The 144,179-nt window shown below is 39.4% G+C and overlaps 4 protein-coding genes across 4 annotated transcripts in view; 2 read left to right on the top strand and 2 right to left on the bottom strand.

Annotated features, from left to right (window-relative positions):
* Positions 1-6,661, top strand: part of LOC114365776 (solute carrier family 22 member 3-like) — a 7,851-nt gene extending 1,190 nt beyond the window's left edge. Inside the window, exons 2-7 of the mRNA XM_028322446.1 lie at positions 1-152; positions 3,373-3,473; positions 3,828-3,979; positions 4,231-4,857; positions 5,381-5,562; positions 6,114-6,661. The exon at positions 1-152 is cut by the window's left edge and continues 44 nt beyond it. Of these exons, the coding sequence (XP_028178247.1) occupies positions 1-152; positions 3,373-3,473; positions 3,828-3,979; positions 4,231-4,857; positions 5,381-5,562; positions 6,114-6,314 (1,415 nt within the window). The 3' untranslated portion in view covers positions 6,315-6,661. The remainder of the gene's footprint in view (positions 153-3,372; positions 3,474-3,827; positions 3,980-4,230; positions 4,858-5,380; positions 5,563-6,113) is intronic.
* Positions 6,662-14,846: 8,185 nt separating this feature from the next.
* Positions 14,847-21,145, bottom strand: LOC114365767 (zinc finger CCHC domain-containing protein 24-like). The gene is made up of 4 exons (XM_028322434.1): positions 20,797-21,145; positions 17,474-17,626; positions 16,724-16,872; positions 14,847-15,028 (listed from the first exon to the last, which is right to left on the bottom strand). Exons 1-4 carry the CDS (start codon positions 20,800-20,802, stop codon positions 15,025-15,027), a joined length of 312 nt encoding a protein of 103 aa, XP_028178235.1. The 5' UTR covers positions 20,803-21,145; the 3' UTR covers positions 14,847-15,024.
* Positions 21,146-67,811: 46,666 nt separating this feature from the next.
* On the top strand, positions 67,812-114,355 carry LOC114365785 (protein enabled-like). Its single transcript, XM_028322457.1, has 18 exons — positions 67,812-68,669; positions 80,167-80,332; positions 80,916-81,071; positions 85,353-85,471; positions 89,500-89,623; positions 90,483-90,542; positions 91,195-91,316; positions 95,868-95,964; positions 96,306-96,356; positions 96,610-96,707; positions 98,260-98,356; positions 98,629-98,679; positions 99,161-99,340; positions 108,019-108,177; positions 110,010-110,112; positions 111,017-111,108; positions 111,664-111,784; positions 113,903-114,355. The coding sequence occupies exons 1-18, from the start codon at positions 68,143-68,145 to the stop codon at positions 113,929-113,931; spliced, it is 2,352 nt and encodes a 783-aa protein (XP_028178258.1). The 5' UTR covers positions 67,812-68,142; the 3' UTR covers positions 113,932-114,355.
* A 12,047-nt stretch (positions 114,356-126,402) lies between these two features.
* LOC114365695 (zinc finger CCHC domain-containing protein 24) lies at positions 126,403-140,402 on the bottom strand. The gene is made up of 4 exons (XM_028322331.1): positions 140,127-140,402; positions 129,888-130,082; positions 127,021-127,185; positions 126,403-126,652 (listed from the first exon to the last, which is right to left on the bottom strand). Exons 1-4 carry the CDS (start codon positions 140,235-140,237, stop codon positions 126,539-126,541), a joined length of 585 nt encoding a protein of 194 aa, XP_028178132.1. The 5' UTR covers positions 140,238-140,402; the 3' UTR covers positions 126,403-126,538.
* Positions 140,403-144,179: the final 3,777 nt, after the last annotated feature.

Below are 144,179 nucleotides of genomic sequence, written 5' to 3'. Positions count from 1 at the left end.
CTGCGTGGTGGCCCAACCAGACCATAGACCGGTGTTCGAGGCCGATCCCAAGCAACTACACTGGCGGGGTTTGCTCTCCAGAACACTTTCATGGAGAAGTAGAACCCTGCTCGCGTTGGGTGTACGAGAATCAGGACAGCGTGGTGTCTTATGTAAGATTTAAATCAGTTTTCAGACTCCCCGCAAAATACAGATTTAGTCGGCCGACCGGTACCTAGTAGGGCCCGATTCTAATTTGTATGAAGAATTGGCCAATACCATTGTGCAACACTTTCATACATGTCCATATTTATTAACAGCCCGACCCAACTATCGGCCGACAAAAAGTCTATAGTCTGCGGATAGGCTTATGCTTATTTAGAAGATATAGGGAATATATTATAGGTATTGATTCCTGATTGGAAGTATATCCTGTAATATAGTTGGTAGAGCCTTGTTTTAATGACTTGAAATGGAAAATCAATAGTTGGCATGGAAAAGTTCTTTCTTAAAACGTTAAATTTAAACCAAACTTGTAAATAAATAAGTGATTAGTGGTACCCGTGTAGAGCCACCAGAATCAAATAAAGCTAATAAAACACTGCCTCGTGAAAATTTCGTTATTACTGTACAAATAAGGTAGGTACTTAGTTTCATTGTTAATTACTTATGCTTCAACCACACTGACGCGTGCAGTGGGTCTAGACAAAGTGCAAATTATAATCGCAAACCAGTCGAAAAGTGGTCGAAAAGCCCCTATTTTGTATGGAGTTTTGACGGATTCGATTTTTGATTCGATCAAAAAGTGCGTTTTGTCTAGGGGGGCAGATCCTATGAAGCGCCGCGATCCTATGATTGGTCTATGAAGGCGCCGGCGCGATAGCGATCTGAAGGCCTAGGAAAAATACGTGTTTGAAAAAAGTTAAGAGTTCTATTAATCTAATCTCTATTAATCTAATCCTAAAAATTAAATCTATTATCAATAAATAGGAGAGCACCTACTGCTTCCAATTACGCTAACAGAACATAATAATTATGTTTATTACGGTCATATAATAGGCACGAGTATATGACTTGTCTAGACTTCGTGATTTACAAATTACAATAAATATACTACTTGTTTATTAAATAGAATTAGATTACGAAATAAGTAAATAGACTCACATAATAATGTAGATTTATCTTAACTTATCTTACTCAAATACCATGTTAATAATAAGTTGTTTTTTACAATGGTTATTTTTAGAGCTAGGCTTTAAGAGCGTTTACGTCTAGCGTGGCATGTCAAGTTTAGGTAATTTCGATGCTAGTTTTATTCACACTAAAATAATTATGACTGTGTGCGTGTTCTCACGCTCTATAGTCAAACCAAAATACTTTGATCCACCATCGTAAAAGTATGCCAGGCTGTCAAGTGACAGCTCAAGGATGTGACGCGCCCNTTAGGTAATTTCGATGCTAGTTTTATTCACACTAAAATAATTATGACTGTGTGCGTGTTCTCACGCTCTATAGTCAAACCAAAATACTTTGATCCACCATCGTAAAAGTATGCCAGGCTGTCAAGTGACAGCTCAAGGATGTGACGCGCCCCGCGACGCATCGACAGCCCTAGCACCGAGCGCAGAGATTTTGACAACCCTACGGCTGCGCGGCCGCACGCCGCACGGACCGAGCTAATATAAGAGACGGCGGCGACCGCGGGCGCCTAGCATTCGCTCGGGAGCCATTACAACAACCAGACGTTCGCGCGCGCGTCTATAGTTCCCTCGGTTGCATTGTACAGAGTCCCTAGCGAATTGCTACCCACACTGTTCCCACTAACTTGGCTTGACTCGATACCTCGTTTACCTCCGCGGAGCCATAAAGCTTCGTGTTGCTGTTGAAACGTTCTATCGTTGATAGCTACCTATTCTCATCCCTACCGAGTAGTGCATGCGATACTCATCCCGAACCCGCGGTAGCAATCCTGCTGCCACCCATCCTAAACTTCATACCCCCTCGCCACGTAGGTCCGACGCCTTTCCCTAACGGTTTCAGCTCCCCGACGACTTAGGTCTCTGGTTGTAGCGTATGAAAACACGTCCTACCCCCCTAGTTATAAGTATCCACTAATACTCGCTAAACCTCGCACAGGGCGCCGCCCCTCTCGCGGATACATAGACTAGTTTCGGGATGCGAACCGGGCGCGTCGCTATACCTCTCATTGCCATTGATTTATAATTGTTGAATAACCTGTAAAGTAATTGCTCGTAGTAATAATAAATTTAGAGTCAGTGAAGTTAGAATAAGGAACCATTGTGGAACTAGAAATACAAGTGTCATTGTGTTATTGATTGTGCGTTTCCTTGGTCAATATCCCTGTAGGCATCCTGGATAGGTACACATCCCTCATCGCAGAAAGCGAACTGGGACTTAGTACTAAACAGCGGGGTGTCAGACTGAAAGATATTCTTCTATTATATTAAGCTATTTTTGTGTTGAATAAAGGAAGAATATTGGTGAAAAAATCACTTTGATTTTTGGGTATTTCACGTTCTTTTAATTTGTGATTTCTTAGTGTAAAATGCTTAAATCTAAAAATTTTCTCAGATAACTATTTGCCCAAGGATCTATGCTATAGGATATATATGTTTGTTAAATCGTTTTCACAGCGTTTTTATAAAAATTTCAGCTTGTAAACTGACGCTATAGTGGAAATTTACAAAACCTGTGTGGACTTATCTGGATAGAATTCTTAAATGCTAAACTAATCGCAATATTTTCTCAATTAACTATTTAGACGACGAAATTGTCTAACTTTTTATGCCTATAACATATTTGTAGTATTACTGGTTAATGATTGTAACGAGTTGAAAAAGTACTGTTTTTGCGCCAAACGGCGTAAACGCTCTTAACTATTTTTTCCGACGAGTTTGGTTTCTAATTAGCTTGTAACTAATTATGGCTCATCTTCGAGATTGAGGACTAAAATTATATTTGTATGCCACAACAACAGCTTTAAAGGAAAATGCCACACTGGTTGCGGTCTGCGGTCTGCTGTTAGGTCTAAGTGAACGCAGTCCGTATCCAGACGGTTTGCGTTCTTTGGTCGAAACCGTATGATCAGATCGCATCAATGCAAAATGTAGAGACCTACAATATTGTTCCTACATCATGCGGGATGCGTTCACTTTAAACCTGACAACAGACCGCAGACCTATCCAGTGTGGAAAATTCTTTTGTCACGTTTGTTGCCCAGCCCATATGTTGTCCCGAAGTGGTGGTAGGGCAAGCTATATTCGGGAAGTGTATAAGTGTTTATTTATTTTNTTTTTATGCATAACAAGGCAGGTATTTGACCACAATCGCACCTGATGTTAAGTGGGATGCAGTCTATGTTGTGCATTTCAGCTCGACCTAGCCTGCCAGCCCTGGAAGATTAACATGGTGGGCACCATCCACAACCTGGGAATGTTGTTCGCCATGCTCGTCACTGGTTGGCTCGCTGATAGGTACGTAAAGTTAGATTATGTATGACATTAAGCGACGAAATGATGAATAGTGTCGGACTGACTGGCCGACTACGTAGCCACGATATCCCAACGGTGAAGTGTGAAGTGGTCGGACTAGCCGACTCGAGATCCGAGGAACGCGGGTTCGAATCCCACCGCGGCGTTCGACTATTGGAGCCCACTCGTAACACAAGCTTATTTAGCTTAACACGAGCTAAAAAAAATTAGCTTAGTATTGGGGGTTAACGAGGCTATTCATAATTTGTGCAATACAAATTAATATTATGTATGTAATAAATAATGTATTAGTACTACTGGTCCTCGATGAGTAGACTCCTTTGGTTTTGTTTTCAGATTCGGGCGCAAGTTCACATCAATATTTTGCTTGACAGCGTGCTTTGTTGGCATCTTCAAGATCTTTGCCTCATCGTACCCTGTGTATCTGACTTTAGAGTTTGTGGAAGCTTTGCTGAGCGGAGGCAGCTACTCTGTCGGAACGATTATAAGTGAGTTTTACAACTTTAATGCTGAGTAATAACATAATTATTGTAAGTGTTGCATTGTTTTATTGTATTTCTATTTAAAGAAGTCAGGCAAGTGATACAAAAAACGTTTAGTTGAAGTTTTAAATTAACCCACGTAGTACGTTAGAACGTAAAACCTACGTTAGCCATGGTCGGTCTAAAAAGCCTTAAGTTTTACAAAATGAAAAATATTGCAAGAATAGACGTTCATTTTATGCTTTCTTATATTTCAGTGCTAGAAATAGCCGGGAGAAGGCACCGAATCCTTTCTGGAGTAGTATTCGCGTATGCAATTTACATGGGAGAGACGTGTTTTGCGACATTAGCGATGTTCGTGCCTAATTGGAAGACTCTGATCGAAGTAGTGTACGGGCCCTGCATACTGTTTCTGATCCTGATCTTTTATCTAGACGAGAGTCCGCGGTGGCTAATCCTGAACGGAAAGACTGATCAAGCGATACACAACTTAAAGATGATCGCGAAAACAAATGATATAAAAATTAACGAGCAAGACCTCTGCAACGTAGACGATAAGAAATTGAAGCAGATGTTTGATATCCAGAACTATGAAACAAGGGAAGGGCTCATAGAAGTGTTTAAGTCTAAGGAGATGATGAAGCGTTTACTGGTCGGTTATATGGTGAGATTCACGTCTAGCTTCGTGTACTACGGGCTCATGATCAACTCTGTGTATCTGCCGGGGAACAAGTACACCAACTTCCTGCTGGCCACGGTGATGTCCTTCCCCGGGGAGCTGTTGAGCTTGTACTTGATGAACAAGATCGGCAGGAAGCTGCCGCTTATCGTCGGGTTCATTATCAGCGGAGCAGTGTGCGTGATATCAGCGTTTGTTCCAGATAGTAAGTACACTTTCACAATACTCTGCACTAATGATTAGGAACACAAAGCATAGCCCTCTCCATAGCACGCTGTGCAACTTTGAGCTTCTCTATTAAGGCCTATAGTGAGAGGCCACGTTTCTGAACCATAAATCATCACTGGTAACACACATTGGTTGTAGACTTTAGTCTTCAGGCACTGAGGTATTTTGGACGAAGAGATGTTGCGTACCGAAGTGGACCGACGACATCTTAAAGGTAGCAGGACGCAGGCCGCTACCAACCGGGCAACATGGAAAGCATTGCATTGGGTGAGGCCTATGTTCAGCAGTGGAAGTCCTATGGCTGAGATGATGATGATGAATGAAGGAAATGATAAATGTCTGATGAAAAGGTGGTGAAGGGTTAAATATGTAAGTCCGGAATACAAACTTTTTGAATGCCTATTTTTCTGTAAAGTAAGATTTTTATGATGCTATTCATATTATTTAGATAGAGCTACGACTTAGCTTAGTTATTTTTGGAATGTTATTATTTCACAAAGGTGTGAGCTGGGCTAAGATAGCCTTCTTCCTGGTGGGCAAGGTGATCGTCGCGGTGTGCTTCACGGGCGGTATTACGTATACCCTGGAGCTGTTCCCCACCAGCTCTCGCGGGTCGATGCTCGGGCTGTGCTCGCTGGCTGCTCGGCTTGGCGGCATGCTGGCGCCGTTGACGCCGATACTGGTGAGTATACCGTCTTCCACGCCGGTGTCTTGACACCAGACTCCAGTCTAAGGCTGGTTTTAGAATCGCACTGACCGCTCGCTGATCGTCGGCGCTGACAAATCAAAATATATGTAATTAAAGGGAACGTTCCTGAGTGACGCTGGTCGCTCGGCAACGACGCTTCATACATTTCGGCTGTCAGCACTGACAGTCAGCGTGCGTCAGCGTGATTCTAAAACCAGCCTTACCTATGAAGTCTATTATTATTTGATTTATTGTTTTCTTATTCTGTAGTCTTTGAGTAGGTGGAGGGGTTCATGGGGGGGCCAATTTGATGATATTTTTGTGAAAAGAAAATCAAAATCGCTTTAGTCATTCAGGAGCTAATAATGCGACAGACTGAGAAGACGAATATCGCGCAAATGTTCTTCGCGCTAGTGTCTTCGCGCTAATGGCTTTTCGCGCTAGTGTCTTCGCGCTAATGTCTTTCGCGCAAGTTCCCCGATACGATATTATTGTGTCTGATATTATAATTCCCATTTTTCAGTCAACAATATTGTTTTTTTCAGAACGAAGTGTCAGTTATCTTGCCAGCGGTTTGCTTCGGGCTGTCTGCGGTGATCACAGGCTTGCTCATCATCCTCACTCCTGAGACCAAGGGCATGCCGCTCATGGACACCATAGAACAGGTTAAAGCCAGCTCCAGGAAGAAAGGGAAGAATCATGCCGATAACTTCGGGTTTATGGCTGATGATGTCACTAAGATTTAAGACTAAAATACTTATTACTTAAGTAACCTACTGTAAAATATAAAAATGATTGGTAAAAGTGTCATTTTTTCAACACCTTCTCCAAAGTAATTATCTAAATTTAAATATCTGCAACGAAACTGTTCCATTGGCAATCGGTCTGTTTGATAAAATCAATAAATAAAGTGTGGAAACTGTGTACCGAAAAACGCAGCGTGAGACTTCCCCCTACAAGGTGGACCGACAAACTCATTTCTCACTTTTGAAAGAGCTTAATAGAATTTTCATAAGTATCAGCTAATGTCCAGAATGTTTTTATTTGTTTATTATTTTGGACCAGTAGATTTCTAAAATTATTAGTATAAGAATAATGTTTGTTAATTAATAGCAGAACAGCTGATTTACCTAGCAGATTACAGGAAGAATAGAAAAAAAAGTTAACTACAGGAGTACAATTATTTATTATGGTACGAGTAGTATTATACCTACAATGTGCTCAACCCAAAGGTAAACTGGTCGAGAATGCTTTAGTGCATTAAGTTCGCCTTATGTACAAATTTATTTTGGCATAAAAGTTTAAATAAATAAATAAATAAATAAATAAATAAATAAATAAATAAATAAATGTGTTTTGTCCCCAATTTTCATCCCTCAAACTCTACAGCCAACTGGGGACAGAAGCCCTCCTTGGTGATTTCTGCGTTCGGGGCCATGCACTGCGCGCATTTCCGGCTCCAATAAGTCTGTTCATCAGACGCGCACACCGGGGCCAGCCGGCCTGTGCAGGGGCAGCTGGGGTCAGGGTCTGGCCCTATTCCCGCTGAACAGATGGTGGTTAGACACAGCAGCTATGCAGCTGATGTACCTGGCAAATTACAGTTAGAAAGCGACATTAGCGGTAGAATAGTGACAATAAAAAATGGACAGTTACTACTAGATATTTATTGCGGTACGAATAGTTCGTTCCTTTCAGCCGAAAGACGTTAACTGCTGGACATTGACCTCCCCCAAGGATTTCCACAAAGACCGATCCTACGCCGCTCGCATCCAGGCACCTCTCGCGACCTTCACTAGATCGTCGGTCCACCTAGTGGGAGGCCTGCCCACGCTACGTCTTCCGGCTCGTCGTCGTCACTCAAGAACTTTCCTGCCCTAGCGGCCATCAGCTCTACGAGCTATGTGCTCCGCCCACTGCCACTTGATTTTAGCGATTCTGCGGGCTATGTCTGTGACTCTGGTTCTCCTACGAATCTCCTCATTTAACTATAGGCTGGACCAATTTATTGTTTTAATCTTTCATGGTCACTACACTAGAATAGACTATGAGATTGCACATTTTTATTCACGAGCATCCGATATTTTGGCACTTGCAAAACTATTAATTTTAAGTTTAGGAGCAATGGTTGAGGTTTAGAAAAATGGGGCGAGGTTGTCCTACTGATAGCTTCGATATTAAAAATTTTGGTACTACCGAAATAACTTCCAATTCTTTCTGTGCTACTAAGTACTACTTATTAATTGGCGAGCAAAATTTATTTTCTACAACTTTATCTACATTTTTGTACACGTATCGGAATTCTATTGTACCTACGCGAAACGTGAAAAGCCTAGAATTGGTACAATTGATAGATATTAGAATTAGTAAAATATGGATACTTACGAATTTTGTTTTCTAACGTCATGTTGATTAAAAACCAAAAAATTAATGTATGTTTATTTATATTACCTACTCACTTGAAGCAGACTGAGTCTTCGACTGAGTTATCAGAAGTTACATTACTTACTTATTATCTATATTTTATGTATTTCTGGGATCTTTCTGTAGGGATGTACCTAAGTAATGAAATCCAAAGATTCTTTGGGTACCTACCTATCAGATACCAAATGTCATATAGGTAATAATTGTAATCGTAATAGGTATTAAGTGGGTACCTAACTAGGTAGATTTCTTATTTTAAGTACTGGCTTACCCCGCAAAACTTGGCATCACCTAACAGACTGGAATACCTTTTTTTTCGTCAGGAAAATACATTGATTTGTATACCCACCAGCCGCGGGGGCGGTTAGTGGGTTATGTGGGGTTCTCCCTGCCAGAAGGGCAGGGCCTACCCACTAAAAACCTGACGTTGCCCTCGGTAGCCATATGAGTCGGGAACGCGGGCCATCACTATCGGCATTTTGCCTCAAGCATTCGTCCGCGTTCCCTGCTCGGCATTTCACTCGCTTAAACCAAGCCCAGCCCAACCAAGGCGTTATTACGCCTTCAACCTCCTGCGAGCGGCACGCAGGACACGTGCTGCGCCGTCGCGGCCTCTTTAGACGCCACCAGACACCCCCGTATCTGATGGCCGAGGCCTATTAGGAAGGGGCAGATGGAGGTCATAGAGCCTCCTTCTTTGCCCATGACGTCGGCGGCGGGCAATGGGTGCGTCGGGTGATGCTTCCCGCTCCCTCTCCGCCGCTTCCTTCTGTGAAATGACTGCTTCACAGAAGGTGAGAACTCCACGCCACGCCTCCTCTCCGTTGGTCATATGGTGGACTAAGACCGGTAGAGAGAGGTCATTTCCTATACATATATTGAGGGCCGCACGCTCATCCGCCCAAGCTGGGCATTCTTGGAGCGTGTGCTCAGCTGTATCCACAGTGTCAAGGTTGCAGTGATGGCAGCCTGGTACCTCTTCTCGGCCTATTCTGTGAAGGAAGGCCCCGAAACACCCGTGGCCTGTCAGTAGCTGGGTCATCCGGTAGGTTAGACGACCATGCCGACGTCGCAGCCACTCCGCTAGGACAGGCAGAAGTGCCTGCACAGTGCGACGCCCGACTTGACTAACGGCCAAGCGTCCTCTCCAGCATTCTAGGGCCATCTCCTCCAGCTCTTCTTTTTTAGCCTCAACCTCACGGGGTGCAGGCCTTTGCCCTTCAGATTTTTGGTCTCCCCGCCACTGGTATACCGCGGCGAGGACCTTGGCGTTCAGGTCCCAAGGCATGCTCCCAGCCAATGAGAGGGCTGCGTCTGCAGATATTGTGCGGTACCCGCGGACCACCCTCAAAGCAATCAAACGCTGTGCCTTCTGCAGAAGTAGGGTACTTTTTGCTGAAACAGCTTTGTACCATACTGGGGCTCCGTACAACGCCATTGAGCGAACGACTCCAAGATATAGACGACGACTCGCCGCAGCAGGCCCACCTATATTTGGCATCAGCCTGCTAAGAGCACCAGCAGTCGCCATTAGCTTCGGTGTAAGGCGCTTGAAATGCTCGTCGAACGTCCATTGTCCATCCAATTGGAGCCCCAGGTAACGTAGGGACTTCCCAACTGGGATTGTAGTGCCTCCAACGACGAGATGGGTCCCAGCTGGTGGCGCCTGCCGAGGCCCATGGAAACACAGAGCTTCAGATTTCTCGAGCGCCACTTCTAATCCTAGTTCGCGTATTCTGCGGACCACGATCGCTACGCCGGCCGTAGCGCGTCGTACCGCCTCTCGGATATCATCCCCGCGGGCCGTCACGAGAGTGTCGTCGGCGTAACATGTCACACCGACCCCCGTAATTAGACGCCCGCGGAGGACCCAATCGTACCCCAGGTTCCACAGGAGAGGCCCAAGGACCGACCCCTGTGGAACTCCACACAAAGCTTTCTGGCGGAGAACTCGCCCATCTTTCCCTTCCAGAGTAACCTCTCGGTTGGCCAGATAGTCAGCCACTACGTTTTGGAGGTATAACGGGACGCCGTGGTGTACAAGAGCCTGCCTGATGCAAGCCCATGGTAGGCTATTAAAAGCATTTTTAATGTCAATAGACACTGCCAACAGTACCCCTCCTCGGGCCACCGCTTTTTCAGCTAGCTCTTTGACCCGTAAAATGGCATCTACCGTCCCTCTTTCGGCTCTAAACCCAAACTGGGTGGTAGCTAGGTTCGGCCCTTGCTCTTCTAAATGCTTGATAAGACGCCTAGCGATAATTCGCTCCAGTAACTTGGCTATCTCATCAAGCAATACTATAGGACGGTACCCGGAAGGGGAGTCTGGTGGTCGCCCCTCCTTCCTTAATAGGACTAAACGTCCACATTTCCATTGCGCTGGAAAGCGCCCCTGCTCAAGACAGGCGTCAAAGAGCCGCTTTACTCTGCCCCCAAGGGTCTCTTCGGCCAGCGCCCATGCCTTTCCCGAGAGTCCGTCTGGACCCGGGGCCACATTCTTCCGGCGCATTCTTAGATAGGCTGCTCCAAGTTCACCCTCTGATATAAGCTCAGGGAATACCTATATTATCCCCTATAAGTAGGTAGTACGTTTAAAATACCATGATATGTAAATAATGTCTAACAGGTAATTGTATGAACGACACTAAAATGTTTATGATAACCTTTTTGGCACTGATTTTATATCACTTTAATTTGTAACAAGTTTATCAAAATAATACTGGGTGAAAACAATCAGGAAAAGTTCTGTATTACAAATTCTGTTTCATTTGTTAGAAAAATACACAGCCAGTGTCAAGTAGGTATCTATAATAATAGTTATTCAAGTAAAAATGAGATTCAATAAATATTAAAAGGAACAAAAACGGATTAATGATAGATGCGAGGCACTTACTGAAACCTTATTACAGACTTGAAAAGTGATGTTGTTTTTATTGTTGATGATAATAATCGACGATTATTACACACACATTAAAATTATATTTTTTAACATTTTAGAAAATAAAATAAAACTGATATACATGACGCTTTAGTTTAAGCCAAGAAGTCCTTTTAACTTCACAAGGCGAACTGCAATGCGTGCTCTTGTATGTCATTCCACTTAAATTTAAGTTTTTTTTTATTTTTTTTTACCGACGTATTGCAAATGAATCGTATAAATATGGATTAACGTCAAACTGTGCTGCTAATTTTATAAATTTTAGCACCGATTAGTTCCTCGACATTCACATATTTAATTCATTGAAAAATATACAGAGCTCTAAATACTATGGATAATAAACGATACCTGCACTAGCTAACCCACCAAAAACAATGTGATAACCGAACCAGTCGCACTGTGAAAAAGATGTTACCTAGATCATAATATGTAGAGCCAAGCCACAGAATAAGTAATAGTACAGGTTGCTAACTCCACTCGCGCTAATTGTACACCTTAGTCAAAATAATTATGTATACTAAAGGGTAAACAATTTATTAGAAAATCAATTATTACATTTCATTTTAACAATAAGTATTGAAAAAATAAATAGGTACTCGAGGAATCCCTAGAATATTTTTTTGTCAAATCGTGACTGCAAAGTGCTGAGTTATATGAAAAAAGCAAAGAAACATCTGAGAATTGAATTCTAAACAAACCGTAAGATAATATTTATCCAAAACCGATTCTTTTTACGTTATTTTGTATGTATTTATATTTTATTTAGTAAAACAATATTGATCTGCTAATTGACAATAATAACACTGGCTATTGGTATAAAAAGACGCGAAGAAAGAAACAGTTTGTATTCAAATTTGGAACTGTAGACTTCTTGTACACAAAAAAAGCAAAATGGCCGGCGTCAAAAAAGTTATTGCTATGATTTTGTTGGTGTGTTTGGTAGCCACATTGTGCAGAGCTGATGAAAGGAAGGCAGAGGATGAGAAATCAGTTCATCAAGTCGAAAAGCGATCCTTGAACCACCAAGATGGGGACGGAAGCGAGTTTGTTGGAGAGGAATATGAGAATAGTTTCGAAAGGCCACACAGAATACGTATCATGCCGGGATATCTCCACTAAACGAAACCGAAACAATCACTAACAAATACCTACAGGGCGTGCAATGGTATAACTTTTAATTAATTTGTATAATCAGTATTCTCAATGATTAACCTAGATAAGAATATTATGTTATAAGACGTATCAAAAATAAAAGGCTTTTGCATAATAAAATTGTCTTTTAATATATTCAAATGGCACAAAATAATCATTATTGACTGGGCATACAATCTTTATTTTTAAGTAGAGTTAGTAATCAAATATTGTCCTTCTTATAGGTACTATTCAATTATTTAACGTGTAAAAATAATGCTAATATTATAAAAATATGTTTATATGTACTTCAGATTACAATACAGTGTGAGTCACGTTAAAGTGTACATATGGAAATAGATGAAACTAGACCAATTTTTATCGACAAAAAAGAGGTCAAAATTTTTTTGAGATTTTTTTTTAATTTTTTGTAGATTTTTTTTTCTTCCAATTACTTATTGTAAAGAAAACGTAATAACTTTTAAACTAAGCGGTATATCCTGATAAAATAAAAACAGTAATAATGCTAAATAACAGGCGATACTAAAAAAATACATAAAATACACAAAAACTGCCAACAAATAATAAAAAATGATACTTTTTGAAAAAAATCTGCTTTTAAATTCGTGTTTTTTTGGTTATTTGACAAATTTCTCCAAAAAATGCCCCTATAATAGGTGGTTTTTATTACTTTGTATTATTCTCTATCGTATTATCTTTGTAAAACCAAAAATTGCATGTCTCTATCCCTATCACAACATTTGCTATGATCGTTTGAACAAAGGCCTGCCACAACATTATTCTCCGCTACAGGTAGAGACAATTTTAATTTTAACTAAAATGCTTATTTTACTTCAAAATCTTTTGTTTTTATTTGAAATCTAACTTGTCTTTATCAAAATTACAAATCTAGAGCCATTTTCAGTTTCGTTGTTAACGAAGCGTTGAATGGCGCGCCCGGAAAGGCTTATTTCAAACGATCATTGCAAACGTTGTGATAGGGATACAGACATGCGATTGTTGGTTTTACAAAGGTAAGACGATAGAGAATAATACAAAGTAATAAAAACCACCGGTTATAGGGGCATTTTTTGTAGAAATTTATCAAATAACCAAAAAAACACGAATTTAAAAGCAGATTTTGTTCAAAAAGTATCATTTTTTATTATTTGTTGGCATTTTTTGTGTATTTTATGTATTTTTATAGTATCGCCTGTTATTTAGCATTATTACTGTTTTTATTTTATCAGGATATACCTCTTAGTTTAAAAGTTATTAGGTTTTCTTTACAATAAGTAATTGGAAGAAAAAAAAATCTATAAAAAATTTAAAAAAAATCGCAAAAATTTTTTGACCTCTTTTTTGTCGATAAAAATAGGTCTAGTTTCATTTATTTTCATATGTACACTTTAACGTGACTCACACTGTATAATCTTCATTTCAAAACCCAGTCATGTTTTGAAATGAAGGATCAACTCGTTAAAACAATACACAATGAACTTTCTTTCTTACTTTATTGTGTAGGTATCTAAAATGTCAATGTTAAAAATGATTTTATTTTAACATTAGACCTGCTAGATACAAACCAGCTGAATAATAATTCAGGATATGAAAACATAGTATTTATTTTTGATACTTTTTCGTTGTCAGGTCTACCCTAGCGTCTATGCTAGACGGCGTCTAGCAAGCTAGAATAAAACTAAGTATAGGTTTCATAAAAACTTTAAAATCCAAAGTATGAAGAACAAAAATAAAACTTTAAACTTAAGTATAGGTAAGTATTTTTGATTTCCCTTATTAAGCCCTTAAAACCAATTTTATATCTCGTGTTGTATAGAACTGAATTACAACTTTCTATAAGTACTTTTATAAAGTAACTAGCTTTCCATACGCGGCTTCGCCCGTGTGAAAAAAGGGCTGTTTTTAGAGTTTTCCGAAAATTATTCGAACTTTTCTCGCTGTAAAACTATCCTTAAAAAACTTCAACGAACATTAAAAAAAAAGTATTGGTAAAATTGGTCCAGGCGTTGTTGAGTTATGCACTTACACATTTTGCGATTCATTCTTATATTTATTATACAGGGTGTTAGGTGAATGAGTTCACAAGCCGACACTAGCCCCTGTTAATATAAACCCATTTAACTACTTAATGTAGATTAGGTATGTACGAAAACGGTGTGCAAAGAACATCAAGGTAAGTACGTAAGTCATGGTGTAGCGAGACATACTTATTTACTACAATACTTATCAATATTTAGATCAATTACAATATTAAATTCTTCAGTGTATGTTCACAATAGACAGTCATTCTAAAATACAGCCAAAAGAACTGTATGAAATGAAACTTAAATCTGTTGTTAAGAAAATATTGCTATAGTCGTTTCAAAATAAGGGTTTAACCCTTTAACTAGTAATTAGTCTAAGGAACAATATTTTACATTCGTTTTAAACCTTATAATCACCTCTGAATTGGAGAACGGTCAGTCCGAAGTAGAAGAAGTAAGTAACATGGGTGTACCCAACTTTGGCTCAGAGGGAATCAAATTCCTGTAGGCAGGTTCCCTCAAATTTAACTTAAAGTAGGTAGGGGCATACAATTTCCTAACATACGATAGTTGGTTAGGTAGTAGGGGCATACGATTTCCATTCAGAAATCAGAAATATTTATTTGCATTGGAGCAGCTGACTTCCCATGCGCCTTCCAAAATGGTTTCCTGGTCCCAGATAGGGGGGGTTAATAGGTCCCCCCGTCTAAACAACGTGTAGGACGTCTTGGTCTTATCTACACTCAGCAGTACTTACTGGGTAGCTACATTACATCCCAGGTTTTAGATGAGCCGACGACGAGTATGGATAGGCCATTCCCGGACTTAAAAAAGAGTACACCCATGAGCAGTATTGCTTGTATTAATGAGCGATGAGTGATCTTAATTCGTGAATACTCTATACGAATATACCTACTACTAACGTAAGTGCGCCTATTAACGACCCCCCAAAATTTGTATTCTATTACCGCCCTATTTTCCTTTCTTTCATAAAAGACATAATAACAGGTTCCAGAAAACACGTTACCTAAAAAATATCTAGATATGTTTATTGCCTATCAAAACGATTAAAGTTTGTGTTCGTAAATAACCAGTAAACGGAGTTATTTGATATTAAATGGGACGCGCCCGCAACGGACGCACTTTTCATACTGACGCGCTCCCAGCTACTTAAGGTGCACCTTGTTATTAATTAGCGATTTTAACACATTTAAAATGAGTATACCAACATGTTTTTGCATAACAATATTAATTCGTACTTTAGTTTCCTTAATAAACCCTCAATATAGCCCTCTCGCTGTATTTTTGTGGCTTAAAAACAATTTTAAATAAGGGCGGTAATAGAAACACTTTTAATAATTTGGTTCCTAATAACGACCCATGGCGTTGTTAGAATTTTGATAACGTTTTTTATTTTAGTATTTATATCTTTAATTACGCATTTAACCTCCATTTTATTATCTTGATCGATTCATAAGAATATTTCACATAATTAAATCAATTAACGCCATACGTTAATTGTCATAGGTTTGGCATAAAACTGCAATGAACATTAAAGAATATCTCTAATAATGTATGGCAATAGATTTTATAAAAACCTGTTAAATTCTAATTAGTACCTATTTGATATAAAATAAAACCTAATAAAAATGATACTTCACTGATCACGTCTTCATTAAAGTAGATATTTTAGTTTGTTACTGATTTTTTTTACGGTCGCTAATAGAATAAAGTAATATTCATAGTGGATTCTATTACCGCCTCATAACTATAACGCCACTTGCGAAGACTTATAAGCCTGTATTTTGTATATAACTAACATTTATGACATGACACCAAACCAATCATGCGTTATCACAACTACTATGTAACTTTTTAAGATCTTTTGAATAATAAAAAAATAATTTAAAATAATTATACAGACAGTGTCCAATTGTTCATAGTTTAAATTAAAATACACAATTACACACAATTAAAATCAACCAAAAACTATTTAAGAATTATAGTCAAATTAAAAATAAAATATTAAATGAAAAATAAATTTTATTAAAACTCAAATACAGTTTAAATAATGACCCCCACTACTCACTAGAACACCGGGTACCGCGTCATCAAGTATAATAGAGGAATTTATTATTCTACTATTTCTGCTTGATTATTTATTTATTTTCGAGAAGCGTGCCTTTTCTCTTTTAATAATAATAAAAATTAACTTAAAAAAAACAAATTTAACTAAAACTAAAAGCAAAACAAATTTAACTTGAAAAAATCAAGTGGTTCCCGAGCCTCTGAGCGGGAATCGAACCCGTGCCTCTTGGAATATACCCAATTGAAGAGCAATATTCTTAGCGGTCGGTAATAGAAACAGAAAAAACGTTAATAGAAACACACCTCGTCTATAGGTCGGTAATAGAAACAACTGCTTTTTCAGATTAAATTGCTATTTATTAATTATTGTGTAATTGTATACTCATTATTACTACTTGAATTCAAAGACTACTTCATCATTGTTATAAATAAATTAAAGTGTATTTTCTATCACCACGTCTTATATCTAATTTTCTAATGTTTATCCGAAGTCAGCTTAAACTGGCGGTAATAGGCGCATTTACGTTAATACCTCGGACCAGTTCTCAGTCTTCGTCCTAAAATTGTCTCCTCCGACTGCTTACTACAGTTATATCCCAGTTGTTCGCATTTTTCGCACAATTCCGACAGGTGTCTTTTCTTCTCATTGGCAGTCCCGCGCCGCTTCTTAAGTTTTGTCTGAAATAAAAATAATTAAAATATGTAAATACCTAACATGACCCAAACAAATAATGTGTTGGAAATAAAAAAGTAACGTAACTTAGTTACATCTCATATTTTTAATTTCTAAGCTATGCTTCAATGGTGAACCCACTATGAATGGGTTCATAGTCCAGCAATGGCGAGGTTCGAACCAGCGTTCCTCGGATCTCGAGTCAGTCAGTCAGTCTGACACTCTGGCATATCTAGGGCAATTTTTCAGGGGGGGCCTGGGACCCTCGCCCTGAAGCAGCGCGGGAGGAGCAGGGATGGTTCTATTATGGTCTTAGGGTCATAAAGTAGGTTGATTTACTACATATTTCTTAGATTTCCTGGGACAGGTGGGCACTGGACCATTCTGGGGTTGGCACGGCCGGCCTATACCATATACGCGTATGTGACATCGATCCAACACGACGGTGTGCGGAAGTATGCATCGTGCGGCTTATGACCGCAGTCTGTGAAAGAACTCTATTTATGTGGTCGCGATCCTCATCAGTAAGGGACCGAGGAAGAAGAAGAAGGCACCGACATGGTCTTTATTGGTTAAACTTATACTGGATAACAGAAATTGTAGTACCTGTCTAAATGGGTAGACTCGGATGTTGCAAATTATGCAGTCCTCAGCGCAGTCGGCCCAGGAGTATGCGCTGGACCAGGATCTCTTGCACTGCGGGCATTTGAAGGCACCAAAGCACCGGTTTTTGCCCTGGTATGGAGTCAGTCCTTTACCCTGGAAGGCAGAATATTGATTCATCATCATTTGATTTTTTACTTCACTAGTTCACCAAGAACTATGCACAAATCATACGCACGTTACTATGCGGTCTCACAGCGGTTTGTATTGTTGATCGAAGAGTTTGAAATTGCTCACTTCTCGCGCGGTTTCTAGGCGTGATGCTTGCAAATAAAATTATGCATATGCTGAATATTAATATAACCGAACTGTCATAGTACGTAGTTTGAGTAAAACTATAATTTAGAACCAAACAGGAAGTAACTAGTTATCGTTTCCCAGTATTATATAGCTGGTCAAGCCAAACCGCTGCGACATCTGGTGTTTGAGCAAAAAACTTTTCATCGTTGACTTCTAACTTCTTACGCTTTTGCATTAAGGTGCTATTTGCAATAGAAGTGTATAATTTAATGCGCTGGCGACTGTACACTAGGCATTTTTATGACCATGGAAAATGGCATTTTATTAATAGTAGTAATATATTTGGGCATTTCTACGGGGACGACCGATCGACCTACTGGGGCGAAAAAAGTACCTTTAAAATTGAAGTACGGACTTAAAAAAAATCACACGTATTTATAGGACTCTTGACTTGATGGAGAGCATATTTAGAAGACCGCCAGGTTTTACATCTCGCCTTGAAAAAATCCGAAAGTTCAAAAACGGGCGAAATTTAGCCTAAAAAGGAGTGTCCGGTTTCCAGAATTTACTCGTTTTTGCTTCATAACTTTTGAAATAATAACTTCCCCATTATGAAACCCACATTCACAGAACAAGGGATAGTTAATAAAGCTATATAAATGAGTTTCTTTATTGCAAGTCCTTGGGTTTTAATACAGTAACACATTTAAATTTTGTCCGACGTGTGTGCCTCAATTCCGTGATTTTTACTTTTGTGCTCCTATATCACTAACAACGCACAATACGAACACCCACGCCTGATTCCCATAAACTAGCAGTTGCACTCGAGTGGTCGAGCAGTATAAAAGAGGGATCAGTCGCTTTGAGGAGCATTTTTCAGAGGTTTGAAATCACTCAGAATTTTTGGTCACTGGTCATTTCTCAAACCGGTGTGCGATATTAATAATGTTCATGAAGTATTTAATGAGATTACTGCTGAATTAATTAAGTATTTAACTGATATCTGCCATTACGTTTGGTAGAAATCGTTGTAATTTATAATATTTTCGAGTAATTTGATGAAATGTGATTTTTCCTCAATTCCGTGGATCTCAATTCCGCGGAATATGGGGCATCGAATTGAGAAAACACGTACACCGAATTGATATTAAATGAAAATAGATACTTTTATTGTGCTATAAATTGTTTGTGTAACTTAAAATAATAATGAAATCAATAGAGCATAATAATAGGGTGAACTACCAATCATTGGACCGTACCAGTCATTGGACAGAAGACAATAAAACTAATTTTTTGAGGTTTCATTAAAAAAAATACACTGCTATTGCTATCTTATTAAAATAATTCTTCCAGGTTCTTCCCTCGACCTTCACCAGATCGTCGGTCTACCTAGTGGGGGCCTGCTCACTGGTCCGTGGTTTCCACTCGACAACTTTTCAGTCCCAACAGACATTATCTGTACGAGCTATGTGCCCCGCCCACTGCTACTTGATTTATGCAATTTTACGGGCTATGCCGGTCACTTTGGTTCTCTTGCCGATATTCACATTTCTGATTCTTATTAGGCTCATAGTAAGCGACCAAGTTTCACATCCATACACCATCACTGGCAACACACACTGGTAGAAGACTTTTGTCTTAAGACGCTGCGGTATTTCAGACGTAATAGCGAAGCTTCCCGATCGATGCTTAGCTGAGTTGAATTCAGCGATAGACCTCTTTCTCAAAGTTGGACCTAACTATCTGGACTCTTGTCCCAGGTATACACAATTGTCAACAACTTCGAGTGTAGTCTCCAACCTTCAGAGGAGTGGGTGCAACACGGACATTTGACATGATTTTTGTCTTGTCCATGTTCATTTTGAGACCCACTTGTTGAAAGGCTCTACGGAGGCCATGACTCCGATATCATCCCCGATATCGCGACTCCTTGGTCTTCTGTATAATCTGCCGTAGCGTACCTGTGTGTGTACCATAATACTAAAGCCTTTTCGGAAACAAGCTTGTTCGGAAGACTGGAAGTCGTCGAGTCTGCGAGCGAGATGATTCGTAAGGACTCTCGAAAACAGCTTGTAAACACGCCTCATAAGTGAGATGAGTCTATAATGCTATCACCACACTTCTGTGCCATGCCGGAGGCGTTTTTTCTTCGAGAATGACGGAATTGAACTGCTTCTGTAGAGCCTTTAGTACCGGCGAAGCTCAGCTATAATGCCGTAACACCTGGTGCCTTGTTGTATTTCAGCTATTTGAGTGCCATTTTAATCGTGTACAAACTGACGTCCGATATAATATCTTCGGTATAGTGTCAGGTCAATCTAGCTCTTGGGTTTTGCAATATTTGTTTTATGTTTAAGGTTAAGAATAAATAAACAAAGAGACCCTGTGTTATGTATTTATTTGTTTTATTTAAATAAAATTAAAATAATATATAAAAATTAAGAATTTATTATAGTTCCTTATTAAAAATTAAACATATTGATTAGGATTTTTGTTTTATTCCATTGGTATTTCAGACACATAAACCTAAAATGAACCATCTAACTAATAGACCAGCAATCAGATATCAAAACGTTTTAAGTATTTATTATATTAATTATTGAAATACATTAGGTATTTCTTCATAATATCATCAATTCTAAGTTTGCGGAGCGATTTTTATATTTGGAGATTCATTTCTCAATTCCGTGATTCATTTTCTCAATTCGGTGCTCTCTCAATTCGATGCTTAACATTTCTCATAAACCACTTCACAATATTTAGTGACAATGCTATTTTTACATTCAGAATGGAGTAACATTTATTTTTTTGTATTGAAACTACTTAAAAAACTAAATATAAATTTTAGCACCGAATTGAGAAAAAATACACCGTACAGTAGAAATGCCCATTTACTAATAAGCAACTAATATTTATAATCAACAACATCAAAAATCGTAAAATATCCAGCAAGGTGCGCATGTAAAGTGAAAATAATTGACGATTAGTCCCTCGTAAATTAATAAAGAGTGTAACTATGTACTTACCGGCATTATGTATCAGGAAGTGTTATAAATTTGAACAGTAGCACTAAATGACCTAATTTTTATTTAAATTAACTACGTTATTTTGATCACCTTTCAGACCGTGCTGTTTCAACTAACACTCGGTTCATATAACACACGCGCTGACGATGTGAGTCCTATACAAAAATTTTGCAATTTGTATTCTAAGAAGGTAATGCGATATGATAAGAAGAAGTGATTTGATATTGGTGTGCCGGTGTGGCCATACAAATCGCTATTGTTACCTACTACCACAGGTAACTTATTATTTCTAACTAGGTACTATTTCTACTAATAATAATAAATAAATCCTACTACTAATTAATATTAAAAATGCGTTTGTATGAATGTCTGGATGTTAACATGTTTGTTTTTCTTTCACGCAAAAAATACTGTAGATTTTGATGAAAGTTCACAGTATTATTGTTTAACACAGAATAACTTTATAGGCCGCTATATTTTAAGACGATCAGTTTCTGTGATAAAATAAATTTTACGAGGGGAAAAACGCGGGCAAAACTTATTAGGTAATTAGTAAATATTTATTTTCCTTTTATTAAATGGTTTTCTTATAACTTTATGACCGATGTATTCAAGATTACAAGCCTGTGCCAGGAGACACCGCTCTTCCTTTGAATAATTATTTAAGTGATTGATTTTTTACTTTACTTTTGGTACGTATTTTAAATATGATTTACTTATTTTCTTTTTAACCGTCACCATTTCTCGACTAATATCTGAAGAAAAGTAGTAGCGACTGAAAATCAGCGCTCGCGCTGTCTTTTTAGTCCTTATCAATTTTTTACGAGCTACTAATTCAATTTATAATTTTAAAGCATTAAATGATTATTACTTAATGTGCCGTCGTCTGACCATGAATTTATACTTAGTACAATTTCACGCGTATATCTTAATATCTAGGAAAAAGCTGTACTTTACGTAGGTAATGCAATGCACAACATCATAACATGATCCGTCAGAAACAAACATTTATTTGGCTAGAAAAAGTCATAAATATTTTATTGCATAAAAATACATTATCAACTATCTCGGTTTTATAGATTTTTCTGAAAGTAAACCAGTAATTATATTGTTAATTTATACTATTTCTGCTGGAAGTAAATAGTATTTATGGTAATATTTTAGATAAGAGTTCTGGCAACATCGTATTCGTAGCGATCGTCCTCGAACATTGGGGGATTTACCGGCTTTGTTTGTTGGCAAAGATAATGTAAGTACAGATATACCAGATGATAGATCGATAGATAGCCGATGAAATAGTGTGGAAATCAGTAATACTAATATTAAATAAGATTAATAACTTTCTTGTTTGAATTCTTTGACGATAAATCTAATTAGCTTATATGTAACTGCCAATTTTTATTGTTGTCTAACAAATTGTATGCTCTTTGAGCGGAACATAGTGATACTACTACCTACTGTAACATGTCACCATTTTACCTATGATTCACAATAAGTAATTTTGTATTTGTATTTGTTTAATTTTTACCACCGCATGATTTGAAAATAAATAAACACACTATTTTGTATACATGGGTTAGTAGAAAAGATATCGAAATAAAAGATTTTTATAAATGTGTAGTTACAATACAATAAAATGAAAATGTAATATTTTATTCAAATAGGTATTTAGGTACGGTTTGTCAAAAGTGAAATGCTTTTCTGCTCTGTTCTCAACTTATTCTTTAAGTATGATGTCATGATGTCAAAGATAGATAAGTAAATGTTGATTTTATAGCAGATTTTTGATATGTTATGATTGATTAATTTAACACGCAAGATGAGGGACGCGTAGTTTTAAGTAAAATCATTACAACTGTTAAAAATAAAAAATAAAGTATAACCAACAGTAAACATTTAGCAACATTCTTCTTTGTAATTTTTAAAGGTCATCATCTTTATTATTTCAGCCATAGAACGTCCACTGCTGAACATAACCCTCCCCCAATGATCCATAATGTAATTTTATGTAATTTTTAAAAGATATTAAATTCCAAATGCAACAGTAGGTAGGTAGGTAAGGAAGGAATGATGGACTAAAAAAAAAGTTCTAAGCACTTTTAGTTATAGTAATTCCATGTATGCGTGTTTGTCTTGTTGGTTGTCCTAATAAATAAAATAAAATAAATAAAAATAAAATAAAAGTTTTTATTTCAGGCATGATCCATTAACGACAAATTAAAATAAAATTACACATAATAATAAGGAAATTTTGTTGGCTAGGTAAAATAATAAGAAAAATGTACTGTAAATAATTATATTTTTTAGACTGAGTTGCACCATCTAACTTTGACCGTACTATAATGATAACCGGTGGTTTTTGTATGTAGTTTAACAGATTTTCGACGTTTGTCAAAGTTAAAGTAAGATGGTGCAACCCAGCCTTAGAAGTGTAGAGCACCTAGACAATTAACATTCTTAACAGATTCAGATTTGTGATCGCTTCGCGAGTAAAGTTTATAAAAGCAATAAAAAAAAATGATTCTAGCGCTTTGGTAATTCAGTCAATACCTGTGGTATGGCAGCATCACGGGAGGGTGTTTTTGTAAAATGACGTTTGATGTACAAACGTCATTTTTCCTCAGACACTGACCGAGTTAGCGCTAAGTCCATCGCCATCAACAAATGAAGAAGAAGAAGAGTTAGTGCTAGAACTATAGTAAAACGTCACTTTCTCAAAATCTCCGCGACCTACAGCATCTTCCGAGTTGCTTGCATTTCTCGCAGAGATGGGACAAGTGATTCTTGTCCAAGTCGCTCTTGTCCAGCAGACCGTCCGGCTTCTCCAAAGGTGTCTGAAATATTAATGATAGATCGCCCGGAGTNTTTTTTGAACAAAATTTGTAGAGAATTTAGTATTCTACAATATTGATAATAAATACAAATAGCAAAAAACCCATAGGAAATGAGATATTTCCAAAAAAAGCGCAAAAAACCGATTTTTGTGACCTATGACCTTAAAATTTAATAGTTGCTTACACCCTACCATATGTAGGTTTTGAGACAACTTTTAGGGTGTCAATATACAAGTATTTACAGACTTACAGCTGGGTATCTCTAATTCCGAGATTCTTACCTAATTTAAGCTTAAATGACTGGACTATATGTAGTTGCAATAAGAGCGATTTCGCAACAAAAGTAGATACCTACTTGTCTCTTTGTTTCGTAAGACTACACTCATATTATTATGTGCTTTCGACTGTTCGCTGTAAAGTAATCAATCCGAATTATTTTGATCACTTACAAAATGACATTAACATTTATGGCAAACAAAAAACTGATCACCGTTACCAGTTGTCAAACCTTTGTCCAGATATTAATAGTAGCAGCCTATTGTAACCACGGCACCTCAAGCTTAACTCTTGTGTCTAACTCAGTTGTAATAAAAGCTATTTTGCGACAACAATGTAAAGTGTGATATGCTGTCGCTGTATGACCCTAATTTGGATACACAATCGATATTACAATGCATATATGGATGCTGATTCTTCCGGAATCTGATATCCTGGGTGTGGCATAACGTGGACAGTTGTCTAAATTACTTTTTAATAGGCAGGTGGTTCTATGTAACTGTTTTTACAAATGCATTTTTTAATAACAATATTAGAGGTAAATTGTAATTTGTATTGTACAAAAAATTACTAATAGTCCAGTTATCCCCTCGGGCTAAGTTAAATTGTAAGCTTGTGTTACGATTAGGTTTACCACAATAGACTAGCGGCGATGAGGTTCCAACTACCGACCAAGACTTCAGCAAGACTGGACTCAGTAGTCCGATACCAACACTTTGGGCTATTGTCGCCTCTAATTCAAATGAATCTGTAATTTCTAAGTCTCATCATAATACCTGCTTACTTACCCGGTAAATATTTTTTGGTCATAGCGAAGAAATCACAATTCAAGATCAAAATCAATTTATTGTTTCAAATAAAAATACGATCTGAAACAATCTGCTCCTTGTGTTAGCCAGGCTTGGGCAAACCTGATAAAAATACCACACAAACAATACAAAACTTCAACATTGAAGTGATCTGAGTCACTTAATGTTTTTTGTTACATTTAAGATTGTCTTGAAGCTTTCCAATAATAGCTTTACTCTCAAGTCACGAACGCGTGTCGGATGAGTAACTGCATCTGTTACAAATAGATTATACTGATTTGCTGAATCATCCCAAATGGTCCAAGTTACTGTCAAAACAGGAGTCGGCCACTACTTTTAAGCAGGGCAGTTAAAAACCGCACTTACGCCCGTATTCACAAACATTACTATGAGGTCTCGTGGACGCACAGGTTGACACACGAACCAATCACAGAGCTCTATTCAACCATTTTGTGCAGCCTACCTACTTCCTAATATTCCCGTATCCCACCAGCTAAACACAGGAGTGTCAGGATCTCAGGAGTGACTTGAATTGCTTGACTTAAGGTCCTATGTCACCTAGATGGGGCAGAGGGCGTCCACAACAGTCCTCCATCGCGTTCGGTCTTGAGCTTCGCGTTTGATCTCGCTCCAGGTCCTGCCGATTTTCTTCGCCTCGTCTGCTAACTCAGGAGTGGGTTCACCACAATAGTCCAGTCCAGTGGTCGACGGGGATTGAATGACCTCTTTCCTCGGATTTCAAATTGGCAACTTCGCTATGTCAATATTTATGTCGCAGTCGGATTGTATAATCCGCCGTTTTACATTACCACTAGGCATTTTACATTACAGCTCTGTTTTGTAATACGGCGGTTCAACGTTTAGGCGGATTGTCATTGCGATACGTTCTTCAATACGGCGGCCCACGTTTAGCCGCATCGTACTACTACAGATTGTAGGGTGACCATACTTACAAAATAAAACAATGTTTAATGAAAATAAATTTTAATAAGACAGATTTTAAGAATTATTACCTTCGTTACTGAATACTAAATAATATATTTGGCTTCAGTAATTTTTTTACTTATTTATAAATCACAAGGGATAGCCATCTAAAAAAAAGTAACTCAAAACAATTAGACTTTTCTAAAAATTTTAAGAATTAATTAGATATTTGGCTTTAGTCTTTTTTAGACATTAAAAATGATCAAAGGGAACAGGTAACTCAAAACTATAAAGTTTAAGTAATTTTTTCTGGGTTATTTTTCTTTAAGATAAAATTATCTTCACCGGCCACAGCCATGATTTCATATTTTTACACTAATAATATTGTGTAGGATTCCGCCGAACACCAGAATCCATAGCCACTTTGTCCGGCAGCGCCACGGTACTTAAAATAGGAACTAAAAACTGTCAAAGCGGCGGGTAATGACACGCTGTTTTACATTATGGCTAGCCGTATTGAAGAACGTTTGGCGCCGAATACATTCCGGCGGATTTTCATTCAGCCGTATTCAATCCGGCTAAACGTTAATCCGCCGTATTACAAAACAGAGCTGTAATGCAAAATGCCTAGCTGTAATGTAAAACGGCGGATTATACAATCTGACTGCGACATTTATATTATCATCATCATTTCAGCTATAGGAAGTCCATTTGCTGAACATAGGCCTCCCACAATTCCAATATTTCTATTAAAAGGTAGCCTATATTGCTCCTCAAGATGTTGTATTTATTATAAACAGCGGTTTAAGCGTGAAAAGATGCCTACTATATGAAGAGTCACTTTCACGTATGATGTAAGGATGAAACGGTAAAGTATCGAAAACGTGTTCGCTTTTCCTTTGTAATACAACCTCGTTCACAGAAACTGTGTCAGTAACAACTTCTTTACAATATTGGTAAATTGACAGCACGGGTTTGTGTCACAACTTGCTGAACTCGCTGTTCAACAATGTTATGGTTTCCATATTTAGCATTATGAGGGTTATTTTACAAATCCATTACTTAAAAGCCTATTATTTTGAAATTACGCTGAAAACTCAATTAATACCGCCATTTGTACAATTTTACGTGTAAAAGAGCAAATAAATAAAGAAATAAGTTGACCACTACAGCTATGCCGCTCCTGGCGGTTTTTTAGCAGTTTTTTTTATCCTTGTTTGATGTTACTTCTTTTCATCTTTGGGGACTTTTACGACGTAGTTAGTCGTTCGTTTCAGCCAAATGACGTCCACTGCTGGACAAAGGCCTCCAAGGATTTCCACAACTCTTTTGGTCAAGTCAAATAAAAGTGCTTTTATAAGTGGAGCAGAGATGTATCTTGCATGACCCAAAGCAATCTCAAAGGAATCCCTAACTCTTTAGTATGGTACATAACACTATGTCGTGACCCCTTCAGAGGTCAGTTTTGTCATTAGTCATCTCCATCGTGACGAGTCTTTGTGCGTCTACCTTTCTAATTTCGGTCTTAATGATTTTGGTAGCCTTGATTCGATTTGTGGTCCCTTATTACTCTTATTGGTTGGAGGGAGATGGAAAGTGTACTACGATGGCGCATCAACAATTGCAGTACAAAATTAGATCGTATTTTGTACGGAATAAGGGCAATCTCAAGGTCAGCTAGGTCTGTTATGCTTTTGTTTTTCTTTGTTTGCATCATGGAAGAGTTAGCTAGCTTTCGACTTGGTAGTAATGTATGGGAAATGGATAGTTTGGTTCGGTTTTTAATATTGAAATGAAAGGAAATATCGTTGTCTTTGTGATTTCAGATAAAAAGGCCCGGTTTCCACCAAAACGGAGTTTGTGTTTCAATAACTACTTACCTAATCAGATCTCCGAACTGAATCTGATCGGAGGGGTGTTGTGGAAATAACAAACACGTCTCTCCGTTTTAACTTTGGTGGAATACGGGCCTAAAGATGCCGTAGGCCAAATCCCATCATTTCGTACAGTGACTTCATCGATGTAAACTTCTTGCCAATATTACTCAACTTTTATCATTTCAATCGATTACAAAGTAGATCGATGGAATAAATCTCCAATTACAATACCGTCACGCTCATTAGTCTGTTATATTTAGCAATAGTTGCCGATCTCAGTCGCTTTTTTTTTGCGGTGCGTGCGAGTGTTGCACGCATCGGCAATTTTATCGCCACTGTTCAGTGATCGACGCGGTTGGGGTTGGCGTGGGGAATAAGCGGAAGCGATTTGGAAATACTTAAGTTTTTTAAACAATATTAGTAATTTGTTTTGCACAGTTAATTTCTTGTGTCAGGAATGGGTTCACCACATTAGTTCAACGAACAACGGGGTTCGAATTGCTGAACTAGAATCGACAGTCGACACTGAACCTGGCTCTATTGTTGCCTTATTGTTTATGGGAATCTACAGTTTATTTTATTTTATTTGGAATCATTATAGTTCACATTAATATGTCACATACTCGGAACGTGTGTGCCTAGTCATTGATCTAACTTTTTTTTATAAGCTGCCAAAAGCGATGATAGATTTTAAATGACAAAGGAGACTATGACATGATGTCATCATGTTTTGTTTTTCTTGTTTTTTCATTGTTTTTGGTTTTCTCTTTATGTTTGTTTTATTTTCTCTATTGCGTCCCCCTGCTGCCGGACTTGTGGACTCCTTTCTCCTCTTGCATCTCCGTCAGCAGGGGTACGCCGTGACGACAGAGGGCCCCCGCTGAAAATCAGTTTCAAGACAAGCTTTGGCGGTCTTGATGTACGCTGAGCGGGTGCCTTTTTGTCAGAGGGGCACAAGCAGTTAATTGTCCACTTGTTTATTTCTCTCTGTTTGAATCTATGTCTTGGCTGCTTGTATATCTTTCTTGCAAATAAAAAGTTTTCTATTCTATTCATCATTTAGCTAACTTTATTGATTAACTAAGGGTGACCAACTAAATAAAACCAAGTCGTTTTTCAGACACACATTGAAGTGCTTTTTTAAGTTGTCTTGACTTTTGAGATTGGTTAATGTTGTGAACCTTTAAAAAACTAAAAAGCTTATGATTTTGCGCCAAACATGCACAGTTAGGGGCCGTGACCACACCGTAATGGATCCATCCGTCCGCGCGGCGCTGCGCCACATTCGGCACTAATCTTTGTAGTCGTGCGCCGTTTTCGGGAGCGCTTATGCACATGAGTTTAGCGGGAAGCGGGTATCGTGTGTTTATTCCTTGTAATCCCTTCTAAGGCTGTCCCCAGGGGATGACATTTGGGAATTGCCTTCCCAGTTGTCACGCCGCAGCCGGTAACATATTTTCCCAACTTCTGATTCATACCAAAGGGAATTTGAACTTTGTTTCCCAATTGTCACCTGCGGCACTGCATCCTTCCCTTTTCCTGGAACTGGGAAGAAAATTCCCAGTTATCGCCCGGGAGATATTGCTAGTTTTGCTAGTCTACTGAGAATAATCGGTATCGTGTGAAGCCTTTATTACAAGTCATTGGTTAACTAACTATTGTCCCGCGGCTTCTTTACTGATGAAAACTGATTTGTATTCTGTTGCTAACCTACCTTAAGGTAAGTATAAGTCCAAGATGGGCTGCAGACTGCAAGTGCAACTGCAGGCGACACTACGGCAAATGGCGGTTGACCGCATATCATATAGGGAATTTCATAGAAACCGTGCTGGGCCCCGATTACGGAAAAAAAAATCATTTTTCCAACGTGCCCGGACGACGAACGAATGTTGAATGAAAATGAGCTGTTTTGACAAATCCGTATCGCGGTGTCGTTTTGACAGCTAGTTGAAACGAAGCAGAGACGTAAACGTATTTAAAGCTAAATATCTCATGTGACAATGAAAATACTAGGAAGGTACGTCCATTACCGTGATACATAATTTGCACCTCAGCTGGAATGAAAAACGGGCCGCAACTGGAGAAGAAGCGCGTATGTATTGGAGACGTAAAAATTAGCGTAATCGGGGCACTGGCTTGCAGTTTGCGGTCTGCAGTCCATCTTGGACTTGTACCTTTATGTACCCGCGAATCGCTCCGTTCATCACCATGTCCCCATACCTATTCGCAATATCCGGCTTTCCGACACCGAATGCAGCACAAGCATTGTAATTCAAATTAAAGCTATAATTAGCTCGGTTATGTAATCGTTTTAATTAACTGTTAGCGAGACCTTGAATTGAATTAAGTACCTATCAGGTGTTTGGGTGATAAAGAATTTGCGTAAATTGTTTCGTGGGTTAAGAAAAAAGTTGAAAAGTAAAACTAAATACACAAAAGAGGTCAAGTGTGTGTAAAGTACGCAACTTTAAAGCTAGCTGTAAAGAGTTCTATAATATTTATCTGGTGATATTATACGCCAACTTCACAAGCAGGAGACTGTAAATAAATTCCCAGTTTCTTCCAGTTCTTTTCTTTCCCCATTGCACATTTTCTCCATTCCTTATTAAGTCTATTTTATATGCTTTAAACATCCTGTGCAAGATTTATCTAAACGTTAAATTAACTACATTATTCTGTTGCTGACCAGTAGGTAATGTGTATTCTATTAATTTTATTTTTCTGAATAATGAAGAATTTTTTTTATTCGCAATTTTTTAGCGTTTCTTAGGCTGGGTTGCACCATCTTACTTTAACATTAACAAACGTCAAAAATCTGTCAAGCTCCATAAAAAGAGCACCGGTTAACGTTATAGTTACGGTTAAACTTAGGTGGTGCAACTCAGCCTTAAAAGTTTTATTTTGTAAAATTCCCGACGTTTTCTTTTGGTAAAAAACCTTAAAGCACCAAAGTATAGTCGTTCAAAGCTTAAAACTGCTAAGACAATATTAAAACATAATCGTTTATTCAATATGACTGCTTCATAAGTTATTTACAAGCAAAGTTAGATGTTATCTGCTGTTGCACCGGTATAGTTCAAGGATGCGAGCTATATTACGGACTTATTGCACTTCTTACGTCACAGATTTGTAATAATAAATTAACTGATCGCACCCAACCGTGTTAATAATAAATAAGGTATCCAATCATGTGGAAAGAATTATTTAATTGTTATATTTATTATGTACACCTATTTACTTTGTTCCGCTTGACTACGAACGTGTTGCTAACGCCATCTATGTTTGAATCGGGTAATGTTAACATTGATGTTGTGGTGGCGCCCTAGAGGTCGCTACCAACAATTAATCTTACTAATTTTTTACTAATTCTTACTTAGGTACTAATATTATAAATGCGAAAGTTTGGGTGTCTGGATGTTTGTTACTCTTTCACGCAAAAATTACTGAACGGATTTTGATAAAACTTAACAGTATTATTGTTTATAACTCAGAATAACATATAGTCTATAATTTATAACGATCTGTGACAAACTAAATTTCACGCGGGTGAAGCCGTGGGCAAAAGCTAGTTAGTAATAATTACTAGGGATAGGGAGACATTAATTTGTTTGTGATCATGTATGTATGACCTTACTAGCTTTTACCCATGACATCGCTCGCGTGAATCTCGCAGATTTACAAAAAGTTTTGCCGCGCTTCCACCAGTCAACCATTTTGTTTATAATTAACTTAAATTCCTATTTCAGTCGCCTCACAGCACAGATTCAGACTCGGTATTATTTAGTGCAATACTAATAAAGTCAGCTTCTAATAGATCGTGACACCAAAAGTAGCCAAAAAGTTCGCGACACGTCTTTGTTACAGTTGGAATAAGGTTGTGTACTTGTGTTGTCGACTTTTTGGCCACTTTAGGTGTCACGAACCATTTGACACTGACTGCACCAGTTCCCAGACTACACAACAGGACTGTCTAACTACAGGTGTTAACCAAAACAGCTGTTGTAATCCAATATTTCGCCACATGGCGCTTACTGCCTCTAATGACGTGGAAAACCTTTGCCGAAGCCTTATAACTATTTCTTAAATTCGCCATGCTGTTTCGGCAAAAACTTCAATTTTAGTGCAATATGTCAGGAACTCTTGATTCAGGAATCAGGATGGTTCTTTCAAATGACCTCCACTGCTGGACAAAGGCAAAAAATAATTAAAGTGGCATGTATCAGGATCAGGAGCCAGAGGTGGTTCTTCTAACCAAAATATGTGTACAGCTGGACAAAGGCTTTTCCAAGGATTTCTAGTCCTGCCCGGGTCCTGGTGACTCCCGCGACTTTTATGAGATCTTTGGTCCATTGTCGTCTCTCGAGAACTTTTCTGCGGTCCTCAAATCAAATCATTTATTAAGTACTTAGGCCCTTTCCACTTTTCCAGGGCGCTTGTACACGTCCCAAATAAGCTTTCTAGCTTTCCGCCCGCGGCTTCGCCCGCGTGGAATTTTGTCTGTCACAGAAAAACTTTATCACGCGCGTCCCTGTTTCAAAAACCGGGATAAAAACTATCCTATGTCCTTTCCTGAGAACAAAAAAATATCTCTATGCCAAATTTCATTAAAATCGGTTCAGTGGTTTAGGCGTGAAAGCAAGACAGACAGAGTTACTTTCGCATTTATAATATTATTATATGTAGATGTGTCCTGCTGCCCGGGTGAAGCTCGCTTCCACCTTCGGCATGATCATCACTGTCCCATCAGGTGAGATGCAGGCCAAGAGCTTTCTTGGTGTAGATAAAAAAATCTGTAGATGGAATTTCTTTAATTAAAGTTTCAATATCAAACATCGTAAGTCAAAGTATTTTAATTTTTTGATACTGAATTGAATCAACCTTGATTCCTTCAACAAAAAGAAAAGGTAATCTCGCCACAAATTGTAGGATAATAACATTCATTATCAGACCACCGCAAATTGGACTAATTGTGATCGCCGGATCAAATTAGAGATTGTAATAGCTTGTAAATGCCGTTGTGTTTACTACGAGAATTTATGTATTGCTATTTATTATTCTTCTTCTTGTCGTGTCGACAACAAACCTACACAGCGTCGGCCCAAAACTCCGCCACAAGAATGGCGTTGTCAGTAGCCTTCATTAAATCTTCCTGCGTGCATTGTTTGGGCACGCAGGGCACGACATCATGTGCTTCGTCCACTGGGGAACAAAACCACACCTGCACTCCAAGTTTGAGCCATCCAAGAATCCCCACCTGAACAGATTGTCCTTACTACGGCCGACCTGCGTCCGACGTCTATTTAAAGACTTCCAGGTATGCCAGGGGTCCGGGGAGATCATGTCCAGGTAATATTTATTATTTCCACAAAGTTCAGAAATCCAGAAGAAGCCTAGGCTTCAAAAATGTATCTCTTAGCTCTAAAATCTGTTTCGTCCTAAATCCAAAGCGGCTTTTTAAAACTACAGTTACGGATTCAAAAGCCGCCCTTAATTGCTGTTCAGTTAATGCGGCCAGTCCATGAATGAGAGATGGCGGTTTAAATTCATCCAAGCACCCAGTAGGGTGGCCAACTGGTGCCCCTAAGCCCTAGATCTTACCACAAATTAACACAGAGTGGGATAAATTAAACTTTTCCATAAGAGCAGCACGCTCTAGTAATTTGGTGACGATTTGGCAATCGCTTCATGGAGATCACAAGAAAAAATGACAGCGAAGTGATTTCGGAATTAAAATGGTCACATAAAACTTTGTCTAGAGGGGCTTGTTCACGTCGATCGAAGGTTTTATGTGAAAGAGACGTTTAAAATAGCTTGATCTCGTCATCTCGTGATCACGTCGAAGATTTCGGGCGAAAGGGAATTAAACAAAATTCATGATTATTGAAAATACTCTCATTTTTGTTATTACGTCCCCCTTAGCCCTGATTTCCACGAAGTGACTTTTAATTATTTTTATGTCAGCAGTCGGATACATAGCGTACCTATACATTTCAATCAATATTAATTGTTACAGTCGAATTACTATTATTATATACTCCCAAGCCGCTTTCGGCTACGGTAACTGCGACAAAATTCCTTTAGTCCGCAATAAGAGGGCTACGCTGGGCTGCCCTATCATGTGCCCTCACATGGCTACAGTAGCCAATCTTGTTGGTAAACGTGCGCGAACAATGTCGACACGTTAGGACACCGCTGATGTAGTATTGTATATTTTCTTATTACCTATTCCCTGAAATTCCAGACTCAATTTGGGTACCCCACTAGGTCTAGAGCGCTCGGTGGTCTGACCTAGTTGAATCTGCGATTCGCTGACGAATACTGCTAAATATTACTGTGTCAACAGCCGCATTACTTGTGGCTTTGATCCTTTGCAAAGTCAACTTGAAAATATTTTGTTGCCGGCTCTGTGAAATAAAATTTGGGGGCTGCATAATTTTAAAACTCGGCCTCTGCGGATTTCACTCCACTTGTGCTTGTGTCATATCCTTGGTACTATTACTTATTCTGTGGTCATACCTGTTTTAACGCAAACGTGGTCGCCCCAAGCGAACTTGGCGGCGCACTGTGGCAGACGAGGCGAAGAAGATCGGCAAGACTTGGAGCGAGATCAAACGCGAAGCTCAAGACCGAACGCGATGGAGGACTGTTGTGGAGTGTGGACGCCCTTTGCCCCATCTAGGGGACATAAGACCTTAAGTCATACCTGTTCTAGACTGGGTCAACTGGGTCGTTGTTATTGTTATGTATTATGTAGTTGCATTTTTTTATATATTTTCTGCACTATGGCAATCTGTTCCAAAACAATAAGCCCCTTGTTTGTCTGGAGCTACATGTCCTGATTGTTTTATTGTTATCATCAAGAACCAATTTCCAGCAAACCCTCTTCTTGACTCAGCCTACAAATCTTTGAGCTAGACTGAGATTAGTTGCAAATAGGATCTTTTATTTCATCATCACCATTTCAGCCATAGACGTCCACTGCTGGACATAGGCCTCCTCCAATGATTTCCACAACGGCCGGTTGGAGGCTGCCTGCATGCAGCGCCTTCCCGCTTGCTTTATGAGGTCGTCGCACAGTGTGTAATATTGCCTTAGATGCGGACAATGCGGACATCCATGTTTTATGAATTCAATCGTCAGTTACTATGACTGACGCGTCGGTCCACCTTGTGTGTGGACGTCCTACGCTGCGCTTTCCTTTTCTTTATTTTTGTTTATTTGAAAAAAAAAACAGATGACACATTTTTGCAAAGCTTAGAAAATGTAAGGTACTATCCGTTCGCGATAAGTTTGCCGCTGGCGATATGACGTCACTCGAAGGAAAGCGTCTATTAACTATAGCAAACTATATTGAAAATATTTTTTATTTATTAATACAGATAAAAATTGTGTATTTGCGTAAAATAAAACACTTAATTGCGTTTAATCGCGGTTGGAGGAGGGGACGCGCATTCCACGGACCGGCAAACTTAGCGCGAACGGGTAGTACCTACCAACCTGGTAAATAAAGAAGCATCGTGCAGAACCTGATGCAGTTCTATAGGATTATTGTTTTCTCTCCTGAAAAATAAACTGAGTCTATATCTTCGAAGATTCACAATGGCGGTCGGGAACGTCTGTGTCTATCTAGGCTTTCACTCGAAGCTATTGTTGTCTTTTATTTACCGCTGAAAGATTTCGTCTGGGATCGCTGTAAATAATAAATGCCGTCTGGGACTGGCTGGGATTCATTGAAAACATTTTAAGTGGTAAATCGCGTGTAGACTTGCCAGACAGACGTAAACTAAATAAGTAGGTATACTTCAGTAAACTACATTAGATTTAGGAATTTAAACTGAATTGGATTTATTCCCACTAAAATAGAAAGACACGGGTCTTATAAAAGTGCTTTTTAAAAGCCTACTTGCATAAATAAATGAGTTTTATGAGTTTTTTTTAACGCGACATTCATTATTTATACCTATCACTGAAGAAATAAAACTAATTATTCAATTAAATTCCCACCAGTGGGCACAAGCCTGGTGGGGACAACGGGTTTAAACCTAAAATTGAACGCCATGAGTCATGTATTATCGTGTACCTACCTACTTTTATTCCACTGAAAAAAATATTGTTATAATAGTAATTTACTTTCGTGAGAGTTCGACGGTTCATTTTCTTACGTTTTGAATGAATGCTAAATGTAGTTATTCCAGTTATTTTTATTTATTATGTTTACTATAAATTGTTAAAATGTAAGTTTCATTAACATTTTTCTAATAAAATATGTATTTTTTGTTACAGGTATATTCCAGTTCCATTACTAGTCCTACGCGTAAGTTGTACGAACATTTTCAGATCTACGGGGGTCTTCACGTAAAGTTCAACACTTTATAGTTGCAATGACTTATGCCCGTTTTCACCATCAATCCCTAAGTTTTAAGTGACCTCTATGGTAAGATGGTATGGTAACACATAATATGCATTTTGTTGGTATAAGATAGGGGTCACTTCAAAATTAGGGATTGATGGTGAAAACGGGCATAACTTGACTGAAGGTCCTATGTCCCCTAGATGGGGCAGAGGGCGTCCACAACAGTCCTCCATCGCTTTCGGTCTTGAGCTTCGCGTTTGGTCTCGCTCCAAGTCTTGTCGATCTTCTTCGCCTCGTCTGCTAGTGTGCCGCCAAGTTTGCTTGGGACGACCACGTTTGCGATATTGACTATAGTTGCACTTGCAATAGAAGTAACTTTTCAACAACAGCCGACTGCATAGTACAGTCAGCAGCGTATATTCTTATGTACCGTTGTTTTTGCGAACCCTACCCATTACAAAATGAGCCTGGAATGATGTAATCGCATACTTCCGATTACTGCGTCCCACTGTTTTATCTTTGTAACCTAAATACTGTGACATATTGCATATCATTCAATTATGCACCTTATTACAATGTGATAAAGTTCATTTTTGGGCATGCTCATTCTTGTAAATTCTCTAGACGATTTTGAACTTTAAGCTGTTTGAAGTATGGTATATTTTTGTTTAATCGTATAAAAGCAGGAGTAAGATACCGTAATGGAGCTGATTTTCTATTATGGCTTTTTTAATTAAACTCCAATTAGTGATAACATTATTTACCTAAGGTAGTTCTATTTTAAATTAACTTTCTTTTAACAGCCTGTTAGTACTTAAGTATTAAATTGGAGAAATGTTAGCAAGGAGAAATTAATTTTATTGATTTTCCTTCAAGGTATAACTTTCCCTTTTTAACTTTCAAATACCGGGATAAAAGTCAATATTTTCTGCAAATTACGCTTTCAAAAAGCGCTTTTAGACATCCATCAATACACGTTTTCACCATCAATCCCTAATTTTTAAGTGACCTCTAGGTAACACATAACAGATAACACATAACAGTTTTCATAGCGGTCACTTAAAAAATAGGGATTGAAGGTGAAAACGGGCATAACTCTACTATGCTATTTTCATGGGGGTTAGTCAAACTATCTCTTTATCAAATTTTCATTTCAGTGGAAGTGTGACAGGGTTACAGATAGATATACAGAGTTACATTCGCATTTATTTAGTACGAATTACGGCCTCTTATAGGGCACAGTATGTTAAAATAATATTTCTCTCTTCCTTTTCGACCTAATAGGTACACCTTTATCATCATCATTTTCAGCCACAGGACGTCCACTGCAGAACATAGGCCTCCCCCAATGATTCACACAATGGTTCTACTTCATGCTACCTTTATCAGGTCGTCGGTCCACCTTGTGGGTGGACGTCCTACGTTGCGCTATCCGGTACGCGGCCTCCACTCCAGAACCTTGCTGCCCCATCGGCCTTNCTAAAATCGTTTCGTTCTTATTCCGAAGCGGCTTAAAAACTACGGTTACGGATTCAAAAGCCGCCCTTAATTGCTGTTCAGTTAATGCGGCCAGTCCATGAATGAGAGATGGCGGTTTAAATTCATCCAAGCACCCAGTAGGGTGGCCAACTGGTGCCCCTAAGCCCTAGATCTTACCACAAATATAACACAGAGTGGGATAAATTAAACTTTTCCATAACAGCAGCACCCTCTAGTGATTTGGTGACAATTTGGCAATCGCTTCATGGAGATCACAAGAAAAAATGACAGCGAAGTGATTTCGGAATTAAAATGGTCACATAAAACTTTGTCTACAGGGGCTTGTTCACGTCGATCGAAGGTTTTAGGCGAAAGAGCCGTTTAATAGAGCTTAATCTCGTGATCACGTCGAAGATTTCGGGCGAAAAGGTATACAAAAATGCATTTATTGTAGATATTATATTGGTATACTCTCATTTGTTATTACGAGTACGTCCCTTAGCCCTGATTCCTACGATTCGACCTTTAATTATTTTTATGTCAGCAGTCGGATACATAGCGTACCTATACATTTCAATATTAATTGTTACAGTCGAATTACTAGACAACACAGACTTTACTGGTATTGTATTTTCTTATTACCTATTCCCTGAAATTCCAGACTCAGTTTGGCTACCCCACTAGGTCTAGAGCGCTCGGTGGTCTGACCTAGTTGAATCTGCGATTCGCTGACGAATACTGCTAAATATTACTGTGTCAACAGCCGCATTACTTGTGGCTTTGATCCTTTGCAAAGTCAACTTGGAAATGTTTTGTTGCCGGCTCTGTAAAATAAAATTTGGGGGTTGTATAATTTTAAAACTCAGCCTGGATTACACTTCACTTGTGCTTGTGTCATATCCTTGGTACTATTACTTATTCTGTGGTCATACCTGTTTTAACGCAAACGTGGTCGCCCCAAGCAAACTTGGCGGCGCACTGTGGCAGACGAGGCGAAGTAGATCGGCAAGACTTGGAGCGAGATCAAACGCGAAGCTCAAGACCGAACGCGATGGAGGACTCTTGTGGAGTGTGGACGCCCTTTGCCCCATCTAGAGGACATAGGACCATATGATAAGTCATACCTGTTCTAGACTGGGTCAACTGGGTCGTCGTTGTTGTTATGTGATGTAGTTGCATTTTTTATGTATTTCCTGCACTATGGCAATCTGTTCGAAAACAAAAAGCCCCTTGTTTGTCTGGAGCTACGTCTCCTGATAATTTTTATTGTTATCAACAAGAACCAATATCCAGCAAACCCTCTTCTTGACTCAGCCTACAAATCTTTCGAGATTGGGATTATGTAGTTGCAAATAGGATCTTTAATTTTTATTTCATCGTCGACGTCCACTGCTGAACATAGGCCTCCCCCAATGATTTCCACAATGGGTGGTTGGTGTCTGCCTGCATCCAGCGCCTTCCCGTTACCTTTATGAAGTCGTCGCACAGTGTGTAATATTGCCTTAGATGCGGACATCCATGTTTTATGAGTTCAATCGTTAGTTACTATGACCGACGCGTCGGTCCTCCTTGTGTGTGGACGACCTACGCTGCGCTTTCCTTTTCTTTATTTTTATTTATTTGAAAAGAAAACAGATGACACATTTTTGCTAAGCTTAGAAAATGTAAGGTACTATCCGTTCGCGATAAGTTTGCCGCTGGCGATATGACGTCACTCGAAGGAAAGCGTCTATAACTATAGCAAACTATATTGAAAATATTTTTTATTTATTAATACAGATAAAAATTGTGTATTTGCGTAAAATAAAACACTTAATTGCGTTTAATCGCGGTTGGAGGAGGGGACGCGCATTCCACGGACCAGCAAACTTAGCGCGAACGGGTAGTACCAACCTGGTAAATAACGAAGCATCGTGCAGAACCTGGTGCAGTCCTATAGGATTATTGTTTTCTCTCCTGAAAATAAACTGAGTCTATATCTTCGAAGATTCACAATGGCGGTCGGGAACGTCTAGGCTTTCACTCGAAGCTATTGTTGTCTTTTATTTACCGCTGAAAGATTTCGTCTGGGATCGCTGTAAATAATAAATGCCGTCTGGGACTGGCTGGGATTCATTGAGAACATTTTAAGTGCTGGATCGCGTGTAGACTTGCCAGACAGACGTAAATTAAATAAGTCAGTAAACCACATTAGGTAGATTTTAAACCAAATTGGATTTATTCCCACTAAAATAGAAAGTCACGGATCTTGTAAAAGTGCTTTTTAAAAGCCTACATGCATAAATAAATGAGTTTTCTTAACGCGACATTTAGTTATGACTGAGTTACATTATTTATACCTATCACTGAAGAAATACAATTGTATTAATATTAATTAAATTCCCACCAGTGGGAACAAGTCTTGTGGGGACAACGGGTTTAAACATAAACTTGAACGACATATTATTATGTACTTTTGTTCCACTGAAATAGTATTGTATAAAATAGTTATTTACTTTCGTGAGATTTGGACTTAACGTTCGACGGTTCATTTCTTACGTTTTAAAATAAATGCTAAATGTAGTTATTCCAGTAATTTTTATTTATTATGTTTACTTTAAATTTTTAAAATGTAAGTTTCATTAATATTTTTCTTATAAAATATGTATTTTTGTTACAGGTATATTCCAGTTCCATTTCTAGTCCTACGCGTAAGTTGTACGAACATTTTCAGATCTACGGGCGTCTTCACGTAAAGTTCAACACTTTATAGTTGCAATGACTTATGCCCGTTTTCACCATCAATCCCTAAGTTTTAAGTGACCTCTATGGTAAGATGGTAACACATAATATGCATTTTGTTGGTATAAGATAGGGGTCACTTCAAAATTAGGGATTGATGGTGAAAACGGGCATAACTTGACTGAAGGTCCTATGTCCCCTAGATGGGGCAGAGGGCGTCCACAACAGTCCTCCATCGCTTTCGGTCTTGAGCTTCGCGTTTGGTCTCGCTCCAAGTCTTGTCGATCTTCTTCGCCTCGTCTGCTAGTGTGCCGCCAAGTTTGCTTGGGACGACCACGTTTGCGATATTGACTATAGTTGCACTTGCAATAGAAGTTATTTTTCAACAACAGCCGACTGCATAGTACAGTCAGCAGCGTATATTCTTATGTGCCGTCGTTTTTGCGAACCCTACCATTACAAAATGAGCCTGGAATGATGTAATCGCATACTTCCGATTACTGCGTCCCACTGTTTTATCTTTGTAACCTAAATACTGTGACATATTGCATGTCATTCAATTATGCACCTTATGACAATGTGATAAAGTTCATTTTTGGGCATGCTCATTCTTGTAAATTCTCTAGACGATTTTGAACTTTAAGCTGTTTGAAGTATGGTCTATTTTTGTTTAATCGTATAAAAGCAGGAGTAAGATACCGTAATGGAGCTGATTTTCTATTATGGCTTTTTTAATTAAACTCCAATTAGTGATAACATTATTTACCTAAGGTAGTTCTATTTTAAATTAACTTTCTTTTAACAGCCTGTTAGTACTTAAGTATTAGATTGGAGAAATGCTAGCAAGGAGAAATTAATTTTATTAATTTTCTTTCAAGGTATAACTTTCCCTTTTCAACTTTCATATACCGGGATAAGAGTCATAATATTTTCTGCAAATTACGCTTTCAAAAAGCGCTTTTAGACATCCATTACTATGCCTGTTTTCACTATCAATCCCTAATTTTTAAGTGACCCCTAGGTAACACAACAGGACTTTTGTTTTCATAGGGGTCACTTAAATTAGGGATTGATGGTGAAAACGGGCATAACTCTACTATCCTATTTTCTTGGGTGTCAAACTATCTCTTTATCAAATTTTCATTTTAATGGAAGTGTGACAAGATTATAGATAGACAGAGTTACTTTTGCATTTATTTATTACGGATTAAAGGCCTCTATAGGGCATAGTATGTAACAAAATCGTTTCTTTTTGACCTAATACACTTCATCATCATCATCATTTCAGCCACAGGACGTCCACTACTGAACATAGGCCTCTCCCAATGACTTCCACATCGCACGGTTGGTAGCGGCCTGCATGCAGCGCCTTCATGCTACCTTTATCAGGTCGTCGGTCCACCTTGTGGGTGGACATCCCACGCTGCGCTTACGCGGCCGATACGCGGCCTCCACTCCAGAACCTTGCTGCCCCATCGGCCGTCAGTTCTGCGTACTATGTGCCCTGCCCATTGCCACTTCAGCTTGCTAATCCGTCGGGGTATGTCAGTGACTTTAGTTCGTTTACGGATCTCCTCTCATAATACACTTATTAGGGCGTAAAGGAAGAGACACGCTACACTAAGGTGTAAATTTTATGGAACAGGGCTTTTATAAAGGGTTAATACAACTACAAATGGAGTAGTTAACACGTAGTGACATCGGATCGCACCGCAGATTCATCTCAATAAAATTACACCGACTCTTCCGAAATGATACTGTCAAAGAGCAGTGTGTGAAGGTAGATATTACAGAGGTGACACCTCTTGAATGTTTATGATATTTTACCTTTTAGCACTAATTTAAAAGAATTGATTGTCATTAAACGAAACTAATAACATCATTCATTTGTCTCTCATATATAAGTTTATAGTTATTAGAAACTAGAGGCCGCCCGCGACTTCGTGCGCGTGGACGCTTTTTTACCCCTTAGGGGTTGAATTTTGCAATATCCCGTCTTAGTGAGTACCTACCATGAAAAAATTGAGACTCCTAGCACTTGTAGTTTCTGAGATTTCGTGATGAGTGAGTCAGTCAATCAGTGACCTTTCGTATTTATAGATATAGGTAAAGAAGATATTAATTTTTCCTTCATGAACAAGCGATTGTTTGTCAAACTTATTCAAAAACGTTTGCAGGCATATTTACAGATTTACAGCTGAGTACTGACTGGTCACGTCTATCCAGCTTACAAAGTTGAGCATTGGATTAGCGAGTTGAGAAAACTGTTGCCCGTAAAAGCGGTTTCAAACTCGGATTTGTGTCGTCGCGCATTGTGAAGTTAAAACCTGGTGTCAGCTTCAGTCTAGTTTAAAATCACAACTAGTTAGTTGCAATACCGACTTGATTTACGTATTTACTTATTTAATAGGAAACCAACAAGACACACTAAAGCAATCTTTACAACGTATTTGGATACGTATTTGATTAATCTAAGTCTGCCTTAATTTGTTGTCGTGGTTGCCGCGGCAAGGCATTGTTGACTTTTAAATGTAAACAGTGTCTACACTAAAAAAAAAGTAATATTTTGCCTATAATTTTATGTAGAACCAACTGCATACACACTTAAGATTTTTATTTTATATTAGGTACGAAATGTTACCCGTGAAAACAAAGTGGCCCTTCTGTTTTGTAATAATCTACAGGAAATTTATAAACGTCATCACATAGCGTTCCTAACAAATCACAACCCATCTCTTTCTCTCGCCATATCTCCGTCCCGCTCTCGCCAGATGTTTACAATTTTCCCATCAACGTCTCTAGTTGCGCGTTGTACGTGCGCGCACGCAGTCGCGCCGATCGATGATCTATAGATCTTTATAGATCATTGCCTTTTTTATCGAGTGCATGTGATTGTGACAAAGAGCCATTGTGACGGGTTATGGCATAACAATGCATTCCTTGTGTTGTTGCATATTAATTGGAATTTGATATCGGTTTGTTGATGGGACTTTTGCCAATTATCCTGCATTTATAAAGCTAGTGACAGTTATACGAATACATAATAATTAGCAAGATGTTTTATTAGGCTTGCTTTTGTTATGTAATATTTCTTATTAAATTAAAATAATAATAATAATATGAATTTGCTCGGAAAAGCATTGTCAAACGTGACCTGTTGAAAGTAAAAGTGGTAAAAGTTATGGAAAAGAAAATCGAATGTTTATAAAAGTTATTTGGGAAAATTTGGAATTAGGTAGGATTTATATAAAATGTAAATCAACCTATCATTTGTTATTTAGCAAATACTATAATTGTGTCATGAATAGAAGGAAAACCGCGGAAGAATATAAATTCAATACCGATACGGACTATAAACATAACATAACTTTATTTTACTAACATTGTTACGGATAGCACATAAAGCTAGAGCTTATGTTTATAATGGCGTCTTATGTACTTCTGATAGGGGCTAATTTACTGCAAACGTTTATGCCAAATGAAGAGGGAAAAAAATATCTTTGGACACACACAGCGCCGTCAAGCCCCAAAGTAAGCAATTAATATGACTGGGTTATGTTATGGGTGCTAGCTTAACTGATATACTACTTAATACTTTGTTTTAAATACCTACATATTATGCCTAAGTAACACCCATACCTGTCACTGAAATTAAAATGTATCATTTCAATTTCTGTCCGGCCGGGAATCGAACCCGGGAACTCTCGGCATAGTAGTGCGTTCTGAACGACTACACCAAACGGGTGACAGCCGACTGCCCTTAAAAGATTCTTGTATTATTTTAATCCTTAATGCTGTAGAATACAAGAAAAATATTTATTGACACCACAAGTCATATTAAAGCCATTTTGGCATGCCAACGCCATAAATGGCCAACGTTTACGGCGAAAACATAAAAAGGGTAAAATTCCCCGTTTTATGGGACTTTCTTTTATTTGGCCAATTAAACTGCTCAGCCACTGTAAATATTTAGTTCACCGCAAAAAATACGTTTGGCATGTTGTAGGTACCCATGTAAGTTTTCAAGTGCTGAATTTCTCATAGACTTTAATTGTAAAATGTTTTCACAAGAAAATACTAAAATTACACAGCTACACGTAGTTGTTCTTCTACTAATCTCTCATAATTACTTACAATCCAGTTATTTGATCTTTAATTTGATTATTTAGAAATAATAGTATACCTACTAGCGGCCGCCCGCGACTTCGTATGCTTGGATCCCGTTTGACCCCCTTAGGGGTTGAATTTTGCAAAATCCCGTCGTAGTGAGTACCTACCTACGTTCTAAAAGGAACCCCCAGAGCCCCATGTAAAATTTGTGAGTCCTAGCACTTGTAGTTTCTGAGATTTCGTGATGAATGAGTGAGTCAATTAGTCAGTGACCTTTCGCTTTTCGCCTATAGATTCAAAGTTTTAATTTATTCCTTAATACAAAAATTCCTGAAAATATTTCAAAATAATTTGGGTTCTTTCTTTGATTTTGATCGATCAATACTATCAATAGAATAACTTAATCTAAAAATTTGTAAAAATATAATCCAAATAATTTCTTAACCGAATAATCGAAATAATACTCGAATAGAAAAAAATACAGGAAAAACGCGATTTGTAGAAGCAAGGAAGTGTCATTATGTTTTTGCTGAACGATTATTGATGTGGCAAGCGGCGCTGGTTTCTACAGGATTTTGGTTCACGATCAATAATAATTAGGTTAAGGTGAACGAGTAAGGGCATAGCAAACACGCATTTTCAGTATGTACTGTATTTTCATCAGTGCATCAAAAATATTTACAACCAGCTTCTGCCCGCGGCTTAGCCCGCGTGATTTTCGTTCTGTTACAAAAACTTGATAATTCGGGTTAATATAACACTCAAAAATAATGTGGCTTTCTATTGGTAAAATAATTTTCAAAATCGGTTCAGTAGATCCAGACAGCCCCTACCTACAACCTCTGAAATTAAACTAAATTATTACCTCTTCGTAATTGAATTGTTTTCTTGTAGTAAAAAAGTCACATCAGTTTTTATCTTTATATTAAACTAGCTTTNTTATACATTTCCTAATACAATATTGGAATTCTATAAAATTCCTAGGAAAAGTATACATTTCCTAGGATATGTGCGTATTAAAAAATCTCTGAAGCAATATTTTATACATTTCCTAAATAGCTTCGGAATTGTATACATTTCCTAGGAATAGTATACAATTCCTAGAATTCATACATTTCCTGTAACATCTACACTAAAAAAAAAGTAATATTTTGCCTATAATTTTATGTAGAACCAACTGCATACACACTTAAGATTTTTATTTTATATTAGGTACGAAATGTTACCCGTGAAAACAAAGTGGCCCTTCTGTTTTGTAATAATCTACAGGAAATTTATAAACGTCATCACATAGCGTTCCTAACAAATCACAACCCATCTTAGTCTCTCGCCATATCTCCGTCCCGCTCTCGCCAGATGTTTACAATTTTCCCATCAACGTCTCTAGTTGCGTTTCGTACGTGCGCGCACGCAGTCGCGCCGATCGATGATCTATAGATCTTTATAGATCATTGCCTTTTTTATCGAGTGCATGTGATTGTGACAAAGAGCCATTGTGACGGGTTATGGCATAACAATGCATTCCTTGTGTTGTTGCATATTAATTGGAATTTGATATCGGTTTGTTGATGGGACTTTTGCCAATTATCCTGCATTTATAAAGCTAGTGACAGTTATACGAATACATAATAATTAGCAAGATGTTTTATTAGGCTTGCTTTTGTATATTTCTTATTAAATAATAATAATCATATGAATTTGCGCAAAAAAGTATTGTCAAACGTCAAACGTGACCTGTTGTAAGTAAAAGTTATGGAAAAGAAAATCGAATTTTTGGAATTATTTATATAAAATGTATATCAACTATCATTTGTTATTTAGCAAATATGTACTATAATTGTGTCATGAATAGAAGGAAAACCGCGGAAGAATATAAATTCAATACCGATACCGACTATGTCTACATAACATAACTTTATTTTACTAACATTGTTACGGATAGCACATAAAGCTAGAACTTATGTTTATAATGGCGTCTTATGTACTTCTGACAGGGGCTAAGTTACTGCAAACGTTTATGAAGAGGGAAAAAAAATTGTTTGGACAATTTCACACAGCGCCGTCAAGCCCCAGAGTAAGCAATTAATATGCTTGGGTTATGTTATGGGTGCTAGCTTAACTGATATGATATACTACTTAATACTTTGTTTTAAATACCTACATATTATGCATAGTAACACCCATACCTGTCACAGAAATTAGAATGTATCATTACAATTTCTGCCCAGCCGGGAATCGAACTCGGGACATCTCGGCATAGTTGTCCGTTCTGAACCACTACACCAAACGGCCGACAGCTGAGTACTACCCTTGAAAGAATCTTGTATTATTTTAATAATCCTTAAAATGCTGTAGAATACAAGAAAAATATTTATTGACACCACAAGTCATATTAAAGCCATTTTGGCATGCCAACGCCATAAAAGGCTTCATTTTACGGCGAAAACATAAAAAGGGTAAAATTCCCCGTTACCCCGTTTTATGGGACTTTCTTATTTGGCCAATTAAACTGCTCAGCCACTGTAAACATTTAGTTCACCACAAAAAATACGTCTAGCATGTTGTTGTACCCATGTAAGTTTTCAAGTGCTGAATTTCTCATAGTCTTTAATTGAAAAATGTTTTCATGAGAAGTTACTAAAATTACACGTTGTTGTTCTTCTACTAATCTCTCATAATTACTTACAATCCAGTTATTTTGATTTTTATTAGATTATTTGGAAATAATAGTACAGGTACTAGCAGCCGCCCGCGACTTCGTACGCTTCGTTTGATCCCTTTAGGGGTTGAATTTTGCAAAATCCCGTCTTAGTTCCGGTTTAAAAGGAATCCCCATGTAAAATTTGAGTCCTCCTAGCACTTGTAGTTTCTGAAATTTCGTGATGAGTGAGTGAGTCAATCAGTCAGTGACCTTTCGCTTTTATAAATACCTAATAGATTGTTTAAAATTTTAATTCCTGAAAATATTTTAAAATAATTTGGGTTCTTTTTTTTACTTCGATCGATCAATTGATCTAAAAATATAATCCAAATAATTCTTTAACAGAATAATCGAAATAATACACGAATAGAAAAAAATACAGGAAAAACGCGATTTGTAGAAGCAAGGAAGTGTCATTATGTTTTTGCTGAACGATTATTGATGTGGCAAGCGGCGCTGGTTTCTACAGGATTTTGGTTCACGATCAATAATAATTAGGTTAAGGTGAACGTGTAAGGGCATAGCAAACACGCATTTTCAGTACAGAATTTTCAGTACTAAAAATATTTTAAAACTAGGTGAATTTTCTCGTGGATTTATTTAGTCTCTAGAAAATATTTTCCAAAATTAGCAAATTAATCCACACCAATATTAAAGAGGAAAGATTTGATTGTTTGTTTGTATTGAATTGGCTCCGAAACTACTAGACCGATTTGAAAAACTTTCATCATTAGAGGGGGGTCGATTTGGTTGGATTTTGCTTGACCCCTGACTCTGCATCTTTAGTGTTCACAAAAGCAGACGGAGGCATTTTTAGTTTGATTTGTTTCTACGGTTCAGAATAAAATATCATTATCACCATAAAAAACTTTTTTTTTGTTTAAAATAACCCAGTTTTCTATCAATCTTACTCTATTTCTTGCGGAAAATGGAAAGAAACTGGATGTTGACTGAAGCATAGATTTTGTAAAATATTTGAAACAACCAACACAGACTTGAGTCAAGCGTTTGATATTTGTTGTGTGCATTTTAGTGCAATAAGGAAAACTTAGTTTTTGCAGTGTACTACATTTACTCCAGAATGTTTTAATCTTTTCCACCTACATTCCTTGATGGAGCGTATGTAATGGGACGGCTTTACGTAGGGCTGTCTCTATTTAAACTTAGGGACAAGACAGTTCAGACACATTTTTCTTGCGAAGTGGCCACTTACATTTGTTATCCAGATGTTTTTCTTGATAATGATGTTATCTGTACATTTATATGTATTTACATTGTCATGAAAAGGGACTCAAGGGAGTACGATTATTTCAGATTATTTTGTATTTTATCACTGAACTATGTATCAATTATTTTATGATCAAACCACTGTACCATATTCTTGGAAATAAATGTTATCTTATCTTATCAGAAACTATCCTTCCCATTAGACGTCTCTCTAGTCCAGTGGTTCCCAAAGTGGTCTGGGCTACGACTCAACTAATACAAGTTCCCAAACTCGGGACCCACCTATAGGAAATTTCGCCCGCTGCCCAGCGGTTGGATCGGTAGGGTGGTGTGTCGTTCTACAGGAAGGGCCCACTCAATGTTCGCTCGCGACCCATAGTTTGGGAAACCCTAGTCCATAGTCGTCAGTTAAAATTGACATCTGTCAATTTCCTGTACTGCTCTCTGGCACCTGACTACCTGATGTACTAGGCAATCCATACCCGTGTTATCCAAACCCCTACCTGAATTTGCTTAAGGGTTCCGGCACTGCACAGATTTCGTAGGTCGTCAAGCTGGCACAAGCCAATGCACGATTCTTTATCAAGAACTCATCTTTACCATACGTTATTAGTAGTTCTTTTAGTTTCCTTCCCATTGCCATTTTAGCTGCTAATCTGTAGGCTAAGTCAGACGACCTTAGATGTGCTGCAGACTTCCTCATTTAACTATTTAACATAAGTAATTAAAATACGGGCTTGACAACGACTTAAAGTATAAGGGTATATTTATTTTTTATCGGATGCTAATGGCGGTTAAAATCCAAGAATGTTGACCCCAGTTTAAACAGAAAATTGTATAAATGTGAAAGGAAATCTATCACAACTCATGTCTTCTAGAGGTTGTCGTAAAAGGCGCCTAAGGGTCTAAGGGATAAATATGCCGACATCAGGCCTCCCCAACCCGTCTGGCCAGCTCGGGAAGTGTAGGCCAAATCTATTCCATTTGACTCTGGTAAATTAGAGATGGTCGTGTCGTGCTCCTGTAGTGGAGACTAAATGACCTGAAGTAGAAAATATTAAAAAAATGTTACTGATGTGGAAACTACACTAGACAGAAGTTGATCCTCCTATGTTCTTCTGATTAAATTCGTTGCGGATCCAATGACAGTTTAACTTTCCCCCAGGACAAACATAACCTTCACTAGTTGGGTTGTTATTGGCGCTCAAGCTGTAGATTCTGGCTACACAGGAGTTTCAACGGTGGGAATACTCCCGTGATGTGGTGGTAACTGCCCCTGGCTGTAGGTTGGGTTTTTATTAGCGGTCAAGCTGTAGATCCTGGCTACACAGGAGTTGCAGCTGTGATAACTAAAGGTCCCGTCATGTGGTAACTGTCAACCATAACACAGCTTATCAAAGAATGTGCACATTGACGCACCATAAAATGTAATAACGGATTATGAGACGGCTGTATGCGCTGAATGCGCCGCAAATTGTTATATCGGTTCTTTTAGCGTTCCTAGAATAATCTAGAGGTCTTGTCATCTTAAAAAGATTATGGTAGTTTTCAAGGCGCACCTAGATGTTAGTGGAAGAACGGTTAGCCTTTGGTGAATAAACGTAATCTTGATTTATCTTTTTTATCCTTCTACATTTTAGACAATCTGTGAACTTTTAGTTTACCGATAGTTTGGATCTGAGGAATCGGCCGATACCAAATCGGTGTAATGTGTGTACTTCCATTCTTCTTCTTCTTTTCGTGTCGACAACAAACCTACACAGTGTCAGCCCAAAACTCCGCTACAAGAGTGGCGTTGTCGCGTTGTCAGCAGCATTCATTAAATCCTCCTGCATGCAGTTGCTCGGGCACTCAGGGCACGACATCATGTGCTTCATCGACTTAACTTGTAACGTTGTACTAGACTCAAATAGTTTACTACTACCCGTCAATAACAACAAACGCAATTGCCAAAGATAATGTTTAATAATACAGCATGAAAACAATACAACAGTTTGTAACGAGCATTAGTTTGTGGTAGATAACCGGGTTTCCTCTTGTTGTTATCTGTTGTATGTTTATACAACGCATGGAGGACATGTGATAAATGAATAATTAATTTATGTTATTAGCAATTTGTTAAATTCTAATAGCAGAAGTAGATAATTTACGTCTAGGACTAAGGCCCAGAACAGACGGTGAAACGCAACTGCAACGAAACTGCAACTTTGTGATGATTCTGATGAATGAAACGGAAACTGAAAGTTTCAAACTGGTCGCGTCATGTGTGACCACCACACACATTAATTTGTGTGTCACGTTGAGAGACCCTCAACCGACGCTATGGCAGAAACTTAGATGCAACTCAAAAGTAACTAGCAGTTGCAGTTTCGTTGCAGTTGCGTTTCACCGTCTGTTCTGGGCCTAACTTTTAGGAAAAGACTCCACGACGTCACTTTTTCACTAACTTATTTAACTATTTTTAGCTTGCAAAGCTACTAAAATCATTTATTTAAAAAGTAATTGATCGTTTTGTACTAGAATTATGTCTTCCTTTCAAGTTGCGTGACGCAACTTTTTAATTTCAAGACGCAACTTGCGTCTTGAATTCTCGGTGTCAACTACACTCCTCAAATTATTCTGCTAAACTGCTGAATTATTCAGTGACATAAATAAATAAACTGTATCATTGTTGTTGAGCCAAATTCTAATGAGACAGCTGATTGCTTGCGCCCGCGCATTAATGAAACCAATTGCTTGAAGGTCAATGATGATTTGACATGACGACTTCGATTGCATGCGTGTGGTTACTGATACTCTTTGTTTTTTGGCACAGTTCGAAAAGAACATTCTGCGAAACGAGGGGTCTCTTTGCTATATTAAGGCTGGGTTGCACCATCTTACTATAACTTTGACAAACGACAAAAATTTGTCAAACTCCATACAAAAAGCACCAGTTATCGTCATAGTTACGGTCAAAGTTAGGTGGTGCAACTCAGCCTAAGACTTTATACTTAAAACCCAATTGTTTCTTACAATAAAAACGATTCTAGTAGGTTAGACTTTGATTCTCATGCCATATTTGATAGACAGACAATCTGACAATAAATCCTTTAAGGGTTTTTTCCCTTTCAGATACAGAATCCTAATAACTTCGCATTCAGGTGGTATTTATTTATACATAGTTAGCAATCGAGACCACTTTCCGTGCAAGAAAACGATAATATTTATTAACCTTAAAGTCTTATTGATGACTATTATTGACGCAATGAATTGCTTCTTTGTGAGTTTTTGTTATTTTTAATTATTATCATTTTTTTAACATCTTTTATTCATATTTTTTCCCAACAACAATGTACTTTTATAAAAAGGGAAACCTTTCATTGGCTATACTATCAGTCTAAATCTTATAACTAATATTTTCAATGTATCGCTGTTGGTTTCTATAAAATAAATAAATAAATAAACCTTAAGAACTAAAATTATAAATGGAAGTTTTCTAATAAACAAGCTAGTAAACATCGTGATTAGAAGATGTTAATCCAAGTTTTCTTTTACTAAGCAAACTTGCCTGATGGGTTAAGCCGCTTAGCTTCGACCTAGGAAACTTCGGATTAAGTTAAGCTTAAGCAAGGTTTAACTTTAGCTGGGAAAGCAAAGGGAGTTATTACTTTTCTTTTTACATTCAAAACTAGCGGCCGCCCACGACTTCGTACGCGTGGATCCCGTTTTNAATATTAGTTGGGATTTTCAGACCCCCGTATTATAAATCGATGCCAAAAACTGGACTCAAGTGTAGATTCATGTCTCTAATTGGATTCAAATATTTGAAACAACACGTACTTGAGTCAAGTGTTTGATATTTGTTGTGTGCATTTAGTGTAATAAGGAAAACTTAGTTTTTGCTGTGCACCACATTTACTCCAGAATGTTTTAATCTTTTCCACCTACATTCCTTGATGGAGCGTATGTAATGGAATGGCTTTGCGTAGGGCTGTCTCTATTTTTTTTATCACCAACGGGGAAGCTCTTGGCCTGTATCTCACCTGATGGTAAGTGATGATCAGGCCGAAGGTGGAAGCGAGCTTCACCCGGAATCCTCAACCACGGAGGAACTGGCTATCTTACCTCTAACTGCCGGAACACAACAATGCTGTTAACATTGTTGTTATGGCGACAGACTTAGGTAAGATGGTGGTAGCTAGCCAGGCGGACTTAGACCAAGCCCCGGGACCTCTGCGTCTGAAGCAGGTGGTCTAACCACTAGACCACAGAGGCGGTTAAATGAATGGTTAATATGAATGGAAAACTATCAAAACTCATGTCTTCTAGCTAGAGGATGTCGTAAAAAGCGACTAAGGAACAAATATCCAAGCCAACATCAGGCCTCCCCAACCCCTCTGGACAGCGTGAGGAGTTGGGTAGTGTAGACTAAATCTTCCATTTGCCAGAAAACTATATGATGATATGACGTAGAAAGAAAAATATAATAAAAAAACTGATGTGACATTTGGCAACTGCGCTGGGGGGATGTCTATCCTTAATTTCAAACTTCTCCTATGTTCTTCTGATTAATTTCGTTGCGGGTCCAATGACAGTTTAACTTTCCCCCAGGACAAACATAACCTTCACTAGTTGGGTTGTTATTGGCGCTCAAGCTGTAGATTCTGGCTACACAGGAGTTTCAACGGTGGGAATAGTCCCGTGATGTGGTGGTAACTGCCCCTGGCTGTACAGGAGTTGCAGCGGTGGGAACGAGAGGGGGAATAATCCCGTGGTGTGGTAACTGTCAACCATGACATACACAGCCTAGCAAAGAATGTGCACATTGACGCACCATAAAATGTAATAACGGATTATGAGACGGCTGTATGCGTTGAATGCACCGCAAATTGTTGTATCGGTTCTTTTAGCGTTCCTAGAATAATCTAGAGTTTCTAGAGGTCTTGTCATCGTATCAACAGATGATGGTAGTTTTCAAGGCGCAGTTCGATGTTAGTGGAAGAACAGTTAGCCTTTGGTGACTAAACATGATCTTGATTAATCTTTTTTGCCCTTCTAAACATTTTAGTCACCCCGCAGCCTTAGTTCACCGATAGGATCTGAGGAATCGGTCGATACCAAATCGGTGTAATGTGTGTACTTCCATTCTTCTTCTTTTCGTGTCGACAACAAACCTACACAGTGTCAGCCCAAAACTCCGCTACAAGAGTGGCGTTGTCAGCAGCATTCATTAAATCCTCCTGCGTGCAGTTGCTCGGGCACTCAGGGCACGACATCATGTGCTTCATCGACTTAACTTGTAACGTTGTACTGGACTCAAATAGTTTACTACTACCCGTCAATAACAACAAACGCAATTTCCAAAGATAATGTTTAATAATACGGCATGAAAACAATACAACAATTTGTAACGAGCATTAGTTTGTGGTAGATAACCGGGTTTCCTCTTGTTGTTATCTGTTGTATGTTTATACAACGCACTGAGGACATGTGATGTGATAAATGTATAATTAATTTATGTTATTAGCAATTTTAAATTCTAATAGCAGAAGTAGATAATTTACGTCTAGGACTAACTTTTAGGAAAAGACTCCACGATGTCACTTATTTTCACTTACTTATTTGACTATTTTTAGCTTGCAATTCTTGCAAAGCTACTAAAATCATTTATTTAAAAACAAATTGAGCGTTTTGGACTAGAATTATGTCTTCCTTTCAAGTTGCGTCTTGAAATTCAATAATTTCAAGTTCTATGTGTCAACTAGACTCCTCAATTATTCTGCTAAACTGCTGAATTATTCAGTGACATAAATAAATAAACTGTATCATTGTTGTTGAGCCAAATTCTAATGAGACAGCTGATTGCTTGCGCCCGCGCATTAATGAAACCAATTGCTTGAAGGTCAATGATGATTTGACATGACGACTTCGATTGCATGCGTGTGGTTACTGATACTCTTTGTTTTTTGGCACAGTTCTTCCACTGTATAATGTTATACATCCGTTGACAGTTTAATATGCCCTTCGAAGCTTAAATTTTCTTTTCTACCTTGAATGGGATCCATGCGTGTCGCACCTGGAATAGAATAGAACTCAGGATTTCGGAATGTAGACTTTCTCGCAAAGAACATTCTGCGAAACGAGGGGTCTCTTTGCTATATGTTTCTTACAATCAGCGATGCCAGTTTATTTTTTCGCCAAGTCGGAACTTTGGTACTTTTTGAGTGAAAATAGCGGGAGTCTTCCGTCAGAAGCGGGACATAGAAAAAAAACCTATATAATCAAAGGTTTTCAAATATTTATCCTTTTATTTGACTTAAAATTACGTTTACGTGACAATAGATAGCAAAAGTAGCCATAGAAAATGTATTTTAACAAAAAAATAATATTTTAAATCAGATTTACTCTATCGTTAAATTCGTCTTTAGAATAAAAAAAGAAAAAATCGAAATAAAAAAATTATTCTTTAGAATAATATGGCGTTTCAAACAATAGTCTGGTGAAGTGAGTGTCTCTCTCCGAAAAGCAGGACAGAGCCTGTCCCGCGCGGGACATTTAAATTTGATTTAAAAATCGTCTGGCAACGCTGCTTACAATACATGATTCTAGTAGGTTTCATAGATTTTGATTCTCATGCCAGATTTGATAGACAGACAATCTGACAATAAATCCTTTAAGGGTTTTTTCCCTTTCAGATATAGAATCCTAATAACTTCACATTCGCATGGTATTCATTCATAGTTAGCAATCGAGACCACTTTCCTTGTAAGAAAACGTTCATATTTATTAACATTAAGAACTAAAATTATAAATGGAAGTTTTCTAATAAACAAGTTAGTAAACATCGTGATTAGAAGATGTTAATCCAAGTTTTCTTTCGCTGAGCAAACTTGCATGATGGGTTAAGCCGCTTAGCTTCGACCTAGGAGACTTCGGATTAAGTTAATTTAAGCTTAACGCAAGGTTTAACTTTAGCTGGGAAAGCAAAGGGAGTTATTACTTTTCTTTTTACATTCAAAATATACTGAATTACTGTTCTAATACCACCATCGCTATCACGACATAATATTATAGTGCTCTCTGAAGCTTAAGAAATTTTTTCTTGTCTGTACTCTTATATTTTTAGGACTGATACGGATCTTGGGCTCTCAAGAAAATCAGGCACAAAACTACTTGAGCTTGAGCTTAGATCCAGTCTTTAATTGGTTGAATTTGAATAAATGCTCTTTGGGCCCAATACTTGAGAAGTTGAGAGATATTTCATAAGAGTTATTGCCGATTTGTCTGTCGACTCGTCACGGGAAAAAGCATGTGAAAATTCTTCACACTTCTTACGTATTTCGTGACAAATTGACAAATTCTTTACTTTTTAAATTTAAACCCATGAAGGTTACAAAAGTGCGACCAATCGGCTTTGTGAGAAATTGACAATTTCTAACTTTTTAATAATGCAGTGCTATTATGGCAACGCAGTTATATCATAACACAATACTGAGTCGTTGTCCAACTAAGAACAACTCTACCTTTCAACAACTCTGGAACATATAAGGCTGGCCTATTGCCATTTCAGCTTGCTAAAAGTTTGGCTCATTTATTTTGGTTTAGTTAGTCCTCTGTCTATGCAATCCACTACATTCGCCATAGCTTTATACACCCGCCATTAAATCTTTTACCAATATTCCCACTAATACCATAAAATACTGACACCAAAGTATTCTGTGCTAATTCCAGCAAAATGGACAGTATCTTGCATCTTCTGTACGACACATGTAAAGAAAATAATCGTGGGAACACACTGATTGCCTCCCAGAGAAGGTACCGTTGTAGGCATTGTTTGTCGTGTACCCACGCGTTGGGTTTGTACCTAATTCTTGATACGGCCATAGGTCAGGGGATAGCGGACGAAATTTTGATGGTTGGTCGGTTATAATCAGTCAGTCTTTATTATTTTCTCTTTAAATTGCATTAAAATTGGACTTGAGCGCGAATGATCATTTTCTCTCTAATTATTGGTAATACGATTTAAAAAAAACTATCAATCTGTGAAACGTTTTGCCACTATATGATTCGAGGGTATTTATCATAGTATTGGTAGATAGCGTCATAGTCCCAAAAAAATTGATAATCATCAAGTTTTAAGTGTGTTTTCTTGTTACTTCGGCGATGTAACACCCGAAACAGAAAAACAGGTATTTGTTTTATTATTGTACTTTACACATGGATTAGGGTAACAATATTTGGTAAAAGTAAGGTCATGGTAGTAATGATTTCAAATACTAACTAATATCTGAGCATGATACTAATTTAGTATGTTTCTTTCTTGATTAAAAACTGTAACACCCGAAACGTTTCGGGTATTACATTTTTATTTATATGTCGATAATGTGTGTATATTGCTTGGAGAAGTGAAAAAGTATTACTGTGAGGGTCCTTTGACCTCCCACTAGCGCTGGCATCGGAAAAGGAGTCATATTTCTCAATTTAAGACTTTTTTGAAATGTCGACTTAACACTAAAATTAAGGTATTGCTAAAAAGTGTCATTGCATGTCATTATAATAATATTTTTCAATAGCGTTCAGCCTTATTGCGTTCCTGCGATTAGATCTAGGTATTTCCTCGAGGCTCGAAAGAAATGATAACGATGACACACATTATTTACCACTATTTAGGTCGATTTAGGTATAAGAATAGGATTTAAGATACCGCGCAAGCACTCTCAAATTTAACAGCTGCTTAAGACGATTTGACAGTTGTTTGAGTAATGCTTAGCGTTGAATGGCGTTTCAGTATGCGAAAATTCATTTGAGTGGCGTTTGAGTGCAACTTAATTTGAGAGGTGCTTAAAAATTGAGAACTGCTCAGATATTGTTTTGAGTATGCGAAATGTAAGTTTAGGAGCTGCTTAACTATTTGAGAAGCCGTCAAATATTTAAATGGCGTTTCAGTATTCGGCCGTTAATCATCTATCTAACGGTGTTATATCCTTAACTAATATTTTATACCGAAAAGTTCATCATCAACAGAGTTAGATTGCTATTTTCAGACAGTCGCCTGTTTCAGATTACCGTTGCAGTGAAGCGCTTGTTTTGAATGTTCCCACATCTCAGTTTTCTTAAGGCACCTTTCCTCTTTCGTTCCTTTCATTCTTGTTTCAAACTTGACCTTCACTGGTTGAGTTTTTATTGGCAGTCAAGCTGTAGATCCTGGCTACACAGGAGTTGCAGCGGTGGGAACGACAGGCAGGAATAGTCCCGTTTCATTCTTGTTAGCATTTTCATTTTGGGTCGATTATTTTAACTCGTATTTCGAAGCAAGGCAGAGGGAGGTGTGCATTTTTCCTTTTCAAGGTCCAGTTTCATAGGACTCATATCCACAAGTTTTTGAATTGATTCACTTAGACAGTTAACAGCTTTTATTCATGACTGATCAAACTCAACACAACATAGATATCAGTTCAAACAAATCCATTGCTTTCGAATCCCCAAGTTTCGCAAACAAACGCTTTAGCATCCCATATTGCCATTTCGACGACTACCCACGCATCTATGATGTTTGTCGAATGTGGGTAGCAGCAATTTCGGACAAGAAAGCTGTTAGGTTAGGTCACAATCGTGCGTTGGCGTTCGCGCCGAGCGGACGTCTCCAAAAAAGGTTTACTGCTAATTAAAAATGTTTATGCCCGATATCGAAGATGGTTTGGAGAGTGGTTTAAATGGATTTTATGACGATCGAGATCTTTGAAATCCAAATCCGTTTAATGGCTGCATAAATATGTTTCTCAAAATGGTATCTAATGATAACGTTGTCTGAGTCGAGATTTTATTATCAAATAAGGACACAGAATATTGTCTAACCTGGACAAAATACCTGTCATCATGTATTGCTCGTTTCAACCAAATGAAGTCCATTGCTGGACAAAGGCCCTCCCCAAGATTTCCCAGCATCCAGATAACCCCGTGATCTTCACCAGATCGTCGGTCCACCTAGTTGGAGGCCTGCCCACACTACGTCTTTCGGCCCGTAGTCGTCACTCGAGAATTTTTCTGCCCCAATAGCAACGGTAATTTACTGTATTTTGTAAATCAATTTACTTTGTTTACACATAAAGAAGTCAAAATTAAAACTTCTTATCAGCCAATGGACACGGTGCATTTCCATTTATGGAATCTGGACAAAAAATGTAGTTACTGTCCTTGGTGGTACGTGCTGGCCGGTAGATGGCGTGACCAATCCGCCATGGTGAAAAAAGTTCATTAGTTGTGGTGCAAGTTATGATCCGACACCGTTGAGCTTTTATTTCCTCTTGTCCATTTAAAAAGTCATTCACACACATTGTCGACATTCCACCAGCTCGCACTCATCATCATCATCATTTCAGCCATAGGACGTCCACTGTTGAACATAGGCCTCCCCTAATGCTTTCCACGTTGATCGATTGGTAGCGGCCTGCATCCAGCGCTTCCCTGCTACCTTTACGATGTCGTCGGTCCACCTTGTAGGTGGACGTCCTACGCTGCGTTTTCCGGTACGCGGCCTCCATTCCAGAACCTCCAGCTCGCACTAAGCGTTTCGAAAACTCTTGTAACGCGAACAGCTAGGGACTGAAATTCGCTGCCTGCTGTTTTCTTGAACTCTATAATCCGGGCCTTTTCAAGGCGAGAGTGAGTAGACACTTACAGGGCAGATATGAACTATCCTAGCTAGACTGCATCTCACTTAACACCAGGTGCGACTACGGTCAAATACCTGCCTTGTTAATAACAAAAATATCTACGGGAAGAGTAGGCCATAGTATCTATATATCCTTCATTTACTTGGTACTTGACTAATTACTCGTAAATCAGTAATACCTTCGTCTCTATATGAGTTACTGATATTTCGAGATGTTTTTGGTTTAGTTAGGTGAACTCTACAATATCTTCTTTATGATAACAGTCAAGTATTTTGAATCTTCTTCGTTATTTTTAAAAATTCTTTTCATTTGTACCACAACCTTCGGTTCCGGACGAACGCATCAGATAGTTCTGACTTCGGTTACGCCACAAATGTGAAGAAATTGTAGCGTTATACTGGCTCTACCTTACCCCACAGGTTTAAGGTGCATTTTCCCACAACATAAGACCGATAAAGTCTTGGGAACGTAATCCATTGTTGATCCACCGTTGCTTTGTAAGATTGGACAGGTATTTTCCAAAGGAATTCAGGTTTTATTGCAACGGATTAAGAGCTGGTGTTTTCGCTTGGATAGTCCTAAGATTTGTTCTATTGCATTTAATAGTTCCAGCTTGTATTAGATTGGGGTTTAATGTCGGAATTTCGAGTTTTGCTACGGAAGCACTAGGTAATCCTAATGTAGCTTAATGTTATTTATATGCTAGCTGCGGCATTGCCATTTAAAATATCGATTTATGTCACAGTCTTCATCACGCATCTTGCGTCCAAAACCACTGAAGTATATTTCGCGTAAATTTAATTTGAAACTTTATTTTAAAAAGAGCTTTTAAAAATTAAAGAATTCAATAAATTCAATTTAAACATCAGTAGGATCTTATGTCGTTTTGCGCACCGATATGATGAACGTTAACCAGTCAATATTATTGATTTTGTATTGATATTAAATTAACTATTCACAAATTGTTCGTAAGTAAACAATCCTGTGGGTAGTCACAAATTGTCAAGCATATTTCCACCCATCGAAAGTATCTTTCCCGCTCTGTTAATCGTGCTTTCTCCCTCGCCGGTCTATTTGTCGCGATAATCATTTGGTTCATGACATAATCGCGCTTCGATCTGGCAACACTGGCGATTTTAATGATCACAAAATGGCGGGTGCATTTTTTTCACCGCATCGTGATCAGTTATTACCTTGTAATTGGTATGGTTTAAAACGTGACCGATCTAATTAGTGATTTTTATGACTAATTTGTGCGGTGAAATTTAATTGTCATAGTTTGTTACCGTCTTTGGTGTATTTATCTCTATCTCATGCTATACAAAACATATTTGATTCAGGATAAGGATCTAGAGATTCGTAAATATCTAGTTTTTTTAATTTAGTCGGAAATTTGGACGTTGGTAGATACTGTTGATTGGTTGTAAGGCAGGGGCGAGTGGAAAATTAGGCAGCAGTGGCCCTTCTGCAAAATGCATACACCTAATTTAGAAAGAAAGAAACAATATTTATTTGGTACAGTAAGTACCAGAAATAAATCAACATAAGAGCAAAACAAAATGGTTGTATCAAATTGGTCTCTGCCCAGTATGAGGCCATAACGTACTCGTAGCACTGCTATAGCAAATATTACTAGCTTTAGCTATGTCCCAAATGTTGCTTTACCCTCCAAATCAAAATTTAATACATGACTTATTCTATCATATTTGAAAACTAGCTTTCCGCCCGCGGGCGAACCGCGTAGAATTTTGTCTGTCACAGAAAAACTTTATCGCGCGCGTCCCTGTTTCAAAAACCGGGATAAAAATTGTCCTATGTCCTTTCCCCGGGAGAGATAGTTTGAGTTCCGACTCAAACTATCTCTATGCCAAATTTAATCAAAATCGGTTCAGTGGTTTAGGCGAGAAAAAGAGAGACAGACAGACAGAGTTACTTTCGCATTTATAATATTAGTATAGAAGTATAGATTAATAGGTTTGCTTTTAAAGTAGATGCTGATCTACCATTAAGAATTCTCAGATCTACCAAGATGCGCCTGCGCCTGCGACTTGTAGGTACCTAATTACCGCGTGGGACAGGAAGAAAGCAATCTCCGCTTACTATTATTGACTGGGAGATGTTTATTTAGAATAATAACTGTTAAGCAAACGCTGAGCGATTCCTTGAAGAGAGATACAGGTTAGGAAAAGTGATAGTTGTTAAACATTGGTGTGTATGACGATCGATAGTAGAGAAAGAACTAAGCAATTTGCGTCAACTCGTAGAGTTACAGCTGTACAGAATGGAAGTATACCTATTTGAATTATAATTTCTGATTCTACTTTTTCTGCTGTTGCTTTTTCTATATTCTGCTCTTGGCTCTAACAACACGTTTTTGAAGAAGTTAGACTAACTCGACCCCCTTTTTTATCCAGCTACTAACAGCTATTCTCTTGAGATTTCCGGTCCTACGAACTGGATCCTTTATGGAAACCCCGTTCATTCCACTTTTCGACGGTTCTGCGACAGATATGGCCAGCCACTGCCACTTAGCTAGTCACGTTTTTTTATGCGTAACTCAGGGCAGATATTTGACCGCAATCGCACCTGGTGTTAAGTGAGGTGCAGTCTAGTCTAGGATAGTACATTTGTCCTGTAAGTGCCTGTTCACTCTCGCCTTGAAAAGGCCTGGATTATAGTGTTCAGGAAAGACAGCAGCAGGCCGCGAATTCCAGTCCCTAGCTGTGTATGTTTTGGACTATGTACTTTAGTTGTCTGCTGAAGGAGGAACTCGTCCTTTACATGTATTATTTTAAAACACACGATTGAAGCCGCTGGTAGGCTCTATTTCTATAGTCAGTAGTACGGTAACAATTTTCTCTTTTACACCTCCTTCCTCGTGCTCGTTGGAACTTGGAGAGGATACACATCACTCCGTGGATGCGTTTTTCCAATGAAATCCAGTATAGATGACCCACGCTGAACTGTCCCACCAAACTCAATGACAGGGGGGAGCTACCATCGTTCAACTCTATGGTTTCCAACATGGCAAATATCGGAACCAGCGATCCGATATTGACGGTGGCGCCTCGCTGTCAATGACATGGATAGGACAGTGACGTCCTGCTGCTGATATAGTTCCAATATACTTGGAACTATATCAGCAGCAGGACGTCACATATTATGACGTTCCGGATTGAACAGAGCACTGAGCAGCTACCTTTCAGCACACTACTTTGTCATATTTGGCTTTAACCCGATTTGTCATTGCAATCACGGAGGTGATAGTGATATCAACACCATACACAATTTCATACAGTAGCCCGGAAGTGAATGGTGGCGCAACGAATGATAGCGTACACTAATCAGTGAATAATGTTGTTTTTATTCCGTCACAACAATGTTGCGATTCTATCATTTTAGGTCCGGTTTCTGAATTGAAATTTCTAGCTTGAGGATGCTCATTTCTACTCAAGGATGAATTTATAATTTATATTTATAAAAAAACATACACTCGAATTGAGAACCTTCTCCTTTTTTTGAAGTCGGTTAAAAAGCGAAAGGTCACTGACACTGACTGATTGACTGACTGACTATCTCACTCATCACGAAATCTCAGAAACTGCAAGTCCTAGGATTCTCAAATGTTGCATGGGGGTTCCTTTTAGAACGTAGGTGCTCATTAAGACGGGATTTTGGAATTTTGCTTTACTGTTTTACCTTCTTCTTCTTTTCGTGTCGACAACAAACCTACACAGTGTCAGCCCAAAACTCCGCCACAAGAGTGGCGTTGTCAGTAGCACTCATCAAATCCTCCTGAGTGCAGTTGCTTGGGCACTCAGGGCATGACATCAGGGTGCTTCATCGACTGGGGAACAAAACCGCACCTGCATTCCATGTTTAAGCCATCCAAGAATCCCCACCTGGCCAGATTGTCCTTACGACGGCCAACCTGCGTCCGAAGAAATAGACTGTTTTATAGAATTGACTGAACGAGGTATCTGATCACTGCGTTACTACAATACGGGATCTTTTGAAATGGCGTTGGCATTTGAACGACTGTTCACTGCCCGACTAATTGTCGGTCAATGGTACAAAAATTGTCCGTATCCGGGCCGTATCCGGAGTAATTACCGTCCACGATTCATCCAGACCAGCTGCACCGTGATTGGCCCATCAAACACATTTCTGGCTTGCCCTTTAATGCTTACACCCGGTCTCTGAGCGTTGAAAAATATATCAAAACTTTGTTGACAAAGTTACGCCCGTATTCACAAACATTACTATGAGATCTCACAGTGCGCGTGGATGCAGAGGGTGACACACGAACCAATCACAGACCTCTATTCAACGAATGCACAGCGGCCAGCGCATTCGATTTGCTGCTTCACTTAAGCAAGCATCGTTTGTGAATACTGATGTTAGTATTTTTGCGACAAAATGGAGGTGCTATTAACATTGTGGTGTGGTTCCTGGAAAGTTAAACAGAACAACCCCCGCTCTTCCCGTGGATGTCGTAAGAGGCGACTAAGCTTGGGCGCAGACCACCGATATTTAGTTGGTCGATAGTTGGGCCTGATTCTAATTTGTATGAAGAATCGGCCGATAGCAAATTGGTGGTGTAATTTGCGCACTTTCATACATGTCCATACTGATCAACAGCCCGACCCAACTATCGGCCAACTAAAAGTCGGTGGTCTGCACCTAGGCTAAGGGAGAAAGATACCAACATCAGGCTTTTTTTTTTCATCGGGAAATGCTTTGCGCATACCCACTGGTCTATGGGGACGGCCAGTGGGTTATGTGGGACTCTCCCCGCCTACACTAAAGGCGGGGCCTACCCACTAAAACCCGACGGTTTCCACCAGAGCCCAAAGAAACGGAGCCGCGAGTTATTGTCGCTCACGAGCAAGCCTCTCTGGCTTCGAGGGAACCCCCAATCCCCTCCTCCAGTTGTTTTTTATAGAGGTTTTCTCCTCGCGGCCCTGATAAAACAGGACCCCCGGCCCGCCGTAACTCCATACAAAATACACCGGTTATCGTCAAAGTTACGACGGTCAAAGTTAGGTGGTGCAACTCATCCTAAGTGACCAGTGTACCTGCAGTGATAATGATGATTGCTATATCGAGTGACAAATCGAATAGCCATTCGGACGTCAAATGAATCATATACGGACGTCCTCCACGGTAGATTGACGCAATCGGTAGCGTGTGAATTAGAACTAATTAATTTAAACATAACAATCAATGTACACAGTTAATCACTGCCTCTGATGTATTCATAATTTCTTTATTATTGCTCTTAATGGTATTTACTTTTCAAGTTTTTTGCAGTGATGTAAAAAGCCTATTAGTTGTTCAATGAAATGGAACTTTTATTAGCACATACAGCGTTTCATAAGTTATAAGAATAAAACTGTATTAACAGTTTTACACCACTGTTATACTCGTTGGTGTAAAGGACGTGCGTCACTTTTTGTATAATGTTAAAAGGGTATTATCTTAAGACTGGTCTAATTGAAATTTTATAACTTAAACTTGACTGTAGAAAATAGTTTTTAACATCAAGTATGTGTGAGTAATTTGCGAAAGACTGGGCTAAGAAATTAAACAATCGATTTAGATCGCTCATTCTGTCTGCAGCGCTTCTTCAGATTATGGATCAATTATTAGAGAAAACTCTTTGGCACCGCGATGTAACATCGATACAGCGCCATCTAGTTTCCAAAAAGAAAAATTTACGGTGCTATTTTAACATCAATGAACAATGTGACAACTGCACAATAAACTTATTGCTAGTATAAAATGGAACGATACATCAAATCCATTACTATTCGTCTAGGAGTCATCAATCAAGGATTATTTGGTGTCCCAGTAAATCTTTGGCAATTAAGAGCATGTCGCAATTAGTGATATCGAGACGGACAGTTCCAAAGAAATGTTGAGATGGAATTATTCTCAATCAAACTGTTATCAGCTTCGCTACGAATTAGGTCTCTATCAATTTGAATTTGAGAAGGACGTCAGACAAAGACCGCACACACTGTTGGTTAGATGTCCTAAACTAAACTCTGCGACCGGCTCTGACATTTACAGGAGGGTGCTACTATCTATACCGGATTATTAGTTTCGATTTTTGCCACGTTTTTTGGACAACCATATTATGGTATAGCCTGACCAGGAACATAAAAACCCTGGCATAGAGGCGCGTCAATTGCATTTGATAGTGCAACACTGAGTACAGTCGTACCTGTGTTAAATTAATAGGCTAACTTTATGTATCAGGATTCAGGATTACGTGCTAATTTGATATTTTCATAAATTAACGAATAAAGATTATATAGGTAACCTGGTTTAAATAAATTAAATGAAACCATCAATCGAGCTAGTAGGATTTACAAGTTTTCAGTTACTGTTGCCATTAAAAGAAATTCTAAAGTTTTCCGCAACATGGCGAGGGTTTTTATGTTCCTGGTCAGGCTATATGAAATTTACAGGAGGGCGCTACTATCAATACTGTGTTGTTAGTTTATTTTTATTTTTGCGTGCGTTCCTGCTAACGGACGACTAACGTGCGGCTTAAAACAGTCGCTGTGTTGTGGACTCATTTCTTACAAAATAAAATACTGAATTTTTAAAAGAAGATTGTGTGAAATAGTAAAATTAAATGACGAGCTTTTGCACACTGGTTCGCCTGTGTCAGAGAGAGACCAGTCTGTCACTGAAATTCTTCTTGAAAATTGAAAATTGGGGCTTCCACTTCCCGTTTGCCGGGTTGAGGAGACTTGGTGGTCGCTATTGTCCTTTATTCGCTTTCGATCCACTGAAAGAGTGGAAACGGTCCTATAAATTTTATTCTGCCAGAATCACACTTTGTTGTGACATTAATTAATCAATACTGTTCCACTCGAAGCATTTATCCCACTTGTCACTCGTGTCACAGCCTTAATCGAATAGAAAACTGGACTGGTATGTCCATATCTGTCATTCCACGACGGGTATTGTACATATTTGTATGTAGTACTAGACTTAGCCATATCGGGTTAGATTTCCTATTTTTTGCGCTAACTTCTTGCAGAAGATTTCTCGTAGTTGTTTAATTGGTTATGTGTTTATTTAATAGTGGGTTGGCCTTTAGTTGTAGTCTANGTAGTCAAGTTTGAATAATGTAGGTATATTTTACATTATGTATTTACTAAGAGTGTTGGTGGCGGCCATCAACCGGCCATTGTGGAAATCATTGGGGGAGCCCCATGTTCAGCAGTGGACGTCCTATAGCTGAAAAGATGATGATGATTCTTATTTATTTCTATAAGGGGAAGACATTTCTGATTTTAGTTACTTCTCGGAACGTAACACTCAAACAATTTTGGTAAAATGCATTTGCTAGTTAATTGGTATATTCAAATCAAATCATTTTTATTTGCGGACCTGGGTTTTCTACAGTAGCTGTTACAAGTTTTAAGTATCCCCATCTTTCACCTTTATTATTATTTCAATTGAATCTTTGAAATCTTCTACTTGAAATATCTAAGACAATGGACAGCCGGCAGCTTATCTGCCATTTTTGTACCAAAATAGCCCTTATTTCAACTACTTAAGCCACAATTTGACCATCTGTACTTATACCAACAATTTGTACAAACATAATCGATCATTGACTAGATCTAGCTAGGACAAATAGCTCTTATGGCGTTCTCAATAGGGTTCAAATTGTACTCAGTCCGACTATAGTATATCTGCTAGGAAACTTTATCTTCAAGATATCGTATGTCAAGCTAAAGATAGCGGATCAGATGAGAAGACGAACTAGAACAAGTTAAGATTATCTTATTATCTGTTTGGGAGAATAATACCTAATGATGACGAAAATAGAGTAATTATATGTACTACTTATTTAATTTCAATTCAGTTCGTGTGAAATACTTAAAAAAACTTATCATAATTAACTTTAAAAATGTTTGATTTCATAAACAATAAGTATGCACCACCATGACATGAATCGCTAGCGACGTATAAAACACATGTATATTAATTTCTCTCGAAATTTGATCCCGAAATGTAGGTACACCGTTTCAGTCCGGTCCCACCACTGTGCAAACCATTTTTATTGCAAAAAAAAAAACACATAGACGTTGAGCTATTGTTGACCTCTTCCTTTAAAAAATTCTAGTTAAAGTCTACAGTCTAAAAACTATAATAACTACTGGACTTAACAGTTGTGAAGTAAACTCATATTAATCTACAATACCTTGACTAATTCGAAACAATGTTACCTAATACTAACTATTCAGCAAGGCAAACAATAGAAGAAATTCATCGGCACAATATCGTAGCACCAGAGACAATACCGAAGCTAATGGACAATGGTTGACACACTTTGTCTATGGAAATACTGAGTTTATCGTCTTCATGCTTTACATAAGTTAAACTATGTAGGTATACTTATAATCCCAAACGTTTTCCTTTAAAATCTAAGAATTTTCAAAATTTGTTAATGTAGCCAGTCATCAAATTATTATGTGCCTGTTTTAGGGCTGATTTTTCAATCGTCGGATAACTTTTAACTGAAGAATAAGTTTGGCATATTGACAGTTTAAATACTCGTATTTTGTATGCAACTATAGTTGCCATTGCTAGTTTCTTTTGGCATTATGGTGCCCACGACAGATGCCTTCATGAAGGCATCGATTTTGATTGAGGGTTCACGAGAAAAAGAGTCAGTCGGCTGGTTGAATTTCCTCCCTGGATACTTAGGTTTAGTGTAAGGTACAGGCATTAGATTGACTTCAAACTCAAGGAAACCGTACCGTAAAGAAAAATGGTGGAATTTTTTAAACGTATAACGTCAGCAATCTTACTCATTCTGAATTAATTTCAATCCTGCTACATTTTCTCAGAATAAAACTTCCTGGATTCCGTGAATCATACGAAATGCGGTTGAAATCGAAAATACATTGATAACATCTTATCAATCGAGTGTCAGCGCATAAACAAGATATCCTGTAACGTCACTGATTTGAATTGCGCAAAAAAGTAGGTCATGTGTTCACAATCTGTGAAATGTCAAGTCCCAGCTTTCAATTGATATCCCGGAGTCGAAGCAAAAAGTTGACCGTCTTGCGTTCGCGCACCCGATAAGTGCCGATCGGGGCAGTAGCGCGCGTCTTGCGTTCTCGAACGGACGTGTGAACGCGCGTGGTATTTTTCAATTTTTTCCCGCGCGATAGGAATTGTGTTACAATTTCCGTGTATCGGTCTTTCAGAGCGGAGACTGTGGTGTTTTTTGCTACTGCAAATGCGGGTTACAAATAATTGTTTTACAAATTGGCAAAAGAACCCATCAGCACTTTGTTTTGTGTAGTGATCTGTGATACAACGGTGCATTCCAAACAGTGATAATGCGAAGACAAAAATTGAACGTGGATCCCGATTTGGGGGATTTGGAAGAGATGCTGGCGAGCGTCCAGTCCCAGCTGGAGCATGAAATCGACTTGGAGAAAGATTCGAAGTTGTCCTCTTTGACAAGCGTCCATGAGTCGCCGAAAATGGCCAAAAGGACTTCTTCTTTCAATAGAGGGGATACTTTAGAGTTCCGTAGAGCCCCTAGGACTCCTTTTAACAGGGTAATGAGTGAGGTGAACTCTGGAAGTCAATCTTTAAATGGAGACTTCAGGAATGGGGAATATGGAGTGATTGAACAGTCGTTGCGAGGGTCGCAGACCAGTTTGAAGTCCGAAGAGATGGGGTCACAGACTTCGTTGAAGTCTTTTCGATCTGAGCCTCAACAGAGAATGTCTGTGTTGAGTCTTCCAGACAAAAGAGCATCGAATGCGACCTGGAATGGGAATGGAAGGTCCAGGACTGCAACGCTACCACGAGGATACGGGTCGACCAAAGAGAAGAACTGGGAAGAATACTGGGCTCAGTAAGTTATCACGTGTCATTTTTACTAACAATTCCTTAAATATTTTTGTTGGAAATTCGCCGCTAATACAACTTTTTAGTTGCACTTTAAGGCTGAGTTGCACCACCTAACTTTGACCGTAACTATGACGATAACCGGTATTTTTTGTATGGAGTTTGACAGATTTTTGACGTTTGTCAAAGTTAAAGTATGATGGTGCAATCCAGCCTAACTGTATCTCAAGCGTGTTTTTTGTATGGACTTTGACAGATTTTTGACGTTAGTTATAGTTCAAGTAAGATTGTGCAACCTAGCCTAACGCCCGAATTCACAAACATTACTATGAGGTCTCACAGTGCGCGTGGACGCACAGACAGGCACACGAACCAATCACAGAGCTCTATTCAACGCTGTGCGTTCGCTTTGTTGCTTCACTTAAGCAAGCATCGTTTGTGAATATAGGTGTTAGTCTAATGTTTTGTCGACTTTACTTGTTCACTAGACACTTCAAAACGATCATTAATCTTAATATCAATGACTGTTGACTATACTTGAGTGAGCGATGACAGGTTCAAACCATTTTTACTCAAGAGCAGAAATAGTGAAATGCTTTAGAGAGAGTTTTACTTGTTTTTTTTGTTGAGTTCAACCAACACTAATAATGTATTTTTCACAAGAGATAGGTAACATGAGATTCGACGTCATTTTCTTGATCTTAATTTTTTTATTTAAAACATACTGCAGTCGACCAGTCAATGGTTTCATGATAGAAAAATTAAAATATTGGCAAATGCGCATTGTTTAATATAACGAAGCCAAATTAATGGCGTTTGACTAATTCTCGCTTGGCACACTTTAGAAATAAAGCCTTGTGTTTACTAATGTTTTATGTTTTTGTAAATAACAGAATTTTATGAATCTCTATAGATAAGGCTTTGTAAAATTAACCTACTTTTCTTCGAAATACCTACTTAAATTTTCAGAGAAAGAACTCACAAAATCGTTTATAACTTTCAAAGTTTACCATAAACAAACAAACATAAACTATGTTAACATGAAAATTATTATCTGATAATTTTAATTACAGTTGTTATTACAAGTAATTAACCAATTTGCGGTAGGAAACGTAGTTTTACGTAATTAGTTATTGGCTTATTGCCACATAACCGTTTAATACTGCAAGGATGTCGAGGAATCCTACGTTATGTTCGTGTTCACCTACATAACCTACATTAGGAATGGAGAGGAACAGTTAAATTTAGTTATTGCACGCTTATACAGGCAGGGCAGATATGTACCATCCTAAACTGCATCTCACTTAACACCAGGTGCGATTGTGGTCAACTAACTGCCTTGTGATGCATAAAAAAATATACGTAATCTACAGTAGTTACAAACTAAATGAAGCTTGTGTACATACTATAAATGACATAACTGCCTAGCTAACTCCAGTGTACCAGTGTAATATTATTATCTGAATAAGAGGCTTTCAGTTACCCAGTGCATCTTGCACCTAGACCAATAAAACAGCGATAGAGTCGAATTTTACAAAACTATTTATAAAATGTTTGGTTGTCATCACAATCTCTTTCTTTTTTGTGTATCAATATACATATAAACGAGATACTATATTTTTCAAGATTTGAATATTTTTCAAGATTCATCATACTAATTTAGTCAATTCACGAATCCTCCGACCAATTATTACTTTTCCCAAGCACGTATACCGTTAAATTCAAATTTATCACATACTTTATGATAATCACAAACCTTGCTTTCTCGAAACCATAGTTTCGCAAGCCACTCGTAATTTTTTGCCCGTATTGTGAGCCCACATCGCCCGTATGGTGTAATGGTGGCCCACCATAGACTGTGTTACATGATTGGGCTATGGTGTGGGCCGTTATTGACGTTTAATAGAGTATAGAGTAGAACTACTTCTTTAAATGTTGCAAGGACGTATATTAAAATTCTATTATTATTTTGCATCAAAAATATCTGTCTAATAACTGTAAAACGTTTGCCAAAGAAACCAGCTTTGGCAAACGTTTTACAGTTATTAGACAGATATTTTTGATGCAAAATAATAATAGAATTTATTACAATTACAGTATACTATCTAAGATCTTTGTGCCATCGTATATATTCATCATCATCATCATTTCAACCATAGGACGTCCACTGCTGAACATAGGCCTCCCCCAATGATTTCCACAATGGCCGGTTGGTGGCGGCCTGCATCCAGCGCCTTCCCGCTACCTTTATGAAGTCGTCGGTATCGTACGTATATGTACCTACTGTCACAAAACAAATTAAATAAATACTGGTGCTGTTACTAAGTAACAGGTTAGTAGTAACAGTTAGATGGAAAAATATTTAATTAGCCTATGTAGTATGTACTCTAGTTTATCATCTTCCTTTGTCACATTCGCTGACCTTAAAAGTAATGTTTATTTATTTACTATTATGTATTTATTCACTATTATGTATTTATTCACTTACATGATATCGATGGCTCCTACGTATACTGGCGTAAGTGAAAAAAGTAAATTTTACAGGAGAGCCATTTTAGTGGCCAGAACCATATTTTTGGGTCATATCTTCTGACCTACTAAAACGAATTTAATGAAATTTCACATTTAGCCTTAACANAAACCCATAAAAACCGTTAAAAAGATGTGGACGAAAACAAAAAAACATCTTTAAACTTTGTTGTGTTTTCGTCCATGACGTCATGAGCAAGCACTGGGGTGGACGAAAACCAAAATTAGCTATTCCTGTAGATTAGTTTTCGTCCATTTGTCCTTCGACCTATTGAAATATTTTCCTAAATTTAGGTAAGAAACTTATTTAAATCTTTTTGATATCATTTGAAAGCTAACAAAATTACCTTTCAAATGATATACCACAATCCATAGTTACTGTATTGTAGAATTGTTTAAGTTAATAATTCAACTGCACCCTTTTTTCTACGCAGTGGTCGAAAACTAGCGTACACTAGGACGAAAACTGATTTTTTTGGACGAAAACTAGTGAAATCGCCTCTTTTGCATAAAATATTTTTTATAAAAAAACCCGTGGTATTTACTTATTGTCATATAATACTAACGTAAAGTAGACTATATAAGGACTAAAATGACATATGATACATATGAGTAAGGGTATTTAAAGATATTCATTTCGCATCACAAAGTTGGCAACTCCGATAATTGGACGAAAACTAGCGCACTTACCCTATACCGTTAAATTCAAATTTATCACATACCTACTTTATGATAATCACAAACCTTGCTTTCTCGAAACCATCGTTTCGCAAGCCACTCGTAATTTTTTGCCCGTATTGTGAGCCCACATCGCCCGTATGGTGCAATGGTGGCCCACCATAGACTGTTACATGATTGGGCTATGGTGTGGGCCGTTATTGACGTTTAATAGAGTAGAACTACTTCTTTCAATGTTGCAAGGACGTATATTAAAGGCAATTGGACTGGTTTCTTTGGCAAACGTTTTATCGAAGAATTACATTTATTAGACAGATATTTTTGATGCAAATTATAATAATATAATTTATTACAATTACAGTATACTATCTAAGATCTTTGTGCCATCGTATATACTCATCATCATCATCATTTCAGTCATAGGACGTCCACTGCTGAACATAGGCCTCCCCCAATGATTTCCACAATGGCCGGTTGGTGGCGGCCTGCATCCAGCGCCTTCCCGCTACCTTTATGAAGTAGTCGGTATCGTATGTATATGTACTGTCACAAAACAAATTAAATAAACACTGTTGCTGTTACGAATAACAGGTACTGGTAGTAGTATAGTTAAATGGAAAAATATTTAATTAGCCTATGTATGTACTCTAGTTTATCATCAACCTTTGTCACATTCGCTGACCTTAAAAGTAATGTTTATTTATTTACTATTATGTATTTATTCACTATTATGTATTTATTCACTTACATGATATGCGGTTCATATAATTGATATAATACACACGAGTTACTAGGTACAACAATCAGCGTCAAATAACTCTAGTTCGTGACAAGTCAAGTAGTTCGCGTCAAAGTGCCCCAAAAGTTGACAACTCAAAATAACTTTTTGCCTACTTTTGTATGTCACGAACTACCTATTTGACGCTGACTGCACTATAGTGTCATCGTCCCTCTTCTAAGTATTTTACTTATATGTTTAAAACGTAACTTAATTGGTTCGTAGCTAGCACAATAATTGGTGCATAAACCAATTATTTTCAATTGTTAACAGCTGGAATGCGCCTTGAAAAATGCACCTTCACACCTGCATAACTGTTACGCTTGTTAAATTAAAAATTACAATTAATTCCTCTTCATAATTATTATTTAAAATGCAATCGGGTCACCGTGAAAGGTTTTTAACCGACTGCAACAAAAGGAGGAGGTTTGTAATGTTTTTTTAAATATGTACAACGATACATTGTCTAGTACCCATAGTACAAGCTTTGCTTAGTTTGGGACTAGAAGCGCAGTGTAAAATGTCCAAGGATATTTATTTATTTATTTATTTATACCGAAATTTCTGATCCGACTTACGTGATTCTTTTTTTGTTCGATGCGGAATAAGTATGTAGTTGCCATTTGGTTCCATAAAAAAGAATTTAATTCGGTTGAGTAGTTTTTATTTTATAAGCATTTTTTGTTAACTCTAGGGCTGATTTTTCAACCGTCTGATAAGTTTTAACTGAAGGATAAGTTTGGCACATTGGCAGTTTCAGTATGGGAAATTATGTCAAAATGACAAGTTTATTCTTTAGTCAAAAGATGTCTAACGATTGAAAAATCAGCCCTTAATGTAATTTTATGCAGAACAAAGCAGGTATTTGACTGCAACCACACCTGATGTTAAGTGAGATGCAGTCTAGGATGGTACATATCTGCCCTGTAGTGCCTATTCACTCTCGCCTTGAAGAAGCCTGGATTAAAGTGTTCGGCAAAGACAGCAGCAGGCAGCGAATTCCAGTTCCTAGCTGTTCTAATTAATAAATTAATATAAACAAAGTTTCTGAGACTACGTTGTTATCAGTCTACCGATAAGAAGTTGTTAGGAGCCGGTGGTTTAATCAATATTGTTGTTTACATTGTATTAGTAGCTGGGTCGTGTAAATATGGGTAGCTTACCTCCGGTTTTAATTTTATTAGACCTGAATTCTAGATTAAATTCAGTTGCGATTATATTCTTGAGGTTGAATTAAGTTTTGAATCGAAACTTAACCTTTTTAGTACAAACAAACTACGATAAAATTTTCAAATTACATTAGGTAATGGCTTAAATCTGTCCTCGGATAAGTATTTCAATTCATTTTTGAGCGATATTCAGAATACGAGTTAATTTAAATCAATCAACTGGTATAAAGGATTTCTTTTTCGATTTTTTTTTTATTGAGTCTAAATTGAAAGATCTTAGGCCTTTGTGAAGACACTTGTCGAACCTCTAAGAACACAAAAGGAGCTGCTTTATTGGAGCCCTCTTTATTGGATGAATATTAATAATAATTAAATTAAATTCTAGAAATTTTATGTAATAGTTAAACCTCTTGCACAACTTATCTCTATTTTACAATTACTGCTTATTCTTTGTGAATAGACAAATAACAATTTAGGTGCCTACTCGAACGTCTTAAAACTATGTCTACAATATTTTCAAAGCAATTAAACCTGTCGGCGACCTCTTATGCAAACGCAAAGCTATCGCCAAAACAATCGGGCGATAGTGTAAACATTATCAGATGAGCCACCGGCTGGTCATGCAGCTGCTGTTAACTCTTAGCTAACTGTTCTTATGTGAATATTAATATTACTAATGAATGAAACATGTATGAACGATGTGCGACTTGAAAATGAATGAGAAAATTAAGAAAACAACGCAGTCGGGTGATAAGGCAGGGAACACCCTACACCGCAGTCAATTGACATACTTTTATGAGCTGTCAAACACGACTCTCCCATAAACATTTTTGGGAGAATGGGGTACTATGACGTCATCACACCGCGAACTTAACTGAAATTGTTATTTCAAAAGTTGATCAAAATCGAAGTTTACAGCCAATTGAAAATTTACTCGGTTTTCATGCGATTAAGCGTTTTTTAAGAAGTGTGTTTATTTTGGCAAGCAACTTTACCTTAAATAAATCCTATGCCTCAATAAAAAGTTCTTCAATTACCTTAATAGCGAATCATATCTACATCGATACCATGCATTAGGTACTTTCATTATTATTACGAGTAAATTCAAGAGTATTCTAATACATTATCAATTATTTGGTTCAAATAAACGCCCATAGAGACATTTGTTTCCTGTGCCCAGGGTCCAGGGTTCCGTCGTAATTAAATTGGAAAGGTCTCAATATCCCCAAATTACCTCCACTACGACCTTTCCTTAGTAATTGAATTCATTATTCGGCAATTTTAGGGATATTAAATGGACATTAGATTTGTACCTATAGAATTTAAAGGAACATATTCATGAAAGTTTTTTTTAACTACTTATTACGGGGAAGGTCTTGGCTTGCATCAAGTTGCATCACAACATTCTTAACTGATGAAAAGTGATAATCAGGCAGAAATTGGAATTGAACCTCTGGAATCCTCAATCACAGAGGAACTGGCTATCTTCTTACCTCCAACTACCGAAACACAACAATGCTGTTAACATTGTTGTTATTACGACAGTCAAGTACTTACTTAATGATTCCCATTGAAAATTATTTACTTTTCCTTTCTAATCTCGCTATTATTTTGAATTGTCTCTCATCTTGAATGCCTTCGCCCCCGTCTCTTTTTTTTTGGCTCTTATCATTTGTCAAAGTCTGTGTTATGTAACGGATTATCTCCTTTATTTGTATTGATGAAGTAACTCATACTTGTATTGAGGTTAATCTCAATATGAATCAGCTGAGAGCATCGTGAGACCTCCTTTTAAAGACAGTGTATATTGAAAAATAGTTGGCAACTGCTTAAAAAGTTAGCCAATAGACTTAGGGTGGATTCCACCAAACAAGAGTAAATATTAATCTCAGAATAAACTTGTCATTTTGACATATTTATCTCTGTCAATGTGCCAGTTATACCAGCCCCCCTAGACAAAACGCACTTTTTGATCGAATCGAAAATAGAATCCGTCAAATCTCCATACAAAAAAGGGGCTTTTCGACCACTTTTCGACTGGTTTGCGATTATAATTTGCACTTTGTCTAGACCCACTGCCCCCCTAGACAAAACGCACTTTTTGATCGAATCGAAAATCGAATCCGTCAAAACTCCATACAAAAAAGAGGTTTTCGACCACTTTTCGACTGGTTTGCGATTATAATTTGCACTTTGTCTAGACCCACTGGAGTTGTTCTCGGATAAAAGTTTGGTCGAATCGGGCCTTATTCTTGCTTCAAAATTCGAATTTCCTCAATAAGATCTATCGTTTTAGCGATCACCAGTTGACGCTATTGTAGAGTAAGGCTCTCTTGTTTGTGTGGCCAAGACAGTGACGCTAACTGAAGGTACTGTCACTCGCTAGTGGTGCCAACTGTTAAGTAAAAACTATGGCCCTCATTAGCAACTTCTTCTTCTTTTTGTGTCGACAACAAACCTACACAGTGTCAGCCCCAAAACTCCGCCACAAGAGTGGCGTTGTTAGTAGCACTCATCAAATCCTGAGTGCAGTTGCTTGGGCACTCAGGGCACGACATCAACATTAGCAACTGTTTTAAATAAATTAACCAATAGCTCTACTGGTTCGAAATTCGAATTTCCACAGGTAAATGACCCAATTCGAGGATGCGTCGCCCCCGTACTATGACACCGTCTGGTTCGCTCATCGCGCGACCTTCTCAGGCAATCCGGCCCACGTCCGTTCTCAAACTGATGCTGTTGCATAATCGGGGTAGAGGTTATATCGACCGGTAGAGTGTATCGTAGTACTGAATATCGATATTTTGATTTTTATTAAGTACATGAAATTAACACATAGTTATACTTCTGGAATGTCATGCCCTGAGTGCCCAAGCAACTGCACTCAGGAGGATTTGATGAGTGCTATTGACAACGCCACTCTTGTGGCGGAGTTTTGGGCTGACACTGTGTAGGTTTGTTGTCGACACGAAAAGAAGCAGACTTCTGGAATTGTTCACTGGTCTGTGAGTCTAGACAAGTGGCACTTCTTGATTGAATCGAAAATCGAATCCGTTGTAACTCCATACAAAAAATAAAGGTCTTTCGACCATTTATCGACATGAAAACTGTCGCATTTTGCAACTTTTCTAGGGGGCTGAGACTTATGCCCGTTTTCACCATCAATCCCTAATTTTGAAGTGATCCCTATGGTAACACATAACAGGAATTTTGTTGTCGTAGGGGTCACTTAAAAATTAGGGATCGATGGTGATAACGGGCATTAGTTCTACTGCAAGCAAACAATCTGACCCAAAAAAAACTACTTATAAAACTAGGCGGTATGGTATTTAAATGGTATCACACGTATACGACATTCTTTACTTAGATACGTTCATCAATTTATCCATGAAAATATTACAGAAGACTAAACGGCTTTGACAGCAGGACTGGTTGTTGTGGAAATATTTGAGGGTGGCCTTTGTCCAGCAGTGGACGTCATTTGGTCATTTAAAAAAACGAAGAAACTTTAAAGAATGACTTCTTCTTCTTATTCGTTACGCTCTTGGCGGAGCGGTCGTGGTCACGTTGAGGCGTTGTTCACATCGGTTGTAGATGCGGATACAACTCTCCGCACGATCTCCCTCCATCTCTCTCTGTTGGCAGACTTTCTGGTGCAGTCACATAAGCCGTTAAAAAAATGACGTTACAAAGAATGACTGGCATTGTATAAAATATAGGCACCTTGCAAATCGAGGCTACAGGAAAACCTAAAGGAGTTCATGCCAAATGTTAATAAATAAAGTTTCCTTCCTCACAGTATAATAGTCGATTATGTTTGAAATACGTTAACTTATAATTGATTGTATTTATAAAGGTAATAATATATTGTTCATTGGAAAATGGCTTATTTGTTAAAATTGTAAAATGCAACGTTAAAAGTATTTATTTGTAAGAAATTCTCGATTAGCGTTAATTATTGCCTCGAAGTGGTAACGTATAATTTAAAATGGATTATTAAGTAAATAAAACGAATTTATTACCGAAAAATGATTTTATTAGTCATATAACTTTTGCCCGCGACATTGCCTGGGTGGATTTCAAATTCAATCTAACACTCGTATTCAAAAACGATGCTTGCTTAAGTGAAGCCGCAAATCGAATGCACAGCGTTGAATAGAGCTCTGTGATTGGTTCGTGTGTCACCCTGTGCGTCCACGCGCACTGTGAGACCTCATAATAACGTTTATGAATACGGGCGTAAGAGTCTCCAGCGACTTGGCCCACTTTTAGCTTGGTCCTCGGGCCAAATCCCCGGTTTTAATTTTAATTTCTTTTCCCGGCAACTGGGCCCACCATTAATGTGGATGTAAACCATTAATTTATCCAACACCAAATCAACAAAAATCTACTCTAGAATCTTAGAGGCCCAGTTGCCTTATTATGTAGACAGACAATACTTTTTCTAATATTGTCTGATGAAGTGCAAAAATGACAGATGGCGCATGATGGGGCTGTCAATCGTAGGCTTAGGGAGCGTGGGCCGGCCCTTTACGTCATTACGTCACGTCCGCTGATGTAATGCGGGTCGAACCAGCAACATTACTCTTGCAATAATAAGATCGTCTACTTAGTTCGTAAAAAATACTTAATCTTACGCCCGTATTCACAAACATTACTATGAGGTCTCACAGTGCGCACAGGGTCACACACGAACCAATCACAGAGCTCTATTCAACGCTGTGCGTTCGATTTTCTGCTTCGCTTAAGCAAGCATCGTTTATGAATACGGGTATTAATTTGTAAGCAAAAGGTAGTCCCTAAACCAGGTTGGCTTGGCAACTTACGCAGGTCGACCGTAGTAAGGACAATCTGTCCAGGGGATTCTTGGATGGCTCAAACTTGGAGTGCAAGCTGTGGTGCAAGTGTGGTTGTGTTCCCCAGTCGATGAAGCACATGATGTTGTGCCCTGGTTTCTACTTGTATGTGTTTGTATGAAACACCGTCAGAAAACGTGACAACAAGTCGTCTACTGCTGCTGCGTGGAATCGGCAAGATTAGCTGTTAATCAAGGCAGGGTTGTCTGAACTTCAGGAAAACCGGGATCGCCTCGGAATATTTCCAACACTTACACAGCCTGATCTGTATGTATCCAATACCTGGACGACATATTATTTGAAAGTAATAGATCTGATATCACAGTAGTGATTCTACCAGTCACCATGTTTCTTATGGTAATATCTTAACCTTGGTTGTCGATAAACAAAACTGAACTCTCTTCGAAGGTCGTTAAAGGTGATGTAAACGTAACCAAGGTTACTGGAGTAAATGGATAAGAAATTGACAAGCTGATTATATTCCGGCACTTAATTGATGAGGGGAGGTCGATTTAGTTCATTTTATATTCGTAAACACTGAATCTAGGTTAGGAAAACAGTTCGCAAAATATTTTGCAGCTTTACTTTCAATAATTTAAATTGAATAAAGATTTACAGTAGAAACTTGAGACTTATAAAATTGCCGTTTACAGTTTTTCTTCCCTACGTGGCTACGTTTCGTTCATGGCTACGTCTCAGAATAGATCACTTCATCATGTGGCCGATAAAAAGCGCCATCCCCACTCTTCCACTTCATATTGTAAGAGGCGTCTAAGGAAACAATATGCTTACATCAGGGCCTCTTCTTCTTGGGGCACACTGAAAACCAGCGTGCATATGCTGAGTGGGGTCCCATTGCGATGGGCATCGCTGTGCGACAGGGTGGCACTGTTAAGTTTACTTTCTCTTCAATGGTATGTTTTATGTGTCACCTCTGTCTTGTTTGTTTTTTTTTATTTACCTCTTTTGTCTTTTGTGATGTCCATGGCAATCAATATTTCTTTCTTTCTTTCTTCGATTCCTCTGCAACCTTGTTTCACGGAGCTCTTGTCTTCAGCCAGTTAGGTATTTTCTGTGCAATCTAAAATCTGCGCCTGTATCTGGACGGATACTTCCCGCCCTAGTTAGAGACAAATTGACATGATAATGAATTCTGGCCTTGATATCTATGATAGAAGTATCTAATCGAAATTCACGCGGTAAAGTCGTTCATTCATATTTTCAGTTTGACCATAAGGTGGAGGAGAATGCCAAATGGCATTAAGGCTCAAAACTGGTTGAAACTGGTCGCGTCATGTGTAGTCTCTCAACGGAATCTATGGCAGAAACTTAGATGATACTCAAAAGTAACTAGAAGTTGCAGTTGCGTTTCACCGTGTGTTCTGGGCCTAAGTTAGCCTTAAGTCTCTATGTGCATAAGTTTTAAATAAATAAGTCGCAGGAAAAAGTTATGATAGAAGTGTCATTCTAACGATGCTTATTGTTTGTCCACAGCGAGCAATCCATAAGCAGCGCGCGCGCATCCGTGATGGTGTACGACGACAACGTGAAGCGCTGGATTCCCTCGGGCTCGAGCGCAGGCGTGTCCAAGGTGCACATCTACCACCACACGCAGCACAACACCTTCCGCGTGGTGGGCAGGAAGCTCAACGACCATGAGGTCAGTATCCTCAAGTTTAAGAGCACTTTAGTAGATAGACTCTATGACCCTCAAGTAGCTTAGTCTAAGACTATCTTGGCACCTTTAAAACGAGGGAGGCAGACTCCAAATGAAATGGGAAAAGGCACAGAAGAAGAAGACTCAATCAGCTAAGTATCCACAACACCTTCCGCGTGGTGGGCAGGAAGCTCAACGACCATGAGGTCAGTATCTTTATAAACACCCTCACGCGCTGTTCTGCCCAAAACGTGACAACAACTTGAAGCGCTGGATCTATGGACTTTTTGCCATGGTAAGACTGGCTCAGGAAAGAGGCAGTCTGGCTCAGGAAAGGGCGGGATAGTCTGGCTCTGGAAAGGGGCAGCCTGGCTCAGGAAAGGGTAGACTGGCTCAGAGGAGGAACTAAGACTTTGGGTGAGAGGGATGGCAACATTCGAAACGTCTGCTAAAGTAATCCCGCTGAGCTCTCAAGTGCATTACCTGTTCTTTTGTATGCCGAGTTTTGTGACAGGAATAAGATTGAATTTTGCATAATATTTAGATCACTTTTCCAGGTGCTAATTATCCTTTTATCTACTTCCAGGTGGTGATAAACTGCGGCATCGTCCGCGGTCTCAAGTACAACCAGGCGACGGCGACGTTCCACCAGTGGCGGGACGCGAGGCATGTCTACGGATTGAACTTCTCGTGTCGCGAGGACGCAGACAGTTTCGCGCGAGCCATGATGCACACGCTGGAGGTAATATCCTCGTTTTTGCACCGGAAAATAGTTTATTACGGGTCTTTGCCCGAGGCCTGTGAGGCAGCAAATCCGCGGTCTCAAGTACAACCAGGCGACTACATGTGTGATACTACTCAAATCTACTTTACCATCACTTACATGTACCACTTTCAAACGAAATAAATGATTTGATTTGATTTGATTTGATTTGACGGCAAGTGGCAATCTTCTACCAGTGGCGGGTCGCGAGGCACCTTATTTTTACGCCGGAAAATAGATTCCTGGTCTTTGCTTGAGGTCTTTGAGGCAGCAAAGGTCCGCGGTCTCAAGTACAACCAGGCGACGGCGACGTTTCACCTGTGGCGGGACGCGAGGCACCTTGTTTTTACGCCGGAAAATAGTTTATTCCTGGTCTTTGCCGGTGGCCTGTGAGGCAACAGTTCCGCGGTCTCAAGTACAACCAGGCGACGGCGACGTTCCACCAGTGGCGGGACGCGAGGCATGTGTACGGACTGAACTTCTCGTGTCGCGAGGACGCAGACAGTTTCGCGCGAGCCATGATGCACACGCTGGAGGTAATGTCCTTGTTTTTGCACCGGAAAATAGTTTATTACGGGTCTTTGCCCGAGGCCTGTGAGGCAGCAGGTCCGCGGTCTCAAGTACAACCTGGCGACGGCGACGTCCCACCAGTGGCGGGACGCGAGGCACCTTGTTTTTACGCCGGAAAATAGTTTATTCCTGGTCTTTGCCGGTGGCCTGTGAGGCAACAGTTCCGCGGTCTCAAGTACAACCAGGCGACGGCGACGTTCCACCAGTGGCGGGACGCGAGGCATGTGTACGGATTGAACTTCTCGTGTCGCGAGGACGCAGACAGTTTCGCGCGAGCCATGATGCACACGCTGGAGGTAATATCCTCGTTTTTGCACCGGAAAATAGTTTGTTCCGGGGCCTGTGAGGCAGCAAAGTTCTGCGGTCTCAAGTACAACCAAGCGAAGGCAAGTGGCGACCTTCCACCAGTGGCGGGACGAAAGGCAACTTGTTTTTACGCTGGAAAATAGTTTATTCCTGGTCTTTACCCGAGGCCGGTGAGGCAGCAGTTCCGCGGTCTCAAGTACAACCAGACGAGGCAAGTGGCGTCCTTCCACGAGTGGCCGGACGCGAGGCACCTTGTTTTTACGCCGGAAAATAGATTCCTGGTCTTTGCCCGAGGCCTGTGAGGCAGCAGTTCCGTGGTCTCAAGTACAACCAGGCGACGGCGACGTTCCACCAGTGGCGGGACGCGAGGCATGTCTACGGACTGAACTTCTCGTGTCGCGAGGACGCAGACAGTTTCGCGCGAGCCATGATGCACACGCTGGAGGTAATATCCTCGTTTTTGCACCGGAAAATAGTTTGTTCCAGAGCCTGTGAGGCACCAAAGTTCTGTGGGCTCAAGTACAACCAGGCGACGGCGACGTCCCACCAGTGGCGGGACGCGAGGCACCTTATTTTTACGCCGGAAAATAGATTCCTGGTCTTTGCTTGAGGNGGACTTGTAAAATTTCTGTTTACAGTTTTCCTTCCCTACGTGGCTACGTTTCGTTCATGGCTAGATATTAGAATTGATCACTACATTGTGTCCGATAATTCATCGGCCACAGAACAGGGCCACCCTTACTCTTCCAGTTCATGTTGTAAGAGGTGTCTAAAGAAACAATATGCTTACATCAGGGCCTCTTCGATTCCTTTGCAACCTTGTTTCACGGTCTTGCCTTCAGCCAGTCAGGTATTTTTTAAAATCTGCGCCCTATATCTGGATGGACACTTCCTGCCCTAGTTACAGCGCTGCAAAGGAGACAAAATGACCTTATAATGAATTCTGGCCTTGATATCTATGATAGAAGTATCTAATCGAAATTCACGCGGTAAAGTCGTTCATTCATATTTTCTGTTTGACCATAAGGTGGAGGGGAATGCCAAATGGCATTAAGGCCCAAACTGGTTGAAACTGGTCGCGTCATGTGTAGTCTCTCAACGGAATCTATGGCAGAAACTTAGATGATACTCAAAAGTAACTAGAAGTTGCAGTTGCGTTTCACCGTGTGTTCTGGGCCTAAGTTAGCCTTAAGTCTCTATGTGCATAAGTTTTAAATAAATAAGTCGCAGGAAAAAGTTATGATAGAAGTGTCATTCTAACAATGCTTATTGTTTGTCCACAGCGAGCAATCCATAAGCAGCGCGCGCGCATCCGTCATGGTGTACGACGACAACGTGAAGCGCTGGATTCCCTCGGGCTCGAGCGCAGGCGTGTCCAAGGTGCACATCTACCACCATACGCAGCACAACACCTTCCGCGTGGTGGGCAGGAAGCTCAACGACCATGAGGTCAGTATCCTCAAGTTTTAGGGCCCTCAAGTAGTTTAGTCTAAGACTGTCTTGGCACCTTTAAAACGAGGGAGGCAAACTCCAAATGAAATGGGAAAAGGCACAGAAGAAGAAGAAGACTCAAACAGCTAAGTAGCCCAGGAAAAGGGGGCCAGTCTGACCCAATAGAGCATCTAAGATACACAGAGCCTCCGCTCTTAGACACTTAAGAATGAAACATTAGGTAGGCTTATGGCTGGATCCCCTTGGCAGGGCTTCTTCGCAACTCTGTTCACGTAGTTTCAGTTCTATCTGTCACTGTTGCTCATGCTGGCATCTCGCTTTGGGTGAGAGGGATGGCAACATTCGAAACTTCGGCTAACGTTTTGGGAGTAACCCCGCTAAGCTCACAAGTGCCTGTAGTCTCGCTGACGTGTGACGTCAAGCTCCACTAGCCCCGTCATGGTGTACGACGACAACGTGAAGCGCTGGATTCCCTCGGGCTCCAGCGCAGGCGTGTCCAAGGTGCACATCTACCACCACACGCAGCACAACACCTTCCGCGTGGTGGGCAGGAAGCTCAACGACCATGAGGTCAGTATCTTTATAAACACACCCTCACGCTCTGTTCTGTTGGACATAACAGCGCGTGAGGGTTGATTGAACGCGTGAGGTTGGTTGAACTTGACAACAACTTGAAGCACTGGATCTATGGACTTTTGGGTCATGGTAAGGGCGGGCGGGACAGTCTGGCTCAGGAAGGGGGCAGTCTGGCTCAGGAAAGGGCGGGATAGTCTGACTCTGGAAAGGGGCAGCCTGGCTCAGGAAAAGACTTTTAGGCCGAATTTTTCGCTCTTAGACACATAAGAATGAAACATTAGGTAGGCTCATAGCTGGATCCCCTTGGCAGGGCTACTCCGTAACTCTATTCACGTAGTTTCGGGTCTATCTGTCACTGTCGCTCATGCTGGCATCTCGCTTTGGGTGAGCGAGATGGCAACATTCGAAACGTCGGCTAACGTTTTGGGAGTAATCCCGCTGAGCTCTCAAGTGCATTACCTGTTCTTTTGTATGCCGAGTTTTGTGACAGGAATAAGATTGAATTTTGCTATTCAGATCACTTTTCCAGGTGCTAATCATCATTTTATCAAATTCCAGGTGGTGATAAACTGCGGCATCGTCCGCGGTCTCAAGTACAACCAGGCGACGGCGACGTTCCACCAGTGGCGGGACGCGAGGCATGTGTACGGACTGAACTTCTCGTGTCGCGAGGACGCAGACAGTTTCGCGCGAGCCATGATGCACACGCTGGAGGTAACGCCCTTGTTTTTACGCAGAAAAATTGTTTATTTCGGGGCCTGTGAGGCAGCAAAGTTTCGCGGTCTCAAGTACAACCAGGCGACGGCGACGTCCCACCAGTGGCGGGACGCGAGGCACCTTGATTTTTACGCCAGAAAATAGTTTATCCCTGGTCTTTACCCGAGGCCGGTGAGGCAGCAGTTCCGCGGTCTCAAGTACAACCAGGCGACGGCGACGTTCCACCAGTGGCGGGACGCGAGGCATGTGTACGGACTGAACTTCTCGTGTCGCGAGGACGCCGACAGTTTCGCGCGAGCCATGATGCACACGCTGGAGGTAATATCCTCGTTTTTTCACTGGAAAATAGTTTGTTCCGGGACCTGTGAGGCAGCAAAGTTTCGCGGTCTCAAGACAACCTGGCGACGGCGACGTCCCACCAGTGGCGGGACGCGAGGCACCTTGTTTTTACGCCGGAAAATAGTTTATTCCTGGTCTTTACCCGAGGCCGGTGAGGCAGCAGTTAAGTGGTTTTAAGTACAACCAGACATCGCCCCGTGTGCCAACCCATGCTACGCCGCCACTAACAGGAGTTGCAATAGTGGGAACGAGTGGAAATAGTCCCGTATACTCATCATGTATTGTTTTGCTCTCTTCCAGATCCTAGCCAACAAACCGAGCGGCAATTCCGCGCCGCCGCCGCCTCAGCCGCCGAACCCTCCCGTGCCTTACAACGGGCACAACAATGCGCACTCCTACGACGAGGACATGGGGTATAGGTAACTAGAGATTAGTAAACATTTAGGGCCTATGTACATCACTTTCTTTTGAGATGCTGTCGACGCGTCTTATCGCTCTTAGGCCGGCAATACAGCTCGAGCAGTTAGTCAGTGATTAACATACACGGACCGCTCCTGCAGTCAAGAGTCAAAAGCTTGAAGCTGCCAGCGATAACTGCTCGAGCAGTTGGTAATAACTGCTCAACAAATCACAAGCGCGCGCGCCGTGGAATGAAGAAAGTGGGCGGAGGTAACTGCGCGAGAGCTGTCGACAACTCGAGCAGTCAGTGTATGGCTGGCGACTGCTTGACCGCACGATGAAAATTCACCGAGCTGTCGACCGCCCGAATCAGTTGCAACTGCTCGAGCGGTTCGTGTATGTGCGTCCATAGAACTCTGCAGTTCACTGTGCAGTCGCAGCTTGAAGCTGTCGACCCTGACTGCTTCAAGCGGTCCGTGTATTGCCGGCCTTAGGCCCGGTTTCCACCAAAGCAGAGCGGAGGAGCGGGCAGAGAAGTGCAAGTGCAAGCGCATCGAGAGTGTCTAAAAGACTTAGTGTGCATGGACCCTTCCCTACACACCATACATTACCTATTTGTATGTCAAAATACATTTGTGAAGAAGCTTCTGGATGGCCTTTGGATCATTTCGTAGCCAAACCTAGCAGGATCAATCATTATGTGTTTTTTAAGTAATCATCGCACCTGGTGTTAAGTGAGATGCAGTCTAGGATGGTACAAATCTGCCCTGTAAGTAGCTGCTGCCTATTCACTCTCGCCTTGAAAATCCTGGAGGAAAGGCTTTTATCCAGCAATGGACGTCTTTGCGCGAAGCCACAACAAGGGCTCTCGCGGAAGACCAGTTTCTTGACATGCCCTTACGAGCATGTCAGGATAAATGCTGAGCGGGCTATTGACACAGTAGCCCACTATTTTCTATATTCGTTTTTTGTTGTTATCGTTTATAATTTGTGCTTACTGTGTTCAATAAAGTCTATTTCTTTCTTTCTTTCTTTCTTTTGAGATAACGACAAACGCAGATGGCGTTCCTCGTTAGATTTTCTTCATATCTAGGAAAAGCGATGACAATTTTGTGTAATCATAGACCCTCTATTTCCAAAGTCTGCTATAGTCTGGTCCGGGAGCACGTAGAATTTTGTCCAATGACCCCAAGCTACCCATCCTTATCGCTCGCGCGTAATTATATTGCTGTCGCGACTGTGAGACGGGCGCCCGCAGTGAGTGTGCAATTTAAAGTAAANCGCAACTATGCGAGAGCAAATCGCGCTAATAATTTCCCTGCAACTTCACGGCGGATATTTACAGAAACTGAATTATTTAAGGATTGTTTGCTGTAAACTTTTGACTTGACAAGAAAAAGTCGCATGGTGTGAGATCTGGTGACCGAGGCGGCTAGAAAAAATAGTCCTCAGTGTCTCCATCGAGGTACTCTCAGTGGGTGGTGAGACACCTTCTTGCTGAAATAGTAGTTGGCCGGGATGCAGTTGCAGTTGTGGTATCAGACATTCGTCGATCATTCGACAATACATTTCAAATACTTATTGCTCAACTGCGAACGCTCTGTAGGCTCCCGGCCAGTGACTCATGGCGTATTTCAAATCCGCATTAGACTCTATTTTGAAACAATTAAATTTAATNAAAGCGCCGCCATCATCTTTGCTCGCAATAGCAAATTCCCTCCCACGCCCAAATCGATCACTATGTTCGATCGTCCCATTCCATGGACAAAGAAGGTTAAGTATCTCGGCGTCACTCTTGACAAAGGGTTAACCTTCCGCGAACATGTGAAAACCGTTCGCGACCGAGCGTCCTTCGCTCTAGGTCGCCTCCATTGTCTTCTAAACAGTCGTAGTAAATTGTCGCTTAGAAATAAGTTGAGAATTTACACGACTTGCATTCGTCCCATTTTCACGTATGCAGGCCCAGTGTTTGCACACATCGCCCCCTCCCACATCCATAGGTTACAAGTCCTCCAGAATAGGTTCATGCGNCCACCAGTGGCGGGACGCGAGGCACCTTGTTTTTACGCCGGAGAATAGTTTATTCCTGATCTTTGCCGGTGGCCTGTGAGGCAACAGTTCCGCGGTCTCAAGTACAACCAGGCGACGGCGACGTCCCACCAGTGGCGGGACGCGAGGCACCTTGTTTTTACGCCGGAAAATAGTTTATTCGTGGTCTTTGCCCGGGGCCTGTGAGGCAGAAAAGTTCCGTGGTCTCAAGACAACCAGGCGACGGCGACGTTCCACCAGTGGCGGGACGCGAGGCATGTGTACGGACTGAACTTCTCGTGTCGCGAGGACGCAGACAGTTTCGCGCGAGCCATGATGCACACGCTGGAGGTAATATCCTCGTTTTTGCACCGGAAAATAGTTTGTTCCGGGGCCTGTGAGGCAGCAAAGTTTCGCGGTCTCAAGTACAACCAAGCGAAGGCAAGTGGCGACCTTCCACCAGTGGCGGGACGAAAGGCAACTTGTTTTTACGCTGGAAAATAGTTTATTCCTGGTCTTTACCCGAGGCCGGTGAGGCAGCAGTTCCGTGGTTTTAAGTACAACCAGGCATCGCCCCGTGTGCCAACCCATGCTACGCCGCCACTGACAGGAGTTGCAGTAGTGGGAACGAGTGGAAATAGTCCCGTATACTCATCGTGTAATGTTCTGTTCTCTTCCAGATCCTAGCGAACAAACCGAGCGGCAATTCCGCGCCGCCGCCGCCTCAGCCGCCAAACCCTCCCGTGCCGTACAATGGGCACAACAACGCGCACTCCTACGACGAGGACATGGGGTATAGGTAACTAGAGATTAGTAAACATTTAGGGCCTATGTACATCACTTTCTTTTGAGATGCTGTCGACGCGTCTTATCGCTCTTAGGCCGGCAATACAGCTCGAGCAGTTAGTCAGTGATTAACATACACGGACCGCTCCTGCAGTCAAGAGTCAACAGCTCGAAGCTGCCAGTGATAACTGCTCAACAAATCACAAGCGCGCGCGAAGTGGAATGAAGAAAGTGGGCGGAGGTAACTGCGCGAGAGCTGTCGACAGCTCGAGCAGTCAGTGTATGGCTGGCGACTGCTTGACCGCACGATGAAAATTCACCGAGCTGTCGACCGCCCGAATCAGTTGCAACTGCTCGAGCGGTTCGTGTATGTGCGTCCATAGAACTCTGCAGTTCACTGTGCAGTCGCAGCTTGAAGCTGTCGACCCTGACTGCTTCAAGCGGTCCGTGTATTGCCGGGCTTAGGCCAGGTTTTCACCAAAGCAAAGCAGAGCAGAGAAGTGCAAGCGCATCGAGAGTGTCTAAAAGATTTTGTGTGCATGGACCCTTCCCTACACACCATAAATTACCTATTTGTATGTCAAAATACATTTGTGAAGAAGCTTCTGGATGGCCTTTGGATCATTTCGTAGCCAAACCTAGCAGGATCAATCATTATGTGTTTTTTTAAGATCGCACCTGGTGTTAAGTGAGATGCAGCCTAGGATGGTACAAATCTGCCCTGTAAGTAGCTGCTGCCTATTCACTCTCGCCTTGAAAATCCTGGAGGAGAGGCTTTTATCCAGCAATGGACGTCTTTTGAGATACCGAAAAACGCACATGTCGTTCCTCGTTAGATTTTCTTCATATCTAGGAAAAGCGATGACAATTTCGTGTAATAATAATTTAATTTTAATTTAATTTAATAATTTGTGTAATTTTTTGACTATATATAATTTTATTGTAATCAATGTGGTGACTAAACATGTAAGCGCTTTGGGTTTTCTGTAAGCTTATTATGTTGCTCATTAAATAAATAAATAAATAAATAAATAATCATAGACCCTCTATTTCCAAAGTCTGCTATAGTCTGGTCCGGGAGCACGTAGAATTTTGTCCAATGACCCCAAGCTACCCATCCTTATCGCTCGCGCGTAATTATATTGCTGTCGCGACTGTGAGACGGGCGCCCGCAGTGAGTGTGCAATTTCTCTTCAGTCTTCACATGTTTTGACCAGACGTGTTTTCCTTCCAGAACGATGACGCGAGAAGACGCGGCCATATTGCAGCAACCCCAATACCACGCCCCTCATAACGCGCAGCCGCAGTACCACGCTGCGCCCAGTCAATACCATGCGCCACACCACCATCCCACGCAGGTGAGAATATGACGCTAACGCGACGCGACTGTAGCGTGACTGTGACGCGACTCTAACGCGACTGCGACGCGACAGCTACATGAATCTAATTCGGCGTGACGCTAATGCCACGTGACTTCACCACGGCGCAAAAGAATTCTGAATTCCACGCAGGTGACAACATTTTTGGAATAGACTGGACTAGCAGCCGTCTCTTTTAATCTGTAGCATCATCTTTTTCTATAAAGCCTTCCTGATCACATGATGTCATGATACGTGACTGAAACGCAAGGTCAAAAAAATCACTTAAGCTTTTTCAAGCTTCCATACCTTGGAAGCTTGAATTAGCTTACGTAATTTTTTTGTGAAGAAAAGTTCAGCTCTGAAGTGAATAATGTCATAAAGGCTACGTTTTAACTAAATATATTTTGCCCTAACATTCTTCATTGTATAAAACCCCATTCGTAATTCACTATGCTGTATTCACAAGTTTTTATTCTGATAGCTAGATTATTATTACCTAATTTCTGAGCTAGAATGAACAACTTTAACAAATATACAGTCAATAATCATTTTTACCAGTCTAGCTAGTTCAGAAATTAGTAATAGCAGTCTAGATATTTTCATATCACTACCATTTCTCTTTGCCTAATGGCGCAGTTACACTATGCGCGAACTTGATCGAATCAGATAGTGTAAACACTCAATTTATTTCGTTTCACCGCGCGTCGCCCATACTTCCGTGCGCGTGTTCGATCAACTTCGCATAGTGTAACTGCGCCATTACGAACTGCCTACTAAATCTATCCCCAAAGGTCAGCTTAGGCTGGTCGCTTGTACATATCACATACATTTAACATAAACCATTCTAAATAAATAGGAACGACCGGCGCAGTACCACGCGGCACCCAGTCAGTACCACGCGCCGCCCCATCAGCAGGTTAGTGCTTATGTCGTTGGCGATAGGGCTCATTTTCCTTTGTCACGCTTGTTAGTAATGCTGTAGACATAGTCTGTATGTACACGACTGTTGTAAAATAAGTTCTAAAAAAAAGTAGGTGATTGCATTTTGTAACAAAATACGGATTAAATTACTTTCGCATTGGTTTCTAATCTTTTTTGTCTTAATATTTGTCTTTCTCTTCTTTTATTTATTAATGCTTTATTTTGTATTTTTGGGCACATGTCTTAAAACTGTTGTTATTGATGGCAGTGTTTGTATATTTTGATTTCTCGTAAATTTCGTGTTTGTGAGATACTTTTTTTTAACTTGCACTATGAGTATAAGCAAAGTTGTAATAATTGTAATTTTGACAAAAATCTACTTAAGCGGGTTTAAAATTACTACGACTATGATAAGATTACCATGCTAGAACAAGTCCTGTTTATTGTTATATTTTTGTTTTTATACCTATCTAACAAGGTATATTCAATACATTACACATTGCAGTCAAAGACATTCGGTTTTTGTTAGAAAACGATTCAGTTTCTATCCACGCGTTTTTCACTAATCCATTTGTATGATGAACAAATAAATTGTTGGGAAGTTGTGTATGAACCAGTGATGTGACATCAATATAACTATTCTCCAGCAAGCGCCGGCGAACCCGGCGGGAGCCCCGGCGCCGCCGCCGCCGCCGCACGGCGTGCACCACACGCTGCCGCACCAGCCCAGCCAGCCCGCGCCCACGCCCACGCATCATCGCACCAACAGGTGAGCGACTTGGGGTTACCGACTATTAAGTCGTACCTCAAGCAATTATCTGAGAACTATTTTGACTCTGCCACGTCCCACCCGAACCCCCTCATTTCCGGGGCGGCGAACTACTCGCCGGACCTCCCCACCCCCCCGCGCAGACGTCGTCCCAGGAACGCCCTCAGCGATCCCGACGACGACATCACCCTAGCCATCGACCAACAGCTCGCGAAAACTAGCACCACTCCACTCCAACCGATATATCTACCGTCCTCTCGAGGACTCGCGCCGCGGTCCCCTTCGACCCGTCCCTTTTTCTCGCGGTATCGGCACGTGCCGGGCCGCTTCTCTCCCCAAACCTACGTTAGGCTACCGTCCCCCAGCAACGCCCTAGGCCGAGGTCCGAGCCCCACTCGGGGGCGCCCTTAGGCTCGTCGCTTAAATTTTGAGGTTGAGAGCCATCTGCGCTCACCTATTGTCCGGTGAAGCTGAAAAAGCCGCTCACGGCTACCAGCATAGTCCGTCCGAAAAAAAAAAAAAAAAAACCCAAAAAGTTAATTCGTCAGCCAGTCCAGTGCAGTCCAGTTCAAATCGGAATAAGTGCGAGTCGAGCTAAGCTCCTCCTAAACGCGACGCGGTTGCCCTTTTCGAACGGGCAAAGTGTAGTGTAGTTCTAGACTTAAGGACAGGACCTACATAGTGTTAAGTGAAGATTTGTGAATTTGTGAAGTGATTAAAGAAGCTATACAGTCCATTGCGTTTTTATTTATCAAGAACTATCGATGAACGGTTGGCGGTTCGAGCTCCGCCGATCAGACCCAGTGCACGCACCGACACACCGAGCGGCTACTTCAGATCCCAACAGTGGGCGGTCGTGCACAACAGGTATAATATTATGTACAAGGAAAGGTGGGCTGATGACATATGGAGAACAGCGGGCAAAAGCTGGCTTGATCTAGCCCACGTCAGGCAAAAGTGGAGCAAGATGGAGGAGGCTTTTGCCCATACAGGGTGCCACAACAACTAGCAAAATACAAATATGCTGTTGAAAAAGGATTTCGCTGAGGAATACAAAACATGGCACTGCTCAAGCAGAGCGCTAGTGGGTAGAATTAAAAGCAGCATTCGACGAATTGAGGTCAAGTAGGTCTGTGGAGCAGTGGAAATAGTAGTTTTCATAAAGAATTTACATTACAAAAAGGTACATCAAATAAATTTGCACTCCAGTTATAGCTATGTGCCAAATCAAAGCAGTAAAGGTACTACTAATCACTGTTTTATATTTTAGTGCTGGAGGGATTAAAAACGCAAAGCCAGAGCAGAAGGCGGTGCTCTCAACAAAGCCACCAATGCAACTGGGAATTCTGTCCCTATCCCAGAGCTATCTGAAAACTCCAGTTTGATACTCCAAACTATTGGTAAAGAGATGGCGATGGGTGTTGGACTTTCTGAATCGCCTATTGGATTAATTCAAAACATATCTACTTTGAATATGAGTCATCAGACTAAATGAATTAACTAGGTAGGTATCTATTGGAAATGTTGTAACATAAAAAATCAGTTTCATCGTAGACTGCGGGAACTCAACTTTCACTACCCATTCCATCTAGTAGCGCCTCATCATATCCACATGTCCCCATTTTACCATATCTTTCACTGTATTATTCCGCNTGCCAAAGATTAAGAAGAAAGGAAAAAAAAAACAAAAAAACAAAAAAAAAAGTAAAAAGTGTCCGATTTCTCTTCAGTCTTCACATATTTTGACCAGACGTGTTTTCCTTCCAGAACGATGACGCGAGAAGACGCGGCCATATTGCAGCAACCCCAATACCACGCGCCGCATAACGCGCAGCCTCAGTACCACGCAGCGCCCAGTCAATACCATGCGCCACACCACCATCCTACGCAGGTAAGCATATGACGCTACCGTGACGCGACTGTAGCGTGACTGCAACGCGACTCTAACGCGACTGCGACGCGACAGCTACATGAATCTTAAGTCGACGCGATGCTAATGCCACGTGTCTTAACCACGGCGTAAAAGAATTCTGAATTCCACGCAGGTGACAACATTTTTGGAATAGACTGGACTAGCGGCCGTCTCTTTTAATCTGTAGCATCATCTATTTCTATAAAGCCTTCCTGATCACATGATGTCATGATACGTGACTGAAACGCAAGGTCAAAAAAATCACTTAAGCTTTTTCAAGCTTCCATACCTTGGAAGCTTGAATTAGCTTACGTAATTTTTTTGTGAAGAAAAGTTCAGCTCTGAAGTGAATAATGTCATAAAGGCTACGTTTTAACTAAATATATTTTGCCCTAACATTCTTCATTGTATAAAACCCCATTCGTAATTCACTATGCTGTATTCACAAGTTTTTATTCTGATCTAGATTATTATTACCTAATTTCTGAGCTAGAATGAACAACTTTAACAAATATACAGTCAATAATCATTTTTACCAGTCTAGCTAGTTCAGAAATTAGTAATAGCAATCTAGATATTTTCATATCACTACCATTTCTCTTTGCCTAATGGCGCAGTTACACTATGCGCGAACTTGATCGAATCAGATAGTGTAAACACTCAATTTATTTCGTTTCACCGCGCGTCGCCCATACTTCCGTGCGCGTGTTCGATCAACTTCGCATAGTGTAACTGCGCCATTACGAACTGCCTACTAAATCTATCCCCAAAGGTCAGCTTAGGCTGGTCGCTTGTACATATCACATACATTTAACATAAACCATTCTAAATAAATAGGAACGACCGGCGCAGTACCACGCGGCACCCAGTCAGTACCACGCGCCGCCTCATCAGCAGGTCAGTGCTTATGTCGTTGGCGATAGGGTTCATTTTCCTGTCACGCTTGGTAGTAATGCTGTAGATAGTCTGTATGTACACGACTGTTGTAAAATAAGTTCTAAATGGCTCTAAAAGCAAAAAAGTAGGTTTTGTAAAAATAAGGATTGAATATTTTTTTTCATTCTTTTGACGTTGGTTCTTTTATCTTCACTTTTGTGGTTTTTTTTTTCAGTTAATTTTGTGTTGTGAATAGATTTTAATCTTTCTTTTTTTTCAGTGCTCACGTATTTTTGATTGAGCACATGTACTCAGATTGTTGTTATTAAGGACAGTGTTTGTAGTAGGTATATTGATTTCTCGTAAATACCGAGTCTGTGAGATACTTTTGTTTTAATCTATTGCACTATTATCAAAGTTGTAATTGTAATTTTCACAAAAATCTACCTAAACGGGTTTGACGCAGACCATCTCATTCGCATTTCGTCACGATGGTCATACTTTCAACCTACAAGTTAAACTATTTTTTCCAAAATAACTTTAACTTTGTCGGAGTGTAACCATTTTGCGAATGGGACAAAATGCGAATGGGACCAAATTCGAGTGGGAAACATCAGGCTTCAAACTTAATATACAAGTACACAAGATTGTTAATTACTACCACTAGAATAAGATTTTAGATTATCATGCTCAAGCCCGGTCGCCTAGCACTTCCTTATCGCTCTGCTGCCGCGAGTCGCACAGTCGCGACAGCAATATAATTACGCGCGAGCGATAAGGATGGGCTGCTTGGGGTCATTGGACTAAATTCTACGTGCTCGGCGACCGGACTTTTAGTATAAAGTCGGATAGAATTTCAAAGTTGTCCAGCTTTAATTTCTTAAAAGTTTCTATTGTATCTGGAATATTATTAACCCATTTGTATGAACCAGTGATGTGACATCAATTATATTCTCCAGCAAGCGCCGGCGGGTCCGGCGACAGCGCCGGCGCCGCCGCCGCCGCCGCACGGCGTGCACCACACGCTGCCGCACCAGCCCAGCCAGCCCACGCCCACGCCCACGCATCATCGCACCAACAGGTGAGCCCAGACCCCAGGAAAATGCTTCTGAGTCACTAAACATGAGTAATAAAGAAGTACTAGCAAGCTCGCATCTACCCCCACGCATCTCCGCACTAATAGGTAAGCCCAAACCCCACGAAAATGTAGAGATTGCAAAACGATACTCATTTAGTCACCTACCGGGCCCGGGAATTCCTCCGGGCACGCGCCTGTGTCTATACTAGCAAGCCCACGCACCACCGCACCAACACAGGTGAGCTTGAACACCAAGAAAATGTTTCTGAGTAACTAAGTCCTTATGCGAGAAGCACGCGCTTGTGTCAGTTGACTGAGACCTACCAAGGATAAGGATAAGAAAGGTGGAGGAAGTAAATCCCCTCTTGTGCGTATTCTAGCAGATATAAAATTAGGCATTTTATCCATCCATAAAATTAAAGTAGAACTTAAAATTTTACAAACGTCAATTTAAAGCTTTTTATTTAAAATTTGAATTACAGTTACAGCAGTCATCCAAATATTTTTTTTATGTGGAAAAAATGCATAAAACTGTAACCGCCGCTGTGGTCATGGCGACGGGTTATATGGGGCTCTCCCTGCTAGAAGGCCTACCCACTAAAATAACCATGAATGTCCATCTCTCTGAGATCCAAATCTATTGAAACTCAATTCGCAGTACTAACAGTAGTGATGTGTGTTGCAGCGCGCCGATGCCGCCGAACATGACTCTAGCGCCGGCGGCGCCGCCCGTCCCGCCGCACCAGAACCTGGCGCACGCGCCGCCCGCGCCGCTTAACAACGTGAGTACATGTTTACAGTTCACGAGGCTTACGCTGAGCTTTGCATTTATGTGATCACCAAAAGTAGAGACCGACAAAACACTTAAAAATCGCAAAAAAGAAAAATTTATCACAAAAAATAAGCATTAAACAGTACAAGAGGGGAAGTGTGTCAAATGCGTGGCAGATTTGATGGCCTTGGACCGATTGCTAAAAAGCGGTGTTATAAAATATAATACCTACCTACACTATCCATTATAATGCAAAGCTCAGCTTAGATATCACAGTTCTGTGAAAACATAGGACACAGAATACCATGGTTTTATTAAATAAAGATAAATGAATTCTTTAATTTTTTTCAGGGGCCTGTTGCACCGCCAACACCACCCGCCGCGCCTCAACCGCCACCTATGGTAAGTTGCATTAAAATTTGTAATAAATATAGCTTCAATACTAATCACGTTTGCGATCATTGGAATGGTTCTTGACATTTTTTTTATAATTGTCCAAGCACTGATACACATTAATAAGACGGCGCTACTATACTGGATTATTAGTTCCGATTTTTTTCCACTTTTCAGAATTGTTCGACTTCGCTATGCTATCCCAAATAAAGAAAATAAATATGAATAACCACTGAGGTTTGTAATCTTCACAATCTTACAGCAGCAACCAGCCGCCGCGCCTCCCGCGCCGCCGCCGCCGCCCGGCGCGGTCGTGTCACCGCCGCCGCCGCCGCCGCCGCCCGCGCCGCCCGCGCCGCCGCCNAAAAAAAAAAAAAAAAACGTGGGCTACCTTTATCATCATTCCAACCATAATAAATAAATAAATAAATATCCTTAGACATTCTAAACTGCGCTTTTAGTCCCAAACTAAGCAAAGCTTGTAATATGAGTACTAGACAACGGATATAAACATACTTAAATACTTTTTTTTTTCTAATACATACTTATTATACTTAGAAAACACCCAGTCCAATACAAACAAATATGTTCATGCACACAAATGTTTGTACTGTGCGGGAATCGAACCCGCTACCTCCGGAATAGTAGTCCGTTTCGAACCACTACACCAAACGGCCGATTCCAGCCATAGGATGTCTACTGCTGAACATAGGCCTCTTCCAATGACTTCCACATCGCACGATTGGTAGCGGCCTGCATCCAGGAAAATGCTTCTGAGTAACTAATGCCCGTTTTCACCATCGAACCCTAATTTTTAAGTGACTCCTATGTAAACAAAATTTCCGTTATTTGTTACCATAGGGGGTCACTTATAAATTAGGTATTGATGGTGAAAACGGGCATAAGTCCTCATGCGAGAGGCACGCGCCTGTTGCTTTTAACAGGTAACCAGCAGCGGCGCGCCCCCAAAATTTTGCGTGAGATTTTTTAAGTCGTATTGGGTTCACGCTCCAGCTCTAGCTCATCCAGCTCCGAAGCCCGAAATCTTTCAGCTCGAGCTGGAAAATCGTTCACTGAACGTTTCCGAGTACGTCTCCAGCATCAGAAGTTGCTATCTCTCTCATCTCACACAAAGACCATACAGGGTGGAATTTTGTAATGTCACCTGGAGGGAAAGTACTCTTAATACTGTAGATAGAAAATTTTACTCAAAGGAAACATTCCTTAATTTGGGAAAAGAAATAGAACTGCATTCAAAGATTTCTAAAAATTTGCTTGCCACACCCGGGAAACGAACCAACTAAAATTTGTTAAAAATTACACCCTGTATTTTTATTGCATCGATCGTTAGGGTTTAAGTATAAGGATGAAATCTCACTAACAAACTTGATAAATCAAATTTTCCGTCTACAGTATTAAAAGTTCCATCCTGTATTATGACCTATAGACACGAAACTACGTGAACAGTGTTTCGGCGTTGCCCCCATCCGTACTCACGTAGTGTTGTGTTGCAGCGCGCCGATGCCGCCGAACATGTCTCTGCCGCTATTGCTATAGTTGTATTTGACTACAATCCCAGAATAGGCTAGTTTCCTTTTTCGTCCGTCAATATTTACGTTACGAAGCTAAGATGCGTTGAAGTTCCGCGTGTCGTCGTAAAGTGCTACACTTTTAAGCACGCCTTGGCGTCACGGGCCTGTTCTTTTGAAATTTGGGGCTCTGTATCTCTTTAAATTTTCATTAGTTTGAAAAAGTGAAAAATACGTGTCGAGTATTTTTTGATAAGTTACTTAATCGACGGACTAATTCTAACTCTTATTTTTACCGAGGAAACATCCCTATTATGGGACCCTATCGCCATAGGCTTAATATCCAGTTAGTCCCGTACTAACAGTAGTGATGTGTGTTGCAGCGCGCCGATGCCGCCGAACATGACCCTAGCGCCGGCGGCGCCGCCCGTCCCGCCGCACCAGAACCTGGCGCACGCGCCGCCCGCGCCGCTTAACAACGTGAGTACATGTTTACAGTTCACGAGGCTTACGCTGGGCTTTGAATTTATGTGATCACCAAAACACTTAAAAATCGCAAAAAAATAACAATTATCACAAAAAATAAGCATTCAGTACAAGAGCGTAATTATAAAATATCACATCTACCTACACCTACACTATCCATTATAATGCAAAGCTCAGCTTAGATATCACAGTTCTGTGAAAACATAGGACACAGAATACCATGGTTTTATTAAATAAAGATAAATGACTTCTTTAATTTTTTTCAGGGGCCTGTTGCACCGCCAACGCCACCCGCCGCGCCTCAACCGCCACCTATGGTAAGTTGCATTAAAATTTGTAATAAATATAGCTTCAATACTAATCACGTTTGCGATCATTGGAATTGTTTGAGATTGCGTCTATCATAGTTTAGGTTATGGAAAATGTCAAAAGTCATAGGGTCTGAAATTGCGTAGCTAGATGGCGATGTGCTTCGTTCAATCGCGATATCATTTGATTTTTTCCTGGCTATTTAAGTTAAAACATTAAGGTTCAATATACTTCACTTCACTTGGATCAGTGTTTTATTTTACAACCACGGTCCGAGCTTTTTGGGACACTGTACATTGTTGTGTGGTCCTTCGAGCCGGATGGTTCTTGTCATTTTTTTATAATTGTCCAAGCACTGATACACATTATTAAAAGGGCGCTACTATACTGGATTATTAGTTCCGATTTTTTCCACTTGTCTATGCTATCCCAAATAAAGAAAATAAATATGAATAACCACTGAAGTTTGTAATCTTCACAATCTTACAGCAGCAACCAGCCGCCGCGCCTCCCGCGCCGCCGCCGCCGCCCGGCGCGGTCGTGTCACCGCCGCCGCCGCCGCCGCCGCCCGCGCCGCCCGCGCCGCCGCCGGACCCCGCCGGCCTGCAGCACCAGCTGCAGCAAGCGCGCCTCCGCCGGACCAGCGGCGCCGGGAACACTCCCGCTAAGGTAATGTTGGTCGCGCAACAAAAATTGATGCAAATACCTATCACCACACTGATGTAGTATTTGAATACCATAGTTGAATACTACGGCTAAGAACTCACGGCGCGATTTTCACCCGCGCCCGCGGCTGTTGTGGAATTGCGGTTTTATTTCAGAACTCACGGGAGCGGTTATTTGCGCGGTTATTCGAAGAACTCACGGCGCAATTTTAAATCGCGCCACGTGCTAAAAGTCACTGGAACAAAATGGTCGCCCGCCGATCGGGCGCTTTTCGCGCGGGCGAAAAGCTTCTATGGAAACGTCATACGACACGTCCATAGACATGACACTAGCCATCACAAAAATCAGAAAAAATTGGGTAGGCAGCTTAATAATTCACTAGAAATTGGTAGAAAAGCACGAACATTTAAGTTCAACATTGCATTTAAGGATTAAATTCACCTAAACACGACCAGTCGGATGAATCTCTTGACTCGCCAAAAAGGCCTAAAAAGGACATTGCCTCGACAATTTCCTCAAATATTAAGCATCTGAATTACTTTTTAAATCGGAAAAAAGCTATTAACGTAACTGTGAGTCAGATCTAGAGAAAGGATGATGGGCACTTTTCTATGGAATCTGGGCGTAAAACCAACAGAAATGTAACTACTATTATTTGTTAGGACTTAATATCAGAAATATATTTTCATATAAATAACTACCAAAAACTCCCGGGTTTGCTTGAAAATTGACACAATGTGTAATAGTAATAGGTGCTTCATTGCGCAAACAAAAAATATTATTACTTAATATAACTTATTTACTTACATTTTAAATACATTAAGTTATTTATCCATTATATATGTCCAACAGTTTAGGAGTTGGGCCAACAAATGGTATATTTAAACCATCTTCTACATTATAAGCGTAGGACCATACCTAGGTACCAATTAGAGAAATGACATGAACACAGTCGTTTCAATGAGATTTCTACCAGTTAAGTTGTAGTGTTGTTACATAATCGATCACGGATCGATTATTAATCGATATTGCCAAATAACGATTTATCGATTAACAATTCGATTAATCGATTTTATTGATTACCATCATTACTATCATTTAATTGTTAATTCAATTTCTTATTTTCAGCAATATAATCGATTATTGCAATCGAATAATCGATTAATATTTATTCGGTATATACTTACTAAATCGATAGAATCGATAGAAAGATATGAAATAATACTATCAATATAATCGATAAAAGCAATCTAATTGACCTAATACAATTTTTATTACCCCAATGTGATGTGAAATACTATGGAAACTTATTCAACGACCTCTATCTCCGTATCCCCGCGTATTTCAGGGTTGTTGTCATACTATGAAATGAAGTACTAGTATTAAGCTTTAATTTAGTATACTTTTTGTTTCTGTTGGTTTAACGCCCAATATGCCCATCATCCTTATATTCATGGATTTTTGTGCATTTTAAAACCCATTTTTTTTTTGCTGTCACCGCAACTTTAGGTTTGTGTACGGGTGCGTTGGCAACAGAAAACAAGGACTACTTTGACTTTTACAAACGTCAAAAACATGTCAAACTCCATACAAAAAACACCGGTTATCGTTAAGGTTACAGTTACAGTTAGATGGTGCAACTTAGCCTTAGGTATGCAAATAATGGGGGTGCGCCAAAGTTCACCTAAATTTTCAACTCCGAAAATTGGAAGTCCGAAAATGTTCTTCCTAAAATTTTTCATCCTAACAATCACAATTCCTAACTACTCTATCTCTAATGTTCATAATTCCGAATCATTCAACTTCATAATGTCTTTAGCAATAAACATCTATTACACTTTTATTTGTTCTCCTAGATTTTCTAAACATAACTATATTTTACACTATTATTCAAAGTCATATCTAATAATATCTAGCGAAGCCAGAGTCCCGCTCCAGTCATTAAGTCAAGTTTCAGAAACGAATCGGTCCTATTCATAATTATTGGTTTAGGTTAGGTTAGAACTGTGACCACAACGCCCGAGCCGAGCGAGCGAAGCCAGAGTCCCGCTCCAGTCATTCAGTCAAGTTCCAGAAACGAATCGGTCTATTCATTATTATTGGTTTAGGTTAGGTTAGAACTGTGGCCTTACGTTTTATTCGCGAAGAACGTACTTCTGTACGTAGTATTCATTATTATTCTATGGTATGAGTGAAAATATTATGGTAATGTTTAGGGATAAAAGTGTTATGATAAAAAACAGTAGGAGTTTAAATATATTTACATAAATGATATTATTCATTTCATAAGCAAATCTTGATTCAAATTCTTTGATCCATTTTTCCTAACAAACAAAAATCACCGAACTCATAAAACACGTGTAACTTAAGTGAACGACAAAAGTTCTCGATCGCAGCCTTTGAAGGTCCCATTTTTGGGTTTTTCGCTTATATCTCAGAAACTATCTAAATAAATAACTATGCGTCCTAGCGATATGACTACTGCAACAAAATGAAAACTCATTTAATTTACTACTTTTTTCAGTCAAGTTTTTCGATAAAATATCTTGTATGGTTTTCGAGATAACTGCTCTTCATAGTTTTGTAAGAGTATGCACACACCGTTGATTTTTCGTTGGCCGATAGTTTAGTCGGGAAGTTGATCAGTATGGGCATGTATGGGAGTGCGCACACTACGCCGATTCGATTTGGCCGATTCTTTATACAAATTAAAATCGGGCACAACTATCGGCCAACTAAAAATCAACGGTGTGCGCCTAGTCTAAAACTTAAACATTTTTGCCTTATATTTTCAAATAATTATGTGGAAATAGTTGCCATAATTTACAATTAGATGATAATTTTAGGTACCTACTTTTTGATGACGAAAGAATATAGGGCGAGTTATCAATTCTGCTTAAATAGAATAGCATAATGTAAGAACATTAGTATTTCATATTGAAATGGAGTTTAAATTTTTGTGATCATTTACTATTTTTGTCGGTAAAAAGTATTTGTTTGACTTAATATTATTATTATCATCTTTCATTTGACATTATTGATTGACAAACATTTGTGTGCATGAACATCATAATAATGTTTGTTTCGGGCTGGGTGTTTTCTAACCATAATATGTATTTATTTACAAAAAAAGTATTTAAGTATTTTTATATCCCATAGTACAAGCTTTGCTTAGTTTGAGACTAGAGGCGCAGTGTTAAAATATTATGTCGAAGGATATTTATTATTTATTTATTAACTATTTGAAGATTACGGTTTGATCCAACTTACGGCATGTTTTTACACTGTGGCGTCAACGCGTCGCGCAAGTGTCAGCGCGAGTGTCATCGTGAGGTGTGCGGGGGCTGAGGAAAATGATTGCACGGCATCGAGGCGGTAAATCCTAGCCTTAACTAGGCGCGTAGCGTAGGGATTATCGTAACGCACTAGTCATTCTAATCCTTATACATCTAGCTGCACATTAGATCAAGTCAGTAGCGGCGTAAGGGGGGGGGCGGTCCGCCCCGGGTGCCAAGCATCAGGGGGTGACAAAAGTCGCTCAGATTAGTACATTAGTACTCACTGACGTCTGCATGGCAAGGACGGTCGTGTCTTTAAAAAGGGGGGGTGCCATTCTGGGGTGCCTTAGGCTATAATTTATATATGACGGGGGGGGGGGGGGGCCGCCCCGGGTGCCAACCTATGCTACGCCGCCACTGGATCAAGTTTACGGTAGACAAATGAATAGAGTAAAGAGTGTAGGTATTCAGTCTAAAGCCCGGTCCGTGAGCACGTAGAATTTTGTCCAATGACCCCTAGCTACCCATCCTTATCGCTCGCGCGTAATTATATTGCTGTCGCGACTGTGCGACTGGCACCCGCAGTGAGTGTGCGAGCGCGATAGCAACATAATTACGCGCGAGCGATAAGGATGGGTAGCTAGGGGTCATTGGACAAAATTCTACGTGCTCACGGACCAGACTATACCTACTTATTCTTGTCCAAAGTACCTACTCGTGTTATTAAGATTGACCTAGCCGTTGCGAAAGCCAAGAAAACAAAGGGTTGACCTCCCAATATTACATTAATGCAAGAGATGGCGCGCACGCTCGCACGCCTCCTCGCGCACCTCGACCGGGCTGAGGTGGGTGAATGGATTGTTTTAACGCATTAGTTATTCGGTCCCTATACCAATGATTATCAAATAGGACGTGACACTCAAAATGGCCGCAAAGTTAAGTTAACAACACAAGGTTTTTTCCAATTATAACAAGCGCGTGTTGCGACCTTTTTGGCTACTGAGTGTCACGTACTGTTTGACGCTGACTGTAAAGACAACACGAGATAATAATATCCGTGTATTGTATCTTTAATCGATCAAAGTATCGATACTATCTGTATGGACGCGTTGCTGATGATGCACGCTCGGGTTGGGTTAATGAATTGTTTTAACGCACTAGTCATTCGGTGAAGGTCGCAAGAAGAACTTGGATACGGACAGCGCTGGCTAAATACGTAGGAGTGTCACCTGTCATACATCGAGGCATTCCAGAAATTCCAGAATGCTTTCTATTTATATGTCTATTGAATAGACGTGAACGGGTGACCTTTTACTAATTTCACATAATTCTTACAGCGACTGTAATCGAAGAATCGAATAAATAAATATAAATTGTAAAGACTGCGACAGATTCAATTTCGCGATCGATTTACGGAGCGACAAAAAGTTCCTCTGACGATGATGATGGTTTTGTGTTTTGTATAGCACTATCTCAAGTAACATTATTCGTTCCAGGAGTCCTCGAACGACAACTCAGTGAACAACACGCCAATGAAGACTTGGGAGCGCTCCGCTACGCTGCCGCACCGTCTACCAGCCGCATGCAACGGCAACGCTTGTGAGTATCTACCCAATAATTATTAATAATATAATAAATATTCGCATGTGAGAAACAGAAGTAACAACAGAGTCTTCAACTTTCTTTTACCTACTAAATAATGTATGAATTGATTGAATANCCGCGCCGCCCGCGCCGCCGCCGGACCCCGCCGGTCTTCAGCACCAGCTGCAGCAGGCGCGCCTCCGCCGGACCAGCGGCGCCGGGAACACTCCCGCTAAGGTAACGCCCGGCGTCGCCGGACCCCGCCGGTCTTCAGCACCAGCTGCAGCAGGCGCGCCTCCGCCGGACCAGCGGCGCCGGGAACAACACTCCTGCTAAGGTAACGCCCGCCCCGCCGCCGCCGCCGGACCCCGCCGACTACGGGACTATTCCCTCCTCTCGTTCCCACCACTGCGACTCCTGGGTAGCCAGGATCTACAGCTTGACCGTCACAAAAACCCAACCAATGAAGGTCAAGTTTGTCCCGGGGGAAAGTTAAACTGTCATTGGACCCGCAACGAAATTAATCAGAAGAACATAGGAGTTCGAAATTAAGGTTCGACTGCCCTCCATTGCAAAGCGGATGACAGGTGACAAACAAAAGTTTAAAACCTTTAAGAAAAGATTATGCACCACGGACAATAAATTAATTAAGGGGGCCTATCTTATGAGCAATTAGCAACGTGTTCCTGCCGGACCAGCGGCGCCGGAAACACTCCCGCTAAGGTAACGCCCGCCGCGGTGTGTGGTGATACCATTTCTTCAGCTTCAGTTTCTTGCCGTATAAAAACAGAAATGGCTGGGAAAAGAACAACAGAAGAAGCCATGTATAGGCTCCTTAAGAGCATTTGACGATTTGCAAGTACTAATTTAATTAGTCTAAACAAATAAATATAATTTTGATTTTGCCAAGCGAATGACATCGTTTAAACTAGCGCGGCGAGACGAGGGATTCGGCAAGTCCACTTCAATTATTTTACTTGAATATTTGTTAATTTAAAAAAATACTGGTTTTGCTCAGTCTCGGATTTTTAAAACATAATAGTCCCGGTTATCCCAGTTTTTTGGTTGAAATCAGTTTTAACGGTTATCACTTTATTCCAGTAAAGTAGGGATCGCTGTCACTTTTTCCGCAGGTATTTTAAAAAGAAAATTGAGGAGGAAATTATGTGAACCAGTGTGAGAAATTGATGTAGACTAAATTATGTGAACCAGTATGAGAAATGGATGTAGGCTACATTCTTAATTTTCCTCTGTAAACTTGAAAGGATCGTGTTCTTGCCAGTGGCAGACTGAATAATCTAATGTTGATGCTAATAAAAAAATCTTTAATAAATATGAATACTCCACACTTTTGCCGGACAGGAAATAAGGGATGTTTTTGACTTCTTGGCGGGAATCTGAAGCGTCATGTTAGCGGATTTGTTTTATTTCCTCAAATTCGTGTTTGGGCGACTATTCATGTGTAATAATAGAGAGTTTTAACTAACAATAAAACTTACCTATTATTTTTCCAACAATATCCGGAATCCATCTTGTTGAGTAAAGCCCCTGTCTTTTTTCATGGTTTTTTCGTCTTAGCAACTTCCTCCCTTCGACTTCCGGCGCCACCATCGCTCGTTTTGGTGGGGGTAATGGCGGCGACCGGAATATGGCCTGGCTTTTTGATCATTATACTTACTCACGATGTACCAGGTAGGCATTACCTGGATTCCGGATATTGTTGGAAAAATAATAGGTAAGTTTTATTGTTAGTTAAAACTCTCTATTATTTGTTCCGTGCCAATATCCGGAATCCATCTTGTTGAGTGATGTGTTTGTTATCTCCTGGTAGTCAAATGATGATGCTATGTCTTATGAAAAATAAATGCAGGTTATAGGTATATTAAATCTATATTTTCATGATAATGAATGTATACTACAGATCATCAGGCAAAATCTAGTCTACTTTCAATAATCTATTTATTAATTTGTAACATAAATTACTGCACCGGTTCAAAGAAATTAGATAGAGAAACCGAGTGCGATAAATCAGTATCAGATGCTTGATTAATTATTTCTTTTTGGTAATAGGTCCTAAATGTATGCTCTTGCCTCCAGTTACCGGTTGCAAGAATTTGGTCTACTGGAAAATGTTCTATCCAATTTAGAGACGCTACGGCGGACCGCACAGAGCCCGGCGGGGCCTCCACGCCTGCATCCCGCAGCACGGACTTGATCCAGCCGCCGAGAACCGTTCTGGATGCCGGTTTTGGGTCTCCCCTCGCAGTAATAAAAAGCTCTTTGATATTACCTTGTCTCCGACGATCTTGTGATATTGCAATCAACTGTCGAATCCAATACACGCAATCGAGGTTTTGGTTTGGGTGCTTCTTAAGTTTCCAACCCGATTGCCTGTAACTACAGCTGTCAGTTTTAGATCCAAATTTAGGCCACAGAAGTATTGAATCGCCCTCGTCCACGCACGACTCTGGGTCGATTATCAGTAGGGTAAGGTCGTGTACTCTGCGTCCCGATGCTAACAGCAATAAAATCGCAGCACGACGGGATACCTGATATAGATTGCTAGAATCAGGTGCACTATTTTCCAAACATTTTAATAGAGCGTAGGTCCTCTCTAAAAGATACAAACGATCTTCATTGGCACTAGACTCTTTGAAACGTCTCAATTCATCGTTGATATTGAGTTCTATAAAACCCGGGGTAGCTAGGTATTTTTTCTGTGTTTCAGAAAAACGAATTGCATACCAATCGTTGCATTTAAATCTTTGTAACTGAGATAATTTAGCTAAATGAGTCTCGTTAGCTTTAGGAAATGGCGGATCCTTCAGTGAAGTCGACAAATCCGATAATTTTAATTGCTGACTATCGGTTGCAACCGTGTCAGGCGGTGGGCGGAGGCCCAGCTCGCCAACCGGACAACGGACGGGTTCACTGACCTCTTGGATCGCCGGCGCCACGCATGCTTGTGGCTCTAATTGCTTTTGAGTAATTAAATTAGTCAAAAAAGCTACCTGTTGCGACAGAAATTCAAATCTCATGTCACTCACGCTTTCCTTTCTCGATCGTTTCGGTCTCCTTTCCGGACTCGAATCCTCCGACGACGACGCACTGCTCGTACTTGGAGAACGACTTCTTCTTCGCGATGAACTTTCACCAAAATTATCACTTCGTTGCACATTTTCACTATTTTCGTTCTCCATAATGAAGGGAGGATTCACTTTTATTATTAAAATATACTTGGGTAGATTTTATAAGAAAAAACAATAATTATTGCTAAGACGTGTTACCACTACGAAAGACGACGCTATAATGATCAAAAAGCCAGGCCATATTCCGGTCGCCGCCATTACCCCCACCAAAACGAGCGATGGTGGCGCCGGAAGTCGAAGGGAGGAAGTTGCTAAGACGAAAAAACCATGAAAAAAGACAGGGGCTTTACTCAACAAGATGGATTCCGGATATTGGCACGGAACAAATAATGGTGGATTATTAACCATTGAGTGTTCGTGAACGTGCATAAGCAAAACAGTGCATCGTGATTCTTCTGGTTCTCTCAAGTTGTCCATAGGAAGTCTCAGTAAAGCACCACAACTTTACTGAGACTCAAAGGGTGGGAAGGGGTATCATCTATCATCCTTCATAATATCATTACTTGATCTCATTTTGTAACTTGTATCACTTATATATACTTGAAAATGGCACTAATCAAGTCGACCTCGACGTGTATTGCCAACATCATCAAAAAAGAAGAAGAAGAAGGGATGTTTTTTTTTTAATTTATATCAAATATTTTAACAAATAGTTTTTCTCCGTCCACAGACCGGCGCGGCCCCGGAGGCGGCGTCGCCCCCGGGCGGGGCGGAGCACTCGGGCTCGTCGTCGTCGTCGGGCGGGAGCGCGCGCGGCACGCTGCACTGCATGATGCACGAGATGGCGCGCACGCTGGCACGCCGCCGCGCGCACCTCGACCGCGCTGAGGTGGGTGAATGGATTGTTTTAACGTACTAGTCGATCGGTACAAGCTAAAACACTAAATTATAAGAGCGCTTTAACATTTAGGCGACGCGCGCGTCTGACAATTTCATACTGTGTGACAGCGGATGCCTGCCTCCACATTGTAAAAACTCCGTTGATCCGCTGCTGTCGCGCTTCTCTAACGCCCTGATGTGAAAGCGCTCTTAATGTTACTTATTTACTATCGTCAAGATCACTCTTAACTAGGCGCGTTACGTAGGGATTACTTTTTGTCACCGTGACAGTATATCTATCTCGTTTGCTCCTATAAAGAGAGAAAAAGAGTCAAAGATTGACCATTCCGTTGTAGATACGCAAACCGTGGAAGCCAAAAAAAAATTAAGCTCCCAATATTACATTATTATAAACGAACGATGAAAGCACATCGACCGGGCTGTGGTAAATGGATTATCTTAACGCGCTAGTCATTCGGTGACCCTTATACACCTAGCGGCACATTAGATCAAGTCTACGGTAGAATAGAGTAAAGAGAGTAGGTAATACAGTCTACCTATTTAGTTTTCCTACTCTAGTGTTATTAAGATTGACCTAGCCGTTATAATTAAACGCAATACGCGAAACGAAAGTCAAGAAAACAAAGGATGGACCTCCCAATATTACATTATTCAAAAGCTATCTACTGCATGATGCACGCATCTCGACCGCGCGGAGGTAAATGGATTGTCTTAAACGCGCTACTTCAACAAATTAACTAGCTCCCGTTCTGCCGTCGTCGTGACATTGGTAGATTGATTTACAGCGAGTGCTCTGTCGAGCCGCGTTTAAGGTTCCGCCACTTTGTCTCTGAGATCTATTTAGTAACTTGGGAGAACGCTGCACTGCATGATGCACGAAATGGCGCGCACGCTGGCACGCCGCCGCGCGCACCTCGACCGCGCTGAGGTGGGTGAATGGATTGTTTTAACGCACTAGTCGATCGGTCCCTATACCAATGATCATCAAATGGCACGTGACACTCAAAATGGCCAAAAAGTTAACAACACAAAGTTTTTTTCAATTGATTGAGATGAAATCGAAATTCTATTTAATCCGTCAGACAGCTATTAAAAAAATATTGGACACGTATTTTTTCATTTTTTTATAATCGAACATTACAGTATTATAATTGAGTTGATTGAAAATTCGCGTGAGGTCACTATTCAGTAAGAAATCTGTTCAAAAGTGACGTCACGCGACTTTTCAACTCGATGTAGCACTTTTATTTAGTTATGAAAGAAAATCAAAAATAACAGTCTAATAAGTATTTTCTAATTTATCTGTCTAACGGACAAATAATTGAAATTTTGTAATCTAGCCTATTAAGTTAACACACTAGTCGTACTGTCCCTATACCAGTCAGCGTCAAATATGTAATTCGTTACACCCAAAGTGGCCAATAAGTTCACAACACGTCTTTGTTACTTGGAAACAACCTTGTATTGTCAACTTTGTCCACTTTGGGTGTAACGAACTATTTGACACCGACTGCACAGACAACACAAGATAGCCGTGTAGAGGAGGCTTATTGTATCTATGATCGATCAAAGTATCGAAGCTATCTTGATGGATGTACTACTGACAATGCACGCTCGCCAAGCGACGCTTGCATCTCGACCGAGCATAAATGGGTAAACGAATTGTTTTAACGCACTAGTCATTCGGTGAAGGTTGCGTAGTACCTCTACGAAGCGACGTACAAAAAAGTTGTGTGAAAGGGTCGTGCTCTTCTGATAATTATCATTGTGATGTTCTTTTATCGTATTGCATTATCTTAATTTAAACATTATTCGTTCCAGGAGTCCTCGAACGACAACTCAGTGAACAACACGCCAATGAAGACTTGGGAGCGCTCCGCTACGCTGCCGCACCGTCTACCAGCCGCATGTAACGGCAACGCTTGTGAGTATATTGGCATTTTGAACCTTACTGCCTTGTCATAAGAGAGGCCGCCCTGTGTCATCATTATGAACCTAACTGTATTGTGATAAGAGGATTTAAACCGATAGTCACACCCAAAAAGATTTGGTAGCGCTCCGCTATGCTGAAGAATCGCGTGCTCACTGCATGCAACGGCAAACAAACAATTTTTTGTTTGTTTGATTTGTAACTGTTGCGTTTTGAACTTTATTTCCTTGTGGGTATACACACCTCTGAATACTTGGGAGCGCTCCGGCAACGCTTGTGCCTATCCTGTACGTATAGCTGCATTTTGAACTTTACAGCCTTGTGATAGGCGTCACCTGGTCTGAAAGACGTGGCCTCGCACGTTACAGTACAGTTGGACCTGTAACCGTTGCCTTTTGAAGCTATTAAAGTCCTTAAACAAAGACAAATTTGATTTGCTTGCCTTTTGAGATTCGTTGGTTACAGCCGAAAGACGTCCACCGCTGGACAAAGGCCTCCCCCAAGGATTTCAACAAACACCGGTCCTGCGCCGCTCGCATCCAGGCACTTTGACCAGATCGTCGGTCTACCTAGTGGGAGCCCTGCCCACGCTACGTCTTCCGGCTCGTGGTCGCCACTCATGCCCCGCCCACAGCTACTTAATTTTAGCGATTCTGATTCGATCATGCAGGGAAACTCCGAGCATAGCACGCTCCATCGCCCTTTAGGTGACCTTGAGCCTTCTTATGAGGTATTTCGGACGTGAGAATATCGCGAAGCTTTCCAAACGCTGCCCAGCCGAGTTGGATTCGACGATTGACCTCTTTTGAAATTAGCCTTCATATTATTTCGAACTTTATGGCCTCATATTAAGGCTTAATACTACGAATTGCCTAACAAAACGGTATATTTCCCACAGCGAGCTCGGAATCGGCGGCGGCCGCCGCGCCCGCGTCACCGCGTTCTGTCCGCAAGAGGTTCGGCTCCGCCAGCGAGGAGACCATACTTAAGGTAAATAATATTCGGTAACACAATTAGTCCCCTCGATCGGGCCCACTAGAGCAGTGGTTTTTAACCTTTTTCATGACACGACCCCCCTAGCATGAAAAAATATTTCGCGACCCCCCGACCACTCACTTTTTTTTCATGCATTTTATAATGTTCCAAAGATGTTGTAGGGACCGAATACTTCAATCCATACAACATTTAGGCATTTTCATAATTCGATTTCTGATAATATATCTTTAAAACTTTACTGTTTTTTTTTTTACTGAGGTAGTTTTTACGACCTCTCGCGACCCCCCTACAAAGGCCGACCCAGGTTCGGTTCAAACTTCTAATGCTCGTAATTCAGTTCAGACTGAGTTTAGAGGTATACATGCCATAGTAAGTTTGGTTTATTACACTATTTTGTAATCAATTGGTCGATGGCCGCGCGAAAAAAAAAAGACGCCAATTTCCGGCATTGTCTTTTGAGATCCATCAATGTATGATATGTTTATGTACCTACAATTGCAATAAACTAATTTGATTTGATGACAACTTACAATAAATTCGTCTTCACAGCAAGTGAACGGAGGCAACGAAGGCGGCTGCGTATCGGCGGCTGAGTGGGACGCCTTCAAGCAGGAGATGATGAAGGAGATGCGCCGCGAGCTCACGCAGATCAAAAAGGAGATACTAGACGGTGAGTGGTTAAGTTAGTTCATATCCGGCTCGAAGGACCATGTAGAAAAGTCAGCCGCTCACGCTGATCAAGAAGGAGATACTATAGTCTGGTAGACGATGGGTGATAGACGATGAGTGGTTAGAAACTTAGAAGTCGTTGACTCATATCCGGCTCGAAGGACCATATAAAAAGTTAGCCGCTCACGTAGATCAAGAAGGAGATATTAGACGGTGAGTGGTTAGAAGTCAGTTCATATCCGGCTCGAAGGACCATGTAGAATTAGAAAAGTCTCGAAGGACCATGTAGGAAAGTCAGCCGCACACGCTGATCAAAAAGATACTAGACGGTAAGTGGCTACAAACCTAGAAGTCGTTGACTCATATCCGGCTCGAAGGACCAAGTAGAAAAGTCAGCCGCTCACGCTGATCAAGAAGGAGATACTATAGTCTGGTAGACGATGGGTGATAGACGATGAGTGGTTAGAAACTTAGAAGTTGTTGCTTCATATCCGGCTCGAAGGACCATATAAAAAGTTAGCCGCTCACGCTGATCAAAAAGGAGATACTAGACGGTGAGTGGTTAAGTTAGTTCATATCCGGCTCGAAGGACCATGTAGAAAGGTCAGCCGCTCACGCTGACCAAAACATACTAGACGGTGAGTCACTGGACGTAGCTCCTTGGTACATAAGCTATTAGTTCTGTCCGGCTCGAAGGACCATGTAGAAAAGTCAGCCGCTCACGCTGATCAAGAAGGAGATACTAGACGGTGAGTGCTTATAAATAGTTGGCTCATATCCGGCTCGAAGGACCATGTAAAAAGTTAGCCGCTCACGCTGATCAAGAAGGAGATACTATAGTCTGGTAGACGATAGGTGATAGACGATGAGTGGTTAGAAACTTAGAAGTTGTTGCTTCATATCCGGCTCGAAGGACCAAATAAAAAGTTAGCTGCTCACGCAGATCAAGAAGGAGATACTAGACGGTGAGTGGTTATAAGTCAGTTCATATCCGGCTCGAAGGACCATGTAGAATTAGAAAAGTCTCGAAGGACCAAGTAGAAAAGTCAGCCGCTCACGCTGATCAAGAAGGAGATACTAGACGGTGAGTGCTTATAAATAGTTGGCTCATATCCGGCTCGAAGGACCAAGTAGAAAAGTCAGCCGCTCACGCTGATCAAGAAGGAGATACTATAGTCTGGTAGACGATGGGTGATAGACGGTGAGTGGTTAGAAACTTAGAAGTCGTTGCTTCATATCCGGCTCGAAGGACCATGCAGAAAAGTTAGCCGCTCACGCTGATCAAGAAGGAGATACTAGACGGTGAGTGGTTAGAAGTTGTTGGTTCATATCCGGCTCGAAGGACCATGTAGAAAAGTCAGCCGCTCACGCTGATCAAAAAGATACTAGACGGTGAGTCACTGGACGTAGCTCCTTGGTACAGAAGCTATTAGTTCTGTCCGGCTCGAAGGACCATGTAGAAAAGTCAGCCGCTCACGCAGATCAAGCAAGAAGGAGATACTACACGGTGAGTGGTTATAAATAGTTGGTTCATATCCGGCTCGAAGGACCATGTAGAAAAGTCAGCCGCTCACGCTAATCAAGAAGGAGATACTAGACGGTGAGTGGTTAGAAACTTAGAAGTCGTTGGTTCATATCCGGCTCGAAGGACCATGTATAAAGCTCCCTGTTTATAACCGGCTTAAAGGACCATGTAGAAAGTTATAGCTCGCTGGTTCATAATTTCATATCCGGCTCGAAAGACCATATGAAAAGTTTCGTTGCTTGTCAATACTTTTAATATCTACCTCCGCCACGTAGGACCATAACTTGTAGGTTTATAATAACAAGCTCGAAAGCATAAAGTTAATATACCTAGCAGAATTAACCAACTAAAGGACTGAGCGAGCGAGATGTCACTTGCAGCAACACGGTATGATAAAAAAAGATACATGATGCGACGTAACAGAACCGTTTTTGAAACTATTTGACAGCTCGTTAATCGTTAGCACTCATTGGCACGAGTTCTGATTTTTTTTTTCAGATTTCAGAGATGTTTTTTCTTGTAACGAGATTCTGTGTACATTCAATTTCATAAACAATGACGACGAATGTGCTAATATGAACCGTATTGTTACAGCAATGAAGGCGGAATTCGCGCGCAGATAAGAGAGCCGCTAGGTCGTCGAGTGACAAACTAGTCCACCGCCAGCGACCGCGAACAAATATTTGAAAACACCAGCACGGTACCATTCACTATTAATATCAACGAGAAACCACCAAAAATCAGCATTAATACTATAGTTATAACTAAACTATCAATCGGTAATCGATATTGATGCACAACACTATTCACGAGCTGTCAGTTTGACACAAAACTCTAGATTGTCTACGGCTTCCCGCGCTTTCTGTGAAGATGTCTTTACTACTTTTTGTGTAGTTATTTTGTCATTGTCTAGCTATGGCGCTGTTGAGAGCTGAGCTAAATATAATTTGGCGCTTTTTGAGGTAAGTGTATTGCCTTGATTTAGTTTTTTTGTCATCTGCGCTCCATACAACAAAATGAAAGGAGGCTGTCTTTGTGACATTTTTATTTTTAAATTTGAGACAGAAGTGGACGAAGGAATACACAAATATAATTTTAGTAAAAATCAAATAATAGAAAATGTCCTCAAACTTATAATTGAAACCGTACCCAGTTAAATACAAAATGCATCTAGCACTGATTAAATATAGGTCGAATTATTTCGTTAATATGACTGCTTTTAGCTAATTTTTCTGCAATTAATGCTAATATACATTTTTTGACTATTTATCAATGTACTATTGTATTCTACAATTAATATTGTATACATTTTTGAGAGTTTTCTTAGCGAAATGTATGTAAATGTTGACGCCTAAAATATTTACCCAATGTTCTAAAGCTGATATTGAACTGATTTACTATTTTAATGTTTATCCCAATACCTACTTAAATAAATAAAAGTAATTTCAGTAGCCTAATTTTGTTGCAAATGGCCTTTAGATAATTTATGGAATATCTTAAGGTTAAAAACCTTTTAAAGTGAGATACGTGGAGTAAAACAGAACAAAAATATTTGTTCGTCGGTACCGGGGGTATATTGTGATCAAAGCAANTAATTTCGTTGTTATAAGGTTTAGTGATGACGTTATAATGTGATTGTTGAACTTCATTAAACTATTTATTTAGTTTCAGTTAGACATAAAAAATAAATGTTGTTACAAAGCCTGTACGAACATTCATTTTTAATATTTGATTGTAAATAAGTAAATAGTTTTATGAAGTTCATTAATTATTTTAGACTAATGCTATTTGTATGGAAAACAGGCCCAAAGACGGGGTTCTTAATGTTTAAACGTAAAAGAACAAATTTATTTTGATACTAGAAACTTTTTGTTTTGTTTAACATTTTATAAGGGATTTTTAGGGATGAAAAACATAATTTTATTTCTACCGAATGTTATTTGTCGATATATTTACCACGGATAAGTCAACTTTTTTCCACTTTGGAAGCGTCTGTCACGCAAACTATTCGGTTTAGAAAAAAAATATTTTAGAAACCTCGATAACATTTTTGAAGACCTATCCATAGATACTACACATACACGTATGTGTTTGATAAAAAAAATTTTGAGTTTCAGTTCTAAAAGGGGATTATGGGGAGCCCCCAATATTTTTTATTTTTACATCAAAATCTTAATGCGGTTTACAGAATACATCTACCTACCAAGTTTCAACAATAAAGCTCTTATAGTTTCGAAAAAAAAGGCTGTGACAGACAGACGGACAGACGGACAGACAGACATGACGAATCTATAAGGGTTCCGTTTTTTGCCATTTGGCTACGGAACCCTAAAAATGATTGTCTAAAATAGTTTTCCTTTTACCATCTACATTTAGATACGATAACGGTACCTAGATTTAACACATACGACTTTGGTATTGAGCCAATATCGATGTACATAGTCTCTTGTACACATACTACTTTTTGTGACTATTAAGATTCCATAAAACAAAGTCGCATATGTAGTTAAGTCTGAGTTTATAATATAATATTCCAGAAAACAAAGTCTTACTGTTACATAAGAATCAATTTTAAATAAAATACATATTTAAAACAAAACACTACACAGCAAAAACAAGTAAACAAAAGAAACAAATACTTTTTACTATAATTTACTTCAAATTATGATGTTCTGATACGTAATTCACATGCGTAACTTTAATGCTTCCTACTGCAACTAGACAACTTTGAAGATACGACTTTGTTCTTGGGACCCGTCGAACTAAAGTCACTGATATAGCTCGACGGATTAGCAAGCTGAAGTGGCAATGGGTAGGGCACATAGTACGCAGAACTGACGGCCGATGGGGAGCAAGGTTCTGGAGAGGAGGTCACGTACCGGAAAATACAGCGTGGGACGTCCACCCACAAGGTGGCCGACGACCTGATAAAGGTAGCAGGAAGGCGGTGGATGCGGGCCCCTACCAACCGTGCGATGTGGAAGTCATTGGGGGAAGCCTATGTACAGCAGTGGACGTCCTGTGGCTGAAATGGATGATGATGCTTTACCTGTTTGTGTGGGTAGACCTTGATTTTGCACGTGTTGCAGTCCTGGCCGCAGTCGGCCCAGGAGTTGCCGCTCATCCAAGTCCTGTGGCACTGCGAGCACCGGTACTCGCCGAAGCACCGCCTCTTGCCCTGATAAGGAGTCAAACCTTTGCCCTGAAAAAAAAAAACAACTTATAAACTCCCTGGATGCGGGCAGTGCAGGACCAGTCGTTATGGAAATCCTTGGGGAAGGCCTTTGTCCAGCCGTGGACGTCATTTGGATTGGAACGAACGAACGATACAGCTCCCAAAACAATGAGTAAGGTCCCTACTATAATCATGACCTTAACTTTGACCTTCGCAAAAATATTAATACGATTTTCATGATATAAGTAGGAATAACTTTGTTTTTTTTTTAACATGAAGTAACAGACAACAGTACAATCATTTTTTTAAAGTAAACTCTACACTACAGTGTTTGTTTAGTTTGACGTGCCGTCACAAGTGCCGTTGTCTGTACAAAAACTTCGAAAGTTACGCTACTCTACGTTTTTATGTCTAGTTTAGTACTATTTTCTAATCAAGTAGGTACTACGTACTTAGATATTATTAAAATTAGACAGAAAACTACCTTCTTGTATCCGTAAAATTTTGAACTGTGATTGTTATAAAGTTACAACATCTTGAAAGCTGTAACGAGATATCGACAGCTACAGGACTATCCATTGTTATGAAACATTGTACTACCTAAAGACTTTTCTTTGTGTAGACTTATTCCGAAGTACGCAAAAATAGCTACCTACCAAAATACTAGCCTTTAACCATTAGTAGGGGAGATCGAGGAGAGTTGTTACTAACAGAGGTAAGTTGTCACAAAGACGATTTCTTTACTTAAGATAGTTAGCGAGCTGACAATTTGACGCAAGCTGTGGAGTGTCGAAAGAGCAAATAAACGAATTTTTATTTTATTTTATATTATTAGGGATAGCAAACAATTGCACAAACAGATTTAACAAAATGTCTTACAGATATAGGTATGTTATACATATACTTAACTGTACAACCAGCACGGTTATCCACGAAAAAAATATAGAACAGCTACTTAGGTCGCACACATTTTAAAGAATGTGAATACCTACTAACGATAAAGTGATACAAATTGTTTAGAGAAATTGCGTTTGTTACAACCCACCTCTGTCACAACTCTCCTCGGTCTCCCCCTGACCAGTAATACCTACCATAAAATATTATTATTGTATTTACTTGTCTTACGAACAATTTTCAGCTTAAGTAAATAAACTTTGGAGAAGTGAGCCAAATTATTGTTGAATCACGAAGGAAGTTGTTCATCAAGGAAATCATCATCAAGGAAAGTTGAACTTTTATTACAATTTAAAAAGTAAGTACGAGTAAATAAAAGCGTTTGTTCAACTTACTGGCATGAAATATTATTACAGTAATTGAATATGTAGAAAAATAAGGCGTAAAACTTACTGGCATGTTGTGTCTGTTGAAACAAAGAAAACCACGAATTCACGAATTAGTCACAGATTTCGTTTAAATCTTTCGAGTTACAGGACAATATTATGAGACCGATGGAAGCAGAATGTGAATCAGACAGAATTCAGAACTCCAGAAGCTGCTGACAAATTAGGTACTACGATAACAATGCTGGGATCTATTATTAAAATATGTATCGATATGTACTAAATAAATAAAATTAGTGTAATTATTTATTTACTTAGAAACATGGTAACAGAAAAGTGGAAAGTTACCTACTTATTATTTCTAACATAAATCATCAATTTCATAATAATCCATAAGAAAAAACCAAAATTTTTTTTGCTGTCTAGCCACTAAAGAATCTTTCAAGCAGTAAGTATTTCACTCCCTTCAAGCTTTATTTTAGCGACAAAAAGTAGCACCAGTCTTTTGAAAAGTTCTAATCTATCTTTATACGAAATTATTAGTTTAATAAAATAAAATAAACATATTAGTGGTTATGGGTGAAAAAGTAAAAGTCGAATTACAAACAACAAATCCCCACTAAAATTAAGGAATCGATAACACGTTCACTGTCAATGCCCCATCCTTAGAGTTCGGTTTGGTGTTTTTGCATGGGAGAGAAATCGGTGCTCGATTTCGCGTTTCGCATTTCGCGGGAATTCCCCGCCATAGATAAGGCATTATGTTTGCCGTTCGTACTGTGTGTATAAGCAATAAAATAATTAAATTAACTAGGATTATTTCATATACCTACATGTATCTGTTCCTCGTATTGTGGGCTGAAAAAAATGTATGAAAATTTTAGTTTTTGAACGTTTCCCGCTAGGGGCGCTGTACAATCCGTCATACATTTTAATGTCATTAGTGTGAGTTTACATCAAACGTACCTATTCGTTAAAGTGTGTCAAAAAATCTATGAAGATTTTAGTTTTGGAAAGTATCCGCTAGGGACGCTGTAGATACGTCATACTTAATGTCCTTTTTAGGGTTCCGTAGTCCTGACAAGGAACCCTTTTAGTTTCGGTATGTCTGTCTGTCTGTCCGAGGTTTTGCTTGGAAACTATTGGCACTAGAGATCTGTAATTTTGTGGAGGTATGTATATTAATCACGCCGACAAAACGGTAAAATAAAATTTTGTAAAAAAAATGTTTTTAGGGTACAGGGTTTGTAGGGCCCTACCCTTACATGTATAGTGGGGATGAATTTTTTTTCATCTTGTACCCCATCGCGTGGGGTATCGTTGGATAGGTATTTTAAAATGGCTTAGGGGTTTCCAAGACTATTTTTCCATTTAAGGATCTGTTTCCAAATTATTAAAGTTTAAAGTGCCAATTTTTGTTCGAATACGGCGTCCCCCCCCCCCCTCTAAAAACTAAACTGTTGGTATGGAAAATCTGGGAAAATTCGTAATTATACTGCTTTTCATGAACTTTCAAGGAAAACTATAATACATCAGTTAGTTTAAGAGTAATAGTCAATTGATTCATGTATTATAAAATTTCTTAACTAGTAAAAAATCCTTAAAGAAAATATGAAAAATGACTTTAGATGAAGTAATTGCTTGACTTACTTGACTTATGGTCCTATGTCCCCTAGATGGGGCAGAGGGCGTCCACAACAGTCCTCCATCTCGTTCGGTCTTGAGCTTCTCGCTTGATCTCGCTCCAGGTCTTGCCGATCTTCTTCGCCTCGTCCGCTACAGTGCGCCGCCAAGTTTGCCTGGGTCGACCACGTTTGCGTTTTCCTTGGGGATTCCCAAGTCCAATCCAGATCCAGAGCCTGCTTAGGGATGTGATCGGGGTCCCTTCGGAGGGTGTGGCCAATCCAGTTCCACTTGCGGCGCTTGATCTGCTGGTCGATCGGAATTTCGTGGCAGCGTTCCAATAGATCGACGTTGGAGATTTTCTCGGGCCAGTATATGCCGAGAATTCGGCGAAGGCAGCGGTTGATGAAGACCTGCAGCTGGTGCGAGATAACCTTGGTGACCTTCCACGTTTTACACCCATAGAGCAGAACGGATTTAACGTTGGACCCGAATATTTTGATCTTGACCCTTCTGGTCAATTTCCGTGACTGCCATATGGGGCGAAGTTGTGCGAAGGTAGCTCTGGCCTTGGCAATGCGCGAAGTGATGTCCTCTTCGGTACCTCCAGTTTCTGACACGACGCTCCCGAGGTAGGTGAAATTGTGGACTCGTGACACATCCTCTGCACCGATCCGTAATGGCGTGCAATTTCTCACACCAGATCGCATCTCTTGGGTCTTCCGGCAGTTAATTTTGAGCCCTGTGATACCCGCTTCTCGATGTAGGTCATCAAGTTTGGATTGCATATCGTGATGCGTGTGGCTCAGCAAACAGAGGTCATCGGCATAATCTAAGTCTTCTAAGACTCCGATTATACCCCACTCTATTCCACGCCGTTGGTCTTGATATGCGCGAGTAATTGCTTGCTTCTGAAATATTGTGTTAACGACGGACAACTACGGAACCCCACACTGCGCGTGGTACGACGCACTTGACCAATTTTTTTACGCAGTCGCTAGCGAAGACATTAAATTTAGATGTAAACTCGCACTAAGCCCCCCCATATCTAAAATTTCAATTTATTTTTAACAACACGAGAACTATGTTGGTTTTTCTGAGGAAATGGTGGTTTCAAGTGTATAAAAATCCCTACACAACTTGAAAAGGTTTGATACTTTTAAGTTTTCATGAATAGGAAAGTTAATTAATTTAATTAACTATTTATTGATGCTAGCAATAAACCACTTAAGTTTATATATTAATATACAATTATATCTCATTTAGATAATTTCAATTTAAAATAACCAAAAATTTCATGAAAAGTAGTCCTAAGGGTATTTTTATGAAATTCAAATGAAACTGCTTGATTCATAAATGTATTTTATTTAAAATTAAAAAATACTTGATACTTTAATTTATAAAGTTTTAAGTACTTAACAGATACAATAATAATATGTGCATCAATAATAAGTAATTCGTCAATACTAAAAATAATAAAAGCATAGCATACAAGCACATAGGTACATTTTATAGAGTTGAAACTGAGAGTTGAAACAATATTAATAACTTTCTTATGTAAAAGTATTTTTAGGGTTACAATGTGAGGATAAGGTTTGGTATTAACATATTTTACTAAGGTGTCACAAAATTAATGCATTTTTGATAAAGTAATTACTTAAATTAATTTAATTTTAGATTTGGATTAGCCGAGCATGCAATTTTACTTTAGAGGTAAACCGATAAAACGTTTTGCGTTTGTGCTAAAATTTGATCGATTTTACAAAAGTGTACATGAACAAAAACAAAGTATTTTTAATGCTCTGATAATGGGAATCCCCTTTTTACCTACGGTTATCAGTAGTAGATTGCTTGCAAATCGCATTAGATAACATTTGGTGATAAGACAATACTTAGGCATAATTCAAATAATGTTATTATTATATTAGAAATATAACATTCTTTCCTAAAAATACTTGTAATATGTCTAATGAAACTCATCCTGCCAAATCCTATTTTTTGTTATTCCATATTATGTTTATTTGTGGTCTTAAATTTTCTTTTATATGTAAAATTGAAATTGTATTATTAATCCAATTATTAGGGGAACCTGGGGAGGGTCGATCCCTAGGGGACACTTGGTAACTTTATTTAAAAGTTTTACCAAACGTGATACGTTTTTTTAAGCTGGTAACACTGATTCCTTCATTCCTAAATTCACTCTCTAGCATAGCACTCTTTGACAAATGTCAGTGGTTTGCAAATGGCGGACGGTGAAATATTCGCGTGGTGTGATATTTAATTTTCGGTAAGTTTTAGTCGGATTTATTTATTAAAATATGAAGTAATTGCTATTAGTGACTATGTTTATTTTGTTAGTAGTTTATTTGAGTATACATTAGCTTTGATTCACTTGAAATACATGTACATTCATTTTGAGTACGGCATGGTTTATAAACTCACTATGTTTGGGGAGACTATGTCCTTTTCTTTGGGGGTGACATGATCCCGGGATCATGTGTCCCCGAGAGGGATCAAGTCTACCTTGGCGTCGAAAAATCAGAGGGTTTACAGACCTGTCATAATTACATGTATTTTTTTAGGTAATAATGCCGCGAAAATATACGACCAAAGAGGGATCAAAAAAGAGAAAACCGATAGACAAGGAAAAATTGAAAAATGCTGTAGCTGCAGTATTAGGTGGAAAAACATTGAAGAGGACTTCAAAGCAATATGGTGTCCCTCTAATGACGTTAAAAAGATACGCAAAATTACAAAAAACATCAAATGAAGAAATAAAATATGAACCTAACTACAAGCGATCACAGATATTTACAGACGACGAAGAGAAGTCTATTATAAAGATAAGCTTAATTTTTAGAAGAAACTTTTTGTTTTCAATTTATAATACCGAATGTTAACTATTTGGATAGTAAAAAAAATTATCACTAAAAATGTGTTGTTATTGGAAAAATAATACAGTTCCCTATTTAATCATTAAAATACATGATTCACCATGAATTTGATTTCCTCACAAATTCATTTCCTAAGGATTAAGTTAATGAATTAAACAGGAATCAACCCTCTGAATTTGACATTCGTGCTAAAAATCTGTTTACCATGTGTCCCCAATCATGGGTGATTTGATCCCTGCGGATCAAGTTATCTAACTGGTGGGAATTAAACTTGTAGCAATGCTAGGTATGGTACATAGCTATTTGTTGTGTGTTTTTCTATTTCTATATGCTTTGTAGAGTGCGAATAGAGTTACTTAGTCAATGATAATCAGTCGTGGGGAGACACGGTAAAAATCTGTTTACCACATCTCCCACGCAATTGGGAGACTAGATCCCCCCAGGATCAAGGCTCCCAAACAAGGGTGAAGAAGTCTCCCTAATATCGGGGACACATGGTAAAAGTTTACAATCAGGAGTTTCAATACATAATGAGTTAAATTGTGACACAATCTGCTTTTTATTCAAACTATCAATAGATAGATAATTTCCAAATCGTTTAGCTTAAAAAGTTTTCCTATACTACAAAAAATAAACAAAATAGAGTGCATAATCAAAGTGGGTGATCAACCCTCCCCAGGTTCCCCTATAATAATATACAAGGGCAAACACACACTATTTACGAGTACTTTAACACGGGAATCACACAAGCAAGCAAGGATGAAACCGAGAATACTTTTGATTTGAAGACGTGTTGTGAACTTTTTGGCTACTTTGGGTGTAACGAACTACATATTTGACACTGACTGTGACCTATTTTTTTTATTTCAGACTTTATCTGCACTTGAGTTTGAATCAAGTTTGAGCTTAGATTTGTAAGGAAATAAGAGATGAAAATTGTATCACCTAGTTACAAATATAAAAAAAAAATGGCAACCGTAGTTAATTGTTCAGTTCGTACCGGTTTTTACTAATTACGAGAATGTACCTACATCAGACTTATGCCCGTTTTCATCATCAGTCCCTAATTTTTAAGTGACACATAAAAGGCATTTTGTTTTCATAGGGGTCACTAAACTTGAAAATTAGGGATTGATGGTGAAAACGGTTTTTTGGTCCTCGGTTCATCCTTGCACAAGACACACAGACAAAATGATCTAATAACAAAAGCACCGTCGATTCAGCGACATTTTAACTTATATCGAATAATAAGTACTTAATGTAATGCAATCAGATAAATGTAAATAAGCTAGTGTTTGCGTAGCAGTCAGTTTTGTTGCTTTAAAACTCTAAAAACTCATAAAAGTCACATATTTTTCCAAGTGGGCTTTTAAAAAGCATTTTTACACGTCCCAGTATTAACCCTACCACTGCTTCGGGACAATAAACGAGCCAGTTGCAGTGATGAGAAGAAGCAGCGCAAGAAACTCAGTCACTGTTGTTTTCTCTGCCTAGCCTACTCACAAATAAGGCTAGTTAACCTTAACTTTAACCGTAACAAACGTCATGTCTTTCAAACTCCTTATAAAACACCGGTTTTAAAGTTATAGTTACGAATAAAGTTAAGGTGGTGCAACTCGGCCTAATTTGGTAGAGCTATAGAATGTACGATTAATTCCCTGCGCTACCAGTGTGGCGTTAGTTATGTGAAAAATATGAGTTGCTCAGAAAAATATAGTAGGTAAGTACATAATAATATTACCGGTACAGCGAAAGACAAATATTTTGAAAATGGCACCATTATTTTAATTATTACTGACCTACTTCTATACAGGGTGTTAGGTAAAGGGGTAATTATGAGCCGACACTAGCCCATGTTAACATGGGCATATAAATGGTATGGTGAAGTCAGAAATTTGATATCATCATTTTTTTATATTGTCATACAAAATAAATTCTATAAAATCCGATTAGTAAGAAAATTAAAATAATTAACACGAAGATATCAATGTTCTGACTTCACCATACCATTTATATACCCATGTTAACATGGGCTAGTGTCGGCTCATATACCCATTTACCTAACACCCTGTATACTTGTAAATATTAATTAAAAAATACTTAAATCTACATTTGGCACATTAAGAATTCACTGGCTCTTTGGGCAACTTTAAAATTGGTTATAATAATAATATGAACTTAATTATCTACACACACATGTTAAGCTTACATTTTTTATTTAAGGCATATAAGGAAGGAGTCCAGTTTTTAATTTCAGTTATCAAAATGATTATAGAGAGCTCTATTTTTTATTTATTTATGTAAGTTGGTTGGCATAGTACCTACTATAATAGGATGTACTTAGTTGTTCGAGTATTAGAATAAACCCTTTATTTAATCAAATGCGAATATTTTTTTTGTTGTTTAATTTCGATGATTAACGACTAAAACGAATGATATATTTTCTTTTTAGACTTATTCAACATATTAGACAGTTAAATAGTTATACCTGTTATTAAATAGGATGTAGCTGTTAGAAGGTACAAAATAAAATGTAAATAGTTATAAATGTTCGTTTTATAAATCGTTGGTGGCATACAATACCAAATATACATTTACTATGTACGATTCAACAATACTTAATACTTTTTAGTAATATATTAGATTAGTAGTTTGTTAAACTAAAATGTATCTAAAATTAACAAATCTTTGATAATATAATGGCACACTTACGACAATAGAATAATATAAATCAACACATTTGCTTATTCTAAATATACATATAAATCTTAGTAAAATAATAAGTATCTGTAATGCCTTTTGGAGTTAAAGGTAGTTTTCAAACACTTATATTAAGTCAAATGAACTCTAGATATTTTTATCGAAATATACATCAATATTTTCTTTAATACATATCACTAAAACTTTGAACCGGCGAATATAATGACTTATATTTAAAGTGAATAACATAATGTTTGTATTTCTAAATAAGCCAAGAGTTTCCACACAAAAATGTTGAGTTTTTATAACTACACTGTGGTATAAAATATCTTTTGAATATTTTAAAGTATTGAGTTAATGTTAGTGATGCATTACCAGATGGGGAGATCTCCTGACGGATCCAACTATCCCCAGATCTCGTAAAGATGTTACTTTCTTTTCTTTTTATTCTTTAAAAAAAGTACAAGTCGTAGGTTCTGACCACGCAATAGTACTTACACGAGCGAGGTATGGTTTTTGCCTGTAGCCCTGAATAAAGCTTACATAGTAATACAGCCCCCCTAGACAAAACGCACTTTTTGATCGAATCGAAAATCGAATCCGTCAAAACTCCATACAAAAAAGGGGCTTTTCGACCACTTTTCGATTGGTTTGCGATTATAATTTGCACTTTGTCTAGACCCACAGAAAATGTCAGATTCATACTTTTCTGCTACCTTTATCAGGTCGTCGGTCCACCTTGTGGGTGGACGTCCCACGCTGCGTTTTCCGGTAAAGGTAGCAGGAAGGCGCTGGATGCAGGCCGCTACCAACCGTGCGATGTGGAAGTCATTGGGGGAGGCCTATGTTCAGCAGTGGACGTCCTGTGGCTGAAATGATGATGATGATGATGATGATACTTTTCTGCCATGATAATCGAGGGTCTTAATAGTTTTTAAAATAGGTTGCTTCAATAGAGGTTTCAATAAATTAATAGGAAGAGTCTGTAACTTTTATCCATTGAAAGTCTGGTAAACATGCCAAGCACATTGTCTGGAAACTCATGGGTATTAAAAAGTCTAATAATAGCCTAAAACTAGGTACCATCAAATTATATAAAAACTCTAATTAAAACACGTAGTTATCAAAATTATATTCTTTGGGATAAATCTTATCTAAGTAATTTAAAAAAAATTAAGTAACAAAAAATAATAAAACTGATTTTATGGTAAAAACTGAAGCTTACTATGAAATTAAAACACATTTTGCAAAAAAAGCTGGATCGAAGATTTCTTAAATAAAACTGTTAGGTTTGTATTTTTATCTAATTCTGCAGGTCTGTGATCTATGCCAATGTATATTTTTTTTTAACTCTAGAAAAGGACCCCAACATTTTACTAATTTGTTAAGTAGATATTTAGTAGGTAGGTAGTTTTCCAAAAAAAGGGCCTCCTCTAAAATCCGCGCTGCTTATACTAATTTTCGATACAGTACCGTGCGCGGGCGCACACAGCGGGTTCCCGCCGCGGGCACCCGCTCCGTTCACGCGCGTGATTTGCGGAGGCTCTAAGAGCTGTCACTAGTATTCACGTCGACAGTAATAGCCGAGCGAGCGGCACTTCTGGCACAGATGCTGAGGATGGATCTTCGACTGATCGCTCACGTCCAGTCCATCAGGTTTCTCCAGGGGCCGCTGAAATGACAGAAATAAAGATATTATTAGGTTCAAGTCGAGGAGTTGAGTTAGTGTGTATTTATAACGCGATCGAAGATCCCGGATTTGATTTCCAATTCTGTTCTTTTTGGTCGATGGTAGGGCTACTTCTAGGTTTACCTGACCAGCAACCAATATCTTACTTAAGTCTGTCGGTATAACAACATTGTCAACAGCATTGTTGTGTTCCGGCAGTAAGAGGTAAATAGCCAGTTCTGTGGCTGAGGATTGGTGGCGAAAGTTCGTTTTTACCTTCGGCCAGATCACCAACGTTAAAAATTAAACATTTCGTGATTAGTGTTCTCTTTCCGAAGCTGAAAAAACTAAGGTGGAAAAATAGTAACTACCTGCTTATGTGGGAACACGTTGATGCGGCATTTGATGCACTCCTGCCCGTTGTTAGCCCAGGAGTTGCCGCTCATCCACTTGCGCTTGCACTTCGGGCACTTGTACTCGCCGAAGCACCGCTTCTTGCCTTGATACGGCGTCAGCCCTTCGCCTTTTGGTCTGGCCTGGAAAGCAGAGAACACGCTTTGAAGTCATCATCAGGTCATTTAATCTTAAATGCAAGAGAACCGGACACACTTGACCTGGGACAAACTTGAATTCACTGGTTCGGTTTTTATTAACGGTCAAGCTGTAGATCCTGGCTATACAGGAGTTGCAGTGGTGGGAGCGAGAGGTGGGAATAGTCCCGTGCAAGAGGACACGACCTTCTAATTCACCAGAGTCAAATGGAGCATTTGGCTTACACCCCTAGTCCCTACGTCAAAACATTGTTTTTAGATTTCCGTACCTCCAAAAGGTAATTGGAATACTTATTATTTATCTATATGTCAAAGCTTTTTTCCCTTGAACGTCTGAAGATATAAAAACGAGTATGCTTAAAAATTGACAAAGAAAGAAACAGAATCCGTTAGAGCGCATAGTCTGCTCACTGTTTAGAAGAAACAATCTTTATAAAAGATCAAGTACCTAATGTTTTAAGTACAGCTAGCTAGGTTCTGCTTTAGCACACTAACAAGGCTTAACTATGTTAACCGTTAATATTTAAGCAAAACAAGGTATCACATTTCGTTCCCAGAAGACGGTTGTTTTCGTCGCCTGAATGTCGAGCCAGCATTAAAGTAGTCTACATCTTTGGACCTTTTTCTAAGAACTGTGCTCGTGCGTGAGATTGCTTTGTAAGCAACTTACGAACTACATATTAGTGGTTATGGTGTTACAATTTATCAACAGCCTTGTTTGATGTTACAAAGTATCACTTGTCAGTGTGTGGTGCATAACGAAGGGAAATCTGGGCTTATAGGGAGTGCCTCCACTGCCGGTGCCGCGGCCGGCCCAAAAATATGGCCATTGGTAACCGGCGGTGATACCACGTGATACGCTGCCGGCAGTCAAAACGGCTGCCGGCGCTGGCACTCCTAAAGATAACCAGTAACAGAGGATTGTGAAGCGCAAAAGGCTATAGAGCCTAGATTCCGAAGCCGTACTTTTCATGGTGGCGCGTATTTCTGGGTCTTGTGTCGCTGCTTTTTATGCCAGCTTTTTTGGTTATGAATGAGAGGGATGGATATAATCGAAATACGGATAATTTTGACTTCCTAGAAAACAGTCTATTCTATATTAGATGCCATAAGCTACTTTGGAACTGTAAAACCCACGTTCTAAGGGACCAGCGAGAAAATCGTTTGTTATATTTTCATTTCAGAGACCTAAGTAAGTAGGTATAATCCTAGAAACGTCATAAACTCAATACACAACTTAATTTGTAGTGACTTCTTGGCCGTCTTTAAAATATTTTGCGTTATCATAAAGCATGATTAGATTAAACAATGAAGCTTTTGTTTAAGTCCTTTGACATCCATAGACGAACTCTGTTCTAAACAGAGGGCTATTTATAGTAAGTACGCGTAATCTGTGAGTATAAATTATTCAGTAAGGTCGAATGTGTAGTTCTATGTAATTTGGCAAGTATATAAAATGCTGGGGCGTATAATGAGTGACAGGGTTTTTTAATTGTTTTTATCCCTAACGTACGACACAGAATAGGCTTTATAGGCGATAATTACAAAAATATAAGACAAGAATGTTTTTAACGAAGTGATCTGTATTCTGTACTTACTAATATTATTGTTTGTTTATTTGAACGCGTTAATCTCAGGAACTACTGGTCCGATTTGAAAAAATATTTTTATGTTGGATAGCCCATTTATCGAGGAAGGCTTCCGGTTATATGTATAACATCACCTTACAGCCAATAGGGGCGGGGAGCAGTGAAGAAAAATGTTGCAAAAACTATTTTCACGCGTACGAAGTCACGGGCATAGTACCTTATAGTATTCGAACTTCAAAGATTTCTTTTTTTAATTCTATCCAAAATTAACCCAAAGTCTAGTCAGTATAACGACTCTTCCTGAATAGAAGAAAATTGATGTGTAAAAATAATGCGCGTGTTTTGGCCGCGTGCCCACGCGCGCGCCGATTCGCGGAAATACTATTGTGCGGGGTTAATTATCGCGATTAGTTTGGAGAAATACGCGGCTGAAGGAATCCGGTAATGCATTGATTCATGTTCTCGATTGATTTGGACCACGGTGTGAATTAGCCACGATGTTACAATCGTGGAAAAGATTACACCACAGTTGAGTGTGTACGTCGTGGCTTTCGTCATCATGGGTCACGGCACATGCTGAGTAAGGTCCCATTGCAAAAGGCATCGCTATTGTGACAGGGTAGTGTTCTTATGCCATTTTGCCGACACCCGTCTCAGAGACAGGGCGGCGAGCTGCTCCGCCATGGAGCTGGTGTCGTCGATGTAGCTACATTACTTGAGAACACACAACCCAGAACTATGGGGCACACTGAAAACCAGCCTCGTGGCTTTCATCACCATGGGTCACTGCATAATGCTGGGTCCCATTGAAATGGGCATCGCTATTGCGACAGAGTGGCACTGCTCAGTACACTCTTTCTTTCCTCTCCGAGTTTTTATGTCCTAAAGCACTTTTTTCTTTTTTACCTTTATATCTTTGTGTGATGTTCTTTGCAAAAGGCGTACTTACTTGAGGACAGCGCTGAGTGGGGTCCCATTGCAATGGGCATTACTGTTGCGAGGTAGTGGCACACCTTCTTTCCAATTTTCATATCCTTGTATGCTACTTTTTTTACCTTTTTTTCTTTGTGTTATGTTCTTTGCAAGAGACGTACTTACTTGAGGACAGTCGCCAATGTAGTGGCCCTTCTTGAAGCACAGGTGGCACATGTAGGCCGGTGGCGGGGGCCGAGGGGGCCGCCTCAGAGACAGGGCGGCGAGCTGCTCCGCCATGGAGCTGGTTTCGTCGTTGGGCGGCTGGGCGGACCCCGGCGCAGCGGTGGGCAGCGGGCCCCATACTGAACCGGGCACCCACTGAAATAGAAATTAATCCATTGAAAAAAGGTACATAGATGGTAATTTTTCAGTATTAGTTTTTTTTAAAAGACGTCGTAATTTCGTATCAATTACGCATTTCTACATTTCACACACACACAAACACGTGACTAGCATTTTATGTTTGTAGTTCTAAACTTGGGTCTATAGTTGAAAAAATTAAATACAAAAACTTGCTACGAATTTAATTAGTACATTACAGAGTTGTAGATGTGTATTTTTTCAATGGCCTTTTAATGAAAATACTTATTTGTCCAACATGACTGAATTTTTGTTTTGTTAGTCTTCGTGTCTAACGTTTATCTTACGGAATAGGAGAGATGTTTTCTGGTATAATTTGCTGATGCTCATGTCAATATCTAGCCATATGAGATATGCATGTATAGATCCGAAAATCCTGTCATGGTATTAGGGAGTAAAAGAGGGAAAGCTCAGAAGCACGTCCAATACAATATTCTAACCATATTGGAACTAACTACAAAGATTTATACCATACTCCAGAAGTAGTAACAATAAATTTTCCATACGTTCTTATCCTAATTGACCCGCTTAAGCTCGAAAGGAGACTTCCGAGCGTCAATGAGCGAGCGGAATGAAATCGCGGAGCGGAGCTAGTGGGCTGCGCGCGCGCATCTGTATAACGCATTATTGCCTTTTGTAGGGTGACTATCATCACACTAATATTATAAAGGCGAAAGTTTGTGAGTGAGTATGTTTGTTACTTCTACGATTTTAATAAAATTTGGTATGTAGTTAGCTTACACCCTGGATTAACACATAGGCTACATTTTACAGCTAGTTCAAAATAAATAAGCACAATATTTTAAAAATAAAAAAACAACATTAGATATTAAAACAATTATGTAGTCATTTCGAATGATAGCGACTCTACAATTTTTATTTGGTTTTTCAACAAAGAATTACACTACTACAAACTAAATAATTAAAACTCAAATGTCGAAGTGCCTAGTAAGTTATCATTTAGTTTTCAGATAGAAATCATGAAATTTGCCGTCTGGAAAATACTCATAAATAAGATTCAAGAGTAAGCTTAAGTCCTAATATTCTATAACTGGAGGTAGATAACTGAAGTTTCCAATGGATTAGGGCAGATTATCCTATTAAACCACCCATTAAACATTGTACTATGGATAGTTCACTAGGACAGTCTAAAAACATCCCATATTCCCAGTTATTCCCAATCAGTAGTGTAAGTAGTAGTGTCAGATTTACTAGTTAAAATAAATTGATGCTTATCAATTTATTGAAATCAATTTTATTTTAATTACCTAATATGGTAACCCTACTCACGGTCCAATTCAAAGCGCGTGCGTTGACGCTGTGAATCATCTACACCTATCAATTGATTGTGGACTCTACCCAGTTGTGTTACAGTTCAATCGTGTGCATAAATTTTTGAGGAAGGGAATTGGGATGCTTTTTAATTCCATTGAAATAACAGCAGCTACTGAGAAAGATAAATGCGCGTTTGAATTAGATGTTCTGTTTGGATCGACTAATTTTTAATTTGTTAATATTTATTTTAAATATAAAATATACACAATAGACTCAAAATATGCAAAGCAAAGCGCAGTGTAGGACGTCCACCCAGAAGGTGGACCGACGACTTCATAAAGGTAGCAGGAAGGCGCTGGATGCAGGCCGCCACCAACCGGCCCTTGTGGAGATCATTGGGGGAGGCCTTTGTTTAGCAGTGGACGTCTTATAGCTGAAATGATGATGATGAATGAATACACTCAAATTAGTAATCATCAGCTTTGGGCCCTGGCAGCTCCTTACATTGTAGAGGCAATATTTTGAGACTTACGAAACCCTGTGCTATATGACTGTGTTAACAATCCTCAAATGAAAGTCTTGGAGTTTATGAGATACGAGTACTAGCTTTTCCACCCGCGGCTTCGCCCGCGTGGAACTTTGTCACAGAAAAACTTTATCGCGAGCGTTACTGTTTCAAAAACCGGGATAAAAACTACCCTATGTAAACTACCTACCCTTTCCCGGGACTCAAACTATCTCTATGCCAAATTTCATCAAAATCGGTTCAGTGGTTTAGGCGTGAAAGCAAGACAGACAGAGTTACTTTCACATTTTTAATATTAGTATAGATTATTTGGTTGATCGTCCTTTGGAAGTTTTTATACACCAATCGAGTCCTGTTTGAAGTAACTCAGTTTATTAGCTGCCTAGTTGTATATGGGTCAACTGTCGGTTTTGTCATCTTACTACAACAATAACTGTTGTTCTTACCACTTGGTTTTATAACCGTTCAAATTTTTATTACCGTTTGGACGTTCATAATAGGCCTCTGTTATGAAAATACTATAGAAAGCAGCTAAACGTTAACGTTTTCTAGCACCAACGTCATTCGTGACTATATTTTGCCCAACAGTTGGTTAAAGATGTCTCTCTTGTGTGCCAACGAAATTAGGTAGCTCTATCGTACACCCAGAAAGAAATAATTTGAAGTTCATTCGTTCGTTTCAGCCGAAAGACGTCCACTGCTGGACAAAGGTCTCCCCCAAGGATTTCCACTAAGACCGGTCCTGCGCCGCACGCATCCAGGCACCTCCCGTGATTTGAAGTAAAACCACAGAATAAAACTAACAGTTTCTGTTTTGGACTGATATAAAGTAATGTATGTAAATATTAAATAATGATTTAGTAAAAGTTGTATTGGATTCTGTTGTTGTGCATTTAAAATCATCATGGCAATAACGAATTCATCAGCTTTTAAAATAGATAGTTACTTAAAATTACAAACTTTTGTTGTTTGGGCAGGCGGACGTCCTACTTCTTGTGGTCCCCATTCATGACCTTACTCAACTTTTTATCGGTCCTATGGCAGACTCCTCGACTGCGATTTTAGCTTTATTAAATAAATATTCAAATTAAGGATAGAACAGAGTTTAATACTGCTTATGTATAGCGCCAATTACACTACGATTGCCAACGTTACGCTACTGTAGTTGGTAGACATGCCTATCAGTACGGCTAGCACGAAAAACTTTCGAGTTTGAATCGTCTGCATATTCGACAAAATTCGATACTTAATCTTCGAATTAAACGATAACGTGACAATTTTGATTCCCAAAATAAGTTTCGTGCAACCATTTCTCATACTAAGTTCACTTTACGATACGTTCACAATACCTATCGCTGTTATAGTTTTCGCACCTAAATCTTTTGATGGCGATTTGAATACGCAAACGATTCCAACTCGAAAGTTTTTCGTGCTAGCCGAACAGTACTCCGGGCCAAACAAGCGAAGTCGAATGCACCGAGTTGTGCGTCTATATCGAGAGCCGTGAAGTAGTGGGCGATGAGCTTTATATTTAGCTTGTACTATAACTGCCCGCGCGGTTTCGTCCTACTCCACAAGAATGCTCAAAGGAATACCTTTAGGAAAGGCCAATGGCAGTCAATTCATGAATGACGAGTAGTGGTTATAGGTTCTGTTCTCAGGTGGGACACAAAAGTTGAAAATCTCACATTGAGCTGTTCACAGTTGGGTAAATAATGTAGGTTAAAAATCTGAATCCACCTAATTCTTAACCTCGCTTTCTTTTTTTATTTAATTTTTAGTTAATCACTGTAATGAATGTTTAGTGCCAAAATGAAATACTTATTTGTCTTAAGTAATAATTTATGTTCGTATATTTATTATATTCAAGGACACAACATTTTAAGCAGAGTCGATCTGATTGAGCCATAAAACTGATTAATAATATGTTATTTATATCTAATATCTCTTTTTCCTTGCAAATTACTTTCAGAGCGACTGCCTGAAAGCGGATGTTCATGGATTTGGTCCAACCTAAATAATTTGAACGAAATTAACACTTTTCCATGTAACTGGTGGAAGCAAATGGTTCCATTTCCAACTAACAATTAGATTTTAAATAAACAACTTGAAAAAATCGAACTGCCTAAGGCGGGAATCGAACCCACGACCTTTCGCTTGCCGGGCGACTGCTCTTCCAACTGAGCTACATGCCTACTTAGATACTGGAAGAATCCATCGAAATTTTTAATGTAGCAGTTAGATTTTTAAGCTCAAATGATAGAGATTCTTAAATGCTAAACTCAAAGGTGACTGACTGACTGACTGACTGACTGATGTAGTGATCGACTGAATCGGGGACGGATCGGGCTGAAATTTGGCATGCAGGTACATGTTATGATGTAGGCATCCGCTAAGAAAGGATTTTACGAAACTTCACCCCTAAGGGGGTAAAAAGGGATCCATACATACGAAGTCACGGGCGGCCGCTAGTATGTACCTAATAAAGTGATGGAAAAATCCTATTTCGGCGGTCTCACAAAGATCTGAAATAATGGCTATAAGTTTGTAACTACGATATTATGTTCTCAGCTTATACTCTTATTGCAGACGCGGCGTTTGCAGGATGGGACTGTAACTGGACCTGCTGTGATAATTCTGGTCTCAGAGATAACGGGTTACTTGGAAATGCGGGACAATATTATGTTTAGTTTATTCGAATGTTAGTTAAGATTTTGCTTGGCCTAATGTAATGTATACCTACTTGTGTACCTATATCTAAAACATCATTTATACACTTACCCCCTCACTAATAAAACTTACACGCTGTTTGAACAGTGTTTTAAAGTGACGTTTAGTATGGAAATGTCATTTTAAAACAGTGTTCAACAACTGTGTAACTTTTTATTAGTAAGGGGGTTATGTATTAGTAACTATTTCATAAAATATATACAGGGTGGACACGATAAGTGATCTCACTCGATTATTCCTAAACTATACAAGATATCCAAAAACTGGTTACTGATCCTGAAAGTGCTTCACGAGCTCTATCCAACGGTACCAATAATAAGTTATAAAATAAACTGGATATATCCGAAAATTCAATATTTCCAGCTTCCATACATTTAGTACTGCCACAGTCATGGCACTCATGTCTGGATAGCAAGTAAAGCCTAAAACCAATGTTTTTCATGAATAATTTTGAATAAGAATGGAATTTACGAGTTCATTTTAAGAGTTTATTATTTAATAAAAAAAATTAACACTTCTAATATTGTGTAGCTGGCATACATTTAGTATGGAGGTTGAAAACATTAAATTTTCGGATAGATCCAGTTAATTCTGTAACCTATTATTGGTACCGTTTGAAAGACCTCGTGAAGCACTTTCAGGATCAGTAACCAGTTTTTCGAAATCTTGTATAGTTTAGAAATAATCGAGTGAGATCACTTATCGTTTCCACCCGGTATATACGATGTGTATGTCACAAAAATGTCCATTATCTATAAGTTTAAATAGAGCAAACATTGAATTAAAGGACTAGGAGAATTTAATATCACTAGTTCGGGAACTCACATGGTTATTTCAAAGTTATGTGGTAAAATCTTAATTTGCGACTAAGGCCCGATCCGACCAAACTTTTATCCGAGAATAACTCCCAGTCTGACACACTGGCAGTTTCAGCATAATATTTATTCTTGTTTGGTCGAATTTATTCACCCATATTAGGATAAACATTACTATAACAGTCAATATTTTGCTGACTGTGAATTTGGCCTCTAAAGCCAAAACTACAAAACACTGAATACACTGAATGCTTTTAATATTTCTATGTATTATACACTGATTTAAACTCATAACCCTTGCGTCGCGCGGTCGGTCAAAAGTGTTGATTGTAATCATACAAACACAGAGCGCCAACGTTCGGCCGGGCCACATGGTCGCGGCTATTTATACTGCGGCTACCGCGTTCACCTGAGTAGCCACACGTGGCCATTGTTTACATCAAGAAACTTTAATTTCGCGACTTAACTGGATAATTGTTACAGTAAATAACTTCCTTCTGGCGCAGTAGGGTAAAAACAAGGCATTCCAAGCAAAACTTTAATTTTGCGACTTAACTGGATGATTGTTACAGTAAATAGTCCTCCTTCTGCGCAGTCGAGTAAAAATAAGGCATTCCGTGGAAAAATATTAAATTTTATTGTTTTAAAACAAGGCGTAAATAAATTAACCCATTATTTTAAGTTTTCAACATGTGAATTTGCTGTAGGTACATATTACAAATTACTAGTAAATCAAGATGGCAGATTATGATTTCTCTTAAATAAGCATATAAACAGGCACAGGTTTTATTTATCCTCAGATCAGAAGGGAAGTTTTACCTATTTGAAGCAGGCAAGCAGGTAGACACTACTTCAAAACAATAGTTTTAGATATAACAAACTTCTATTAGGAGTTGATTAATGCTCCACATTTTGGAAGATAGTAGGTAGCTTTTCGTAGGCATTGAGTTATAATGTACTCGGTACGGAGTAATATTACTTCAATGTTCGTAGGTAATTTTACTAAAGTGATTTCAACCAGCGTCTCTCTGTCATCTGCCAAAACTGATATTCATCAAATAGTCTACAGGAAACTGTAATGAAATGACAAATACACAGAAATATAGCTCTATAAATACTAAAACAAACCAAAAAAAAATATCTTCAAAGATCTTTTTTATCTTCTGCAATGCACTTTATTATCATTCATCGTCATCAGGATAAAATCCCCCAAATGCGGTTAAATTGTTTCATACAAATAGAAAACTGTTTGTTTATATTTTACGTTTGGTCTTTGATTTGTATCGAGTCTGTGTACGTTTTATATTATTGAGTAAGCAACTCTTTAATACTCTGTTATCAAAATAGGAAATCATACAACGATCTTCTTTGTACTACCGAGAACAAGAACTCTAACAGATTTGTGATAATTTCCTAGTTCAGTGGACGATTGTTTCAATGAATAAATTGTCACATAATTCTTGGAAACGCTTTATTAATATGAGTAATTTGTTTGAAGTTGATAACCTTTGTGCCAAAATGTAGAGCCAGTTGTTTTATTAAAAAAATAACGTTGGATTTATAAAGTGAATAAGAGATGCATGTTTTGTAAAGTTTCAATTTTGCAATTTAAGATTTAGACTCTCTAGACTCTGAGATTCGATATTATATGCATGTTTTATGTATTCACCTCCAGTTTTGTTGTTTGCAAGAGTTACACTCTCTAGAGAGATTCTGGGTTTGATTACGAGATAGGTCACGTCATGGTGAATTAAAGAAACACGGGTAAAAAACACGGCATCATGGTTAGTTTAACCAGTTTAACATGATACTCGTAGATTCCATTTTGGTTCATAGTGTCTGACACTACAATCAGAGGATTCCAGTTACCTATCTTAACGTAAAAAATGGGTTACTAAACCTTTGTTTGTCACCTGTCATCCGCTTTGCAACGGAGGGAAGTCGAACCTTAACTTCGAACTCCTCCTATGTTCTTCTGATTAATTTCATTGCGGGTCCAATGACAGTTTAACTTTCCCCCGGAACAAACTTGACCTTCACTGGTTGGGTTTTTATTGGCGGTCAAGCTGCAGATCCTGGCTACACAGGAGTTGCAGGAGTTGCAGCGGTGGGAACGAGAGCTGGGAATAGTCCCGTACAAAATAGAAGGATAATTATGTTCATTCATCCATATTGAATGGGTTGTTTACTAGTTTATTATCATGACTACGAATATATTCACAATGTGAGAGTAAAACATGTGCAACATGCATTTTTAATGTGTGCATGTGGATTGAGTGATCCTTGCTTCAATCTTAACAAAAATCGAGGAAGTTTTACTTAAAATATGTTAAAACATTGTGATGAAGTTTAAAAATTTGTTAAACCTAAGATAAAAATGTTATGGCCAATAAATAGGAGCACTCATACCGCACGCTTTAAGAAAACGTCAAAATGTTTATTTCAGAAAATAAAGCCTTTCCACTTCTTTTTATAGTATTGAAAAATTGTTAAGAATATGTTAAAACTATTAACAAATTCCGAAATCCCTTGCACGTCCCGTTCCAAAGTTATGACGATTATTTAGGATCACTCACACCGCACACGGGCCGTATGAGTGCTCTTCAAAATCATGACTATTTATTTATTAATAAATGAAGGAAAACTTCTGATGAATCGAAACAGTCTCACAAAATAAAAAATCATATGTACCCTAATCAACATTTTCCTTTAGGAATCATCTAAGCCTGATATTTCTTAAATTCTGACCTTAATAAAAGCAAACTATATGCCAAGTAATTGTTAAAAACGATTAACAATTTTAGATACTAACTCAGTCTGCCTACGAACTACATATGAGCAGATAGAGGTAAAAGTAAGGATCACTCACACGGCATATTGGAGGAAAGAATAAAGGTTAATTTCTTCCTTCAGCTTTTAAGTTTTGTCACACTTATTCTTTAACAAATTCGCTCGTCAGTTTGCACACATTTCCCAACAGAAATAAAACGTATTTATTAATAAATAGTCATGATTTTGAAGAGCACTCATACGGCCCGTGTGCGGTGTGAGTGATCCTAAATAATCGTCATAAGTTTGGAACGGGACGTGCAAGGGATTTCGGAATTTGTTAATAGTTTTAACATATTCTTAACAATTTTTCAATACTATAAAAAGAAGTGGAAAGGCTTTATTTTCTGAAATAAACATTTTGACGTTTTCTTAAAGCGTGCGGTATGAGTGCTCCTATTTATTGACCATAACATTTTTATCTTAGGTTTAACAAATTTTTAAACTTCATCGCAATGTTTTAACATATTTTAAGTAAAACTTCCTCGATTTTTGTTAAGATTGAAGCAAGGATCACTCAATCCACATGCACATATTTTTAATTAGTAAAAACTTCCTGCTTTGTATTAATTATGCACACTGGGAATTCCAAATTGAGACTATTAACTTATTTTTAACTGGTTGTTTATTTATAAACACAAACGTATCCATGGAAGTATTTAGGAATAGTTTCAATGGAGTATATCTAAAAAGGACTGACTGACTGACTGACATAGTGATCTATCAACGCACAGCCCTAACCACTGGACGGATCGAGCTGAAAATTGGTATGCAGGTAGATGTTATGACGTAGGCATCCGCTAAGACAGGATTTTACAAAACTTCACCCCGAAGGGGGTAAAACGGGATCCACTCGTACGAAGTCGCGGGCGGCCGCTAGTTTATCATAAATCAAGATATTACCAGCTGTCTAAATATATTTTGATCGGGAAAGGTTAGCATGAAATGAGTAATGTTACTCATTTCATTTTTCATGTATTTCTCGCTGTTATTCCACGAAGGTAGGACCAGACTTGGTTGAGCTCCAGAATTTCTGACAGGCCATAGATGTGTGTCATCTGTGTAAAATATATTCTTGTTTATTACATTGACCTTCGATGTCATAAAGTGGAAGAAGGACTCGTTCTACAACCCTTTTGTTTCTGAGGAGTTGTCTACCATGATCTGACGTGGAATTGTGTAAAGCAATCGTAATCATTTGACAGTTCATAACGTACGATAAAATCCGTTAAACAAAGCGTTTGACAGAATAATCGTACGTTATGAACTGTCAAATGATTACGATTGCTTTACACAATTCCACCTCTGATTGCCAATCAAGTCCGATTAATTACTGGATAGCTGGTCTCAAGGCCAAACTATTTGGGATTCGAATTGGGGCTCTGTTTTACGAAAGGTAAGAATTTATTGAATCTGGAATTCTGGAGATTGCAAACAACAAACTGTGGATCCAGTGGGATCTTATTCTCTCGGAAATTCGTATACAATTTTATTTAGATATCACTTACACGAGGTACGAAATATTTGGATCGATCACTGATGTCAGAGTGAATCATTACGATATTAATTTGTCTAGTTAGAGAAATAGATGCTGGTATTTTAAGGTAAGTACCTATTGAGATGTTTTTCTTGATCTTGTGACTATCAGATAGACTAATCATGTTTTTACTCTTTTGATCAATGTCTGTCGACCTATCTCTAAGTAGGTACTACTGGAATGTTATGAAAATGGCTGTGAAATTGACTCTGATTTTCTTCTCCTATAACCCTAGAACCCTATGCAATGTAGAGTAAAGTGAATGTACGTTATAAATAAATCCCAAATACCTGATCGTTCTGATCGTGCGTCAGATACAGCCAGCCCAGCAGCGCTTGAGGGCAGTTCTCCATCTTGCCGCACCATTGGGGCGGTTCGGCGCCGATGGCAGTCGGAGACATCGCTACATCAGATCACAGCACTCGCGAGTCGATGGAATGTGTCGATATTGAATCGATTGGCTTTCTTTTGTGTCGGTCAGCCCATGTCAGCGCGCCCAGTGGGTATTTTTGTCTCGGCGGGATGCGCGCGCGCCGGCCCGAGAGAGACTAGCGGCCGCTCCTTAAGATGGGATGGCGGGAATAGGCCAGGGAGACGCCTGGGCGAACGTTGTCGATGTTTAGTGATGACGCATTTGGTGGGATTCGATGGAGAGTCGAAGTTTCGAGATTGTTTCAAGAATTTTTTTAACAATAATTATGTCTTTCGTTTGTGATGAATAGACCATTATTTATGATATTGATGCACCTATAACTTTAGATTTAAGTCGGATTAGTAAAAGACAACAGTATCGATTGATTTAATAAGGACTCTACCTGATAATGATCCCAATACCTAAAGCAGCAAGGTTATGATTTACATTAATTGTATTACTAGTTGGTAAAAATGATAGAGATTGCTTACAAAAATGGTTTATTGTCTCAAAAATTTACTAGTTACTTAGATACTTGGGTACTACATACACTAATTTGAGTTATACCTAATACCTTCTTGGTGACATATCTGGTTATTATGGTATCTTATCAAAAATAAATTCACGAAAAACTAAAACTAATTAAAATTGGCACAAACAATATCGATATCAAAACACATACCCCATCACTACCGAACATGTGGGTGCACCCGACCGCGCCGGGACTCCGCGGAGAGCAATATTTTCGTTCCCCTCCTACCACGACACCCGCCGGTGAACATGCGCGGGCGCAGCTTTACGCGTAGCGACCGAAAAGCGATACTGAAACATTTTATACACATCTCGTGGTACGGAGGCGATACCCGAATGAAGGGGAGTCCGAAGAGAACTCTCTTTAAAGTAACATGTGAAATTAATGTTTATTCAGAAACAAAATGTTATTGTTTCACTTCGCCTTTGATGGAAGCGTTTTGTTATTCTCAAACCAAGGTGACTAAAATAACGCTTATAAATTATTATTTTAAAAATACCTACCTAATAATTGAACCGTTAAGTCTAGACATAAACGTTTTATGAGTAGGTATATCATGTTTTATGAGTATGGACGACGTGCTTTACTAAAAAGACAGTTTGAAAATAAAAAAGCTACTTACCTTGTTCCATAATTCGTTTATTACACCCTTAAATAGGTAAAAAGTATTTTACCAAAGATGTTTAAAGTAGCATAAGTTTCTAAGCTCTTACATAATATGTTCGTCTGTCCAGCTATCACGTTACAGCTGAAGTACTAATAAAATACGCGATTTATTATTACGTTTTGTTAAATTTATTGCCGTAAATTAGGCAAAGGTTGACGTGCCGAGTGTTAATTGAATACAAGGGTCCACTGAGACCACTTAGTTTAGAGTTTTGAGCTTTTAAGTGCTCCAAACAAACTTTTGGAGCACTTAAAAGCTTCGTTTGTTACGCGAAGCGGACTGAAGAATTATTGAGACTGTTTCATTTCGAATGTGGGACCTTTTTTTGCTTTCTTCAGGAATAATATAGTCTTCTGATCAAAATCAGTTAAGCCGTTATAGAAATTTTGCCATGATGCCCTTTTATTTCGTATGTAAATGCTATGGGTTCAGTAAGGATAAGAAATAATAAGGCTTTCATTATAATTTTTTGTACCTCAAAAGGCTTTTACTCATAATGTATTTTTAGTTTTCCAAACCCTCAGTAAAAGTTTTGAGTACTGAAGTAACGCGTGAAAACTGTATAAACACTGTTTAAAAATGCAACGCTGTGTTAGGGCTGGCACCCATAGTTATGAAAGTTTATCGTAAATGTTCAGTCAGGTATAATATTAATAGATTATGCTATTACAGTAATTCTAAGCTATAAGTGTAAGTAATTAATGGAAGTAAAAATGTATTTTTAGACGCTAGTAAATACGTCAAGGTAGCTTCTAAAACATGGTCATTCATATACACCTACATTTATTTATGTACCTACTTTGTACTCCCGAAAGTAATGAAGCAATATTTCAAACTCTACATTTTACATTGATTTAAAATCAACCTAGTTGTTATTATTGTGTATTGACAACATTTTGTATTTCTACTGTTGGAGCTAAAGATTCTGATAGCCAGTTCCACTGTGTAAAGGATTCTGATATATTCCCTTTCCATCAGGTGACATCCAGGTCAAAAGCATCCACGCAATGAAAACAAACCTCAGTCATTGAACGTCCATTATAAACGTTTATTAAAAATGAAATGTTTATTAATGTATGGTGACAGCCCTAACCCCAACAGAGGTGTCGGTCGTTAGTGCGCGGTCGGTTCATTACCCTCCGCATGTATTTCAGTTTGTATGTTTACGACGAATTCCACCATTAAGTTTGGCTGAAATCAACGTACAGTAGACATAGGCTAGGTTGCACCAACTTACTTTAACGGTAACTTTAACATGCGTTTTATATATGAAGATTAACAAATTTTTGACGTTTGTTAAAGTTAAAGAAAGATGGTGCAACCCAGACATAGTGTTTACTTTGATAAACCGTCTTCTTTACCTACTGAAAAGTTTTCTTGTATGCTTTGCTACAAAACGGGACTATTCCCACCTCTCGTTCCCACCGCAGTAACTCCTGTGTGGCCAGGATCTACAGTTTGACCGCCAAGAAAAACCCAACCAGTGAAGGTCAAGTTTGTCCAGGGGGAATGGAAGCTGGAACTGTCATATCTGGAGACAAAATAAATAAAGATAAGCAAATTATAAGTTGATGATTAGTATTCTGCTGGACAAAGTGGAAATCCTTGGGGGAGGCCTTTGTCCAGCAGTGGACGTCTTTCGGCTGAAACGAACGAACGAACGATTAGTATTCTGTGAGTTAAGATATTATACAACAAGTTTAATATAATAGTTTTCCAATAGTCCGAGCATCTGAACCAATTACAGCGGTCATATTCCTAAACCCCAAACAAGCAGGTCACTTTAAGTTCTATCAAGATCTATTGTGCACTGACATGTAGCAAATCACGATATTACAACACCAAATTGAGAAGCATCTCAAGTCACCTTTTCTATATTGAAGTGTGGGCCTTTTAGTTTGTTCGTGTAAGGGTATTGAACGGTTCTCATTGAGTTAATTGGAAGGAATCATGCGGACCAATTGAGTTTATTAGTTGTGATGCAAGAGTTTATTTTACTGACGCACTCGTTTTTACTGCGGTTTTACTTGCGGGTATGATTTTAGTGTAATATTGGGATTACGACGCCCGTATATACAAACGATGCTTGCTTAAGTGAAGCAGCAAATCGAAGGCACAGCGTTGAATAGAGCTCTGTGATTGGTTCGTGTGTCACCCTGTGCGTCCACGCGCACTGTGATACCTCATAGAATTTTTTTTTAATACGGGTAGTAGCTCTACTTTCATCCGAAAAGATGACATCATCATTTCAGCCATAAGACGTCCACTGCTGAACATAGGCCTCCTCCAATGATTGCCACAAAGGCCGGTTCGTAGCGGCCTGCATCCAGCGCCTTCCTGCTACCTTTATGAGGAGAGTTTTCGAAATATAACTGAGTTTGAATTCTCCTCAAAGTAACTCAAAACGGATGATCTTCAAGGGTCAGTTATAGGCATGTTTTTAAACAAAAGAGACCCAAATGGTCAACCAATATCTCAGCATCCAGAACATGTGTTTTATAAATCATTGTGTTCTGTCTTTTGAAATGAGTGTGACGTATTTTGTGCAATGTTACAAACATATGGCAGACGTTTAGTCTGTAGGGAGTCTATAGGGACCATTATGTCATAAGTTTGGTTGTTTTTAATAGAAACAACAGGAACAATGAGTTACGTGTCTAAAAAATACACTGTGCGTTTGTAAAGAAGAAGGATAAAAATAAAAAAGAGTTATAGTACCATCTATCATCTAA

This window comes from Ostrinia furnacalis, unplaced genomic scaffold, assembly GCF_004193835.3.
Source record: "Ostrinia furnacalis isolate ACB-3 unplaced genomic scaffold, ASM419383v2 OfSCF0457, whole genome shotgun sequence".
In the NCBI taxonomy this organism is placed as follows: domain Eukaryota; kingdom Metazoa; phylum Arthropoda; class Insecta; order Lepidoptera; family Crambidae; genus Ostrinia; species Ostrinia furnacalis.
Note: the sequence above shows the minus strand (reverse complement) of the source record. Positions and strands in the feature narration are given on the sequence as shown.

Coding starts and splice junctions, on each gene's coding strand:
- LOC114365767 (XM_028322434.1), bottom strand. Junction 16,873..17,473: donor GAGTCTACCCATTTAGACAG/GTACTACAATTT, acceptor TTTTTATTTCAG/ACAAAACTTAAGAAGCGGCG.
- LOC114365785 (XM_028322457.1), top strand. CDS start 68,143: ATGCGAAGACAAAAATTGAACGTGGATCCCGATTTGGGGGATTTGGAA. Junction 95,965..96,305: donor CGCCCGCGCCGCTTAACAAC/GTGAGTACATGT, acceptor AATTTTTTTCAG/GGGCCTGTTGCACCGCCAAC. Junction 111,785..113,902: donor CAAAAAGGAGATACTAGACG/GTGAGTGGTTAA, acceptor GTATTGTTACAG/CAATGAAGGCGGAATTCGCG.
- LOC114365695 (XM_028322331.1), bottom strand. CDS start 140,237: ATGTCTCCGACTGCCATCGGCGCCGAACCGCCCCAATGGTGCGGCAAG. Junction 130,083..140,126: donor CGCACGATCAGAACGATCAG/GTATTTGGGATT, acceptor TTTCTATTTCAG/TGGGTGCCCGGTTCAGTATG. Junction 126,653..127,020: donor ACGTGTTCCCACATAAGCAG/GTAGTTACTATT, acceptor CTGTCATTTCAG/CGGCCCCTGGAGAAACCTGA.